General features: G+C 43.2%; 1 pseudogene; it reads left to right on the top strand.

Annotated features, from left to right (window-relative positions):
* The first annotated feature begins 49,317 nt into the window (after nucleotides 1-49,317).
* Nucleotides 49,318-115,052, top strand: LOC101596580 (annotated as a pseudogene).
* The last annotated feature ends 29,127 nt before the right edge of the window (nucleotides 115,053-144,179 follow it).

A 144,179-nucleotide genomic window follows, 5' to 3' on the forward strand; every position in this document is an offset into this window, starting at 1 on the left:
GCCTGTGAAGGCTAAGGATCCAGGTTCGATTCTCCACATCCCACATAAGCCAGATGCACATGATGGTGCATGCATCTGCAGGACGTTTGCAGTGCCCAGAGGCCCTGGCATGCCCATTCTTTCTCTCTCTCTTCTAATAAGTAAATAAAAATAAATTTAAGAAAAAAGTAAGGGAGAAGGGAAGGGAAAGAAGCTAGACAAGATGTGGTTCAGTGGGTATCTACCTATCCTCAGCCTGATCTCATGGGGACCTGTGGAGCAAGAGTGGTACAATGGAATTGATACATATGGAGTAGCTTTTTGTATCCCCGTATTAGTGAACAGGTTGATGGGAGAAGTGTGACATCCCAGCCACTGGGAGGAGGAGCTACTACCGCAACTCCCGCAAGAAGGAGGCACCATCCGGGCGATCCGTGCACGTGACCCAGCCCCGAGACAAAAATCAGCCAAAAGAAACAAACAAACAAAATTCTTTCCTTTAAGTTTCTGTGGACTTAGCTGGATTGTTTGGGCTCAGAGCGTTCACACTTCCCCACACTTTCTTTGATGACTTTTATTCAGGCGGCAGGGGCTGTAATCATCAGAAATGTCAATTAGCACTGGAGCATTATTTCAAAAGTGGCTTCGTCTCATGGCTGGCAAGTTGGTGCCGGCTACTGGTGTGAGGCCTTTATTCCTTCCTTGTGGTCCTGTTCACAGCGCTGCTTGCGTGCCCGCTCTGCACGGAGGGCACCGTGCAAACGGAGAGTGAGGAAGGAGAACCATGGAAAGGCCGCAGTGACTTGAAGGCCTGCTCAGCATGAAACATTGTCCTGTGACCAGTCACTTTCCAGACCCGCTTTGATAAAGAGGACATGGAGGTGAGGGCTACTGTCGACTATGCAGGAGGCTGGCTACCGCAGGGCAGTACAGAACGGGTAATTTATATCTCCACCACACGAAGCAATGCTTTGCACTCTACTATGTTTCCCTCATTCTTTTTTTTTTTTTAATATTTTTTTTTGGTCATTTATTTATTTATTTATTTAAGAGCAACAGACACAGGGAGAAAGACAGATAGAGGGAGAGAGAGAGAATGGGCGCGCCAGGGCTTCCAGCCTCTGCAAACGAACTCCAGACGCGTGCGCCCCCTTGTGCATCTGGCTAACGTGGGACCTGGGGAAGCGAGCCTCGAACCGGGGTCCTTAGGCTTCACAGGCAAGCGCTTAACCGCTGAGCCATCTCTCCAGCCCTCCCTCATTCTTTTACTGCCTTCTTACACTGCCTGTTTGGCAAGACTACAGGGGAGCCTTACCTTCATGCCCGTAATTTTTCCTTTTTGTTTGTTTTGAGCTGAAGCTATCCTTGAACTCCATAGTGTCCTCACTTTGTCTCCTAAATTCTGTGATTACAGGTATGTGTCACTAAGGCTTCTCATGATTTCTACGTTGTATATTCTTGGTGTTTCTCAAGATACTTCTTCTTCTTCTTCTTTTTTTCTCCTTTCTGATATAGAGTCTCGCTTTAGCCCAGGCTGACCTGGAATTCACGATGCATTCTCAGGGTGGCCCCGAACTCATAGTGATCCCCCCTACCTCTCCCTCCTGAGTGCTGGGATTAAAGGTGTGCACCACCATGCCCAGCTTAAATTTTGATTAACCCTCCTACCGACCCCTCATCTTTTCCGTCCCCTCTCCTTACCCCATCCCTCCTCAGTGCTCAGCCCCTCCACTAACATACCTATTATACACCCCCCAAACCCTCCTCTCTCTCCCTCCCTTATTGCCCCTTCGTGGCATTCTGGTCTCTACTACTGTCTTTTATTCCAACTTACACACCAATTTAAACATTTGAATTTAGGATCAAGATCCTTTTTTTAAAACATATTTATTTGTCCTCCCTTCATGTGAGTGTGCATGTGCCAGGGTCTCCAGCCACTACAACCGGAATGCCAGACTCTTGCACCCCATTTTGCATCAATCAGTCTTTGCATGTGCAGCTAGGGAATCAAACCCAGTCCAGCAGGCTTTGCAAGCAAGCTGCTTTAGCCACTAAGTCATCTCCCCTAGCCCTAAAGATTCTTAACTTGAATTGAACCATATAGGCTATAAATCTTTTCGTTTTCTGAGGTAGGGTTTCACTCTGGTCCAGGCTGATCTGGAATTCACTATGCAGTCTTAGGGTGGCCTAGGACTCACGGTGATCCTCCTACCTCTGCTTCCTGAGTGCTGGGATTTATTTATTTATTTTTTTATTAAAGGTTTTATTATGTAGCTCAAGCTGGCCTTGAATTTGGGGTTATCCTGCCTCAGTTCCCCAATGCTGGGATTACAAGCATGTATCTCCATAGTTGGCTCCATGTTAGCATTTTCTAAGCTTTTTTGGAGCCTGAGCTTCATTCTAACATTTCAGGAGCTCGAGATCAAGCCCGTACTCTCCTCATTGCTGACTTCTACGTTTCTCTGGTGTTTTGTCTTGCTCCCTTCTAGCCTTCATCTTTCCCTGCAGAGTCTCTAGGAGCAAGGCATACTGACATTCTTGCAGCTCCCTTTCCTTCTCTCTGAATTGTCTTAGTCCCATTCTAATAGTTTATCTACTCCATTAAACATATTGCTAAATTAAATTTCATTCCTCCAAGATAGCACCCTCAAGGCATCGGTGTATCTGAGCCTTAATTGGAATTGTAAAGTCTGGCAAGTTTGGCCAGGAGAAACTAAAACCAGGCACCAGAGGGGCCCAACCTTTGAAGAAACAAAGGCTTTTGACCTGAAGTTACCTTACGCAACATCATGGGAGACTGACTTTTGTTTTCACAGGGTTTAGGCTTATTCCACAGTTTTCCCATTTTGACCGTGAAAGACAGATTGCCACACAGAGGTTAAACAAAACTCTCCTTGGAGGTTTGAGACACTAATGAGAAGTTGGCTAGGCCTAATCACTTGGGCATTTGTGGGTCTCATTCTTTCCCTATTTCTGTGGTGCGTTTCATCTGCTCTGCGGCAAAGAAAAGCTCTAATGATCCAGCAGGACTTACAACTCTGCTAGATGCATTTCTTATACGTATCATTGGTCACTGGAGGGAAGAGAGGAAAGAGCATATGGGTTTTCCTTGATCTGTATGGGATATCCCATTGGTTTTGGGATCCCCCGTGGACACTAAAATCTTTGGATGCTCAAGCCCCCTATCTGAAATGATATTGTCTATACATAAAGACTGCCCATTTCTGCCCAAATATAATCCCTAAATTACTTAAAATTCCTAAAAGCAATAAATATGTGTATGTGGTTGTCATACTATCCTATTGAGGGAATAAAGACAAAAAGCTTATATGAGGCTGGAGAGATGACTTAGTGGCTGAGGCACTTGGCTGCAAAGCCAAAGGACCCAGGTTTGATTCCCAAGGACCCACAGAAACCAGATATGCGAGCTGGTGCACGTGTCTGGAGTCCGTTTGTAGTAGCTGGATGCTTTGGTGTGCCCATTCTCTCTCTTTCTCCATTTCTCTGCCTCTCTTTCTCTCTGTCAAATAAATAAATAAAAATAAAAAAGCAAAAAAGCTTATATGCAATCAATACAGATATATCTTTTCCTAAAATATTTTTGATCCATAGCTAGGATGTGGAACCCATAGATACATACAGGGCCAACTGTAGAAGATTCAAAACAAATCCTGCTAGAAGCGTTTCATCTTCCTTCTTAGAGTTAACTTACAAGGAACATGCTAAGGGATGGTTTTATGATACTCATCTCTCATACTTTAAGGAGCTTTTACCATCTGACTGCTCTGAAGCCTCTGTGGTGTTCCCTACCTAATCAAATAAAATGCAAAGGTCTTGTCCTGGCATTTTAGACTTTCAGCTGTCATTAGGTTTCAAATCACCTTATTAAAATAGTATGCCTTCCCTTTCCCCTCTAAATGTCACCTTACTTCATCTAAATTGCATCACCCCTATTGTGTTCATCTACTCCATAACCTCTTACCTCCAACATGCTTGGAAGTTGTCTCCATTTAGATGTTCCCCTCTTTATCTGTGACCAGAGATACGCTCCTCTCATCTGAGCTCTGTCATTAAGCGCTCCTTCATTCACGACACCCTCTGACTCGCTTTCCCAGAGGCACCTGCATTCTTCCATGGGCTCAGCGCACTTCAGGGCTTCCTTATTTGTGGGCACCAGAGCTGCCTACGTAGCAAAGTCATCCAGGGTATGAACCCATGCTTTCTAAAACACTAATGGCTGAGAGTGGGGACAAGCTACAATTTTAATTGTGCCAGTGGTTATTATATTTATCTTTGAAGGAGGTCAGCTTTTGGTTTTATCCTGTCAATGGCTATTAACTTTACCTTTGAAGGAGGGTAGCCTTTGTTTTTTTGTGAAATTGTGGAGTGTGAAAATGAAAGATAAAATATTTTGACATAGAGAGACCCTGATGTCAAGTTTCTCAGCTTGGGTGCCATAGGACCCAATGGTTCAAAATGACATCACTAGGCATTCTGTAGGAGTTCATCAAACTACAAATAAATACCTAGTTATGAACTTTGTACACTATAATAATGGACACTGACTGAGAAGACTAGCAACTTTATTAGGAGTGGTTTGGCCACTAAATGACAGGGCATGGTAGGATTAAATTCATTTTGCTGAATCCAACCCTATTTTTTAAAAATATTTCATTTATTTTTTTATTTATTAGAGAGAGAGAGAGAGAGAATGAGAATGAGCATGCCAGGGCCTCTAGCTACTGTCGACAAATTCCAGACTCATGCACTACCTTGTGCATCTGGCTTTATGTGGGCACTGAGAAATCAAACCTGTGTCCTTTGGCTTTGCAGGCAAACACCTTAACTGCTAAGCCATCTCTCCAGCTCGAGCCCTGGTTTTCATTCAAGACAGGGAGGGACGGGGTCACTGGTACCTGATGAGTACTAGATTAATGCTAGGCTGTCACTTGGATGTTCCCTTCTGTAATTATTCCCGAATTCCCTTTATGCACTGTAGGCCAGCTCGTAGGACCACACAGGCTCTACCAGCACTAAGATAACAACTTGAAAAGACATTTAATTTTCATTGAGGAGACTGGGCTTCTCTCTGCCCTCTCCTCCCTGCTTTACTGTTGTTATGGATGTTGTAAAATGTAGGTTAAAAAGCCTGAATGAGGGCTGGAGAGACGGCTTAGCTGTTAAGGCACATGCCTGCAAAGCCTAAGGATCCAGATTCCATTCCCCAGGTCCCACAGAAGTCAGATGCACATGGTAGCACATACATCTGGAGTTTGTCTGCAGTGGCTGGAGGCCCTGGTGTGCCCATTCTCTCTCTCTCTCTCTCTCTCTCACACACACACACACACACTCTGTCTCTAATGAATAAATAAAAATAATTCTCTTTTTTAAAAAATATTTTATTTATTTATTTGAGAGCGGCAGAGACAGAGAGAAAGAGAGATAGAGGGAGAGAGAGAGAGGATGGGCGCGCCAGGGCTTCTAGCCTCTGCAAACGAACTCCAGACATGTGCACCCCCTTGTGCATCTGGCTAACGTGGGACCTGGGGAACCGAGCCTCGAACCGGGGTCCTTAGGCTTCACAGGCGAGCGCTTAACCGCTAAGCCATCTCTCCAGCCCAGTAAAAATAATTCTTAAAAAAATATTTTAAAAAAGGGTGAATGAAAACTATGTAGTGAATAGTGAGAGTTTTTGCTGATTATCTCACTTTATTATTCCCTTTTCTTTTATGCTTAATTAGTGATTTGTCAGCTGATTGAAAACATACAAACAGACCTCTGATGGGTTTTAGCTCATGGGCTATTGTTAACCAACTCTGCTGTGTCAAACCAGTTCCTAATGCAGCAAAGGTTCTAAAAAAATTGAAAGAAAAATCACAAAGCATCATGGCATACTTAAGTATGACACACAACATTTGAAAAGGTGATGATTACTTTAGTAAACTATTGGAGTCTCAAAATAGTGAAAGTTTTTTCTTTAAAAAAAAAAAACAGGCAACTTGCACAGTCAATGAAAAGGACCAGTGAACAAGTTACTTATTTGTAGATCATATTGCTTCAAATGGGGAAAATTTCTGGTTGATAAGACTCTTAACAATGTGATCGTGGAAAATTATTCCAAGTAAAATGCTGGGTAAAGATACAGTATAGAAAATCAATGCCCCAACAGAGTGATAAGTTGAAATATCAATGACATATCATAAAGTTTTGAAAAAGTTTGGTGAAATAAACCCCTAAACCCCACTGCTTCACCATCTAGACTGATAAAATTCCATGTGGCATGTGTAAGATTTGCATGTAATTGAGAATGTTAGAGGAACAAAGAATTGCCCTTAAAAAGGAAAGTCCAAGTTATAATTACACTTGGCCATCATATCTATACAAAAGACCTGTTGTGAGAATTGTGTTGAATTCCATTCTGAGAATGAATGCCTTGTCAATGGCTAGTTCTGTGAGAGCATTTGCAGTTTGTGAACAACAACAACAAAATGTTCACACTGTCAAAAATTCTTGGAGATGAAATGAAAGTTTTGGATGAGGCTACAAGATAACTATAATATGCAAAGATAAACTCAAGAAAATTTTGTTATCTGTGGGAAAATGTGGTCGAAGCCCATGCAAATATCCTGCTGTCCACAGAAGTTTTATTTTCTCTCTGAGAAAGGTCTTTCAGTAGAATGAGCTGAACAGTGAAACCCAGGAGTCCTCCGTGGAGGTCTGGGACGACAGCGCACGTGGTGAAGTGCTGGTCTCAAGCGCAAAGACCTGGGGCTGATTCTCAGTACTCATGTCAAATGCCAAGTAGGCCAGTGTGGAGGTGGAGACAGGCAGATCCCCGAAGCCCTGTGATGAGCTAATCTGGCCTAATTGATGAGCTCCTGGTCAGTGAGAGACTGTGTCAGAGACAGGTGGATAAGGTACCTGACGAATACCATCCAGGGTTGTCCTCTGGCCTCCACAGCATGTATGCACACATATACTCACAAATGTGTACACACATACACACACACACACACACACACAGACACACATCACACCATACACACAAGAGGAAGATGGTGAAGTACTTTCTTTTTTTTTTTAAAGAGATCATTTTTAAACAATTTTTATTTTATTTTATTTATTTATTTGAGAGCAACAGACACAGAGAGAAAGACAGATAGAGGGAGAGAGAGAGAATGGGCGTGCCAGGGCTTCCAGCCTCTGCAAACGAACTCCAGACGCGTGCGCCCCCTTGTGCATCTGGCTAACGTGGGACCTGGGGAACCGAGCCTCGAACCGGGGTCCGTAGGCTTCACAGGCGAGCGCTTAACCGCTAAGCCATCTCTCCAGCCCGGTGAAGTACTTTCAAGGTACAACTGTCCACACTGCATTAAGTGCTTCGAGGATGAACAGTAGTGACATAAACCACCTCTCTCTGAAGACGTTTTTCCACCATGGAGACTAGGTGAGCAAGTCTGAGCAAGGCCCCAGTGAAAAGTGTTGATTAAGATTATGACATTCCTTTTTGCTTTTTGGTTTTTCAAGGTAGGATTTCACTCTATGTCAGGCTTACCTGGAATTCAATATGTAGTCTCAGGGAGGCCTCGAACTCTTGACTATCCTCCTATCTGTGCCTCCCAAGTGCTGGGATTAAAGATGTGCACCACCATGCCTGGCCAGATCATGACATTCTTTTTTTTTTTTAATCAACTGTGCTTTTTTTTTGGTTAAATTTTTTTTTTAACAACTTCCATGATTGTAAACAATATCTCATGGTAATGCCCTCCCTTCCCCCACTTTCCCCTTTAAAATTCTATTCTCCATCATATCCCCTCCCCCTCTCAATCAGTCTCTCTTTTTATTTTGATGTCATGATCTTTTCCTCCTATTATGATGGTCTTGTGTAGGTAGTGTCAGGCACTGTGAGGTCATGGATATCCAGGCTATTTTGTGTCTGGAGGAGCACGTTGTAAGGAGTCCTACCCTTCTTTTGGCTCTTACATTCTTTCTGCCACCTCTTCCTCATTGGACCCTGAGCCTTGGAAGGTATGATAGAGATAATTGCAGTGCTGAGCACTCCTCTGCTGGGAAGTAGATACAGAGGAGAGAGAGAGAGAGAGAGAGAGAGAGAGAGAGAGAGAGAGAGAGAGAGAGAGAAGAGATGTGTTCATTAGCTATCTCCAGATGTTTCTAAATGATCCCTGGACCACATGAGCATGAACTAGTGTGGTGGTTTGATTCAGGTGTCCCCCATAAACTTAGGTGTTCTGAATGCTAGGTTTCCAGCTGATGGAGATTTGGGAATTAACACCTACAGGAGGCACTGTTATTGTTGAGGGTGGGCTTATGGATGTTATAGCCAGTGTCCCCTTTTGCCAGTGTTTGGCACACTCTTCTATTGCTGTTGTCCACCTGATGTTGGCGAGGGGGTGATATCCACCCTTTGCTCATGTTGTCATTTTCTCCTGCTATCATGGAGCTTCCCCCTCTAGCCTGTAAGCCAAAATAAACCCTTTTCCCACAATCTGCTCTTGGTTGGGTGATTTCTATCATCAATGTGAAACTGACTGCAACAGTAAAGTGGTACCGAGGAGTGGGATTGCTGCTAGACACCTGTCTGTGTGGCTTTGGCCTCTTGGAGCTGATTTTCAAGAGGAATGTGGAAGGATTTGAAACCTTGGCCTAAGAGATGCCTTGCAGTGTTGTAAGGACAGCTTGATGGACTGTTCTGGTCAGAGCTGCACGACCTGAATGCAGTAAGAACTATGGACTGTGAGGTTTGGCTTATGAGGGTGAGAAAGCTTTGCTTGGACTGGGCTAGCAGTTTGTGTGAGAAGCTTGCTCTTATGCCCATGTCCTGAGAAGCTGTGCAGGGTTGCTTTGTATAGAAATGAACTGGTGTGAGCAGAAGGATATGGTACAGAAAGAAAAATCTGTGGGTGAACTGTTGCCTGTTCAGCTGCAATTGGGAGATTATGACCTTTGAGACTGGGCCATCTGACCTGTGCTGGGGCAACAGGAAGAATGTAGACTCTTTCAAAGGGGACTAAGTGTTCAAGGAGTGTCCTGTTCTTCAAAGTCTGTTTTATTGCCCCCCGGATTAACAAATTGGCACCCTACCTGGTATTGTGGAGTTTAAGAAATGCAGGAAAGAGAAGGTCATTGAGTCTGCAACACGGTCTTGTGTTTTGGAAACGGCCATGGGCAGTGTGAAGCAGGTTTGCTGGGTGCCTGCATGGAGACCCTATGGAGCCATGAGGATGAACGGTGGGTTATAGTGGAGACCCAGTGGAGATGCCAGGACCACGAGATTGCTGCTAAGGATTGCTGCCCGCCCCAGATGAAGTTTACCAGGACTGTGAGTGGCCTAGCTGGAGGGGTGGAATTGGAACATCAGAGACTTGTTGTTGGTTAGAATTATTGAACTTGGAGACTTGTCACTGACTAGAGTTGTTGGACTTGGAGTTAAGAGTTTGGTATTTGCCCTGTATAAATCATGTATTGCTTGAGTATTTCTTTGCTATGCCCAATGCCATCTTTTGCAGTGTGAATGTTTATTCTGTGCCATTATGGGTTTTGGGGGGATTTTTTGGTATTATTATTAGTTAAAAGACCTTGGACTATGGGGATGTAGGAACATCATTGGAATTGATAAAAACTATGGGGACTTTTAGAGAGGGACTGAATACATTGTGTTTTATATCATGTATGGTTATCAGTTTATGGGGACCAACGGTGGAATGTGGTGGTTTGATTCAGTTATCTCCCATAAACTTAGGTGTTCTGAATGTTAGGTTCCCAGCTGACGGAGATTTGGGAATTAACACCCTCAGGAGGCAGTGTATTGTTGGGGGCGGGCTTATGGATATTATAGCCAGTGTTCCCTTGCTGTGTTTGGCACACTCTCCTATTGCTGTTGTCCATCTGCTGTTGGCAAGGGGGTGATATTCTGCCTCTGCTCATGTCGTCATTTTCCCTGCCATCATGCAGCTTCCCCTTAAGCCTGTAAGCCAAAATAAACCTCTTTTCCCACAAGCTGCTCTTGATTGGCTGATTTCTACCAGTAATGTGAACCCGACTGCAACAACTAGACTCAGGGAACCTTAGCTAAAGACAAATGATTTGAACTGAGGTTGAAGTGGCTGAGCTGGAAATATAGTCATATAAGCAAAGGAAAACCACTTGTTAGAGAAAAAGAACAAGAATTACCAAGCTTAACATTCATAAATTCCAAGGTAAATCCAAAAGTTTCCAACAAGAAAGAACTGAAACCTTGGCCTACATTCTAAAGAGATCAATGAATGAGAGTTAAAAAAAAAATTTTAGTTATTTTTACTTTTATTTATTTATGAGAGAGGGAGAGAGAGAGAATGGACACGCCAGGGCCTCTAGCCACTGCAAACAAACTCCAGATGCATTTGCCCCTTGTGCATCTGGCTAACGTGGGTCCTGGGGAAATGAACCGGGGTCCTTTGGCTTTGCAGGCAAATGCCTCAACTGCTAAGCCATCTCTCCAGCCCATGAATGAGACTTTAAATGTTAGATGTTCCAGGTAAGGAATTTAATATAGCATATAAAATAAGAGCTCAATGAATAAAAATGTAGGAAATTTAACACAGAAATAAAAACAAAACCAGAATTATAGGCATAATGACTGAAATAAAAAAAAATTACTGAGTAGACTCAGCAGCTAAAAAGAAATGCAAGAAGAAGAAGAAGAAAATTGTAAGTAGAACCAGAGATAATGCAATAGGAATTATCCAGGCTGAAGACCACAGAAAAACACTGGAAAAGTAGACAGAATTTCAGGGACCCTGTTACATAAATATTAAGTACTCTGGAAAAATGTGTACATGGAATTCTAGAATAAGAGCAAAGAAAAGAGCAACAGAAGAATAGTTTGATAAAAATGGCAAATACTCTCACAAAGATGGTGAAAGACAGGTGACATGCTCAACGGCCATCAGATAAAGCCAGTACGAATAAATCCACATCCAGGCACATCACAGTGCAACTGTGCAAAACCAAAGGTAGACACGTCTCCAAGGCACAAAGAAAATGAATCATATTGTATAAAATAATAATTACTTGGATTAATGGCTGAATTTCATTCAGAAACTATGGAAGATTGATGAAGAAAATGAAAAAAAAATCTTCAAAGAGATGAAAGATATACCCAGATCTTATAATTTATTTGTTTGAGAGAGAGAGAGAGAGAGAGAGAGAGAGAGAGAGAGAGAGACAGACAGACAGACAGACAGGGAGAGAGAGAAGGGTCATACCAGAGCCTCTGGCCTGCAAATGAATTCTAAACACATGCACCACCTTGTGCATCAGGCTTATGTGGGTCCTGAGGAATTGAACCTGGGTCCTTTGGCTTTGCAGACAAGCACCTTAACTGCTAAGCCATCTCTCCAGCCTTACCCAGGTTTTATAAACAGAGAAAACACCCTTCAAGAATGAAGATGAATGATGCCTAAAAGTATTCCTCATGGCATGCCAGTACTCTAAGAAAGGACATTCCTTGGGCTATAGGCAAGTGTTACCAGATAACCATAGTAAGCTCCATAAGAGAATGAATAGCATTTTAAAAGTCATTGTAGCTGGGTGTGGTGGCGCATGCCTTTAATCCCAGAACTTGAGAGACAGAGGGGGGAGGATCACTATGAGTTCGAGGCCACCCTGAGACTACATAGTGAATTCCAGGTCAGCCTGAGCTAGAGTAAAACCCTACCTTGAAAAAAAAATAAAAGTCATTGCAAAGAATAACTTCTATTTGATGTTTGCTCTTAATTTCTTTGTATGAATCATAACTCAGAAAATTATAGCAGTACCTTCTGTGCCATAACAAATGTTGATGAAATACACACAGTAATTATAACATGAATCACAGAATAGCATATAATACACCAATATTTTAAGATTTCTAGATTATCCTTGGATAGAACAGTAATAAATGTAAGAGAACTATGAAATCAACTTGTGTTTTTACAAGTTACACAGTCTTTTCCATTTTGTTATAGCAGCTCAAATTGTATAAAGTGGTATTTGAAGATGACACATATTTACCAACTTATAGCTCTGTTGGTCAGAAATCCAAACAAGGTTCAATGATCTTCTCTGCCAACTAAGGATCTCACAAGGTTGAAATGAAGGTGTTAGTTTGGGCTGTGGTCTCATCTGAGTTTTAGGATCCTTTAGAAGGCTTTGAGATTGTTGGCAGGACTTATTTCATTATATCTGTCGAACATGTAGAGGTATCTTTTTGTAACATGAATAAACACATTTCTCTGACTTCTTTTGGCATTCACTAGCCTTCAAAGTAAGAAATCACGTTGCTCACTATTAACTCAACTATGGCAATTTCCTCTCTTAAGCAATTAATTGATAAGGGCTTTAATTTCATTTTCCCTTTAGATATATAATAAAACTGTGAAAATAACAGCCTCTCATCAAGGCTAGGGAATTGTAAAAGAGTATCAGACACTAGAACCATCTTGGAAATTTTACCATCAATAATAGATGTATAAAAAAGCACAGAAGATGGGAGAGATGGCTTAGTGGTTAAGGCACTTGCCTGAGAAGCCTAAGGACACATGTTTGAGTCTCCAGGTCCCATGTAAGCCAGACATAAAAAGTGATGCAAGTGTGCAAGATTGCACATGCACACAAGGGGGTACACACATCTGGAGTTTGATTGAAGTGGCTGGAGGCCCTGGCATGCCTATTCCCTCTCTCTCTCTCTCTCTCTCTCTCTTCCTCTTGCTGTCTAGCATAAATAAATAAATAAATAAATAAGTAAATAAATAAATAAATAAATAGTCAGTCTGTTGGGGTTGGCTCAAAAAAAAAAAAGCAGAGAAAAAAGTCGAGGACATAGTTCAGTGTGAGAGCATTTGTGTATCATCTGAAAGTTCCTGGGTTCAATCCCCAGTGTTGCAAAAAATAAAAATATTTTTAAAAAGCCAATCAGGAATTTGAGTCATGTTTTGAAGGGCTTGATGAAAAATGAGTAAAAAAAATCTGGATTGAAATCAACCTAGGAAAAATGACATAGATGATAGAATCATTAAGCAGGGACATTAAAACCATCATTTTCTCTGTAATGCTCTGAGTTAAAGAAACTAGAGGAAGGAGTAATACTAAGTAGGGATTAGGAAGACATAAAAAATAAAAAGACCCAACTGTGCCTTTAGGGGATCAAAATGCCAACGTGTGACATTAAAGCTGTACTGGGTGGCATTAACAATGGGTTAGATACTACAGAAAAAACAAGTAGCATGGTTGAAGACAGACCACTGTAAATTATTCAGTTAAAACAAAGAGAAATGAAATAATTAACAGTGACAGAATATGCTATAGTAGGATTCAAATCAAATTTGCAGTCACAAATTAGCTGATTATCCAGAATAAAAAACATCTTTAAGGAAAAAGGCTTTTCCTGTTTAATTTGTGTGTGTGTGTGTATGTGTGCATGTAGGTTGCGAGTGTGGACACACACATGCCCGAGTGTGCATGCGAAGTTCAGCGGGTGACGGTGAGTGCCATTTCTCACCTCCCACCTTATTTTGAGGTAGGGGCTCATTATTTGCTACTGAGAGTCCCAAGGTGGCCTGCCTCCCAGCTTCCCCGGGTTCTCCTGTCTCTGCCTTCCATCTTGCCACAGGAGCACTGGGATTACACACACAAACACATACACTTTCTCTGGCTTTACATGTGTTCTGGTGATAAAAACTCAGGTCCTCAAAATTCTGTAGAAAGCAATTTATCCATTGAGCTATCATCCCAGCCCAGGCTATACAGTTTTAAAAGTTAATAAAAATGGTTTTAACTTATGGGTTCAAGATGTTTTATGACCCTCAGGCATAAGAAATGTAAGGAACATTGCACCAAGGAACCTCAAAATCAATCTGTTAAATCTAGAGATAAATAGCAACATTTATTTATTTATTATTTATTTGAGAAAGATAGAGAGAGAATGGGCATGCCAGGGCCTTCAGCGGCTGTACACGAATTCCAGATGCATGTGCCATCTTGTGCCTCTGGCTTATGTGGGTCCTGGGGAACTGAACCTGGGTCTTTTGGTTTCACAGGCAAATGCCTTACCCACTAAGCCATAAGAGAAACATATAAAAGATCCAGATGAAAAGACTGACCTAAATCTCCTACATCTTCCCTCCCTCCCTCTCCCCCTCTCCCCTCTATCTCTCTTCTCTCTAACTCTTGTATATTAGTTATCTTTTTCCTCAATTTCTTAGTGCACACTGACCTGTAACCCCCACTTCCAGCTTGGGCCTACAATCCACAATGAGCTTTTGATCAAAGAAACCTACAAGGTTTCCCAAAACAATGACAGACTTCTGTCAGAGTAATTGATGACCCACCAAAGGCCAGTGGTAAGACCCTATTGCTGAAGACTCCATACGCAGCTGACACGTAAAATGGAATGACATGGCTGGAAGCCAGGAGAGAGTCAGTCCCCAGACAGTCAGCATGTTTAGTGCCAGAAGGTGCTACATAGGCGACTGGGGGAAGTGACCAAGATCTGTCCAAGCAATACATTGTTTAACCTAAGTAGCAACAATTAACCGGATGTGATACCCATACAAGTGCAATAGTGGTACACAGCCATGGTGAGGAATCAATTGCTCTTGATTTGGCTAACTGATCCACTCAGTGGTACTAGACCCTTAGCTGGAGCTGGGAAACAAGTCAGAACCATACCCAAACACAAGCCCACTCTACAATATCAAGCTACCATTAATCATGGGGTATAAGAGGGCCTACACCTATCAAACTGTCTATCAAAAAAGTAAGTGTTATCTCAATTTTCTGGGTGCTAACTCACTCTCCGTTGGAGAATCTGCTTCTCTTTTCCAGATAGATGCAGATCCTAAGAAGAGAGCTGCCCCAACATACCTCAGAAGGGGCCCAACTGAAACTAAGGACAACTGGCGAAATAAGCAAGGGTGATGTTTTCCTGTGAACTGGATACCAGCACAAAGGGGAAGGAGATCAATTCAGAGAAAAATCAACTCCTACCAAATCAGAGAGCCAGAGCCTCAGAGGCCCCCAACACCTCAGCACTGAAGCAGACCAAAAATGAACCCAACATGGCTCAGGGAAATCTTGCGGAAGAGGGGGCGGAAAGAATGTCAGAGTTACATGTTGGGTCATGATTTTCAGAGACATTTATCATACTAATAACTGGGGGCTAACTCCACAATGCACGACCCATTTTCAATAATAAGGAGGGTCTAATGGGAGGGGGTAGATCACAGATGAGCCTAAATAATGGTACCAAACTGCCTGTATTTACTGAAAAGAAAACTAATAAATTAAATTTAAAAAAAAAAAAAAAAAAAAAAAAAAAAAAAAAAAAAAAAGATCCAGATGAAAAAGTTTCACAGAACAGGTCAAGAATGACATTAGACTTCTTATTGGAGCAATGCAAAGAAGGAAAGAGTGGGAAAATATTTTTTAAAGACTGAAAGATGAGCTATACTAAAATAACTTTAGAATATAGTTAAAATAAAGACTTATCATATATCATATCTTATTAAGCATATCATAGCTGAAAAACACACACTTCTATGCTACACATTTCAGTAGAAGATAGTTTAAAGGAAATTCCTCAGCAAAATAATAATAACAACAACAATAATAAATACCAGTGTAAAACTGGGTTTACAAAAAGGAATTGTAAATCTCAGAAAATGATTACAATACTATTATAAACCCTTAGGCAGCAATAATAAACATTAAAATGACAAATAATTACGGTCAGTCATCAGAGACAAGTAGTCTCACAAAATTCTGTAAAAACAAATAACAAGCTGGGCATGGTAGTGTAGACCTTTAATCCCAGCACCTGGGAGACAGAGGTAGGAGGATCACCATGAGTTTGAGGCCAGCCTGAGACTGCATAGTGAATTCCAGGTCAGCCTGGACTAGAGACCCTATCTTTTTTATTTTTTTTTTGTTTATTTATTTGAGAGTGACTGAGACAGAAAGAAGGAGAGAGAGAGAGAGAGAGAGAGAGAGAGAGAGAGAGAGAGAAAGAGGGAGAGAGGGAGAGAGAGAGGGAGAGAGAGGGAAAGAGAGAGAGCATGACAGGGCTTCCAGCCACTGCAAACGAACTCCAGTCGCGTGCGCCCCTTGTGCATCTGACTAACTTGGGTCCTGGAGAATCGAGCCTTGAACCAGGGTCCTTAGGCTTCACAGGCAAGCACTTAACCGCTAAGCCATCTCTCCAGCCCTAGAGACTATATCTTGAAAAAGCAACCAACCAAGCAAAGAGTCCCCAGACCCCACAATAATGCCAGATGTCACAGTGCAAGCCTCAGTAAGCCCAGCACACCTAAAATGAGGACTAAGGTGGAGGAGGAGAATCTCCCGCAGGTTCCCAGGCTGGCTTGGTAAACGCCCTGGTAAATGAAAGACTCCCATGTCAAACAAGGTGGAAGGCAAGGACTGACACCGGAAGTTGCCCTGTTACGTACGTGTGTGCTGTGGCATGTGCACACCTGCACTCGCACACGTGAACACGCACACACACTTGCACACACATAGCAACCATGGAGAACAACTGGAAAAGATGTCAAAGGTTGTGTTTACTTCTGTGGAAGTGGAACTGCTGTTTCAATTAGAAAGAAAGTACTACGAAGATAGACTGGAAATCAACCACATCAAGTCATATGAAATCCAAATGGCTTAAACAGTCTAATTACAAGGATGAGATAATTAGATTGAATTAAATGAAAAAAACCATGGTCCACTTATGTTACCCAGAGGAAACCTTCTTTAAGTATGTGATAAAAACAGTTATAGAGATAAGAGTGGGAATAGATGTGTCATTAGTTAATAGTGAAGCAGAGCTGGAGAAATGGCTCAGTGGGTAAAGCGCCTGCCATGAGAGCATGAGGACCTGAGTTTGAATCCCCAGCACCCATGTTCAAAACTGGGTGTGGAAGGGCATGCCTGCAATCTCAGTGTTCTGCCCGGTTCTCGGCATCCCCAGTGACCACCAGGGAGAACCAAACACGTATGCAAGGACAAGGAGCATTTTTTTAATATTCGGGCTTAAGCTCGGTGTCGCGAGCACTCTCAAAGATGATTGGTTGAGAGGATTCCGCCCACGAAGGTCAATGATACGGAGACACTGGTGTACTCGCAAAGGAGTTTACTGAGATGAAAGTCACACACAAGCAAGTCCAAACTATCACAACTAATATTATAGCTAATATAATATATAACCAAATCATATTCATCACTACTAACACAAGAATATTTCTAACGAGTCTAACATGTATACGACCTGATAACGCGAGACTTGGGTTGCGACGTCTCTGACGCTTTACGACCTGGCAACGTGGGGTCCGTGCTGCGACTTTTTTTCTCGGTTCGCGGTGTTTTCTTGGTTCGCGGTGTTTCAAGCCGAGTCTTGATCGTTCGGACAGCGTGTCGGGCAGATGAATTCAGATCGGTGATGCGTCTCGTGGAGGTCTTGGTCTGGACTGCTGAGTAACCTTTCAGTCAGTCATAGTGTCGGGAAGACTGAGCCAACGGTTACTGAGCAGCTGGGGTTTTTATATTTTCCACTACTTATCTAGAGTTCCACACACACACCTGCTAATCTCTACTATGTCACCGCACACAGCATAGTCTTAGTTTTGCTTACAAGGTTTGACTTTGCATTTTTACTCTCACAACAAACTTGTTTATCCTAAACTGGCCCTGGACCATATGCTGGTCCTTACATGCTCATAACAGCTCGGTCCCTTGACTTCACCAAGGCAGTGGTTCCATACAGGGGCCCTGAGTAGGGGGAGGGGAGGCTTTTTATTGGGATTTGAACATAGAAGAAGGGGATGGGTACATGATTGGTTGATTTAAACAGTATTTTTCTGATTGGCTTGGGATTTGCGGGCAAGGTTGGGGGCAGGGTGGAGGTGGGAGCTAGGGGAACCCCAGCCAGATGAATTAGTCTTCATTGTGATGGGCTGGGGCAGCAAGAGCAGAATGAACAGGCCTCAGGCATGTCCTGGGCATGTCTAAGCTAGGGGTGACTCCGGCCTTTGGGTGGGCACCTTCCCTAACCATGTCAGGGCGGTTGCCTTCTGCCTAAATGGAAAACCTGGAAGTTAGGCCCAGCCAGGGCAGCACCTTACTGAATCCCTTTATGGCGTTAATTTAGTTTCTGAGTCTTTCACTCAGCACTGGGGAAGCAGAGACAAGAAGATCCCTGGGGTTCACGGCCAGCAGAATCAGTGGACTTGGGGATCAATGTGTCGATGTAAAAGACACAGCTCTTATCTCAAAGGGGACGAGAGGTTGTTTTTTTCTGGAGCCAAATGTGAGTGACCATGCCCAGGAACACAGATTTAGGTTACCCCAATTCCATGTTCCGATGTGTTAACAATTTCATGAAGGTTTTATAGTGACAGAACAAAAGAGAGTCATAAATCAAGGTGCTTTTCAAATACAGTGACTGGTCAGCTAGGTGTTTTACAGCACAGGTATGTATGTGTGTGGGTGGCTGGGGGGATCTCCACCATAGGCTTCAGATGTTATCTGATGACATTCTTAGCCCTTGGGTTGGTGGAAGCTGGGGTCTGTTCTTACATTCCAAAAAGGACCACACCTGATCAACTGATAGTCACCAGGATGTTAGGTCAGACACAAAGGTGAGTAATAAATGGCTATTGAAGGGCTAAAGGTAGCCCAAGGTAATTTGGCTCTGATGCTACAACATTCCATCTTATACGTGATCAGTCAGTCCATTCAGCCTTATCTGAGGTACATGCAGCATTTTCAGTTCACAAATGACACTCTGTCTCAAAGAAAAATGGTGAAGAGTGATAGAGAAAGATACTCGACATTGACCTTTGGTCTCCACATGTGTGTGCACACACATGTACTGAAACCCTCACATATATGTGCTCACACGCATACAAACATGTGTACCTGCATACACACCACACACACATACACAAGTAAAGAAAAAATGCTAACATTAATTACATTTAAGCTGGAGTGGATTTGTTAGTATCAGGTAAAGTAGATTTCTAATGAGAAGCATAGTACTAAGGACAAAGAGGGTCACTTCATAGCAAAAATGGTGTCGATTTATGGGGAAAACACAGCAATTATAAATAATTATATCAAATGTTGAACTACAAAATACATGGAGCAAAACCTACTAGATCTACAAGTTCCACAAATCAACCTACGAACATAGCAAGAGTTTTCAATGTTCCCCTCAAAAATGCTTGAAAGAACATTAACACCCGTGACTTCATGGACCCTTACACATGTAACCCAACAACACACTGCACGTTATTTCTAAGTGCACACAGAACATTTATCAAACCAGAGCATATTCTAAACCATGAAAAAAAATCCTCATAAGTTTCAAATATTAAAATCCTACTGAATATATGTTTTGACTCTACTGGAAATAAGTTAGAAAATAACTGACTTCTCTGAAAAATTCCCAAACATTTGAAAATGAAATAACCGATGCCTGAAAGACTCATGAGTCAAGAAGGGAATCAAAAAGGGAAATTGCCAGGCATTCTGAGTTGAACAAAACTGAAAGTATAACATAGGTAAATTTGTAGGCGGTAACTAAAGCCAGACATATAATGAGAGTTATGGGACTAAGCACATGCTCTAAAAGAGGAAGGACTAAGTCAATAACTAAGTCACATTTTACTTGAAGAAATTAGAAAGAGAAAAATTAAATCTAAAGCAAGCGAGAGAAATGAAATAAGAATCATCACAGTGTAAATGATTTACTAACAAAGTAGTAAATCAATGGGGTTCACAAAATCAAAGGGTTCCTGGCAGTCCTAACCACAGTTGAAGCTGGTGTGCGATTGAGTCCTCCTGTGTGGCAGGCCAGCACTGGAGAAGACATCCATTTAGTCAATCCTCATGTGTCAAGAGTGTTCAAGCCAGCCACCATCTTGAGGAGACTGAACAACTCCGGTGGCTTCAAAGCAGAACAGAAATTATGCCTCAGGGAGCCTGAGGTTGTCTTATGAAACGGTCTACCTGGGAGACAGCAGGATTAGGAAGGTGTTGAAAGGAAGAGAGTTTTATATGAACTCACCGAGAAGTTTAAGCAGCGAGAAGTCTGAGCCCTGGAAGGCAGAGAGTTCTAAGGCCCTACTCTCTGCGGTATGGAGTCAGTTCCATCACCTGAGGATCACAGAGGACATGGACAGCTCAAAAGCCCGTGGCCATTGGTTTCTCAGCCTCCAGAATTGCTACTCCCTGCTGTGAATTGTTTACTGCTGGTAAGGAACGATCATTCTGAGCCAGAGTCGGTTGGGTCACTTGATGTCTACACTCTCCTCCCTCTAACAGGGTGGTTTACTGGTGGACGTGATCCGAAAGCACTGAGACCAGCAAGCAGAGTGCTGGGTTTCCTTAGTTACTTCCACTCAGTGCAGCACTCTGCTTCCCCCACTTTTTGATACACTTGGAGGGCTACCATCCCCATGGTCAGAAAGTGGCTGTGGGCCGGGGGGGGGGGGGGGACGACGGGACGGGACGGGACGGGACGGACTCTGGAGCAAGTTGAAAATTACCTGGCTCACAGGCCACAGATCTCAGTGTAGACATCAGTGGCTCCTTTTATGGAAAGAGAGAATGCAGACCTGAAGACAATTGATCCTTGATTGGTCTGGCTTTCAGCCTACATAGAGCACCATCCTGAATAACCAGTTTTTAAAAAATTAAAAAAAAATTTTCAAGGTAGGGTCTCATTCTAGCCCAGGCTGACCTGGAATTCACTCTGTATTCTCAGGGTAGCCTTGAACTCTGCAGATCCTCCTACCTCTACTTCCCGAGAGTGCTGGGATTAAAGGGGTATGCCACCATACCTGGCTCTGAATAACCAGTTTTGGTGGTGGTGTTGTTAATGTGGTTTGTTTTTTCTTCTCTGAGTGGTATGGGGACTGAGACATCAAGAGAAAGCTGCTCAGTAAGACTCCCTAGTAAAACCAGAAGAAATAGACATTCCAAATGATGCACAAATTGTAACTTGAAAGCATAAAAAGCAAGGCAACTTGAGAAAAAAAAAACATATGTTGGAGAAAAGGCAGCATCTACAAATGGAGCTGAAAACAAAACAAAACAAAACGAAACAATTGGAGATCCACAAGTAGAAGGCTGAAATTAGATCCTTACCTCTCATCCTGTATAAAAATTAATTCCAAACAGATAAAAGACCTTGATTTAAGATCTAAAACTTTGAAACCACTTGAGAAAAATGTACGGAACCCACTGTCAGTACAGAAATAGGCAAGGACTTTCTGAGAAAGACTCAAATAGGCCAGAAAATGATAGCAAGAATTATCAAGTGAGATTACATAAATTTAAAAAGCTTTCTCATAACAAAGGACAGAGTCAGTAGAGTGAAGATGAGAGCCAACAGAATAAGGGAAAAATCCTTTCCACCTCTGCAGCTAATAGGAGGTTAATATTTAGAATGTATAAAGAACTCAAAAAATTTAATCAAGTCAAACCAAGACAATTCTAAGTCTCTCATCATCTAAACCATAAATGGGCAAATGAATTGAACAGACAATTCTCAAAATAAGAAGTATAAATGTGAGGATGTGGGGAAAAGGAGTCTACGGTAGTTTGATTCAGGTGTCCCCCATAAACTTTGGTGTTCCGAATGCTAGGTTCCCAGCTGATGGAGATTTGGGAATTAATGCCTTCTGAAGGCAGTGTAGTGTTGGGGGCAGGGTTATGGGTATTTTAGCCAGTTTCCTCATGCCAGTGCTTGGCACACTCTCCTGCTCCTGTTGTTCATCTTATGTGGGCCAGAGGGTGATGTCCGCCCTCTGCTCATGCCATCATTTCCCCCTGCCATTTTGGAGCTTCCCCCTGAGCCTATAAGCCAAAATAAATGCTGAGTATAAGTATGAATGATCCTCATAAAACTAGAATAAAATAAAACTGCCATATGATATAGCTATATCACTCCAGGGAGTATAGCTACCCAAAGGAATCTAAGTCAATAGATTACAGAGGCACCTTCTCATTCATGTTTGCTGTCACACTGCTCATTATAGCCAGGTCATGGAGTCAGCCTTGGTGTTAATCAGTAGATGAGTGAATAAAGAAAATGTGGTACACATACACAATGAAGTTTAATTCAGCCTCAATGAAGAATTTGCAGAAAATGAATGAAACTGGAGATCATCAATGTAAGCAAAATGATCCAGACTCAGAGAAATAGTGCATGATTCTCTCATATATGGAATATACATTACAACAAAACATGACGTGAACATAGAACAAGGACTTTTAGAACAGAAAATTGAACAGTGGGGAGAGATGAGAGAGGGGGAGGAAGTGAATATGATCAAAGCACATGATACACTTACTTGAAAATGCAATAGAACTCACTTCTTACAATGAAAATATGTTAATAAAAGGTGTTCTAGTGGCTGATGGTAGCAATACCATCCATACCAGCCCTGAATAACAGGAGCCAGAAATGATGATAATAAAATAGAAGAGAGGCTAGTTGGAAAGAAGAAGGAATTCAGGAGGAGGAAAAGGGAGGAGATATTATGATATATTGTCTTATTGTGTCTATACGTTTGGAGGTTGTCAATAAAAAGTTAAAAATTAAAAAAATCACGTGTTCTTCAAGAATAACAGAGACATTGGTAAATCACTAGCTACTAGTAAAATCAGAAATATAAAAGGAGATACAAATTACCAACACTAGGAATAAAAATTGTGACATAATCAAAGATCCTAGAATTATTAAACAGACAATAAGGAAATAGGCACTATGGCAATGAATTTAACAACTTAGAATAGAGAAGGTCTTTGATAGATATAAACACCAAAGTTTACTGAGAAGGAATAAATAACTTGAATGTCCCTATAAATATTAAAGAGTTAGAATTTATACTTAGAATATATCAACAAAAAAATTGCAGAGCCACATCGCATTGTTCATGGAGTCTATCAAACATTTAGGGGGAAATAAATCCATTGTATAAAAACTCCAAAAAAGGAAGGGGAGGAAATAATTTCTAAATCATGCTACAAGACCAACATTAAGATGTCAGATCTGATACCAAATAAAGGAATCACAAGGAAAGAAGTCAATAAATATTTAATGATAGTAAATGTAAAACAACTAAATAATGTAAATGAAATAACCTATTAAAATGATAATATGCCATGAGCAATAGAGTTTAACTTTAAAAAATCATACTGGGGGCTGGAGAGATGGCTCAGCGGTTAAGCGCTTGCCTGTGAAGCCTAAGGACCCCGGTTCGAGGCTCGGTTCCCCAGGTCCCACGTTAGCCAGATGCACAAGGGGGCGCACGCGTCTGGAGTTCGTTTGCAGAGGCTGGAAGCCCTGGCGCGCCCATTCTCTCTCTCTCTCCCTCTAACTGTCTTTCTCTCTGTGTCTGTCGCTCTCAAATACATAAATAAAATTAAAAAAAAAATCATACTAGGGCTGCAGAGATGGCTTAGTGGTTAAGGCGCTTGCCTGAAAAGCCTAAGGACCAATGCTTGACTTGCCAGATGCGCAAAGGTGAGGCAAGTGCAAGGTCACACATGCCCATTAGGTGGCGCAAGCATCTGCAGTTCGATTGCAGGGGCTGAAGCCCTGCTGTGTCAATTCTCTCTCTCTTTGTCTCTCAAAAATACAAATAAATAAAATCATACTATAAAGCTGAGGATATAGTTCAACAGGCAGTTTGCTTACCTAGCATGCATAAGGTTCAATTGTCAGCACTGTATAAGCCAGGCATAGTGGTTCATGTCTGTAATCAGAACCACTTGGGAGGCAGAGGCAGAAAGAACAGAAGTTCAAGATCACACTCAATTCCATAGTGAGTTCCAGGCTAGTCTGGGCTACATGGGACTCTCTTTTAAAAATACCACCATCATCCTATAATTCATTGTGTTGACAGACCAAAGAGGGAAATCATGGTCATTAGAATAACTAGAGATTAGGGACTTTCAGGTAAGATGGTAGCATAGGAGTCACGCCAAACCAGCCGATGGAGGGATTTAAGCAAAACCACGGCCAAAATACACTCTCTTCTTCTGAAAATTGAAGGTGTATAGGTTATTATTGGTCACAGTGAAGAAGCAGGAGGGACCAAGATCTACCAGAAAGGAGGAAACCGGCCAGAATCCTGCTTAGGCCCTTGGGACCCTGATCTGTGCACCCACTTGGCCTGGTGCTGAAGTGCAGGAACACAGACCACACTAGGGGATTTTCCAACCTCACCAGCCTCCATGAAAAGGCAAGAAACCTGAAAGGGAGAAAGGAGAGACCAGCTGAAGGGGATACAGGTAGGACCAGCTGAGCATCTCCAGAACAGCTCCAGGTTTCCTGCACTCTCCCACCCCCCAATTGTCAGAGCCATGAAATTCCAGAGAACTCATTCGGTCCCTGGCAACAGGGTATCCAGTGCAGCTGATCAGAACTTCATATCCAAAGCACAACACAGAGGATCGAGGTGGACACCCAGCATTAGTGAGGTTGGAAGGCACCCCAAAAGGTAATGAGGCTGACTGACAAAAAATAGCAGGTGCATAGGCCTGCACTGGAAGTGCTAATCTCTTTTTCCATGTCAGGGCAGGTAATGGGTTACATATTCTTGGTTGGCTTTACCATTCTCAATTAAGTTGTATTTGAGTTTTGACTATTGTTGCCTTTGATGCTTTCATATTCATAGGGCCTTTGTCTTTTTCTTCGCTCATTATTGGGGGCAGGGTCTGATTCAGACCCAAGCTGACCTGGAACCCATTTCAGAACAGAAATATAAACCTCTCAGCTGATGGGATTAAGTGTGTAAAGCAACACACACTCTTAGGGATTTTGGCTTTATAAGGTTATCTATTTGTTCTAATCCCCACACTTGCATACTCTGCTGGTTTTTATGGAAAGTGTATCTTGCTCAGTTGAATTTTAGAATTTGTCAATAAATTGCTACACCCAGCCCACTAGAATACTTGAATAGCAACAAACTCAACACCTAAGAGTACTTCTGCGGATTGGAGTACAAGAGTTACACTTGGCACCTTAAACTCTGACTCTGAAGGCATATAAAGTTGGATTTCCAAGTCTAAGAGCACTGCAGATAAATAGAAAACCTAAGTATCAAATCAAATCAGGATGCAAAAATTGCTACAATTATAATACAAGAAACACAAAGAACCAAGACAATACAATCTTGCCCAAAGTTATAAATCCACCAGAAATGACCCCTAATAAGACTGTTTTAGATGAAATGCCTAACAAAGATTACAAAAAAATTATTTTATCTATACTCAAAGAAATCAAAGAAGAAAACACAAGAATTAAAGAAGAAAACAAATCCCTGAAGGAATCCTGAGAGAACACAGGAAACCACCTTAATGAAATCAGGAGGTCATTACAAGACTTGAATAAGAAAATAGAAATTCTGAAGAAAAACCAGACAGAAATACTAGCACTGAAATACCTAGTAACTCAAATAAAAAACTCTGTGGAAAGTAGTAGAATGGATGAAGGAGAGAACAGACTATCTAAACTAGAAGACCAGGTGGTGGACCTAACACAGTTCAACAAAGAGAAAGACAAGCTACTAAGAAGGTATGAATGGGAATTTCATGATATTTGGGACACTATGAAAAGATCAAACATAAGAACTCAGAGTATAGTAGAAAGAGAAGAATTTCACTCCAAAGGCACTGTAGGCATTTTCAACAAAATCATAGAAGAAAAATTTTCCCAAATTGGGAAAGAAATTTCAGTGCTGATACAGGAAGCTTTTAGAACACTAAACAGACAAAACCTGGAAAGAACCTCTCTTTGCCATGTTATAATTAAACTACTAAAGATGCAAACCAAAGAAAATATATTGAAAGCAGTTACAGAGAAACAAAAGCAAGTCACCTATAAAGTCAAGCCCATCAGGATAATAGCATATTACTCAACACAAACTTTAAAAGCCAAAAGGGCTTAAAATATGTATTCCAAGTTCCAAAAGATAAGAACTGTCAACCAAGATTACTTTACCCTGCAAAGCTATCCAAATTGATGGAAAAATAAGGACATTCCACAACACAAACAGGGTAAAAAAATTTATTACAACTAAGCCAGCTCTACAGAAAATACTTGAAGGAATTCTTCACCCTGAAAAGAAAGCAAAGCACACACAGGAGGAAATAGGAAAAAAAAATATACTCAAATAACAGTTAAAACAAGAGAGTAAAGGAAAACAGGAAGCACTACAAAACAAGGAGAATGGAGAGAATAAACACTACCTTTCAATAATAACTCTTAATATCAATTGTCTCAATGCCCCAAACAACAGACACAGGCTTGTGGTCTGGATTAAAAGGCAAGATTCTGCTGTCTGTTGCCTCCAGGAAACTTATCTCTCAATAAAAAATAGACACTGTCTTAGGGTAAAAGGATGGAAAACTGTATTTCAAGCAAATGGGCCTAGGAAACAGGTAGGTATTGCTATCTTAATATCTGACAGCATAGACTTCAAACCAACATTAGTGAGGAAGGATAAAGAAGGTCATTTTATGCTGATTAAAAGAACACTCCAACAGGAGGACATTACAATCCTAAACACATATGCACCTAACATGGGGGCTCCCAATTTCATCAAACAAACACTATTAGACTTAGAGTCACAGATAACACCAAACATAATTTGTAGTGGGTGTCTTCAATACCCCACTCTCATCAATTGACAGGTCATCCCAGCAAAAAGTAAACAGAGAAACATCTGATGTCATGGAACAAATGGACCTAACAGATATCTACAGAACATTCCATCCAAATGCTGCAGAATATACATTTTTTCTCAGCAGCATATGGAATAAAACAGAGAAATTGCAGAAGACACTAGAAAATGGAAAGACATCCCATGTTCATGGATTGGAAGAACCAATATTGTGAAAATGTCACTCTTACCAAAAGCAATCTACACATTTAGTGCAATCCCCATTAAAATTCTAATGGCATTCTCCATGTAAATAGATAAAACAATTCTAAAATTCATTTGGAAGCACAGAAAAACTCCAAATAGTCAAAACAATTTTGAGCAACAAAAATAAGGGTGGCAGTATAACCATACCCAATTTTAAGCTATCAGCATGGTACTGACACAAAACAGACATATAGATCAATGGAACGGTATAGAGGACCCAGATGTTAATCCAGGCAGCTACAGCCATCTGATTTTTGACAAAATCGCCAAAAAAATTCATTGGAGAAAAGACAACCTCTTCAACAAGTGGTGCTGGGAAAACTAGATATCTATATGTAGATAGATGAAAATATATGGTTGACTTTCTCCATGTGCAAGAATCAAGTCAAAATGGTTCGGGGACCTTGATATCAGATCTGAAACTGCTAGAGAAAAAAGTGGGCAAAACCCATAGACAATGACTTCTAAATGTAACTCCAGTTGCTCAGGAAATAAAACTACTACTCAACCACTGGGATCTCATGAAATTACAAAGATTTTGTACAGCAAAGGACTGTGAATAAAGCCAAGAGAACCTACCGAATGGGAGAAAATGCTTGTCAGCTATACATCTGACAGAGGATTAATATCCAGACTATACAAAGAACTAAAAAAAACTAAGCAATAAGAAATTAAACAACCCAATTAAAAATGGGCTATGGAACTAAATAGAGAATTCTAAAAAGAATAAATACAGACGGCATATAAACATCTAAAAAAGTATTCTACATCTTTACACATCAGGGCAATGCCAATTAAAACTATTTTGAGATTCTATCTTCCTCCTGTCAGAATGGCTATCACCAAGAAAACAAATGGCAGTAAATGTTGGTGAGGACTTGGGAAAAAGGGGAACCCTTCTATACTACTGGTGGGAATGTAGTCTGGCGGAGCCATTGTGGAAATCAGCGTGGGGGTTTCTGAGACAGCTAAAAATGGATTTCCTGTATGACCCAGCTATAATACTCCTAGGCATATAATCTAAGACTCTTCTCACTACCTTAGAGATACTTGCACAACCATGTTTATTGCTGCTGTATTCATAATAGCTAGGAAATGGAACCAGCCTAGATGTCCCTCCACAGATGAATGGATAATAAAGATGTTTCCATTCACAGGCGGAGTCAGCTTGCTCGGTAACACTGGCCCAAATACAAACCCGTCACTGCTGCTGGCAGCTACCATGGCTACTCAGCGCTTGTGTAGGGGGTAGTGTGTGCAGCGTGGATATGCTGAGAAGGGTTCATGCGCCTACTTAAGCCGGGCCCGAACAGGATGGCGTGAAATTTCATCATGCTGCTCAGAAAGTGTGAAATTGACAAACTGTCAATTGTTAGTTTCTGGCGTTTTTACATTTAATGTTTTCGGAAGCATTTCACTACGTATAATTGAAATCACGGAAAGAAAAACCAGGAACGAGGGAGGGTAGAGCGGCTGCCTTCTCATTGCTGGACAAACACCCGACAAAAGGAGCTTGTGGCAGGAATGGGTTTATTTCAGGCTTGCAGTTTTGAGGGGCATGTGTGTGGTGAGGGGGAGGGGATAATCATCGTGGACAAAGCATGGCAGGAGCGGGCATTGACCCGTGGTCATAATCATGGCAGGGAGCTAGCCAGCACTGATGAAGGGAGCTGGTCTGTTAATCTCAAAGCCTGCCCCCAGTGGCATACCGCCTCCACGCACCGCGCCCACCAGCGGGGGATGAAGTATGAGGCTTAAAACACAGACACACGAGGCTAGATGAAACACTCTATATTCCAACTACCACCGAGTGAGTGGGAGAAGAACGTATTCCCAGTTAAAAAGTACAGCGCTAGCTGGGCGTGGCGGCGCACGCCTTTAATCCCAGCACTCAGGAGGCAGAGGTAGGAGGATCACCATGAGTTCAAGGCCACCCTGAGACTCCATAGTGAATTCCAGGTCATCCTGAGCCAGAGTGAGACCCTACCTTTGAAAAACCAAAAACAGAAAAAGAAAAAAAAAAAAAGTACAGCACTTAGAGTAAGAGAACAATAAATTTTTAAAAAAATATTTTTTGTTCATTTTTTATTTATTTATTTGAGAGCGACAGACACAGAGAGAAAGACAGATAGAGGGAGAGAGAGAGAATGGGCGCGCCAGGGCTTCCAGCCTCTGCAAACGAACTCCAGATGCGTGCGCCCCCTTGTGCATCTGGCTAACGTGGGACCTGGGGAACCGAGCCTCGAACCGGGGTCCTTAGGCTTCACAGGCAAGCGCTTAACCGCTAAGCCATCTCTCCAGCCCAATTTTTTTTTTTAAATGGATGAATGAACTCTATTCTGTAAATTAAGAGGATGAGGATTGGCTGACCTTCAGCTCTTTAGGTAACATTTGTCTTCCAGTTGCCGCATGCGTCTCACCAGAGAGATCCTCCTGTGACAAGGACTGTCCAGATGGACCTCTGAACCATCCGGGGGGAATGGGAACAGGAAAGTTTGTTGGAAAAACAAACCCTGAAAGATCCTAAGGGAATTCTTAAAAATTATTCCAATAATACACATTTATTGTAAAAGTTCACATGTGATGAAACTAGATGGTGTAAGAGGTGGAAGGTTGTGGTGTCTTAAGGTTGCCTTTTGAAAGGATTGTGAAAGTAATAGCACTTGCAAGAATTTAGATGCCATAGAATTATATTAATAGGTGAAAGGCTCCTTCCTCCCCTTTTATGTCTGAAAAATTGCTGTCACTGGCTTGGAATTTAGTACAGCCTTCCCATGGTGGCAAGTGTACAGTGAATGCAGTGTCTTACAAGCTGGATACTAACCTATTATAGAAATAGCCCATAATTTATTTAAGCTATCCCTATTGGTAGGCAATTGTATGACTTTTTTTCTCTTATTAGGTATGTTCCAATACATTTTCCTACATATATATCTTTATAGTTGTGTGTTTTTCTTTTCTTTTCTTTCTTTTTTTCTTTTCTGAGGTAGGGTCTCACTCTAGCCCAGGCTGGCCTAAAATTCACTATGCTGTCTCAGGGTGGCCTCGAACTCACAGTGATCCTCCTACCTCTGCCTCTTAGAACATGAAATGTTGGTTTATTTAGAAATAAGAAAAGGATGAACTCTTCAAGAAAAATAATGCAGATAGCCTCCCATGTCTGGCCATTTTTTCTGGAACATTTCCCTGTTCTTTGTTGTGGTGACAGCGAGGAAAGAACTGGAACTGTTCGCATGTCACTGGGTCTTGAAGGGGAGGTCTTTGGGCATAATAATGAGCACCAAGGACAAGCAGGGCTCAGCCAGTTCAGGTGGGAATTTATCTGTCACAGTAGACCTGGCTGCTTTCTCATCTCTCTGAAATATCAGTTTCATTTTTCTGGAAAGGGCCTGGGCCGAAGGCTGAAGGGTGGGGAATTTCTGACATCTACCAGTGTGATATCATATGTTGCTGACTGACTCAGTGGGCTTTCTCACACACATGGTCATTCTATGAAGTAACATAAGTAAGAGAAGACGGAAGCTTGTCAGATCACTGAGTCATTCGGCCAACATGTCAAAAAATAATAGAGAAGTCTGACCATGGCCAGGTACTGTGCTATATACTTTTTGGAGATGATAACATTTCAGCAGGAAGTACTGCCATGCTCATTTAACAGATGAGGAAACAGAGGTATAGACAAGTAAGTTCCACAGGGCCACACAGCTAGGAAATGGAGAATCTTGCACTCAGATCCAGATTGGGTACATGGAAGGCATCTGATCGTTCTGAATGAGACACGGAGACTTTCAGTTTGGGAGATGAGACTAGACCAGTGAGTTCCGACACTGTGAGGGGCTTGAGGTAAACTCCAGCAATCTCCTAAGAATGGGAGGTCGGACATTCTTTCTCAGCATCCACAAAGAATAGGTGTCCTGAGTTTACCTGCCCAGAGTATTAACGTCTGAAAAGGTGTCACACAGAGTCTACACTATTGGTGAGGAGCCAGGGAGTAATGGAGAGAATGGTGTGATTTTTTTTCTCATCAATAATAAAGGGTTTTCCCTTCAGCTGATTTTATTTTATTTTTCTGTGTTACTCATGAAGAACAAGAATGATATACCCTCTGGAGGGTATATGGCCAGACCAGCACTCTCTCTGGGGATTACTGGGCAATTCCTCTACATGTAGCCACAAGATGACCCATGGCCGGCCCTCTTGTGCGTTTCTAGCCCTCATTGTTAAAACTTTAAAAGCCATGCCTATGATACCTCATTCTTAGATATTTTACTAAATGCTTACAATTCCCAAAGAGGGGAAGAATTCCTAAAGAGGTAGTCACAGCAAAGTGAATCTCTGCTTTTCGAGTGCAGTAAAATGCATATCTCCTAAATCCTTTCTGTCTTGGAGGTGCCTGCGACATTTAGCACTGGAAGTGTTGCTAAGTTTTAATTCCACTGATGACAAAAATACACAGGGCGTGAGCATAGCAGGCGTGCATAATTGCTGCTTTGCTAATGTTTAGAAGAATGCTGACATAAGCCCTTTTAATTTATATAATTTATTCGTTCATTACACAGGGATTTATTGGGTGAGAGCCAGGCTCTTTGCTAAGTGTTACAGGTACCGAAATAAGATCTACTGCCTTGGATTTTACACACACACGCCCACCGCTCTAACCCCACCACACACACCGACACACACAAAATCGAGGCTGTGCATTCAGCTGCAAGATAACATGGCCATCTACGGTCTCAAGTTATGCTTTTATTATTCAGGTCCCTGTGCACTAAAGTTGAAGAAAGTTTCTTTTCTTTTTTTTTTTTTTTGCACAGTCGTAGAAAGCTCCTTGTTTTAGTCCAAGTTGTGAAGCCAGAGTTTAATCACTTAAGATTGTCATTCTCCTTCACGAAAAAGAGGGTGTGAGGGGAGGGAGAAAGAAAGAGGAAGAAAAGGAAGAATGGGAACAGGGGAGAGAGGAAGAAGGGCAAAAGAGAGGGGAAAGAAGGAGAGAGCAAGAGAGGGAAGAAAAGAGAGATAGAAGGGGCTGGAGAGATGGCTTAGTGGTTAAGGACCCAGATTTGATTCTCTAGTACCTATATAAGCCAGAGGCAAAAAGTGGCACATGTGCCTGGAATTCATTTGCAGTGGTTGAAGGCCCTGGTGTGCCCATTCTATCTCCCTCTTTCTCTCTCTCTCTCAATAAATAAATAAATAAATAAAGTATAAAAAAGAAGAGAGAAAGAGAGAGAGAGAGAGAGAGAGAGAGAGCGAGCGAGAGCTGGCTTTCAATCTACCAATCTAGGTCAGCTCTTTTTTTTTTTTTTTTGAAATTTATATGTTTTGTCAATAAAATACATGCACTCTATTTATTATGTTATTAATACTTTTAGCATTTGACGGGATTTCTCATTATTAGATAGATAGGTTTAAAACAAAACAATATAAATATAAACATCACTATCATCCTTAAAATAGTGATGGTTAGTTAAGTGACTGTATGTTCCAGCTTACCTAGAACAGTTCCAGTTTATACATGTCATCCTGGTGTGATTACACACTGAGCCCCCATTCAGACTTAAAGTCATCTGACTTTAGAATAAATTATGAGGTCATTGTCAGGATCACTCTGGTGATTAGTTTGAAATCAGTAAAAAAATATACTATGTCATAATTTAGTCCTTGAATCATACCATTTTTGGTTAATTTTTATGTTATTTTACATTACTAGGGAGGTGAAAAGATTGCCATGGCAATAGTCAATAGCACCCCCATGTAAAAGCTACTGAGTATCTGGGAATGCCTTCAATCCATGGAGTTCGGTTATCCTCAGGGTTCTTGTAGGGTGATGCAATGACTGGCCTTGCTGTTAATTCTCATAAAAATACCTTGCAGTGGGCAAACAACTCCATGTCTCTATTTACCTGTCCTCTAGCCCATGGAAGAAGGCTGGACCCTAGGATTTCCAGCTCCAGAACAGGCAGTGTAGAAGAGACTATGTCTGGTATAGCCTGAGCGAATAGTGGAGTTATTGGAGTTGATTTTGAACATGAGACCTAACGTCATGTCTCGGTTTTCCTGTCTGTAAGCTGAAGGGAGTAATACCCGTTTCAAAAAGGTCATTGAATGAATGTAAACACGTGAAGCATTTAGCATGTTGCCTGCCACTATTAAGTGCTTGCTAAGTGTTACTGTCACTAGCTATTATCACTCTCTATAGGTCAAAGAGTATGAAGTGATCTATAATCTCAAGTATGCCAGTCAAGTGTCCCTAATGGAGAAATATAAACCGGCCTGCATGCAGTTAATGTCACTCAGAACAGATGGGAGAGTGTGTGACCCTTGGGTGAAAACAATGTACATCGTAGGTACATTGGTCAGAATCAAGCAGTGATTTCTGTCGACCTGAATGAGACTCCATCTTCTGCATGTCCCAGTTCTGCTTTCAGAAAGTGCCAAATCACAAGTCACTTCTACCAGCGGAATGACACAGCATTATGAAACCTCTACTCTCACATGAGGGAGTCAAACAGGTTTCTTACGTAACAAGGACTTCGGCATTTCACCTGGGGTCTGGCTGCTTGCCAGCCCTCCACTCCCCAGCGAAAGGCACCAAGATTACTTGGGCAGTTGGATGTGCTCCAAGCTGAGGGCATGAGACAATGTGGAGGCCAATGCAGTGGGAGGTCAGCTCTACTGATTCAGAGACGCTGGAAGATGTGAGGTGGGATGTCAGCCAAAAGCAAATGCTTAGAGACCTCAGGTGTTTGCAGCTCCATCAGAGCACGCTTGGGGGGTGCCCTGAGTCCAGATCACTGGACCCAGTGGAACCTACAAAACCAGAGTGTTATCTTTGGTTCCATGTGGGGTCATAAAGAACTTTTCCTGGTGCTCAAAACTAAGAGAAGCAGTGTGTGACACTTTATAGTGAACAGTTTACACAATAGGGTGTGTCTAAATTTCCTAAAGGGAAGAACCAAGAGCCAAAAAAAGATGAAGGTGAGTTTTCCAGCTGGAGAAGCAGCCCTCTGTGACAGCGACGCAGAAACAAGCTGAGGAGTCACCAAACTTTTGGCACAAACATTCCATTCACTTTCTAAATGTGGCCCTGCTGGGACAATTCGAGGACACTTGTCATTCACAGGGCCTGGATGGGAATGTCTGAGGAGTTCTCTAGCATCTAGGATCTCTGCCTTTAAGCTCTCTTGCTTAGATGACCCTGGCTTTGAGTCTAAATGCTCTCACCTGCCAGCATGTGCCCTAATGTTCTGGGTGCTTGGATGTTATGGAAATTCATTATCAGGATAATGCTCCTTTTGCATTGAACGAGAGAGGCTGAATTTAAGAAAGAATAAAGGAGACAACTCCGTTTTTACCCAAGTTTGCATTTCAGTGGAAGGAGTCCTGTTGAACAGTAGATGTTGAGACTGGTGTTACGTATTCATGTCAGATACTGTTCTTGGCATCTTGAGCACGTCACCATGATTTCAGTAAGCATCCTTTGAGGCGGGCACTATTGCTTTATGACAGAGATGAGGAAATGAGGCTCCCGAGAGGTGGCTGTGCTTAGGAAGGAGGCACAAGGATGGGGGGAGCAGGCCTGCTCCCCTCCCCCTCCTTTCTCCTGGCAGTCCTGGCAGGCGGCGCTGCGGCCAGGTTCGCATTGCTGGCAGAAATCACCTGACCAAGAGCAGCTTGTAGGTAAAAGGGTTTATTTTGGCTTCCAGACTTGAGGGAAAGCTTCACAACGGCAGGGGAAAACGATGGCATGAGCAGAGGGTGGACATCACCTCCTGGCCAACATCAGGTGGACAACAGCAACATGAGAGTGTGCCAAACACTGGCAAGGGAACACTGGCCATAACACCCATAAGCCCACCCCCAACAATACACCGCCTCCAGGAGGTGTTAATCCCCAAATCTCTATCAACTGGGAACCTAGCATGCAGAACACCTAAGGTTATGGGGCACACCTCAATCAAACCACCACATTCTGCCCCTGGCCCCCATAAACTAATAAACATACATGGTATAAAATACAAAGCATTCATCCAGCTTTAAAAGTCCCCACTTTTTTTTTTAATCAATCCTAATTATGTTCAAACATCCTCATAGTCCAAGATCTTTTAACTGAGCCATAGTGTGTGTGTGTGTGTGTGTGTGTGTGTGTGTGTGTGTGTACTGGGCATAGCAAAAAAATATTCAACCAATACAAGATTTAAACAGGGAAGACATCAAATTCTGTAGCACCAAGTCTAGCAACTCTAGCCAGTGACAAGTCTCCACATCCGATAATTCTAACCAGCAACAAGTCTCTGGAGTTCCAATTCCGCCCTTCCAGCTAGGCTACTCAAAGTTCTCGAAAACTTTATCCAGGGCTGGCAGCTCTCCTTGGTAGCCATCTTGTGGACCTGGAATCTCCACTGGGTCTCCACTGCAGCCCACAGTTCATCCTCACTGCTCCATTGGGTCTCTATGCAGGCATGCAGCAAACCTGCTTCACACTGCCCATGGCCATTTTCAAAATACAAGACCAGGTTGCAAATTCGATGACCCTATCTTTCCTGCATTTCTTATACTCTGTAACATCAGGTGAGTGACAATTTATTAATCCGGGGGGAATGAAGCAGACTTTGAAGGATACTCCTTAAGGATTCAGGCCCCTTCAAAAGAGTCTACGTTTTTCCTTTTGCCCCAATATAGGTCGGCTAGCCCAATCTCAAAGGTTGTAATCTCTCATGTAATTGCAGCTGAATGAGCAGAAGTTTCAGCCCAAAGATTTTTTTTTCTGTGCCATATCTCTCTGCTCACACCAGTCCATTTCTACACAATGCAACCCTGCACAAATTCTCAGGACATGAGCATAACAGAAAGCCTCTCATACAAATTGCTTCTAGCCCAGTGCAGGCAAAGGTCTTTCTCACTTTCAACCCAGACCTCACAGTCCATAGTTCTTATTACATTTAGGTCTTTCAACTCTGACTGGAATAGTCCATCAAGCTGTACTTACAGCACTGAAAGTTGTTTCTTTGGCCAAGGTTTCAAATGCTTCCACATCCCTCTTGAAAATAAGTTCCAAAAGGCCAAAGCCACACAGTCAGGTGTCTAGCAGCAATCCCACTCTTGGTACCAACTTTACTGTTGAAGTCAGGTTTGCATTGCTGCCAGAAAATACCGGACCAAAAGCAGCCTATGGGGGAAAAATGGTTTATTTTGGCTTGCAAACTTGAGGGGAAGCTCCATGATGGCAGGGAAAAGGATGGCATGAGCAGAGGGTGGACATCACCCCCTGGCCAACATTAGATGGACCATAGCAACAGGAGAGTGTGCCAAACACTGGCAAGGGGAAACTGGCTTTAACACTCATAAGCCTGCCCCAAACAATACACTGCCTCCAGGAGGCATTAATTTCCAAATCCCCATCAGCTGGGAACCTAGCATTCAGAACACCTAAGTTTATGGGGGACACCTGAATCAAACCACCATAGGCTGTCTCTCCCTTAAGGAAGGAGATATACAGTAGAGTGAAGGTTTCTTCTGTGTGAGATCAGTTAGATCAGAAGTAGACATTCATTAGAAATTTCACTCAAGGGCCAGAGAGATGGCTTAGTGGTTAAGACCCTTGCCCTCTCTCTCTCATAAAAAAGTAAGAAAAGCCTGGTGTGGTGCCACACCTTTAATCCCAGCACTCAGGAGGCAGAGCAAGGAGGATCGCCATGAGTTTGAGGCCACGCTGAGACAACATAGTGAATTCCAGGTCAGCCTGGGCTAGAGTGAGACCCTACCTTGAAACCGCACCCCCCCCCAAAAAAAAAGAAAGAAGTAAGAAAAAAAGAAATTTCACTTAACATTTTGCCAAATGGCAAGTGATCTTGAGGTGAAATTGTACTTGCTTTCAAGGTCAAGGTCTCATGTTTTAAATTCTTCTCCATATTGCTTCATTGCAATCAATCCGAGCAGGTCAAGCATGACCTCCAGTGTGGCTTGCAAGCAGCCATAGGGAAACGCTGTTGAAAGCAGTCCCCGGGCCGCTCAGGCCTTGCCCCAAGGATCTGTGGGGAAACACACCACAGAGTATCTGCTTTCCTTCACTGCACTAAATAAAACAGTCTTGATCCTTCACACTTTGCACTTTGTGGCAAGAAGAGCCATCTCATCCACTAGCCAGTCCCCAGCCCCTTCCTACCCTAGACTAGGAAGAGGTGAACTCAGAGAAGGAAAATTCTAACTTATCTTTCCATCTCCCATGACCACTTGCCTGACTCCTGTTAGCAGCTGGGGCTCTATTGATCCAGATGCCCCAGGACAGAAAGGAGCAGGGCTGTCAAAGAATGCATACTTGGCTGTTCTCAAGAAACTGGCATTTTAGTGGGGTGGTATGAAACCATCAAAAAAAAAAAAAAAAAACCCAAACAAACAAAAAAATCGACCTCAACCCAGTTTGTGCTGGAATTTGAGGTCATAAGTCTTCATGTGAATGGGAAGGAACACAGGGCAATGGGGACCATTGGTGGACTGGAGTTCTCAGGATGCTGATAGTGTTGTTCTCTTCCTCCTGAACTTCTGAGTTGAAACCTTGCAACTTAGACATCTCTACCTGTTTCTGTCATATTTTTTTTCTGTCATTGTACTGGAGTCCCAGCGGTGAGGTGGCCAAGTACAGGGCATAGCGAGGTAATCCATGGTCCGATGAGTAAGTTGGCTTGTGTGCCAGGGCTGAGACTTTTGTGAGTCTTCTTGGCTTTCCTGCATTCGGTGCGGCAGGAAGGCTAGAATGGAATGGAGTTGGATTTCTCACCTCTGCTAGCTCATGTAGACTCTAGAGAACCCCAGGTGGCTAGGTTCTGGAAGACCACAGTTTTATAAAGAACAGGATGTTTTGCATATTTCAAATGGCCACCTTCCCTGTGAAGCATGAGGCTTTTGCTCCATCTTCACTGTGAGAATCTGATAGTGCTCTTAGAGACGCTGTTCACAAGAGTGGGGGGAAGCCCCCTAAGACTGGCTCCTGCTGGAGTTCTTGCCTCTCAAAGTTGTCCACATGCAGTATACAGTGATGCAGCCATTATACCCCGGCACCCATGCTGGTTGTCAGAGCTCTCTGTAAACTGGGATGCCTACATTTACCTGCCTCTAATATGGGAATTGGTGACTGTAATTCTCTGATGGATCTAAGGAGAGTTCTTGATTTGGGGCTTGTTTTGTTGTTGCTTCAGGTACCAGAATGGGCTGATTCCCAAGCTCCTTACACATAACATTCCCGATTTCCCACCTTGGGGGTCTTCAAAGCGTGGGTTCTGAGGATGTGAGTTGTGTTTCACAAAAGAAGAATCCCAGTTTGAAGTAGGTTTGAAAAATTCCAGGTTTCTTTATAGCAGATCATTTTAGTACCTCTATGATGCTGATGTCTATGATTGTACGCATGGCTACACATCGTATTATTGTCTCTGTAGACCTGACCACTTGAGGGAAGGGTCTTTCACCAAGCTTGCTTTGGAATCTGGGAAATGCTGCCTTATTGACTTTCTTATTACCCTTTTCTTGCTTGTGCATCCCCCATATCTGTGGCTCAGTTGACATTCTTGGTCACTCTTATGTTCATTTACTAAGTCTATGTTAGGTAAAGTGCAGTGTGATAGCCCTGGTGGGGAGACAAAAAGTGGGGTATGTTGCCTTATAGAGTTTTGAGTCTGATTTGGAAGGTAGGAAAGAGATGCACTGAAATAACTAATCCTAGACTTGAAGCAAGTTTTCTCCAGAATTTCTGCTATTTTCAGAAGAAAATTGAAATGAAATCTAGAGAGCCAAAAGTAAGGGCAAAAATCTTTTAAATGAAAGCTGTTTTCTTTCCATAGTTCACTGAAGGGCCAAGTTGGCATCAGGCACAAAAATGTCTTGTGGATCAGGTTTCTGGGCAGAATATCAGTCTACACAGAACTGCCCATAACCTGCCATCTTATTTGCTGATTGGTGCCCATTGCGACATCTCACCACTAGGCCCCTGAGGGCAGCATCCTCAGGGGAGACAGGGAGGAGCTGTGTGGATCTATTCCAAAGGCTTATTATTCTCGGCACTGGCTGTGGGGCTTTTCAGAGGAGTGGAAGACAAGCCAGTGGCACTATTCACCCACTGGCTTCTTGCCTCAGTTGGCCACAAGCTTTCCTGGATAAAGGAGTCTCCTCCTAGAGTCTGTGGCTAGCTTCTAGTTGTTGACAATATGAGTATTAAAAAAAAAAAAAAAGAGGCTGAACTGCTCTGCTTTAGGCACAAGCACCCAAAGGAACACAAATTTTCCATAAATCTCAGCATGTCTGTTTCTGTGAGAAGTGATGGCAAACTAAGCCAGCAGGTCCATGCAATGCTGAGGTGAAGCCCTTCTTACACGGGCTTTCAGACTATCTCTTTATGGCTTTTAACTGAACAGATGAGGCCCACTTACATTATGGAAGGTCATCTGCTTTACTTGAAGATTTAAACTTCAGTCTTACCCAAGAAATACTTCCACAGCAATACCCAGGCTCATGTTTAACTATCTGGGTACCAGAGCCTAGCCAAGCTGACGTACACGTTTATAGCATATCACTCACATACACTAGTCTCCCCTTATCCATGGAAGATATAGTTGCAGATCCTTCCAGTAGGTGCCTGAAATAATGGATAGCACACAACTCTACATATACTGTTTTTTTGTCCCCTATATGTACATAACTATGGCAACGTTTAAGTTGCAAGTCAGGCACCAATAAGGGAGTAATGCCAGAGCAAAACACTGAAATAGAGTCATTCTACACTATACTATGGGTGATGCAGATGCAGTATCTTTTTCCTTCCACTGCTTTTGGAGGGGGTAGCTTACACAGGGTGGGTATGTTGGAAAGCAATGCATCATATATAAGGCAGGATGGGGGGCAGAGCAATGTAAGATTATACTGTTCAGAACAGTATGCAACTTAAAACTTTTAGTTGTTTGTTTACACACTTGTCTATTCATATCTTTGGACAAAAGTCAGTCGTTAATAAGGTTGGGGGGAACCACTGTAAGGCAATCGAAAGTTTCTATTAGTGTACACATCTACTCAGTCTTGCTACCATGAATCCAAATATGAAAGTACATTTCCTTAAGCTTATTGTTTCCCTAAACTGGCAAAGCCTGATGCTGCAATGTCACCTGGGGCTGGCCTGCTGCTGTAGTAATCCGCTTCAGTCGCTGGGATGAACCTCCAAACCAGGCATGGTTTATGGGAGGAACGGCATGTATTTGAAGCTTACAGATCCAGGGGAAGTTTCAAAATGGCAGAAGAAGTTGGCCCCTCTTACAGGACCAAGCACACAGAGAGAAGCCATCACCAGCACACCAGCACAAGCAAGCACGCTTCAGGAGCTCCAGGCAAAAATCAGGCACTTCGCACATCTTTAAGGCTGGAATTCCAAATCCACCTCCACACCTTAGGGCCAGACCCTAGGATTCACCCACAGTGACACCTCCTCTTCCAGCCTTGTGGCTGCAGATCTAAATGTCGCACTTTAATAAAGTGCTGAATATACTGGGGGAGGGGCATCCGTTCAAGCTATCACACACAGGGTGGATATGTTGCAAAGTAATGACTCGTATACAAGGCAGGATGAGACAGAGCAGTGTGAGATTTCATTATGCTATTCAGAGTGGTATAAACACTTGTCTATTCATATCTTTGGGCGAAAGTTGATTAGGTATAAGGGGAGACCACTGTACAGTGACATTTCTACCATGAATCCAAATATGGAAGCACCTTTCCCTATACCTGTTTGTTTTTTTTTTTTTTTTTCCTACTAATGGAGAAGCCTGCTGCTCCAGAGTCACCTCAGATTGTCCTGTTGCTCATCTGGTCCAGGCACACTGGCTCTGCTCCTTCTAAATTGCCCAGGAGATCTCAGCTCAGGGCCTTTGCATTTGTTCTGTTTTCAACATGGTGGGCTCTTTCTCGGGTCTCTGCAATGATTGACTCCCTATCAGATCTGTATCCTATCACTCCTGCCTTCTCAGAGAGCCTCCCTTGCCACACCGTGGATCCTAACCTGGGCCCCTGCCCACCTTCCCAGCCTATCCCCACGCATCCCCCACTGGTGCAGAATCTCATTATGCAGTCTGCTCCTGTCCACTGCACGTATCATGATCTGAAGCCAGCTACATTGATCTCTACTCTCTGTTTGTCTTTCTCACACATAAGTAAGCATCATGTCTTCCCTACTCATCTTTGTCTTCTCAGTGCCCAGAATTGTGCTTAGCCTGGCTAAGGTCTCCATGGTCGGCAATGAGATGAATCTATGGTTATGCAGTGACATTTATCCATGATTTAGTTGTTGTTCACTGCATGAATGTCCCTTGACTTCACGGCATGCCCACTTCATGAATCTAGGAGGGAGAGATAAGTGGACAGTTATCTTCGCTGTCCTTGCTTCCTTTGCAGGGAGGTTTGGACATATGGCCCAGGTAGCCTGTATGTGTTTTTCCCCACCCTTCTGAAAATAGCATTAAGAAGCAGGCCTAAAAATTGGTCTGTGTGGTGGCACGTGCTACAGGCATTTTAAGGTCCAGGGTACCAATACCAATGTGGGCAGCAGGCCAGGGCATCTGGTGAACAGAGGCAGTGGTATGGACATCTTCCTGGATTGACACTGTGGTGTGATCTGAGCTCTGTTCTAGCTGTGTTAACCCCCCCCCCCCATGCTCTTGCCCTGCTGAACCCATCGCTCCACATTCTCTGACTCTGTGAGCTTCCAGATATGTTTCATTAAGTGCTGTCTGGGTAATTCAGTCACTGCAGCTATTGGAGCTGGAAGTTCTCTTGTCTGCTCCCTTCCTCCGACTTTCCGTCCCTCTGTCTTATCCCTCACTTTATCTCTTCTGGTCCTTGAAGTCATCTTCAAGTCTTCTTCATTAGATGGATTTATTTTCAAGATTTTTCTGTTGCTGGGTGTGGTGGTGCATGTCTTTAATCCCAGCACTTGGGAGGCAGAGGTCATGAGGATCACCGTGAGTTTGAGGCCACCCTGAGACTACATAGTGAATTCCAGGTCAACCTGGGCTAGAGAGAAACCCTACCTTGAAAAACCAAAACAACAACAACAGTAGAAACAAAACAAACAAAAACCCCATTCTATTGACAACCTCGATACAAATACAAATACAAATACACCCCCACCATCATTCCCTCCACCAGCCTCCTTTGTCCCCACTTCTCTACCTCTCCACAGAACCCCTTCTTCTTCCCAGCTCGTTCCTCCTCTGTTCTGATGTCATCATTTATTTATTTTTAAAAATATATTTTATTTATTTGAGAGAAAGGGGCAGAGAGGGAGAATGGGCATGCCAGGGCCTCCAGCCACTGCAAACGAACTCCAGACACATGTGCCCTCTAGAGCATCTGGCTTATGTGGGTCCTGGGGAATTGAACTGAGGTCCTTTGGATTTGCAGGCAAACGCCTTAACTGCTAAGCCATCTCTCCAGCCCCGTCATCATTTATTTTTGCCTTCATATTGTGAAAGTCTAATGTAGATAGTATTAGCTACTGTAAGATCACGAATACAGTGGCCACTTAATGTCTAGAAGACCAGCAGTCCAAAGCATTCCTCCTTTCCTCTGGCTTCTCCATTCTTTCCCCACCTCTTCCACAATGGTTCCTGAGCCTTGCCGGGTGATTTTTGCTAGAGTTTATGTTCATCAGTGGCTCCCATAGTTTGGGCAGTTGGCTAGTGTCTCAAATGAGGAAGGGCCTCTGCCATTTAGTTTTGCTTTCTCCTGCGAGTCGGGGTGGAAAGGAGTGAAGACCACTGTGTAGACCCAGAGTCGGCCACTGGACTTGCGTAGCTCATCGTTCAGTGTATTGATTGGGAGTTTCAGAGGATGAGTATCAGTGATAGCCTGCACTGTGTAGTAAGGATAGTTAGTCCTCTAGGAAATAATAGCAAGGAATAAAGAAGCTTGATGTGGACACACGCACGGATAGACACATGCTCATAAAAGGATTCGGCAGATTATACTTCCTAAGGTGGCCACAACAGTGTCTAAGATATGCTCTTCTGCAATGCTTCCTTGCCACACCCCACTAACACTTAGACTTTCCTTGCTTCCTTGAATGTAGGAAGCTCCTGTGGCTACATTCTTAATAGAACATAGTGTAACTGAGGCTATGCCAGCTTTGGGTATAGCCCTCCACTGGCCTGACAGCATCTGTTCCCCGTCTCTTGACAAACAGTCACCATATAGTGCATTGAACAGGCAGTGTGTGTTTGTGGTGAGAAGGTCAAGTGCCATGTCAAGAAGCCCTGGCAGATGAGGTACTTAGTAGCCCGTCAGTCCTAACGCTGAGTACTTTACAAAGAGAAGATATGTGCTCATCACACAACTGGCGAGGTCCGAGAACACGCAGCTAGGCTCTGCTTGGCTTTGATGAGGGTCTCGTGGCAGACAGCATCACAAGGAAAGGAGCGTGTGTGGAGGAGATCCCAGGATGAGACAGGAAGCCAGAGAGAGATTCAGAGGTCTTGCTTGCTCTTTTACAACGATTCACTCTCCTGTGAGCAGTTAAACTTCCACTGTATGAGCATCATTCTCTCTAGCTAGTCACTTGGTGCTAAGCCCCACCTCTTTTTTGTTTTTAATTTTTATTTATTTATTTATTTGAGAACGACAGACACAGAGAGAAAGACAGATAGAGGGAGAGAGAGAGAATGGGCGTGCCAGGGCTTCCAGCCTCTGCAAAGAACTCCAGACGCGTGCGCCCCCTTGTGCATCTGGCTAACGTGGGACCTGGGGAACCGAGCCTCGAACCGGGGTCCTTAGGCTTCACAGGCAAGCGCTTAACCGCTAAGCCATCTCTCCAGCCCAATTTTTTTTTTTAAATGGATGAATGAACTCTATTCTATAAATTAAGAGGATGAGGATTGGCTTCACAGGCAAGCGCTTAACCGCTAAGCCATCTCTCTAGCCCCCCACCTCTTTTTATAACTAAAAAAAAAAATACTATTGCTTTACGTGTGTGTGTGTGTGTGTGTGTGTGTGTGTGTGTGTGTGTGTGTGTGTGCAAGTATGCATACCAGGGGCTCTTGTTTCTGCAAGCAAATGCATGTCCAGCTTTATGTGAATGACTGGGGAAGTGAACCCAAAGCAACAGATTTCGTGAGCAAGCACCTTTAACTGCTGATCCGTGTTCCCAGCCGCTTTTATAAGTCTTCTATTGATAATTTTCATGCACGGACATGATGCGGTTTGATTATAATTCCGTCTCATTATCTTCTCTTGTCTCCCCTCACACTGTCTTTCGACTAGTCCCTTTCCTACCTTGATTTTTTTAAAATTTTCCCTCTCCTGCTCCATCTATGATGGAATGTTGATGAGACCAGTATTGTGTAGGTATTTTGCAGGTAATGACTGTTGCTGTGAGTTTGTGAATCAACGACCACTTCCTGCCTGGAAAGCAACGTTTCAGAGCACTTCCCGCCATCCTCTAGATCTTACATTCTCTCGGCTCCCTCTTCCTCAGTGTTCCCTGAGCGCTGGAGGGTGTGACGTGTTTTACTTAGTGCTGAGCACTCATCACTCGCTTCATCTTGGCACTTCGCCGAGTTTGGAGTCTCCCCAGTAGTCACTCTGGCCAGTGACGAGAGTGGCACTAAACTGTAGATGAACATAAATATTGGCAGGGCAATTTGATGAAAGCTCTACCTCTTATTAAAGTTTTCTGCCGACATCACCACACTGCAGATCAAGCTTCTCAGGAGCTTTAAATGGGCGCGGTGGGGGGAGTGTCACACCTTATCCAAATCACAGGTACTGTGTACAGAGGGAAACCATGGGCCAGGCTAGGTGAGCGAGGAAGCCGTATTGAAGATGCTGTTGGAGCTGCAGCTTTTCCAGACTGTGCTATGTGGTTTACAGATGAGGCGCCTATCCGAGTCCTTCCCAAATTCACGACTCACACAAACATGAGCCAAAGAAAATGGCTGTTTGTGCCTACCACATTTTGTCACGCAGCCTTAGACAGCTGGAAGACAAGGCAGAACTCATGTACACATGGGGTTTCTGAGCCCCCGGGTGCAGCTGTGCATGTTGCTTTCTGTAAGCACAGAGGGAGCCTTGGGTGCTGAGAATGTTAGAGGAGAGACTCCGGGCTCCCGAGTGAACTCTCTTCAAAACGTGCAAGGTGGAGAAGATGCTAGGAATTCCAGGGGAGGTCTGGTGTGGAGGGAAGGACTTCAGATCATTATCACAATAACCTCTGGCAGGCTGAGGGGCACATCTACTGCTCTCCAGCCCTCTGTCCCCCACGCCTAATGGAATTGAATCTCACAATCCACTGCCTGGGTGTGGGGAAAACCCCATTGTGCCTTCTTTTATCCTTCTCCAAAACTGTACTTACCCCAAGCTTGGGGAATCCAGATTGCAATCAAGCGTTGCTGATGAGAAGCCCTGGCATCAGGCTGCATTTATGGATCACAGGGAAAACACTGCAGCCTCGGATGCTAGACCCTTGAGGAAGCACACTTCAGACAAGCGGGAGTTGTTTATACCTTACTTAGGTTTCTGCCAGAAATGCATTCTATAGCTCATCTTTCAAAGCAAAGCTTGTGGCTTTATTTTGGCTTGTTTGTGGCCTCCTTTGAGTTGGCTATGGTAGTATGAACAAGTGTTTCTAAGTTATTCTGGAAGCAGAAGAAGCCATGAACATGCATGCTGGCACGGTTGGCCCTGAGTTTGAGATGCATGGGCATAGCAAGTTCTGTTGATTCCTAGAAGGTTCCTCTGTTAAAAGGTCACTGTATTTATTTAGTTATTTGTTTAGGAAAGAGGGATAGAGAGGGAGGGAGAGAGAGAGAAAGAGAGACACAGAATGTGGTCACCAGGGCCTCCAGTCACTGCAAATAAACTCCAGACTCATGCACCACCTTGTGCATCTGGCTTATGTGGGTACTGGGGAATCAAACCTGGGTCCTTTGGCTTTGCAGGCAAATGCCTTAACCACTAAGTCATCTCTCCAGCCCAAAGGTCACAATTTTTTACAAAAGTCTCTGGTGGAAATCTCCTTTTATGGAGTCAACACAGGTTATTCCCTAGCCTAAATAAAGTAAACCTTGATTAAGTCCGTGATCAACATTCCATCCTTTCTGCCTGTGTTTGATTCAAGAATGGTCATATTTTGCCCATGAGACAAGATGCAGAGTTAGCTCTGGGACTTTGGGGGAGGTTATCTTACTGTTTTACGTAGATGCATGAAGAAAATGTATTTTTCCATGTCTGTCTTCTGTTACTGTGTGAAGGGTGAAGGTGTGAGAACTTGGAGCACCCTCTTGGCCACCATCAGGACAGCCAGTTCTAGAGGAAAAGTCAATATATGAAGCAGAGTGGAGACAGAAAAAAATAAACATATATCTTTAATTGTGTTATTTAGTCATTGAACTAACCTACCTTGAAATGGTTCTTCCTCTGAACTTTATGAGAGAAAGAATACTTTTTTTTGTTGTTGTTTTTATGTTACTCTTAGCTGGGTTTTCTTCCATTGCAGCATCCCCACATAGTAATCGGGAAGAAGGAATTTCAGATGATTGTGTGTCCTGGGGGCAACAAGCCACCTTTGACACTGGAAGAGCATGGTCAGTGCATATTTTTGGATATGTATGGCCGCAGAAACACGTTCTGGGCTGCGGGTCACCTTTGAGATGGCCACACAGATTATAGTAGCAAGGGAAAGACCCCGGGGTCACTGGAACTCAAGCTAAGCGAGTCAAGAGCAAAACGTCACTGTTGTATATCATTTCTTCAAGGCTTCATTAGCTCATGGGGAAAAGGCAAAGCGTGTGAGAGATCTGTAACCCCAGACGGAAATGCCATAGCCTCTGTGCAGAAGATCCACGAGGGAGGGAGATTTGCCTCATTGGAGAAGTTAGTGGTGATGGCCCAACGTGATTATGTCTTTACTGTGGCTCATCTAGCAGAGTAAGGAAAATTCTGCAGAACAGCCTCGCATGATAGAGAGAGCTATCTGCTTCCAGCTGGATGCTCCACACACTTGTCACATGTCACGGGCCTCTTGGACAGGGACCAGCAACCCGGCTTGTATGGAAGCCACGCGCTGCCATCAGCTCCCTTGAAAATTCTCAGAGTGATTATAAAACCCTCTACACTAACAACTGATTGCATTTTAATTCCTTTGTCACCAGACAAATGTGTTGCCAAGTGTGCCCTGAACCGAATCCCAATTTACTTCTCGGAGTGAAAAACAACAACAAAAAACAACAATAACAAAAAAACCACATTTTAAATTCTGATAGATGATAGCAACTACTTAATAAACATTTAAAAAGTTAAAGTGGATGAATAACCCCTTTTCACAACACTTTGAGCATGGCACATGCCTCTGGGCATTGCTCCTAGAAAAGGCAGAGGGCAGCTGGCCTGGCACTCCCGTCGGGCTTTGGTGTCCTTCTGTTGGGTGTGAACAGTTTCATGTATCACCATCAAACAAGGACACTCCACGACAGATGGATTGGGAGAGAAGCGAGACGATTTCGTAACCACATCTGAACACAGATAACGTACGAGCATTGCCCAAGACACAGAATGCAAGCGCGCCTTCCCTGATGAGCGGAGTCGCGCCGCTCCGGCCACTTGCAGCTGCAGCCTTTCCCCAGCCTGCCCTCGCCCTAGATAAGAGCTGCCGAAATGATGTGGCTCAGAAGCTATCTCAACCGATATTGGAGCGAGAGATACTTACTTTCTCACAGTTCTGGAGGCCAGTGAAAGTGTCAGCAGAACTGGATCTAGATCTAGAGGCTCTGGGAGAGAATCGGCCCAAGACCTTTCCCCCAGGTTCTAATGGCTGCTGGCGGCCTTTGAGCATTCCTTGGCTGGCAGAGCAGCTCTCTTTGTAGGGTCTCACTCTAGCCCAGGCTGACCTGGAACTCACTACGTAGTCTCAGGGTGGCCTCGAACTCACGGAGATCTCCTACCTCTGCCCCCCACAGTGCTGGGATTAAAGGCATGTGCCACCACGCCTGGATTAGCACGCTGAGTTTTTTCTTTTTTTGCATCTATCTTCTTCACCTTTTCTTCTTTGTTTCTGTGTCTTCTCTTATGAGGCTACTTGCCGTGGCTTTAGGGTCCACCAGGCAAATCCAGGGTGAACACATCTAACAATCCCTCATTCACTTTCATTTACAGAGATACTTTTCTCCAAATAAGGTCACAGTCACAGATACTGGGGGTTAAGACTTGTGCAGACCATTTTGAGAGCCTCAGTTCGACTCAATAATTAATAATTAATCACAGAATTATCTCAGCTCCCTTATAGCATCAAATTCAGAGCAAAACTTTACGTCCCTAAACTCTCTTCAACATGCTGAACACAAACCCAAATCCTGTCTTTTCTAATACCAGACGTGGTCTGCCCTGGTGTGCCTTCTCCTGTGTACTGAGTAATGAATCCCGCACGCTCAACACTGGGATTTGTCTTCATGGTTTGGGGCTGGGGCATCAGTACTCTTTCACAGTGAACAGCTTTTTTAAAAAAAAAAAAATATTTATTTACTTATGTTACAGAGAGAGAGAGATTGAGATTGAGAATGGGCACTCCGGGGCCTTCTGACCCTACAGACAAACTCCAGACACATGCACTACTTTGTGTATCTGGCTTCACATGGGTACTGGGGAATTGGACCCCAGAGTCATTAGGCTTTGCAAATAACTGCCTTGAACTGCTCAGCCCTCTCCCCAGCCCACAATGTGCAGTTTTGAACATCCTAATGTATCAGGCACCATGCCAACGCTCATGTACAAGGAACCACTGAAGCTCTGTAGCAGTTTTCTCAGAAAATACAATTAACCTCTGTTTTACAGGTGAGAACAAATGAGGCTTGGAAATGTCGGGCACTTGTATTAGTCCAGGTTCTTCAGCAAAACAGAACCAACCTAGGTGTGTTTGGAGGGGAGGGAATTGATTTGATTGCCTAACATGAGGAATTGGGTCATGGGATTATAGAGTCTGGCAAAGCCCAAGAGATCTTTGGGGTGCTCTGGCATGCTGGAGAGCCAATGGCTGTTGTCTAGTTATAAGGGATTGGGAACCAGCAAACCAGTGGTGTAGTTTGAATAGGAAGGTTGGAAGATCGAGTCTCAGAGCTGATGCTTGTGTAAGACCAAAGGCCAGACAAAAGTCAACGTTCTGGCTTGAACACAGGCAAGCAGAAGGCACAAATTCTCCATTAACCAGCTTTCTTGTTATAGTCTAGTTCTAGTCTTTTCTAGTTCTAGTCCTTCAACTGACTGGATGCAGCCTATCCATTTGCTTTGATCATTTCACTAACTTAAATGTTTGCCTTATCCAAAAGTACTCTCACTCCAACCTAGAATAATGTGTGACCAAATATCTATCTGCAATGGAGTAGTGTGGACAGGCTGCACCCACGGTCCATGCGAGCAGAACATAAAGTCACCATAACTTGGCATTCCTCCGTGCCCCCATATCTCACAGCTGGTGATTATTGGGAGCACAATCCAAGCATTATGCCATCTGACTCATGCCCACACTCTCAAGTACCCTGTCACCTTGCTTCCTGACCAACAGCCCTTTATACAGGCAGACTTCATTCAGAGACAATCGACAATGGATTCAGTACTCATTTTCATTGATCACAGAGCAGAAGTTACAGATTACCTTTTTTTTTTTTTCCTGCTGCTTCATGTCTGGTTTCTTTACAATGGTGGAGATTGTAGAGAATTTGGGAACCAGGGATTATATCATATTTTGTAGTAAACTGACATAATTACTTCTTGTGGACCATACATTTGACATGCATTTATCCACTTAACCCTCAACAATATCATGAGTCAGTTGCCTCTATTCTCTCCATTATCCCCAGATGAGAGGCCTGAAACACAGACACTTATCAGCTCTTCACAAAGTGGAGTCAGAGTTAAAACCCAGGCAAACTGTCTTTGGAGCCTGTGTAGTTAATTGCTGTTTTTTTTTTTATGTAAGAGAGAGAGAGAGAGAGAGAGAGAGAGAGAGAGAGAATGAGAGAGAAAGAGCATGGGTATGCCAGGACTTCCATTCACTGCAATTGAACTCCAGACACATGAGCCCCCCTTGTGCATGTGTGTGATATTGCGTGCTTGTATCACTGTGTGTCTGGCTTACATGGGACCGAGAGAGTAAACCAGGAGTCCTTAAGATTCACAAGCAAGCACCTTAACCGGTAAACCATCTCTCCAGCCCAAATTGTTGTTGTTGTTGTTTTTGGTAAATATTTTATTTATTTATTTGCAAGCAGAAAGAGCTGAGAGAGAATGGGCATGCCAGGGCCTTGAGGCACTGTAAACAAACTCCAGATGCATGCGCCACTTTGTGCATCTGGCTTTACATGGGTACTGGGAAGTTGAACGGTGGTCATTAGACCTTAACAGCTGTGCCCTCTCTCTAGTACCAATTGCTCTGTTCTGAATGTCACCATGATGTATTTATTGTATCTTTTTTTTCCCAGCTGGCCTGCATTCTAGAACCCATTTTAGTGGGTGGTGCATATAGGCACCCTGGAACTCGACTGAAGTAATTATCAAGGATCAAAAAGTCCTTGGCGGCACTGCTGGAAGACTGTACTAGAATTTTCTGGCACAAGCTTTTACCATGAATTGGTTATTGTGGTGGTTTGATTCAGGTGACCCCCATAAACTTAGGTGTTCTGGATGCTAGGATCCCAGCTGATGGAGATTTGAGACTTAACACCTTGTGGAGGCAGTGTATTGTTGTGGGTGGCCTTATGGGTGTTATACCCAATATATCCTGTTCCTGTTGGCCACCATATGTTGGCCAGGGGGTGATGTCCACCCTCTGCTCATGCCATCGTTTTTCCTGCCATTGTGGAGCTTCCCCTCGAGCCCATAAGCCAAAATAAACCTCTTTTCCACACACACATGCACACACACACACACACACACACACACACAGAGTCCTTGGAGGCCAAATGGTTTATAGCTTGGCTGAGCCAGAGAAATGGTGGGACAGAGTCCCTTCAGCAGGCATCAGCTGGCTTGTGGTCTGATCTGCGTAGCTCCCTGGTCTTCCCCTGCCAAGGCTCCTATCTCCACTCTCCTCAGACAGAGGGCAAACTTCCCAAGAAATTGTATGCAGATTCTCAGGGGCCCTCCTTCTGCCATAGGCACTCAGATGTTCTTACTTGCCTGACTCCTGGTGTCAAGTCTTGGTTTAGAAAATGCACTGTCACCTAACTAAACCCTGGCTGGCAGCTGCTAACAGGAGACGCTGCCCTACCAGAACTGTACAAACAGGTTTTTTGCATCAGGGACATCGTCAGCCTTATCCTCAGGCTGGGCGCAGTGCCTTGGTGTGGGTCACCAGGTTGACACACCTAGTCCCCTCTGGGGAGGACGGCCCCTGCGCTAATGAGTACTCCAGAGATTCAGAGCAGAGGTCCTTACCCAATTCCCAGCGTTCTTCCTCCATCTTAGCTGAGCAAGCAGGCAATTCTGGAACATCCCTCAAGCAGGTTACTCCTTCCAGAAAGCTCCCTGGCTATAGTCAATGCAGATGTGCATGTGGTTTTTTTCAGCTTGGTGAGTTGCTTCATTGGGTGCTCCTAAAGTGTTGAGTGTCCTTTCAGAGTGCTGAGATATCCTCATCTTTGTCAAAACACCTGACTGAGCTAGACAGTTGTCAGCACGTAGCACAGGTCTTAGAATACAGGGATCATTTAGGAATTGCGTTTTGACTGACAAAACCTATAGGATTCCATATGTTTTTTTTTTTTTTTTTGTTTGTTTGTTTTTTGAGGCAAGCCCAACAGACTGGCTTTAGCCACTGCAATTGAGTGCCAGACATGTGTGCCCTCATTCACGTATGCATGACCTTGCGTGCTTGCATCACTGTGTGTCTGGCTTATGTGGGACCTGGAGAGTTGAACATGAGCCCTTAGACTTCTTAGGTAAGTGCCTTAACTGCTAAGCCATCAGGCCAACCCAGGATTTCATATCTTGATCACTTTGCTATGTGGGGAAAAAAGTCTGATAAGAACCCAGGAGGGGGCTGGAGAGATGGCTTAGCAGTTAAGCGCTTGCCTGTGAAGCCTAAGGACCCCGGCTCAAGGCTTGATTCCCCAGGACCCACGTTAGCCAGATGCACAAGGGGGTGCACGCATCTGGAGTTTGTTTGCAGTGGCTGGAGGCCCTGGCGCGCCTATTTTCTCTCTCTCTATCTGCCTCTTTCTCTCTCTCTCTCTGTAACTCTCAAATAAATAAAAAAAAAAATCCAGGAGGCTTGTTGGTTTGACTCAGCACCATGGTGATCCCACGAGGCAGCCTATATGGCACAGGTTTACTTCTGGCCCTGCCTCCATTTCTTTATCTGAAGGAATGGCGAGGTCAGGTCAGAGAAACTCTAAGGTTCCTTTGGCGGGAGGCGAGACGCTTTGCAGAGAGGAGATTATGGCAGATTAAAGAACCTAAAAGGAAGGACAGGAGCAGTCACACTAACTGCGTCTTACCTGCTCCACATAAGCAGCCACACGGACTGACCTAAAGAGAAATGGATCTGAGGGGATGACAGTTTTCTAAAGCCCCCAGGGAGGTGGGACTAAAATTGGGGCCCCCTTACCTTAAGCCACAGCACCTGTTTTTATACCAGGGCCCTGCTGCTACCAAAATGCCCACCGAGGGACTCCCTCCTTGAGCTCTCCAGGACTCCCCATTACTAATTTCTGTAATTCCACTGACAAAACATGAAGCAGACTGTCCACTCAACCATATGCTCAGGAAACAACCTCCCCACAGGGCCCCGGGAGAAAAGGAAAGATTTAAGTCTTTGATCTTGATTCCCGACAAAGGATTTGTCTTGGGAATCTTTGAAATCTTGGGAAATAAAAAAAATAAATAAATAAAAATAAAAGACCCACACTTTGAAAACTTTCCTTGTTTGATGTATTTATACACAACGGGACAACTATTGTCCTCTGGGGTAAATAATTCTTTGTTCTGGGAAGGTGCTACCATGGATATTTGGTTGTTAAAGGAACACCAATATTCCCAGAGGCATAAATTCGGACTCCACCTTTCCAAAGGACTCGGAAGTCGCGTACAGTCACAAAGCAGCTGGATGTGTTTCCCATAGGAAACGGTTTCATCTTTAAGAAAGCTTTTTGCGAAGTATGAGACTGTGGATGTTCTTGTGGGAGGGAAAGGAAGCTGGATGGTTTTAGGGCTGGAGAGGGGCCTTGGCCAACTGTCTAGACGGGAGCGGTAAGAGGAAACTGGGCAGCTCAAGACCCACAAATGCACTGGTTTGGAGCCTTCCTCTCTAACACTCTGGACTTACTGACACAGACTTTGGAATTGGGCTCATGTTTTGTTTAGTGTTTAGTTCATTAGACTAACGTCTGAATGGTGAAGACATTTGACTGTCAATCATATTGCAACACAAGAAACAGGGAGGACTTGAGGAATATTAAGACAGGACTTGAAGGCAAGGACTGTAGAGACAGAGAGAGAGAGAGAGAGAGAGAGAGAGAGAGAGAGAGAGAGAGAGGCAGATAGAGAGAATGGGTGTGTCAGGGCCTCTAGTCACGATAAACAAACTTCAGACACATGTGCCACCTTGTGTATCTGGCTTACATGGGTCCTGGGGAATCAAACCTAGGTCCTTAGGCTTTGCAGGCAAGTCCCTTAACTGCTGAGCCATCTCTCCAGCTCTGTGATAAGTATTGGAGGCCTCTCTCTTTTTCTCCCCTCCTATTCCTTCCTCCTTTCCCCATCTTTCCTCCATCCCACCGAGAAAGAAATACAGAGACTAGAACCTGTGAAGTGGGCTGCAGGTTTGGTTGCATGGTGCCCATTTATGGTTACACATGGAGACGTTTAATCTGTGAACTTCATGAGTCGTCATGTCTAGGATCTGAGATACACACACACACACACACTTATATATTTGAGAAAAAGAAGTGAGAGAGAGAGAGAATGGGCGCACCAGGGCCTCCAGCCACTGCAAACAAATTCCAGACGCATGTGCCCCCCACCCCCCTTTGTGTAACTGGCTTACGTGAGTCCTGGAGAATCAAACCAGGATCTTTTGACCTTGCAGGCAAATGACTTAACTGCTAAGCCATCTCTCTAGCCCTAGTATCTGAGTTTTAATTCCTGTCTTTCATTCCTAAATCTTTATTAAATTATTTTTTATCTATTTTGGAGACAGGGACTCACTGTAGCCCAGGATGACCCAGAACTCGCTGTGGAGCCCAGGCTGGTCCAAAGCTATTGGCAATCCTCCTATTTTAGCCTCCTGAGTGCTAAGACTATAGGCATGAGCCATCATGCCTGGATTTGATTAAATTCTTCTTGCTCGTGAAAGCTTAGACTTAGCTTTGTGGTCGGCATTGCAGGTCCTGTTGATCACATGCTAGTTTGTAGGACTGCTCCAGGAGGGGCTGAAAAGAACGTGGACAGGGTCTGGGTAGGAGCCGGAGATAGAAACAGGGTGAATGTTGGAGGCACAGGAGGGATTGCAGATGAATGAGGCAAGTGTCTTGAGAGATCCTCATTCCCAGCTATGCTAGAGAAGATGAGACCTTCAGAGAGCGAAGCTAGGACCTATTGCAATGCTAGTGGAGACACCAAGTCCTCAAACAAGTAGGTTGTGGTTAGTAAAAGTTCCCTTTGTGCAGAATCACAAAGAGCAAAGGCACCCTATCTTTGGTGGGAAAAGAGGATTCTAACTAAGAGCAGTCATAAGCCCCAAGAGGACAGAATGGAGCAGAAGTAACGAGTAACGAAGATATAGGGAGAGGAAATCAAAGATTATTTTCATTGCTATAAGCAGCAAAGCCACAAGAGAGAGAACACAGAGAGAAGCATCTGGTCTTCCCTTTTCCACAAATGGGATCTCCTCAAAGTGACTACCTTATTTGCTTACGATGTTTCTTGTGTCTCCCTCTGGAGTCCCTCCTCGCCATATCCGCCACTACCACACGGTTTGACTTTCCCCCTGCTTTGCTTCCTTGTGAGATCTTTCTGGGAACTTACTTTGAGAAACTCTGATCACAGCATCTGATAGTGAAATTTGGCAAGGGTTTCTATGGAGCCAGGTTCTCTGGTCTGGTTGGCCGAATCTGGATTTGATGTCTTGGGGAAAATAAGAAGCTCACAGAACTTCATGAGAGTGGCGTGCCTTCACAGGCAAAACGCTGGGGAGTGGTGACATCCTGGCTGTTGCATATTGGGATCAAAGACAGGTACTCCCACAGACCGCTTTCTTACTGCCCTGTCGGGAACAGGTGTTAGCCTGGCATAGCTGGGCGCTTAACATATGTGTGTTGAGTAAGTGAGCTCATGGTATCTACAAACAGTTCTGGGAATCATTTTCAAAACCTGTTGCCAAGCCGGGCATGGTGGTGCACGCCTTTAATCCCAGCACTCAGGAGGCCGAGGTAGGAGGATCGCCATGAGTTCGAGGCCACCCTGAGACTCCATAGTGAATTCCAGGTCAGCCTGGGCTAGAGTGAGACCCTACCTCGAAAAACAAAAAACAAAAAACAAACAAACAAAACAAAACAAAACAACAACAAAATAACCCCAAAAAACCTGTTGCCAGCTGAGCATGGTGGGGCACGCCTTTAATCCCAGCACTTGGGAGGCAGAGGTAGGAGGATAACTATGAGTTCAAGGCTACCCTGAGATTATTGAGTGAATTCCAGGTCAGCTTGGGCTACAAAGAGACCCTACCTCAACCCATCCCTCCCCCCCCTCAAAAAAAAACATATTGCCAAGTCAGCTTGCACACATAGAGTCCTATAATGCTTCTAGATGGGAGAGGCAGTTTGGGAAGCATCATTTAGATGCTGAAATATTGCAATTTTGAGATTATTTTGGAGGTTCCCAGAATCTTGTGGAATTTTAAAAATCAATAACAGGGCTGGAGAGATGGCTTAGTGGTTAAGCACTTGCCTGTGAAGCCTAAGGACCTTGGTTTGAGGCTTGATTCCCCAGGGCCAATGCAAGCCAGATGCACAAAGTAGTGCATGCATCTGGAGTTTGTTTGCACTGGCTGGAGGCCCTGGTATACACATTCTCTCTCCCTCGCTACCTCTTTCTCTGTCTGTCACTCACAAATAAATAAATAAAAATAAACAAAAATTTTTTAAAAATCAAGAACACCTTTTTGAAAAAACAGATGTATAATTATAATGGAATCATAAAATAATGTCTTCCTTGCTCCTAAACATCTCACTACCAACCTCAAAAGACGGTCTAAGAAAAGACCCAAAGCAGATGAAAATTATCCTGTGTTCTTATTCTTCTACATTCTTTCTTTTTCTACTCCCAAGCCAGTTTCTACCTCTCCAGCTTGTCTAGGATCCTCTGCTGATCATTTAACTTTCCTTTTTTTTTGAAAAAAGATGTTTTTGTGGGTGGGAGGGTGCTGGAGAGATGGCTTAGCAGTTAAGGTGCTCGCCTGCCAAGACTGAGGACCCATGTTTTACTCTCCAGGTCCCACATAAGCCAAACACACAAGGCGATGCAGGTGTACAAGGTTTTATAAGCACACAAGGTGGCACACGTGTCTGGAGATCGATTGCAATGGCTGGAATCGCTGGCATGCCAATTCTCTCTCTGTCATAAAAAAAAAATTTTTAAGAAAAGGCTTGTTGGCAAGTCTCTGGTCTTCTCATCCTGTTACCTCATGGCTGCTAACAGATTCCCGGTGTCTGACCGGATGCCCCTGCCCCTCTGCTCCTTGGGTGTCTTTTTTGGCTATATCTTACTATGGAATCCTGCAGGAAAAGGGGCCTGTGTGGGGAGAGAGCCAGACAGGATACGTTAACCTTTGCCTTACCTTTGGTATTCATCTAGTGTGTAATCAATCTTGATCCAGTTTATTATTATTATCATTACTATTATTATTATTTGAGAGAGAGAGAAGAGAGGCAGATGTATATGGAGAAAGAGAGAGAGAGAGAGAGAGAATGGGCACACCAGGGCCTCTAGCCACTGCAAACAAACTCCAGCTGCATGCACCACCTTATGCATCTGGCTTATGTGGATCCTGGAGAATCAAACCTGGGTTCTTTGGCTTTGCAGGCAAGTGCCTTAAACAGTAAGCCATCTCTCCAGGCCCAGTGTTTTGGCACTGCCAGGGTGACTCATCCTTGGATCTGGCTCTATGCCACCCATTCTATCTCCTGTGTGGGTGCCATGATCTCTAGCAACTCAGCACTCCACCTTGTCAACTAACCAACCCAGGTCCTTGGTAAATCCCGCAAGCCAATTCCAGTCAGGCTCCATGGAGAGACCCTCTTGAAGAAGCAGCCACTAGCCAAGTACCTGTGTCTGTTGCGAATTGGGGCTGGAGTGGCCCTGGTCATGTACAAGCCTGACAGTAGTTGGGACAGACGAACACAAAGTTGGCTTTGGAAAGCTACTTTTGCTCTTGTCTCTTACACTGGGTGGACTATGGAGTGGTTTAAATGTGTGGCCCCACAGACTCCGGCTTGGATCTTGAGTCTCCAGTGGGCAGAGCCTCACTGGGGAAGAGGTATGTCACTGAGGATCAGATGTTGGGATCCAGCCCTAAGGTGTGTTCTGGGCAGACCTTGAATCTAGCCCTCAGGTGTGCAGAGAGCAGTTCTGGAGCTTTGGATGTTCGTGGTGCTAGCTGTTGGTGGTGTTTCTCTGCTCAGACTCATGGAAGTGAGCCAGCTCCTTCCACCACCGATGGTGTCCCCCTGGAATTTGTAAGCCTGGAATAAACTCCTCTCCTCCTCTAAGCTGCTTTTTGGTCAGGCATTTGTCCCAGTAAGGAGAAGCTGACTGCAACAGACTGACAGGTGTCTTCCAAGACCACGTGTGAGCTCCTTACTAAACAGGCTCCAAGTATGTGATATTGAACATTGATCTTTGGTCCAAATCTCTGCTGGGAGCTGGGTTTCGATTCACTGGGGAGCTCTGCAATTTCTTGAGCTTTGCAGAAATGTACCTGGCCATTATCTATAGCACCCTGCATTTTGGTCTGACCAGTGCTCTGGGTCGGAGCCTTAGCTTCATGACAGTTGTTTATTTTGGTCCCCTGAGCTGTTTTGTCATCACTGAAATGTGGAAATCCATCACCATTTTGGCTTTTGTGATTATCTTCACCAACCCTATCAGCCCCGCGCAGTGGGTGGGCTCCGGCTAGTGTTCCTGGGTCTCAGTCTTGACACCAGCTTTGGGAAAGAAACACATAAGACATCCAACTCGGGAGGGGGAGACTTCCTCTATGCCAAGAACACTCGAGTCGCAATAAGGGGCTGGGTGGGCTGGAGAGATGGCTTAGCGGTTAAGCGCTTGCCTGTGAAGCCTAAGGACCCCGGTTCGAGGCTCGGTTCCCCAGGTCCCACGTTAGCCAGATGCACAAGTGGGCGCACGCGTCTGGAGTTCGTTTGCAGAGGCTGGAAGCCCTGGCTTGCCCATTCTCTCTCTCTCCCTCTATCTGTGTTTCTCTCTGTGTCTGTCGCTCTCAAATAAATAAATAATTAAAAAAAAATAAGGGGCTGGGTTACAATCTTTTCGGAAAAAAACAAACAGGAAAGAAGGTCACATATTCTTTTTTTTTTTTTTAAAAAAGATTTATTTTTACTTATTATTAGAGATGTGTGTGTGAGAGAGAGAGAGAGAGAGAGAGAGAGACGGGGGGGAGGGAGAGAGAGAGAGAGAATGGGTGCGCCGGGGCCTCTAGTCACTGCAAATGAGCTCCAGACGCATGAACCACCATGTGCATCTGGCTTACGTGGGACCTAGAAAATCGAACCGGGGTCCTTAGGCTTCGCAGGCATGTTCCTTAACCACCAAGCCATCTCTCCAGTCCTACATATTCTTTTAAAAAATATTATTTATTTATTTGAAAGGAGAGAGACAGAAGGAGAGAGGGGTCAGAGAATGGGTGTACCAGGGCCTCCAGTCACTGCAAATGAACTCCAGATGCATGTGTCACCGTGTTCATCTGGCTTAGGTGGGTACTGTGGGATTAACCCTGAGTCCTTTGGCTTTATTGGCAAGCATCTTAACCACTAAGCCATCTCTCCAGCCCCAAGATCACATATTCTCAACAAAGCACTTAGAACGTAACAGGACCAGCAAGTAATTTCTGTTATTGCACAATCTAACACAAATAAAGCGAAGAAAGATAAAGCTTGAAATTTTTTTGTTAATTAATTATGAGAGAGTGTGTGTGAATATGGGCATACCAGGGCTCCTCGCCAGTGGAGAAAAACTCCAGGTGCATACACACTTTTTGTATCTGGTTTTACATGGATAGTGGGGGAATTAAACCCTGACCAGGAGGCTCCGTAAGTACCTTTAACCGCTGAACCATCTTCCTAGCTCCACTCTACTTTCTTCATGGTAGCCAAGGTCCTGAACTTTTCTGGTACACCTTTTTGCCTTCACCCCTCAGTGGATCTGAAAGGAATCTATTGGCCTTGTTTTTCTTAACTTTTTAATTTTCTATTTATTTATTTGAGGGAGAGGGAGAGGGAGAGAGAGAGAGAGGGAGAGAGATATACGCCTCAGGGCCTCCAGGCACTGCAAATGAATTCCAGACACACCATCATGGGTACTGGGGAATTAAACTTGGTCCTTTGGCTTTGCAAGCAAGTGTCTTAACTGCTAAGCCATCTCTCCAGCCCTCACCCCATTTTTGATCTGCTTGTGCTTTAGTTCAAGTGTCTGTGGATTTTGATTGAATAAAGAGATGCCACCTTACTCCACCATGCCAGTTGGGGACCCTTTGAATTTCCTCTGTAGGCCTTGGAACCATTAAAAAAATATATATATATTTGTGGCTAGGAATCTAACAGTGTACTTTGACATAGCATTGAGCCCAGGCTTCCTTTGTCTTGCTATCTTTCTAATTTTATGTATGCACCTCTCTAGTGAAGCCTGGAGAACAAATACTATCCTATTGCATCTAACGGTAGGAGTGCAAAAAGAGATTCAGGGGCTGGAGAGATGGCTTAGCGGTTAAGCGCTTGCCTGTGAAGCCTAAGGACCCCGGTTCGAGGCTCAGTTCCCCAGGTCCCACGTTAGCCAGATGCACAAGGGGGCTCATGCGTCTGGAGTTCGTTTGCAGAGGCTGGAAGCCCTGGCGCGCCCATTCTCTCTCTCTCCCTCTATCTGTCCTTCTCTCTGTGTCTGTCACTCTCAAATAAATAAATAAAATAGTTTAAAAAAAAATTAAAAAAAAAAAGAGATTCAGAGGTTGTTGAGAGGGTGGAAAGCTGCCTTGGTACATGTCTGGGCTCTGGAGAACAGGGCCTGGAATATTTTTATACTGATAAAAAATACATATCTAGCCCTTCTATTCCATAGCTTGTACAAAAATAAGTTGGCATCCTGCAGGCATCGTAAGTAGACATGGCAGGGCAAGAGTTGGGAGGCAGAGGAAGTTGTCATTTAAGAGAGTGGAGATGGAAGTTGGTGATCTGGCTTCATATTTTGGCTCAGTCACACAACATCCACACATTCTTAGGCTTAAGGTGCTTAAACCTTGGCTTCTCTGTCCATAAAATATCCACCTCACAGAACTGTCTTGAGGTAAAACCCTGCAAGATAGAAGAGAAAATATTAAAAACTGTTCCTGGGAATCATGTATAAGTATCTCCTATTGTTGCCAGAAGTCCTTGGGTCTCTGCTTTTCTAGGATATTCCCAGGAAGGATATAAGATCTCTTCTAGTGGTTCCCAGTCAGTGCTCAGGTATGCACAGGGAAAAAGAAAATGGATGGTTGTTCCTTTTGTGGCCAAAAATGCACACGTAGTTCTTAAAATGACTTGTTTCTCCTCAAGAAGTTCAACCACAGAAATGCCTACTAGTACCCAAAGTGGCGCTGTTTGGGGCCAGGCAGGCAGGTATGGGCTCTAGAGGGGTCCCCAACCCTACATTCTCCATTCCTATTGAGAATCCTTTATTTGAGTGGCTACCATTGTGGCAAGAGTTGAGGACCTTTCTAGGTCCAAGGGCAATGTTTCCCCTTGCTGTAAGAAAGGAAAGAGCACCCAGACCTTCACCTTGTTGGGGCCTTGACCTTAAACAGGTAAGCGGATGTCTGCAGTCCGATGGGGACTTCTCTTAGTTTAGGACGGCTGTGTTGGGTGAAGTGACTAAGAATTCTCAATCACTTCAGCATCATGTGCCCTTCAGAAGCCCCTGAAACTCACAGAGATAAAAGAACCTTTATCTCCTACACTGGATATCAGATGAAGACAAGCTGTCACGAACCTGCGCTGAAATCCTCTCTAGTCTCACGTAGAGATTGAATCTCTAAGCAATTTTCTTCAAATGATGATTAGATCATCCACATAGCAGTTCTAACTTAGTATCTTGATTTGGTGGGCTTATACTATTATCTTGGCAAGGGGAAAAGAACATAGAAATTACTGACAGTAAAAGGCAAAATTTCATGTCAGGTTCATTCCTAATATAAAAGTCAGCCTGTTACCAAATGAATTGTCTAATAAAAGACATTAAGGATCCCTTTGGTTAAATAAACTGCTGTATAGCTATTTGATTTTATGAAGCCTCTGTTCTGGAGGGAGGAAGGGGACCAAGGAGAGGAAAGACTTGAAAAGCTCATGAAACTTAGTAGGCTCAGGAAGTTCCTCAGTTACAAGGTTTACAAAGCCCCTCTTCAAAGCCACAGGGGACTCTTCACTGGAGCTGCCTACAAGTTGGGCAAGAAGCTCCAGAAACACAGCATTTATGAGACAGCACCCATGCTGGGGTGAGCTTTTCAGTGATACAGCTGCTGTGGAGTGACCCACACTCCTGTAAGTAACGGCCCCGCCCCATGCTCTTGTAAGTAACACTGATAATTCATTGGCACACCAAGCTAGACTCTTCAGAGTTGTTTGTTTGGGCTCCATCGGTGCACTATTTGGCTGAGTAAACTATGTTCGTGTTTCTCTGGGGCGGAGGGGGGGGGGGTGCTATGCAATACAAAGCTGTGTATGCCAAAATGCATGAAATAAGGTTAAAAGGAGAAAGAGATGTGGCGAAGACAGGGAGCAGAGCTAGAGACCGTGAGTCGCCAAAGGAACAGACCAGGGCACATGTGTTCACCTCACATAGAGCCAACCCAGTGGGTCAGCAGAGGGGTCAGATAGGCAGTCCAGCTTGCCAGAGTCTGAGCCAAGGAGAAATAGTGGAAGTGACACTGATGTAGGAGTCTCTGTGTTCGCCTGGGACCGCAAAAGGCAAATCTCACACGCCTATTACATTCACTTTGCAACCACCACCAGTTTCCTTCCCTCAGGCTCAAGAGATGATGAATTACGACACACTAAAAACTACTGAGACGTCCACAAATGACCAGGATAGCCCTCAGCAGACCAGACCTATGTTGTCCTCCACCGTTTCATTCTCATGTTTACTGTATGGAGGGATCACAATTTAAAAGCACATTGAGAGGTTGCTGTGGTTTCAATGTCCTACCGTCTGCCTTCACGCAGGAAGAAAAGCACTCTGGGTTTCATTTTGCAATTTCATTGTCCATTGGTTATCTGTTAGGCACAGGGCAAGGCAGGAGCCCACGGCTGTTCAAAGTCAGGTCTGAACTGCACCTCACAGCATGGGGTGGTAGAGGATACACAGTGTGATGGGCCCCATGATGAAGGCAGCAAGAGTTCTTGCATGATGTATCAGAGAACATACATGTCAGGTGTGGGCACCAGGGCCACCTTAAAGAGCAGGTTGAGGAGGAGAAACCAGGCAAGAAGGGGGCAGGCAGAGAACTCCATGCAGAGTAAGTAGTCGATGATCAAGGGTTGGAAATGAGAGAAAATGGCCCCTTGGAGGACACATAGTTAGTGTCACATAGTTAGTTGGTGGAGAAGAGCAGAAGCGAGCCTTGTGAAAGAATGAGATTTTGATTATATTTGTATTTGAAACTTCTGAACAGCAATTTGATTTAGCACAAGCTGACTGTCAACAACTGTTGCGGGGAGTGCAATTAGGGAGAGCTATATTAAATTCTAGAAAATTCAGTAAGGGTTTATATTGCACACAACAGTGGAATGAACTCCTTGCGGGAAAGAGCTGCTCATTTCTTTCACGTCTGTGCCTTTATATACTATCTATATAATGTGTACCTATGCACATATATTTTAATAAAGATAAATGAATGCTTGTGATCTAAAATGAATAACAGGTGCAATTTATGAATTTTTAGTATGGGTGATGCTGAAGTGAGCACAGATGTAGGAATTTTTATTATTTCTATCAACTACACTTGTTCTTTCTAAAATGATCTCAAGTGGGTTTCTTTTTTCAAATGTTTACATTTCAGATAGAGTTGGGCTTTGCAAACAAAATTTTACCAGCAGTTTTACTCTTATATTGAATTTCAAGAAAAGTAAGTTTTCAACAAGCCCGGACTGAGACTGTGCTGAGCAGCTGCTGTATTCTAGACACTGGAGGCGCAGCAATGCCTAAAGACGCCAAGTGCCTGCTGCCCTGGAACACTCCACTATTTTTATTATTGTGCTAAGCTGATGTGTTTGCCCCATTTCTCCTCCTCCCTGCCCCCAATCCTCCCACCGAGGGTCCTCCTCGGTGGGGTGGTATTCATCATGAGGTTATGGGTGAGGAGTTATGAGGGCAGCAGTTAGTCACTGTCGGGGGTGGGGGACAATTTCTCTAGATATTTCTTCTCACCCTGTGGCTCTCACAACCTTTCCGCCCCCTCTTCTGCAATGGAAGACTTACTCTTTTATAATATATATATTATCGACAACTTCAATACTTACAGACAACAAGCCATGATATTTCCCTTCCCTTCCCCACTTTCCCCTTCATAACTGGGTTCTCCATCATATCCCCTCCCTCTCTATATTAGTCTCTCTTTTAATTTGATGTCATCATTTTTTTTTCTCCTATTATGAGGGTCTTTGTAGGCATTGCTAGGCACTGTGAGGTCTTGGATATTGATGCCAATTTCTGGCCGGGCAGTTTTATGCAAGGAGTGGGACCCTTCCTTTGCCTCTTCTGCAGTGGACCCTGAGCCTTGGAGGTTGTGAGATGTTTCAGTGCTGGACACTCCTGTGTCCCTTCTTCTCAGCACTATGTTGCCTTTTGGGTCATCCCAGTGGTCATTGCCATCTGAAAAGAGAAGCTTCTCTAACCAGAAGTAAGATTAGCATTAATATATGAATATTAACATTAAGTGTAGTGCTTTCTGGGCAATTTGGTGAGAGTAATATGTGCATTTATCCAGACAAGAGCAGGCTGTATTCCAATAAGGCTCATGACCACCCCTGCCATAGGCTTTTGATTAGGTTTTCAGTACCGGGCCTTCAGTCCACCTAGAGAGCAGTTGGTTTCCCCCAGAGCACACATGCCGCTATTGCACTTGTTCAGTCATTTGGCCTGTCTGGCCAAACTGGAGGCTTCCAGTGTTTTCACTGCTGATGACTTCTTTTTATTTATTTATTTGTGTGTTTTTTTTTTTTAGGTAGGGTCTTACAGTAAGATAACTGGAATTCACTATGTAATGTCAGGGGGCCTTGAACTTATGGTGATACTCCTAATTCTGCCCCCCACCCCATGCTGGGAATAAAGGCATGTGCCACCATGCCTGGCTTGGAACACTTAGTTTTGTGTGGAAGATTACATACCAAACAAGAAGCAAGAAGACAAGTACTATGTCAGGTGAGATTGGTGTCAGGAAATCAAATAAAACAAGGTAATGGGATAGGGATAAATAGGTGTGCTGTCTGTAGGAAGGTCAGGACACTCTGTGTGGAGGTGGCCTAGAGTAGAAGTAAGAAATGGGTCGATCCTTGATGTATTTTCAATGTAAGACTGATAGACTTATGAAGGATTGCAGGAAGGCAGGCACAGAGATGGCTTCTGGATCAGGGAAAGAAATTGAGAAGAATTTTCCCAATGATATAAATTGTGTTACTATGAAAAAAAAAATACAGGGGTCCCACACACCGGTGCTGTGGAATGGCCCAAGAGAAAAACGGCTGCAGAGCCCAGGGAAGGACCAAGCCCTATATACCTCTATGGGCAGAGTCTGAGTCTGAGGATCAGCCCTGGCTGGGGAGGCCCAGGATACAGTGTGACTCGGTGAGGCTGAGGCAATCTCCCCGCCAATGCTGACAGTGAGGAGGTCAGCAGGAACCCACAGCAAGGCTTCCTACCTTCCACTCCTCTACATAGTGTTGCCCCATCACAAAGACTATCAAGGAGGGCTGGAGGGATGGCTTAGTGGTTAAGACATTTGCCTGCAAAGTCAAAGGACCTAGGTTCTATTCCCCAGGTCCTATGTTAGCCAGATACACAAGGGGGCGCACGCATCTGGAGTTTATTCGCAGTGGCTGGAGGCCCTGTTGTGCCCACTCTCTCTCTCTCTCTCTCCCTCTTTCTCTGTCAGATAAATAAATAAATAAAATATTTAAAGAAATAAAAAGAAGAGTATCAAGGAAGGTGTGCAAAACTATACCTCTCAATTCAGCACATTGTGCTACAAACTCAATCCCGGAGGTAATTGGCCAAAATTCCACCAGGGGGACCTGGACAGATGGCTCAGTGGTTAAAGGTGCTTGCTTGTAAAATATGAAAGCAGTAATATTCTACCAGATCCTCTGGGATGTGATCAAGTTAGTCTTAATAACTAAAAGCCAATAGCCATAAATTCTCACATTAGAAATTCAGAGAGATCTCTAATGAATAATCTAATAATGCAATTCAAGGTGCTGAAAAAACAGGAGGAAGCCAATCACAAACCCAGTAGATGCCAAGAAATAATTAATATTGAGGCAGAAATTAATAAAATAGAGAGTGAAAAACAATACACAAAATCAATCAGAACTAGTTCTCTGAAAAATATAAACAAAATTGACAAACTTCTAACCAAACTAATCAGAAGTAAAAGAACCAAATAAATAAAATTACAGGTGACAAAGGAATTGTCACAACAGACTCCAGTGAAATCCAGAAGTCATTAGGGAATACTATGAAAACTTAAAATCCAAAGAGCTAGAAAACCTAGAGGAAAGAGATAAATTTCTAAGTACACAAGACCTGCCAAAATTAAAGCCAGAAAATATAATTTAAACAAACATATAATGAGTGATGAGATTGTAGCAGTAAGTGGGTATGATTATATTTCTGCTTTAACTTTTCTTTTAGTTATCACCATTATAACATGCTTTTTTTTCCAGTTCCAGAGAATATTTATTACAGAAATTAAAGTTTTGTTAAATTTTCAGGAATTAAGTAGTGAATTATTTTTGGCTTCTTTCTTCCCCTCCTTCCTTCCTTCTTTCCTTCCTTCCTTCTTTCCTTCCTCCCTTCCTCCTCTTTTTTTCTTCCTTCCTTCCTTCCTTCCTTCCTTCCTTCCTTCCTTCCTTCCTTTCTTTTTTCTTCTTTCTTTCTTTCTTTCTTTCTTTCTTTCTTTCTTTCTTTCTTTCTTTCTTTCTTTCTTTCTTTCTTTCTTTCTTATTAACAACATACTTTGTATGGACACATCATGTGTTAGAACCATCTTTTTCCTCCTTCCTGCTCCAGTTCTGCAGGGGTCTGTCCTCAGTGGGGTTACTGGTGTTCCCCATGGGATTGTGGGTTGTTCATTGTGGGAACAGTAGTCAGTAACTGGGGAAAGAGGCAATGCCTCTGGACATGATGTCCCAACCTATGACTCTTACAATCTTTCTGCTCCCTCTTCTGAAAAATTTCCTGAGCCTTGGTGGTGTGTTTTAAATCCACCTCTGTGAGGAGCTCTTAGGAGCTTCTGGATTTATGTATTGGTAGCGTCACCCTGGTGCTGATTATCAGTCTCACCATGGAAGCAGCACTCTTGCTTGTCTCTCCTCTTCGTTTGTGGTTTTGCCTGGGTCTTGACTGAGATGTGAGGGTGGTTTGTCTCATTGGGTCTCACTACCTTCTGTAAAACAGATTCTGCAATGGAGAATGAAGTCAGCATAGGTTAAATGGGATAAACCTTATTAGTTTAGGGAGAATTTGGTGGATGTAATTCCACTTTTAGCCAAAGACTAGTGGGAGCTTGTCATTGGAGAGCATAATCTTTGTCTCCACAGGATTCTGACCTGGTACCCAGTTCCAGATATGGGTTCTTTTTCACTGACTGGATCTCTTAACCAATCTGAAATCTATTGGTTACTCACCAAGGCTGTGTGCCATCATTGCACTGGTGTGGACTTCTTGTCAGGCTGGTTGCTTCTAAGTAGCTTAGACCCCTGCTTGCTCACACTGTTGTTGACCATATTTCCTCAGTAGCTTATGCACACTTTCCAGCACTAGTTAGGTTAGCTGTCTGGGAACTGAGATTGTTTAATTTCCTGGGCTCTCTTCTGGATCCCAGCCAGGTCTGTCCATGCTCTGCGCCAGCAGCATACGGTGTCTTCAGCAATTGGGTCTTACTTTTTACCTCCTGTGGGTAATCAAGTGCTCTGACCAAAGCCTGTCTTGTTTTGCAGACTGGTCTACAGATCAATGTGGATAGCACCTATTTCTGGTACTACAAGTTACAGGTTAGAACCAAAATTTTTTAAGTCTAGGCTTCATCACACCCTCTGGAGGGCTCTTTTTTTGAGTGCACCCCCTATACTCTTGTTGAGGGTTATGTCTTTTAGTTTATCTTCAAGGAGAAAAGTTTCTATGGTACAAATTCATTTTGGGGTTAGTTTTGTGTTTATTTCTCCCATTTTACCCTTACCCTCCCCCACAAATCCTTCCGTCTGGGTCTCAAGTTGCCTATCTGATATGTCAGAAAGTCAGGTTGATCCAGGTTAGGAACTGCAGATGAATGAGAACATGCGGTGTTTGTCTTTCTGTGAGTGTGTGTGTTTCCTGAGTAGGGTCTGTTCTAATGCTACTCATTTTCCTACAAATTTCATTGTATCATTTTCTTCTCACCGCTGAGTAGAATTCCATTGTGTATATGTACCACAACTTCATTGTCCATTCATCCAACGACGGGCACCTGGGTTGATTCCAGTTCTTAGCTATAATGAATTGAGCAGCTGTAAACATGGCTGAGCAAATCTCTTTACAGTGAAACATGGAGCTCTTAGGGTAAATGAACAGTAAGGGAATAACTGAGTCTATCGGTAGTTCTATAGTCATTTTTTTTTCCAGGAATCTCTGTGTTGATTTCTATAGTGGTTGTACAAGTTTGTATTTCCACCAACAGTGAAAGAGGGTTCCTCTTTCCCCACATCCTTGCCAGCCTATGCTGTTGTTTGATTTTTTAAGGATTTCCATCTTTATGGAGTAAGATGGAATTTCATAGTTGTTTTAATTTGCATTTCCTTGATGGTTAGGAATGTTGAACATTTTCTGAAGTGTGTGCTAGCCATTTATATTTCTTCCTGTGAGAACTCCCTATTCAATTCTCTACCCCATCTTTTCCCCCATGGGTTGTTTGATTTTTTTCTTGTTTATTTTTTTTTTTTTTTTTTTTTTTAGTTCTTTGTAGATTATAGATATTAGGCCTCTCTCAGTGGCATAGCTGGCAAAGTTTTTCTCCCATTCTGTAGGTAAACTATTGGTTCTGTATATGCTATGCTTGCCTGTACCAGTGTTTCTTAGTTTCATGAGATCCCACTGGTTGAGAGATTGTTTAATTTCCTGGGCTAGTGAGGTATTTTTCAGGAAGTCCTTCCCCACTCCTACATTGTGGAAAGTTCTTCCTATTATTTTCCTTTCGGTAGATGAAGAGTTTCAGGTCTTGCATTGAGGTCTTCAGTCCATGTGGAGTTGATTTTTGTGTATGGTAAGATAAGTGAGTCTAGTTTCATTTTTCTACATGTGGATGTGGCTGTCCAGTTGGTCCCATACGATTTGATGAAGATGTTGTCTTTTCCCCAGTCTATGTTTTTGGTAACTTTGTTAAAGATCAAGTATCTGTAGCTACTTGGCTTAAGGTCAGGGTCTTCAATTCTGTTCCATTGATCTGCATTTCTGTTTTTAATGCCAGTACCATGCTGTTTTTGTTACTATGACTTCAGGTCAAGTATGTTGATACCTCCAGAGTTGTTTCTTTTGCTGAGGATATGTTTTGATATCCAAGGCCCATGGCCATTCCATATGAATTGTGAGATTATTTTTCTATATCTGTGTATAATAATGCTGGAATTTTTATTGGTATCACATTAAATCTGTATATTGCTCTTGGTGGAAGTGCAACTTTTACAATATTAATTCTACCTATCCAGAAGCATGGGGGGGGGGTCTTTCTATCTGTTCAAAGTCTTCCTACATTTATTTCTTGAGTGTTTTTATCTTTTTACTATGTAGGTCTTTCACATCCTTGGTTAGTGTCATCCCAAAGCATTTAAATTTTTGTGGCTATTGAAAATGGGACAGTCTCACTGATTTCTTTCTCTGTATATTTGTATCTTGTATACAGAAAGGCTACTGATTTTTGTGTATTGACTTTGTATCCTGCCACTTTGATGAATGAATTAATCACCTTTAGAAGTTTTGAGATGGACAGTTTTGGGTCACTTATGTGGGTTTCTTGAAGACAGCAGATGGAAGTGTCCTTTTTTCTGATCTACCCTGTTAACTTATATCTTAATGGGTGAGTTAAGGCCATTGATATTTAAAGCTAGAACTGTGAGGTTTGAATTAATCCCTGCCTTGATGGTGTGCTTTATAGGGTTTGGTGCTATCTTCAGTTTTTTACTTTTTGAGCCTACTCTAGTTTTGGTTACTGTGATTGTCTTACAGGCTTTTGAGATTGGTAGTTTGGCTCTTCTGTGTGGATTATTCTCTGTAGGTTTGGCTTTGTGTACATACAATCACAGCATTGACTTTTTTTTTTTTTTTGAAAAGTTTTCCTTTCACCATCAATTATGAATGATGCTTTTCCTGGGTACAGTAGTTTGGGGCATAACATGTTCTTAAGTTAAACAGATCTTGATGTAAAATCTTAGTACTTAAATGTTTTTAATTGTCACAAAGTCCAAGCATTACATTTTTGTAAACAGTCCTGGTCAGGAACTCATATCGTGTTTGAATAAGAATTCTGTGACATAAACTGCAAAGTGGTTATGCATACAGAAAAAAAGGTCTTCCAACAATGAAAAGCCCAGGACCAGATGGATTTACTGCTGAAATTTATCCCAATTTTAACCACACCTTTCAAACTGTTCCACATGAAAGGAGGAGAGGAACAATACTAAAGTCATTCTATGATGTCAGTACTCCCCTAATACCAAGATCAGATAGACACAACAAATAAGAAAACTACAGACAAATTCTCCTGATGAACACAGATGTAAAAATTTTCAACAAAGCAACTGGAAACAAAATTCAAGAACACATGAAGGTTCTACATCGTGACCAAGTTGGTTTCATCCCAGGGATACAGGCTGGTACAGCATATGCAAATCAATAAACATAATTCACCATATAAGTAAACTTAAGGACTGAAATCATATGGTCATCTTGACACATGTGGAAAAAGAACTAGAAAAAGTTCAATATGCCTTCATGATGAAAGTTTTGGAGAAATTAAGAATAGATGGAACATACCTCAAAATAATAAAGGTTATATGACAAATGTATAGCCAACATTATTCTGAATGGGGAAAAACTGAAAACATTTCCTCTAAAATCTGGAACATGACAAAAATGCATACTGTCTCCACTCTTATTTGATGTAGTTCTGGAAGTCTTAAAGCAATCAAACAAGAAAGGGAAAAAGTAGAAAGGAAGAAATGAAACTAACCCTATTTGCAGAGTGCATGATTACATATTTAAGTGACCCTATAGACTCTACCAGAAAACTCTTAGATTCAATAAACACTTTCAACAAAGTTACGGGATTCATAATAAACACAAAAATATGAGTAGCTTTCATATATTTCAACAATGAACTTGTCGAGGCAAACAAATATACTTAGGAATAAGCCTTAATGAGGACGTGAGGGACCACTACAAAAGAAAACTCCAAGACACTAAGAAAATAACTTAAAAAAAAAGATAGCAGAAGTTATAGATAATGTTCTGGACTGACAGAATTAATATTGTGAAAATGGATATATTACCAGAAAAATAATCTACATATTCAGTGTGACTTCCATCAAAGTCTCAATGTTGTTCTTCTCAGCACTAGAAACAAACAAACAAACAAAAACAACCCGACAGTTCATATGGAAACATGGAAGACCACACGTGCTAAAGCAAACCTAGGCAGAGAGAGAACTACTGGAGGAATCACAATTCCTGACCTACAATTACACTACAGGCCAATAGTGACCAAGACAGCATGGTATTGTCACAAAACAGATGCACAGACAAACAGAATAGAAGAGTAGAATAAAACAGAATAGAAGAACCCAGAAATAAACCCACATAGCTATAATCACTTAATTTTCAACTAAGGCATCAACCACACACACTGAGAAAAAAGCCAGCCTATCCAATAAACAGTGCTGGCAAAACTGAATATCTACCTGTGGAAAAATGGAATCATTTCCACATCTCTTCTCCCTACACAAAGATCAATTCAAGCTGGATCCAAGACCTTAACCATTGAAAATAGTAGAGGCAAACATAGGCAATATCCTGGAGGATGTAGGTATAGGCAAGGACTTTCTGAAAATGGTTCTAATAGCTCAGGTTACAGTCTCAAGAATCAACAAATGGGACTACATGAAATGAAATTAAAATGATTTTTTTTTTTTTTTTTGCACACCACAAAGGAAACTATCAACAGCGTAAACAGAAAGCCTACAGCGTGGAAGAAAATCTTTGCCAGCTATTCTTCAGACAGGGGGGGCTGAAAGATGGTGGTGGGTGGGGGGCGTCTGAGTCTCTGGTCAGTGCTGGTCAGTGCTGGTGGGCACACAGACACTCCTGTTCCTCAGGCACTAAAGACTGGAAGCAGTGCGGTAGTTGGCACATAAATGGATCAGAGCTGACCCATGGAACCCTGTGGGCACTGCAGGCCCAGGGCTTCTGCACCCGATAGCTAGTAAGCTTGTGCTCTGCTCTTGTCTTTTAGCCAACATGAACGGAAAGTCCCTATTGCAGTTAGCTTTGCACTGCTGGCGGAAAACACCTGAGGAAGAAAGAGCAGCTTGTGGGAGGAAAGGGTTTATTTTGGCTTATAAACTCAAGGGGACGCTCCATGATGGCAGGGGAGAATGTGGTACCAGCAGAGGCTGGACATCACCTCCTGGCCAACATCAGGTAGACAACAGCAGCGGGAGAGTGTGCCCAGCACTGGCAAAGGGAAGCTGGCTGTAACACCCATAAGGCCACACCCACCAATACACTCCCTCTAGGAGGCTCCAGTTCCCAAATTGTCACCAGCTGGGGACTCAACATTCAGAACACAAAAGTTTAGGGGGGAACATCTGAATCAAGCCACCACAGCCTCAAATCAGGATACCAGCAGGAGTTTGGAGGACCAGTCTCAAAAGAAATACTGTTTTGCCAGGGGTGTGGTTGTCCCACTTGTTTGCTCTGATGGGATAGACCAGGAAACCCCAGGACCCTCACAACGTACAGTTTAAGGAGCAGGGGCTGGATTGAGTAGATCAGGGCAGGTGGTCAACCTCAAGCCAGTGAGCTTTTAGTTGGGGAGCAACTGAAGAGAAATATGAAAACTGTGACTCGGTTCCCAGTGGGAGCTTAGGAGCCTCACTGGAAGGCAGCTGCCAGGGAGCCACGTTCCAAAGGGTGTCCTTCCTTCCCTCCCCACTTTGTCCAGGTGGTACAGTCTGGCCCACAACTCAGAACCTAATAAAATTTTATTTTTACTTTGGACCTCTGCAGCCAAGTTTTTTTTTCTTTCACTCTAGCCCAGGCTGACCTGGAATTCACTGTGCACTCTCTGGGTGGCCTCAAACTCGCAGTGATCCCCCTACCTTTCTCCCCAGGGGTGCTGGGATTAAAGACATGTGCCACCACACCTGGCCATGCTGCCAACTTTTTAGTCAGTGCATCAAATCTTTGTTCAATTTCTGTGTTTTAAACGTTCTGCATCTCCATGTAGTATATGCTCATTAACCTGGATGAGTAAGTTGCACTAAAGAACCTCACGAAACAAAGTGCTTTTATTTATTTCTTTGGCTTTTCAAGATAGGGTCTCACTGGCCCAGGCTGACCTGGAATTCACTATGTAGTGTCAGAGTGGCCCTGAACTCATGGCGATTCTCCTACCCCTGCCTCCTGAGTGCTGGGATTAAAGGCGTGAGCCACCACGCCCAGCTAACAAAGTGCTTTTCAAATAAAAGAATTATATTCTTATTTTCCTTACAGAGCAGCCACTTTCCTTTTTAAAGGGCATGTACATATTTCTGAGGTCTTTTTCCTTTCCTATAGAAACATGCTATTCCCATTCTTTTCCACAGGTTGAAATGTGGGTTGACAGGAAGTGTTCAGCACCGAGGGAGACATCTCTGTCACGCCCAGGGATCATTGCAGAAGAGGTGACAGAAAGAATGTTAAGAGCCACAGGAAGGGGAGGGACGCTTACAATACTGTCTTCCAGATACAAAGTGGCCGTGGTGTTCATGACCCCACAGTGGGTGATGCTGCCTCCACAAGACCTGCATAATGGGGGAAACAATGACATCCAAATGGAAGAGAGACTAGTTGGAAAAAAGAAGGGATTCAGTGGAGGGGGGACTTGGAAGGGGGGTGGCGATTGAAGGGGATTATGATCAGGGTATATTGTCTGTGTTTATGGTAGTTGTCAATAAAAAAAGTTAAAAAATGATGGTCTACTACTGAGGTCACAGGTCAACTAGGACACACCGAACATGTTTCTCTGCTTAAAGGGGAGGACACAAGGAGGCAAGAGTGAACTCGAGGACTGCCCCCCTTGTTAAAGGGGAGGACACAAGGAGGCAAGAGTGAACTCGAGGACTGCCCCACTTGTTAAAGGGGAGGACACAAGGAGGCAAGAGTGAGCTCGAAGACTGCTCCACTTGTTAAAGGGGAGGACACAAGGGGGCAAGAGTGAGCTCGAAGACTGCCCCACTTGTTAAAGGGGAGGACACAAGGAGACAAGCGTGAACTCGAGGACTGCCCCACTTGTTAAAGGGGAGGACACAAGGAGGCAAGAGTGAGCTCGAAGACTGCCCCACTTGTTAAAGGGGAGGACACAAGGAGGCAAGAGTGAGCTCGAGGACTGCCCCACTTGTTAAAGGGGAGGACACAAGGAGGCAAGAGTGAACTCGAGGACTGCCCCACTTGTTAAAGGGGAGGACACAAGGAGGCAAGAGTGAGCTCGAGGACTGCCCCACTTGTTAAAGAGGAGGACACAAGGAGGCAAGAGTGAACTCGAGGACTGCCCCACTTGTTAAAGGGGAGGACACAAGGAGGCAAGAGTGAACTCGAGGACTGCTCCACTTGTTAAAGGGGAGGACACAAGGAGGCAAGAGTGAGCTCGAGGACTGCCCCACTTGTTAAAGGGGAGGACACAAGGAGGCAAGAGTGAGCTCGAAGACTGCCCCACTTGTTAAAGGGGAGGACACAAGGAGGCAAGAGTGAGCTCGAGGACTGCCCCACTTGTTAAAGGGGAGGACACAAGGAGGCAAGAGTGAGCTCGAGGACTGCCCCACTTGTTAAAGGGGAGGACACAAGGAGGCAAGAGTGAACTCGAGGACTGCCCCACTTGTTAAAGGGGAGGACACAAGGAGGCAAGAGTGAGCTCGAAGACTGCCCCACTTGTTAAAGGGGAGGACACAAGGAGGCAAGAGTGAGCTCGAGGACTGCCCCACTTGTTAAAGGGGAGGACACAAGGAGGCAAGAGTGAGCTCGAGGACTGCTCCACTTGTTAAAGGGGAGGACACAAGGAGGCAAGAGTGAACTCGAGGACTGCCCCACTTGTTAAAGGGGAGGACACAAGGAGGCAAGAGTGAACTCGAGGACTGCCCCACTTGTTAAAGGGGAGGACACAGGAGGCAAGAGTGAACTCGAGGACTGCTCCACTCGTTGGTTCTTTCTTACCACTCTTTCTGTTTGGGGAACAGCTCCACTGGGCGGATTGTCTGTACCTAGAAATTTTGGGTCTCCATCTCAGCCAGTCGACTGATAATGTCATTGTCTCCCATTTTCACCCCACTGCAATCATTCTTGCAATTGTTCCAAGTATATGCTTTTAGAGATTAAAAAAAAACATCTTGGCAAGTGCTGTGAAAAGTTAATTTACTTAAGCTTTGTGTCATGAGCGAGTACGACAATGCCTGTAATGTTTCATTGTTTGGCTTAATCTTGATTTCAGCCAGTGGTTGTTCCTCAAAGAGGTTCAGGTCGTCCTTGACTTTCACGTGGTCTCTGACTGCTCCACAGGGGTCTCCTGAGCTCTGCCGATGAACTTTATGGAGATTGCATCTACCGCCAAGATTTTTGTTTTAGTAGTCAACATGCATATGTTTTTTTTTTTTTTTCCCCAATTAACTGAATATCTAGTTGGGAATGGTGGCACACACCTTTAATCCCAGTACTTGGGAAGCAGAGGTAGGAGGATCACCGTGACCGCAAGGCTGGCCCAGAAGTACAGAATGAGTGCCAGGTCAGCCCGGGCTGGAGTGAGACCTGCAGCCAAGAAACAAAACCAAAATTGCATTATACATGTATGTAAATGACAAAATACATTATAGATGAGTATCTACAACATTTTATCCTACTTATCCCATAAAAATGTGTGCGGATGATGGCAAAATGAAAGTACCAAGTTCACTGATAAACTGGTCAGATTCACTGAAGACAGGTGATCTTTACCTTTGGTCAAATATTCTATGGACAGCAAGCTCTTTTTAAAAATATTTTATTTGTATTTATTTATTTGAGAGAGGGAGAGAGAGAGAGAGAGAGAGAGAGGGGGGGGGGGGGAGGGGAGAGAGAATGGCTGTGCCAGGGCTTCCAGCAACTGCAAATGAACTCCAGATGCACACGCCACCTTGTGCATCTGGCTTATGTGGGTACTGGGAAATTGAACGGAGGTCCTTTGGCTTTGCAGGCAAGCACCCCAACCGCTAAGCCATCTCTCCAGCCCCTGACAGCAAACTCTTGACTGTGAATTTAGTTGTAGAGGAAAAGACTCAACCAGAGACTCCAGGTGATGCTCTTAAATATCCATGGCCAAGTGTGTGGGTGGAGGAAATGCTGAAATTGAGCATAAGCAATGATCTGTATGCAGGGAGATGTGGATAGATTAGAAAGGCTCAGCTTCTCACAGAAACCTCTTGTGGTGGTTTGACTCAGCTTTCCCCCCATAAACTTAGGTGTTCTGAATGCTAGGTTCCCAGCTGATGGAGATTTGGGAATTAATGCCTCCTGGAGACAGTGTATTGGTGGGGGTGGGCTTATGGTTGTTATAGCCAGTTTCCCCATGCCAGTGTTTGCACACTCTCCTGTTGCTATTGTCCACCTTATTTGGCCAGAGGGTGATGTCCACCCTCTGCTCATGCCATCATTTTCCCCTGTTACCATGGAGCTTCCCCTTGAGACTATAAGCCAAAATAAACCCTTTCTCCCAAAAGCTGCTGTTGGGCAGGTGATTTCTGCCAGCAATGCAAACCTGGCTGCAACACTAATGTTGTTACCAAGGAGTGGTGTCATTTGCTGCTAGACATTCACTCTGTGGTTTTGGCCTTTTGGAACTAATTTTCAAGAGGAATGTGGAAGGACTTGAAACTTTGGCCTAAGAGTCACCTTGCAGTGCTGTAAGTAGAGCATGACAGACTATTCTGGTCAGATTTGAAAGCCCTGAATGCAGTAAGAAATATGGACTGTGAGGTTTGGCTTGAGAGCGAGAAAGACCTTTGCTTATATTGGGCAAGATGCAGTTTCTGTGAGAGGCTTGAGGTTATGTCTGTGTCCTGAGAATTTGTGCAGGGTTGCATTGTGTAGAAATGGACTGGCAAGAGCAGAGGGATATGGCACAGAAATGAAATCTTTGGGCTGAAACTTCTGCCCATTCAGCTGCAATTGTATGAGAGATTATAACCTTTGAGATTGGGCCAGCTGACCTGTATTTGGGCAACAGAGAGAATGTAGACTTTTTTTGAAGGGATCTGAATGCTCAAGGAATGTCCTGCTCTTCAAAGTCTGTTTTATCCCCTCCCGCCCCCGCCACACACACACCTGGTATTATAGAGTATAAGAAATTAAGGAAAGAAAAGGTCATTGAATTTGCAACATGGTCATGTGTTTGGAAATGGCCATGGGTAGTGTGGAGCAGGTTTTCTGGATGCCTGCATGGATGCTCAGTGGAGCTGTGAGGATGAACCATGGGTTGCAGTGGAGACCCAAAAGAGATGCCGGACCACGAGACATCTGCTGAGGACAGCTGCCGGCCCTGAATGAAATGTTCCAGGACTGTGGGTAGCCTATTTGGAGGAGTATAATTGGAACTTCAGAGACTTGTTGCTGACTAGAATTATTGGACTTGGAACTACAGAGTTTGATGTTTGCCCTGTTTAAATCTTGTATTGGTTGAATATTTCTTTGTGATGCCCAGTGCCATCTTTTGTAGTATGAGTGTTTATTCTGTGCCATTATGGGTTTTGGGGGGATTTTTTTTTGGCTTAGTTGAAAGACTCACACTCTTCTGTGGCCATTGTTGGCCAGGAGGTGATGTCCACCCTCTGCTCATGCCATCATTTCCCCCAGCCATCGTGGAGCTTCCACTTGAGTCTGTAAGCCAAAATAAATCCATTTTCCCCAAAAGCTGCTCTTGGTCAGGTGATTTTTGCTAGTAATGCAAACCTGGCTGCAATACCTCTCCTCCAGAGGATGGCTGGTACCTAACTTTCCTTGAGAATAATCTCAAGGAAACTTCTGTGACACCATCCCATAGGATGGCTGTAATCCAGTCCTTCTTTCACCTTCCTGCAAGTTTCTTCTCTGTGTTGGATAACTGGCATTCAAGGTAAAACATTATTTCAAAGACACCTATTTTATTAAATCTTTTATTAACTTTATTAACTTTTTTTTTTCTTTCGAGGTAGGGTTTCACTGAAGCTCAGGCTGACCTGGAATTCACAATGTAGTCTTAGGGTGGCCTCGAACTCATGGAGATCCTCCTACCTTTGCCACCTGAGTGCTGGGATTAAAGGCGAGCACCACCTTGCCTGGCTTTTTTTTTTTTCTTTCATTTTTTTTTTTTTTGTATTTAAAAAAGTTATCTATTTGTATGTGTGCCCACACAAGTGTTTTGTTGCTTCAAACAAATGCCTGTCCAGCATTATGTAGGTGACTGGGGGATTGAACCTGGGCCATCAGGCTTTGCCAAGCAAGCACTTTTGACCACTGAACATTCTACCCAGAATCAGTGCTAATTATTATCAATAAAATAAATAATCATGCACACCTTCTATGTTAAGGTAAAACAAATGTCTTCAGTCACTTGAATTTTGTGATATTTTGAGCTCTATGGAAGCATAACCCTCCAAGTGTACCTACTGTTTGACTTTCAGGCTCTTGTAAATACATTTTTAGAAACTCATTATACACAAATTCAAGGGAGTTTTATTATCTATGATTCATTGGGGGAAGATCTAGCTTACCTGTTAAAAATACCGTGGTGGTGTTCTTTTGAAAAGGGTATTCTCTTGTTATGCAAATGTTGAACCTAGTTTTTATATGTTTCTATAAATAAGTGAGGCCAAAATGCCCTTCAGGTTCAAGGTCACTGGCTTGCTTATGGACTTTCTGGTTGCTCACTGCTGCCTACAAAAACTGAAGTGACAAACACTGCCCCCCCCCGCCCCTCCCGCCCCCCCCTCCCGCTTCCCTCCCCCTCCCCCCACTGGTTGTCATGGGCCTGACTGTGTAATAGGAATATTGTCTTTATGATTTAGGCAAAACCATTTTATGTTAAAGAAAATAAGAATGAGAGGATGGTAGCTTAAAATTCACAGGAAAAATAGAGAGATACTCTACTCCCATCATAATGGCTTGGCTTTCTGAGGCCTCAAACTTGAAATAATAAGAACTTTGATTTTCTAAGTCTTCCTGCACCAGTTGCTTTGCCAACAGAGTTGCTTTTGCTTTTCTGAAATATTTTTCAGTGGAGGCTTTGAGATCAGTATGCTCAGAAATAGCCTGTAGTTTATAGTGACCTACTTTCAAACTGTTCTAAAAATATAGATTTCTATGTATATGCTTCCTTAAGTCATTTATATTTTGAAATAATAATCTCCAGTCTATGAGTAAATGTTTAAAGCTATCAAAATTAAACTCTGATGTAAAAGCCATTTCATATTTGATGATGCTTAAAGGATGCATTTTAAAATCTAAATATTTAATAATTGGCCATTTTGATTTTGCTGATTAGGTTATGTTTGGGCCAGATTCCCATCCAAAGCTTAGGGTATCCCAATTATAGACAACACAATTGAAATATTATTGAAGGTGACAGAGTGCAGATTTATGTAAAGGGTCAAATACTTTTTTTTGTTTGTTTGTTTGTTTTTTTGAATTTCGAGGTAGGGTCTCACTCTGGCTCAGGCTGACCTGGAATTCACTATGGAGTCTCGGCAATCCTCCTACCTCTGCCTCCCGAGTGCTGGGATTAAAGGCGTGCACCACCACGCCCAGCTAAATACTTTAGACATTCACAAAAGTGTGTAATGCATAGAACCAATTTGGAAAATATATAAACGCACAGGAAAGAACAGCCTAGGATATGTACCAAACTGTTAATTATATTCAGGTGATGAGATTGAGTTTTATTTCATTCCCTGTCTTTTTCTAAATTTCTACAATAAATTGCATTTATAAAAGAAAAGAAAACAAAACAAAACAACAGCACTGTAGCATGGAAAGGAAAATCCTTAGAGACCAGAAGGCCATGTTGCCAAGACCTCCTGCTCTTCTGGTTCCCAGACTTCCTCAATGCCAACAGGACTAGAGGGAGGATTAAGGAACAAAGGATTGGGCACATTGCCTTATGCCACCAACAATGGAATAAACCCATGTTGCATTTCATCCATGAAGATTGAATGCTTTCTTTACACCTGATATGAAGCCCAAGGCCCAGATCTTAAATAAGACCTCTCCAAGTTGTAAGCTTTAAAATTCATCTTAATCCACTCAAAGCCAAGAATAAAGTGGATACGCCTATATTCATATACAACCAGATGCCTACAGATACTTGCAGTAGGCGATGCAGACACGGAAGCCCAAGACTCAGTCAGAAAATATGAATACATGCATACACTGATTGATTGAGGAAGAGGTTTTGATAGCATTTTTTTCCCGAGACTTGACTGGTGAGTCATGAAGATATGAGCTGGTGATCTTAACTTGCTTTCCTCTGCCTGTGAACACAGGCAAGTCCTTTCTCAAACCTTGTTTCTTTCCGTTTGCTTTCCCAGTGAAAGACCATGGGGAGAGAGCTTATTGTTGCCAACAAACTCCACCTGTGATAGAAGCTTATAGGAGGCTGTTTATAAAAATTGTGGTGACGTGTCTATAAGGGACTGATTTCCGGCCAGGATTAAGTTATGCTACGTTACCTCAGGTTTTGTAAAGAAGGATTCTTTCTTGTATAAGGTCTGATGGTGATTGAGCCTCTTTGATTCTATGGTCACTCTGACCACTGAACGGTGCTTACCGGCTCATTCTCTCCGCACCACCAGTGTCTCATGAGGATCCAATGGAACCGGTATCAGAAGGCGCAAGGCCATGCACCCCTCTGGACCTATATGAATCACTTGCAGGCTGAAAAGCACTGACAAGTACAGGTGACAGCAGTGACACCCTGCTGTTCACAGCTGACAGCCATCCTGATTGGATGAGTCTTCATTCTGCAGGGCAGGAATTCAGGCCTAATGATACGACTAACCCTTCAAACTTATCGGATCATCACCAGCTCCTGCTGCTGTTTTCTGTGCGTGCATGTGTGTTTGTTTAAAAGAACCAGCAATCTGGGCTGGAGAGATGGCTTAGCGGTTAAGCGCTTGCCTATGAAGCCTAAGAACCCTGGTTCGAGGCTCGGTTCCTCAGGTCCCACGTTAGCCAGATGCACAAGGGGGCGCCTGCATCTGGAGTTCGTTTGCAGAGGCTGGAAGCCCTGGCGCGCCCATTCCCTCTCTCTCCCTCTATCTGCCTTTCTCTCTGTGTCTGTCACTCTCAAATAAATAAATTTTAAAAAATGAACAAAAAATATTTAAAAGAACCAGCAATCTGAGCAAAAATAAATAAACAAACCCTGAAAACCATGTCAATATTTATGCCATGGTTCCTTGATAAAGGCAGCTTGGCAGGCTCACTCAGCGAGCTACCAGAACCTTGTATCTTTTTAAAAAACATATTCTATTTATTTATTTATTTGAGAGAGAGGAAGAGGGAGAGAGAATGAGAGAGAGAGAAAGAGAGAGAGAAAGAGAGAGAATGGGCATGCCAGAGCCTCCAGCCACTGCAAATAAACTCCAAATGCATCTGGATTACATGGATCCTAGAGAGTCGAACTGGGATCCTTTGGCTTTGCAGGCAAATGCCTTAACCACTAAGCCATCTCTCCAGCCCTCATGTATCATCCTGAAGTGCTTTTTCTCATCTCATTTCCATGAGCATTTTGCCCTCATGGTAATTCCATCATTTCTTCTTCATTTCTTCCTGTCCCCCTCAGTCCTTTCTCTATGAAGTAGTATTTTAGCTCATATTCTTTCCTCATTCCTTTCTATACCTTTTATATATAAGGCTATCTTGGAAAAAGAAGCCTGGTCTCACTTGAACTATATGCACAGGACCTGTAATCTGGGAAATCTGCCCATTGTTGGCTATTTTATCTGAGGCCATGAAAACTCCTCCATCCATGCCACTCTGATGTTGTCACAAGGAGAATCAGACGCTGCTCTCAAGATACTTAAATTTTTGTTGCAAGTGGGAGCTCAGTAGTGGGCTCACCCCATTGCACCCAGTGGGCGAAAGCTAGGTATTTCCATCTCACTGCTCGTGATACCTTCTAAGGGAACCTGCCAAGTGCATCACAAATGTGTACGAACAGCAGATTTTTCCTGCCTCAGACGAACGTGAACTGCAGATGGTAAATGGTTCTTCCCTTTAAAAGTGGATTTATTTCTAAGGCTATTAAAATGCAAATGCTCAGAAATGAACACGGCTTCCTGTTAGTGCAATTTTTTTGCCAAAGCGTTTGTCCTCAATCCAAGTTTAAACATAGCTGCCCTTTGTGAAGTTATAGGTGCTCTTGGAAAAAGAAACATGGAATGCACAGAGAATCAAACTGATTTTGTCCATAATTTTGTAATTATAATTATAGTTTCTCAGAGTGAAACCACAACCCGATTGCCCTTCCCCAATAGGTGAGGTTATTTTGCTTTCTAAAGTTTAGAGTGCTGGATCATAGGTAGGTAGAGAAAGAATTATGTGGGTATAGAGAATAAACGGGACTGTAGCTCAGTGGTAGAACACTTGCATATCATGTGTGAGTCTCTGTGGGTCCAATTTCCAGCACAAAAAACAAAAAAAAAAAAAAGATAAATGCAAATATAATCGCAGTGGCTCAACAAATAAAACTAAAGAGAGCAATGATAGTTAAATTGTTTGGTGAAATGCTGGATGAAGCAATTTGGGAAAGACAGCTGCCTGCCAGTTCACAACTTCTTTACTCCTAAATTCTCCACTCCGAGGTCTGCAGTGAGCAAAGCTAGTTGGTCTGATCTTTGGGGGAGGAAGAAGAGTGTTCAGGAGTAAGCAGGGTGGTGATCCCTTAGAGCGCTTGAAGAACTTGATCGGTTTTCAGCACTGGGTCCCTGGGAGACCATGGCTGAGCCCTGGCAAAGGCACAAGGCAAGCTCCCCGCGTTTTGCATTGATATGGCAAGAGCCAAGCTGTGGGGTCTGAGCACCAAGCTGTGCTCTGAGTGTCTATGGAAAGGGGGCAGGATGGGGGGAGGGGGCCAGTTCTTACCAATGGAGAAGGTTTTTTGTTTTTCATCATGGAAAGGAGATATGGAGATTTCAAACAATTAAAAACAAGACATTCTTGGAGTGGGTGGGGGAAGGATGAGACTAAAGGAGGACTTTTGTACCCCATCTGTTGGAGGTAAGGTGGAACTAGATAAAAATTCCAATGCTCCAGGCCCTTCCTTCCTCTTTATATTTATTAATGTGTGTGTGTGTGTGTGTGTGTGTGTGTGGTGCATGCAGGTGTGTTCCTATGTGGGCTGATGCACATGTGTGTGTGGAGACCAGAAGTTAAAATTGAGTGTCATCCTCAACCATTCTCCCTTTTTTAAAATATTTTATTTTAAAAATATTTTATTTTTATTTATTTATTTGAGAGAGAAGAAGAGGGAAAGGGAGAGAAAGAGAGAGGGAGAGAATGAATGAGAAGGGTCACACCACAACTTCTAGCCACTGCTAACATCTCCAGACACATGCTCCACCGTGTGCATCTGGATTACATGTGTCCTGGGGAATCAAATCTGGGTCCTTTGGCTTTGCAGACAAGTTCCTTAACCACTAAGCAATTTCTCCAGCCCACCATATTATTTTTTTAAAAATATTTTATTTATTTATGACACAGACAGATTAGGAATGTGGGTGATCCAGAGCCTCCAACACTGCAAATGAACTCCAGACACATGTGCCACTTTGTGCATCTGGCTTTACACAGGTACTAGGGAACTGAACCCAGGTTGTTAGGCTTTCAAACAGGTACTCTGACCACAGGGAAATCTATCCATACCTTCACCTTATTGTTTTGAGACAGGATCTCTCACTGAACCCAGAGCTCACTGGTTTCACTGGAATAGCTAGCCAGGAAGCCCGGGATCCTCTGTCTCATCTTCCTCAGACATACAGGTATTAGCACATCCAGATTTTATGTGAGTGTTGGGGATCCAAATTCAGGTTTTCATGATTGTGCAGTAAGCACTTTACCAATAAAGTCATCTCCCCAGCTCCAGGTCCTCCCTTCTTGTTGTGGTTTGAATTGTGCTCCCATAAAAGATATGTCGATATCTTCATAGCTATGGATATGGCCTTATTTGGAAATAAAACATTTCAGATATAACGAAAAGTTAAAGTAAGACCATAGTGGACTTGTGTTAAAGCAAATCTAATGGATGACATCCTTAAGGCAGAGAGGAGTGTGGATACAGAAATGCTCAAGAGCACCATGGGATGACAGAGGCAGATACAGATAAGGGTCCAAGAAGGCCAAGGATAGATGGCACTGTCTAGAAGCAACACCACAACCTCTAGCCAAGATGGGAAACAATGTAAATGCCCACCAGTGGATGAGTGGATAAAGGAAATGGTGGCACATTCCTACAGTAGGAGATCATTCAGCAATGAGAAGGATGTGTGTGTATATATATATATATATATATATATATATATATATATATATATATATATATATATATATATATGTACATATATGACAATGAGCATGAACCTTGAGGCCATTATGCCAAGTGAAATACACCAGCCATAGTGGACAACCACTGCCTGATCCTGGTTCTATGAGGTGTATGAAATAGTCAAACAGGAAACCATGGATTGAGTGGTGGTTTCCAGGAGCTGACAGACAGAAGGGAAAGCAGTCAGTCACTCCACGGGGGTCAAGTGTCACTTATGCAACAGGAGTATGTTTTAGAGCTCTGCTGTACAACATTAGTTTTACTTAGCAGGACTGAATTGTATATGTAAATCTTTTATTTTGTTTTTGGTTTTTGTATTTCAGTGTAGTGTCTTGCTCTAGCCCAGGCAGACCTGGAATTCACTCTGTAGTCTTAGGGTGGCCTCGAACACATGGTGATCCTCCTGCCTCTGCCTCCTGAGTGCTGGGATTAAAGGGGTGCACCGCCACACCCCCATCTTCTTAAGCCTTTGTTAATAAGGTAGATATAGATTAGATAGATATAGACATAGATATAGATGTAAATATACAGAACTACTGTGATATGCCCAGGAAGCAGGAGGGAGGACATTTATTTCTTGCTATCTATTTTTTCATTTTTTGTTCATTTTTATTTATTTATTTGAGAGTGACAGAGAGAGAGAGAGAGAGGGAGAGAGAGAGACAGATAGAGAATGGGCGCACCAGGGTCTCCAGCCACTGCAAACGAACTCCAGATGCGGGCGCTCCCTTGTGCATCTGGCTAACGTGGGACCTGGGGAACCGAGCCTCGAACCGGGGTCCTTAGGCTTCACAGGCAAGCGCTTAACTGCTAAGCCATCTCTCCAGCCCTATTTTTTCATTTTTTGCTCATGTCAAAATAGTAAGCCGAAACAGCCCAGTCTCTGCAAGGGCATGCAGAGGAATGCAAGGTGGTGAGAAGTCAGTCCCCTGCTACCCCCACCCCCAGGCCCTCTCTTTTGCAAAAGATCTTCATAAGTACATCTTCTAAATGGTAACCAAGCACCAGGAGATGGAAACAGATATAAACCCAAGACCAAACTCCTAAATAGCTTTGAAGAAAAGACACACTAAATAGCCTCAGGGTCCCACCATGCTGCCCCTTGATGTTCCTAGGCTTTTACTTCAGAGAGAATGTGAACAAATATTTCCAAACTCCACTCCACGGAGCCCAAATCTGATGGGGTTGAAGTAATGAAAAGAGTGGTAGTCGGTAATGATGTTAAATGCGGGGGGCAGAAAGGGATAATCTGTAAAGGAGAGAGGGGAGGATGGGGTTAACTATAAGACACAAAAGATGGAAGGAAATATTTTGTGCCCAGCCCTTCCCTGAGAGCATTTTGACACCCCTGAAACCATCCTCAAGCTGGCAATGATCACGCCTCAACGTGGCCAGTCAGCTGAGCTATAGCCAAACAGGCTATCAGAACCGTGTGTAGCTACGAGAAAGGAAGAAGCAAAGCTGCTCAAAATGAGCTGATAATTCACACAATCAAGTGGAAATGACATGGGACCATAAACTTAAATCAGCTTTTTTTTAGCCCCCTAAAGTTAAGCAGATGACTTTCTTTTATAAAGCACCACTTTAATTCAAATTCTTAACTGAAGGTTTTGTCCCTTAAAGGGAAATATGCATTTCACCCAAAAGACAGAACCCAATATTTTGGCTCTCTTTGTAAAACATGCTCTTGGGTTTATATGCTGGATACAGATTGCTGCAAATCTGCTTTTGGCACGGCACACGAGCTCTCCCACGTCGGGCATAAGCGTGAGGCAGGCAACGTTTTCTGATGTATGGGTGGTTAGTCTATGGAAACAAAATGAACTCATATTTCCAAACCTCACATCGTCAGCCACAGATCTGACAAGGTTAGCATCATGGAAGTGAGGATAGTCAATGATACCTCTCAGAGCTGTTATGCAGAAATTGCTGCTGGGTCACTGGCCAGCATATAACCCAATGAGGATCCCAATCCTCATTTCAGTATAACAAAAGGAGATTTAATCTTAAAAGTGGCATCTCAGAGAACTTTATAATCAGCAGCAGCATTGCTTAGAAGTTTGCTAATAGTGAATAGAAAGCTGATACCTTTAACTTCTGAGGGACTCCCAGGATTTAGGTAAAACTACGGTACCTTGGGAAGTCTGGTCATGTTCTTCAGAGGTATAGGTGTTCTCAAATTGCTCAGATTTTTTTTTCCTTTTCCTTTTTTTTTGTGTGTATAGGAACAATGGTTTCTGATTACATGTTAAGGTGGATTAAATTTATTTAATGCCATTCTGGAGAGCAGGGTAGGATCAGATGTTTGAAGGAAAGTGACAAAGCTTTCTTTTTTCAGTTGTGTGGCGGTGTCATAGATGGCTTTGTAATGCAGGAAGCCCCTTGTTCCTCGACTCTTTAGATTTGCCCATACAAATCTCTGCCGAAGCTTTGAGTATTTCTCAGAAGCAGCAACGTCTCTCCTAAAGACTCATCATTAGTGGGAGACACACCGTCAGGGCGACATGGTGTTACTGTCCTGTAGCTGAATTTTCACAGAAGCTGGTCATTTAGATCTGCCAACTTTTTCCTTCATGTTTTAGACAATGTGTCAAGGGTTCTTCTAATGGTGGCAGATTGGCACCACAACCCTTTTTGTTCCTGGGAAAAGGCAGCCCCATGACACTTTTTCCTAGGTTTGAACTCTCCAGCTAATGACCAGGAGAAAGGGCAGTCATCTTAATGGAGTACATGTCACAGTTTTCAGCCTATTAAAAGAAAAAGAAAAAAAAAAAATCCCTGAACACAGATGCTTTCTTCCTCAGCTCAGCCCACAGGCTGAAAAGAACCAGAAACTTTGTGAGAGGGACACCATGAAGCAGGACCCTACGATCGGGAGGAAATGAGGGCAAGAGTGGGATTCAGAGTAACCAGATACAAGAGAAAAACAGGACTAATATCAGAACAAGCACTTTGAAAAGTGTGACCCAAGGAAAGCTGTAGACAGACTCTTGCAATATATGGTTTAACATAAAAAATAATGATACATGTTCTCCTACACTGTGTGTTGTGGGGAAGAAAGATGCAGTATAAAGAGTAAGTATAAAGAAATATTTTGGAAGGATTTGTTTTAGTTGATGTCTGACTGTTAACTAGTTACTCTTGGAAAGAGGCTGAGATTGGAAAGATGGTCAAAGGGGACATGAGCCTACCTTGTTTTGCTTTACTTGGCTGAAATTGGTTGAAGGAAATAATGCTCATGTATTGCTTTTATTAGAAAAATGCCAAAATAATGTACACACACACACACACACACACACACACACACACACAGAGGAATTTGTATAAAATGTCTCTGAAAGAATCAAAAGAGGATTTTTTTTCTTTCACTCTGGAAAATAGGATTGGAAGGAGACTTATTTTTGACTAAAGTCCTTTTGTGGGTAAATTTTGATACCATAGGCAATCATTATATAAAACAATTCAATATAATGCAAAAGAAATCATTAGTGTAAAAATTATTTTTAAATGGTGACAATAATGAAAGCTGAAGTGAGTTGACATTCTTTTACAAAGGTTGGTCCCATACCTTTTAGAGCAAGAGTTGAAGGACTGCACTTTGCAAAAGAGCATTTGGTCAAGGAAGGAGGTCTGCTTTCATTGGAGACAGGATGAATCAGGGTTAAATGGTACCTAAAAGTCCAGGCCCAGGGACAGACTCCTTGAAGCTGGTGCCCAAAAAATACATGGTATTAGGGACTGGAGAGAGGGCTCAGCAGCTAAAGGTGCTTGCTTGCAAAGCCTATGGGCCTGAGTTTGGTTCCTGAGTACTTATGTAAAGTCAGATGCACAAAGTGGCACATGCATCTGGAATTCACATGCAGTGGCAAGAGCCCCTGGCACACCCATTCTCTTTCTTTCTAATTTGCGATCTCTCTCCTTGCAAGTAAATAAATCTAAATATGCATATATGTATATATATATACATACATATGTATATATGCGTATATATATGTATATATATAATCTATACTAATTTCCAAGTGGTTAAGAATGGAATAATTTAGTTTAAGCTAAAAAACATATACAGTTGAGGAGAAAAAGCAAAATGTGAGAAAGAGGAAAGGAAGAAAAATGTACGTGGGAGATAATAGGGAATTTATGGGGAAGGGGGTGTACTCCAGTGGGTTGAGCATTGATTTAGCATGAAAGAGACCTTGTGTTTGATCCATAGTACTGAAGAAGGAAGGGAGAAAAAGAGAAAAAAAGAAAGAGGGAAGGAAGGCAAGGAGGGAAAAAAATTTTCATACATCATTTGTTTTTTTCTGTTTTTCATTTTAATTAAAAAATTACCTAGGCTGGAGAGATATCTTAGTGGTTAAGGCATTTGCCTGTGAAGCCTAAGGTCCCATGTTCAATTCTCCAGATCCCATGTTAGCCAGCTGCACAAAGGTGAGGCAAACACAAAGTCACACATGGCCACTAGGTGGCAAAAATGTCTGGAGTGAGATTGCAATGGCTGAGGCCCTGGTGCACCAGTTCTCTCTCTTTCTCTCTCTCTCTCACTTGCTCTCTCTAAAATAAAAATAAAAGAAATAGAGAGAGCATCAGATCTCCAGCAGCTGCAAATGAACTCCAGATGCATGCACTATTTTATGTATATGGCTTTACATGGGTACTGGGGAATTGAACCCAGGTTGTTAGGCTTTGCAGGCAAGTATCTTAACCATTGAACTATCTCTCCAGCCAACTCTACTTTTAAAAATTATTTTTATTATTTACTTATTTGACAGAAAGAAAGAGGGAAGGAGGGAGGGAGAATGGGCATGCCAGGGCCTCCAGCCACTGCAGACAACTCCAGATGCATGTACCACCTTGTGCATCTGGCTAACATAGGTTCTGGGGAATCAAACCTGGGTCCTTTGGCTCTATAGGCAAATGCCTTAACTGCTAAGCCATCCCTCCAGCCTCAGCTTTCTACTTTTTAAACTAACAAACACACACACTCACACATTCCATATTTCAATTCATAGTCACAGAACCTTAAATTACAGAGGATGTTTCAGCAGACTCTTTAAGTTCATGTTTTTATTTATGCTGTCCATCATGAATTGTTTAACCAGAATCATTAATTCTGAAACTTGTTCTGACTTCTCCTGTGTTTCATAGCCCGTGGGGAAAAACTGGATACATTCATTGAAAGAGCCCTTTGCTTAACACAGGAAAACTCTGAACTGGTCACAAATTCAAGGAGCAGAAAAAATAGGGAAACATGTACCATTGGGGACTTCCTTTTACCAGAGACATAGTAGTGGTCCTGGTGGATGCCTGAAACTTGGAAAAACACCCCCAAACCTATAGCCAGGTGGCATGCTTTCATCTACCCCAGAGACAGAGTAGGTTTGCCAACCTTCAGCCTGCAGAAATCAGGTGCATGGAAGTGTGGATTGGCTTGGAGCTCTTAGGATCTAAAGTTTTTTGTTCATTTATCATATCTGAATCTCTCTCTCTTTCTCTTACTTTCACTCAGTGTGTGTGTGTGTGTGTGTGTGTGTGTACTTGTGTTGCACACGTGTGCATATGAGTGTGCAGCCCAAGGTCAGTGTTAGGTGTCTTTTTCAATTTCACCCTGCCTTATGTCTTGAGACGATGTTTTTCACTAAGAATCTAGGTCACCGTTTAGGCTACACTAGTTAGCCAGCAAACCCCTGAGATTTTTCTTTTTTTTTAATATTATTTTGTTCATTTTTATTTATTTATTTGAGAGTAACAAAGAGAAAGAGGCAGAGAGAGAGAGAGAGAGACAGAGAGAGAGAGAGAATGGGCGCCCCAGGGCCTCCAGCCACTGCAAACGAACTCCAGGCGCGTGCGCCCCCTTGTGCATCTGGCTAACGTGGGACCTGGGGAACCGAGCCTCGAACCGGGGTCCTTAGGCTTCACAGGCAAGCGCTTAACCGCTACGCCATCTCTCCAGCATCCCCCCCTCCCCGAGATTTTTCTTTCTGTCTCTTGGACTTTAGGAATATGGCCATGTGCCACTCTGCTCATCTTTGACGGGGGGCTGGGTTTCTAAACTCAGGTCCTCACGCTTCTGGAGCAAGTCGTTATGATCTGAGCCATCCCTCTCGTCCCCAACTGTAAAGAAGCTTTTGAATAATTCAAAACTCATAAGGGAAAAGGCGGCATAGACTGAGGCTTAGGGAGACCTGCAGAAAGATCTGGAGCTATGAGAGACATTTAGAATGTAATGCAAAGCCAGGCGTGGTGGCGCACGCCTTTAATCCCAGCACTCGGGAGGCAGAGGTAGGAGGATCGCCATGAGTTCGAGGCCACCCTGAGAATACATAGTGAATTCCAGGTCAGCCTGAGCTAGAGCAAGACCCTACCTCGGAAAACCAAAAAGTAAAAATAAAAATAGAACGTAATGCAGCCCCCTAGAAGGATCAGATTGGCCTGAGGACAGTGGAGGTTTTAATTTGTCTAGCATTTTATAAGAACATAATGCATCTTTTGTTTTCTTTGCAAGAAAGGAAAATAGATGCAGCCCAATCTGTAAGTAGGCTGCCTGAAAGAACAGGATTTTCTTTAGGTGGAGGCCAGGTCCACAGGGCCTTTACCTAACTCCCTGCATTTAATCCTTACGTACAATTTGGCCAAGTGGTATGACGTTTCTCACAGCTACTAATCAACAAGGCTACCTTCTGTAGTAAGCAACCCCCAAACCATAGACTATAACACTGGTTTGTTTCATGCACAGGCAAAAATCCAGTGCAGATGTTTTGGGCTGTATGGTTATCCTGTCACCATCTATGGTTTAGAGACTGTGAGGAGAGAGGAGAGTGAGTGAAGAAATTCATGTGGCGTGTTTATGGCAAGGTCTGAAATTGGCATGAATATATATATGAATCCGTACTTAACTGGGTGGAACTCGGTACCCATCCAGATTCAAGAATGGGTTGTAAATTCATATTAACTATGTGCCCAGAGGGAGAGGAAAGTTGGGTTCTGGCAGGTGTCCCTGCCACAGAAACAGACAAACAAGAGGTTAAATATTTGTTTTGTTTTTTTGGTTTTCTGTTTCCTTTTAAAAAGATCCAAGGCAGAGCATGTAAGGTACCTGGCCAAAGTCACACATCTGGGTAAGGGGTGCAACAAGGAATGGAAGTCATGTTTACCTGGCCTCAAAGCCTTAGGTCGGCACGGTACCCATGGCTTCTCAAACTGGGCAGTGTGCCCTTGCAGAGACTTTACAGCCTAAAGCCCATTTGCAATCTGGAACAGGGCATATTCTCTTCAAAAGCCTATTAGAGAAGACAAAGGCAAATGCAGTTGAACCCTAAACGCTGTGTCTGTTTTTGTAGGGGGCTAGGTTCAAAGAACAGAGCCACAGTCAGCTTTGTTTCCTTCATGTTTAGTTTTTCGGTTTTGTTTTGTTTTCTCTGAAGCTAATCTCCTCTTGTTTATCCCCAGCCACTTAGACTTCTGGGGCTGCTACCTGTTTGTTTTTCATCTGGGCAGAAAACCGTGTATCCGGAAGGAGTGCTTGGCCCCTTGAAGTTTTATTCTTAATAATTAAAGGCTTAATCCCAGCCCCAGGTCGGCAGGACACACATGCACCTGGGAGGGAAAACTTGCCATCAAAGAGGAGCTTCCCTCTTATCTGGGGTCCAAAGGGTCCCTCAGAGACTGGCCATCCTGAGGCCAGAAAAGAATGCTCTTTCTTTCAGCTACCCTGGCGTGGGAGGGGTGCTGATCCGTAATCCAAGGTCAGCCTGGAGACTTTGGAGTTAAATAGGAACCTTGGCTATTTTTTTTTTATATCCTTTATTTACAAGAAGAAAATGAAGGAAAAGAACTATACATTTTCATATCACTACCAACCCTTTGGCAAAAGAAATTTGGTGAAATCACCTAGTTTTCCTACAAAGGGAAAGTAATAAAGACTAGATTTTTCTTTTCTTTTTCTTTTTTGCAGAAGAAAGTCAGCAGCTGAGAGTATTTCAAAGCTGATATTCATGAGAAATTATGGAAACCAACATAAAGGAACAACGCCATTGAAAATTGAAAGAAAACAGTGCACACGTGTGGCGCGCACACACACACACAGGCCTGCAAACCTAGGGTTCTACATCTGCTGCGGTAAGTATACTTGTATTCCATGAAATGCTAAAGGAAGCACTTCAGCCTGCAGGGTTAATGTCAGATCAAAACTCAGGTGCTAAGGAGGAAATGCAGAGCATCAGAAAAAGCAACCATCTGGGTAAACACACAAGGACTCTGTGGTCTTTACTTTCTTCCTCTTCATTTGTTTACTGTGCATATAATTATAAATATAAATATAAATTATAAATTATAAACAAATGTAGTCTTTAAGTATGCAGATACAATGCATATCATTACTAGGACCCAACAGATAAGGAGTGGGGAATATACCTATATGATTTCAAGGTTTATCTATGTATTCCATGAATGAAGTAGAACAATGTTTATATTGTAATAGAGATAGTAAAAACAATTAAATCATGAGTCTTAGTATAGCTTTAGCTACATAGTGAATTCAAGGCTAGACTATCACTAAAAAAAGAAGCAAAGAAAATAAAAAAAACCAAGGCTGTGGATATAGCACAGTGGAAGAGAGCTGTCTGTTATGCACAAGGTCCTGGGTTCAGTCCCTAGTACTGGAAATCACAAGTAATACAGAGAAGTGTGGCAAAAGACCAGTAGAAAAATTAAAAGGAGCTATTAAGCCATTCTGAAATACAGGCTGGAAAAGAATAGAAGAAGGACCAGGGGCAATGGGTAGGAAACAAATAGTAAAGTGGTAGACTCAAACTCAGCTATATTAGTAGTTGTGTCAGATGGTAATGCATTAAACAATGTAACCATAAGATGGAAATTATCAGAATGAGTTAAAATGCATGACCCAATTATATGCTGCTTATAAGAAGTGCATTACAGATTTCTTTCAGTGGGTTGAGGAGATGGCTCAGTGGTTAAAGGTACTGCTTGCAAAGCCTTCCATTCCCAGGTTCAATTCTCCAGCACCCATGTAAAGCCGTATGCAAAGCGGCAACACATGTGTGAACCCAATGTCCCTGTGACAATAAGAGGCAGAGCCAGGGACATCGTGATCTCAAAGCTCACGGGCCAGCTATCTGATGCTGGTTTGTAGTCTTGCAGTTGATTTACATCAGCAAGAACCCCCGTCTCAACGAAAGCAGACCATGGACAACTTGAAGTTGTCCTCCGACTTCCACACAAGCAAATCAATTTTTAAAAGGTTTTTAAAATGCATTTTAAATACAAAGACAGAGGCTGAGGATAAAGAACTGAAAAAAGATATTAGTTAAATTAATAGCTGACAAAATAAATTTCAATAGTATAACAATTCTCAGATATAAAGAAGGTAGTTAAGAATAATGAAAACATCCACTCCTTAGCTGTGAAAAAGAATTAAAAATGTATATGTAGCTACTGTAAGAGCTTAATAATATAAGCAACAAAAATTGACAGAATTAAGAGGAGAAATAGATATATCTCACAATTGTAGCTGGATTTTAGTACTCCTCTCTTAGCAAAGGTCTGAACAACACTATAAATTACTTTGACTTATTTTATTTATTTATTTGAGAGAAAGAGGGAGAGGGACAGAATTGGCATGCCAGGGCTTCAGCCAGTACAAATGAACACCAGATGCATGTGCCACCTTGTTTTTGTTTGTTTGTTTGTTTTTGTTTCTTGTTTTTTTGAGGTAAAGACTCACTCTAGTTCAGGCTGACCTGGAATTCACTATGTAGTCTCAGGGGGGCCTTGAACTTACGGCGATCCTCCTACCTCTGCCTCCTGAGTGCTGGGATTAAAGGCGTGCGCCACCACGCCTGGCTATGTGCCACCTTGTGCATCTGGTTTGACAGGGGTGCTGGGGAATTGAACCTCAGTCTGTTGGCTTTGCCAGCAAGCGCCTTAACTGATAAGCCATCTCTCTAGCCCTTGACTTAATTTGTTTTGAGAAGTACATACAACACTGGACGAATTCACATTTTTAAGTTTATTTGGTGTGGTGGTTTGATTCAGGTGTCCCCCATAAACTTAGGCATTCTGAATGCTAGGATCCCAGCTGATGGTGATTTGGGCATTAATTCCTCTGGGAAGCAGTGTATTGTTGGGGACAGGATTATGGGTACTATAGCCAGCTTCCCCTTGCCAGTGTTTGGCACACTCCCCTGTTGCTGTTGTCCATCTGATGTTGGCAAAAAGGTGATGTCCACCCTGTGTTCACGCCATCGTTTTCCTTTGCCATCATGGAGATTCTGTAAGCCAACGTAAAACCTTTTCCCACAAGCTGCTCTTGGTCGGGTGATTTCTACCAGCAATGCAAACCTGACTGCAACAGTAAAGTGGTACCGAGGAGTGGGATTGCTGCTACATATCTGACTGTGTGGCTTTGGCCTTTTGAAGCTGATTTTCAAGAGGACTGTGGAAGGATTTGAAAGCTTGGCCTAAGAGATGCCTTGCAGTGCTGTAAGTACAGCTTGATGGACCATTCTGGTCAGAGTTGAAAGACCTGAAGGCAATGAGCTATGGATTGTGAGGTTTGGCTTATGAGGGTGAGAAAGAGCTTTGCCTAGACTGGGACAGAAACAGTTTTGTGAGAGGCTTGCTGCGTTCCGCCTGACTGTGTCTTGAGAACTTGTTCAGGGTTGCATTGTGTAGAAATGGACTGGTGTGAGCAGAGGGATATGGCATAGGAAGAAAGCTGTGGGCCAAAACTGCTGCCTACTCAGCTGCAACTGTTTGAGAGATAACCACTGTGGTGGTTTGATTCAGGTGTTCCCCATAAACCTAGTTGTTCTGAATGCTAGGTTCCCAGCTGATGGATATTTGGGAAGTAATGCCTCCTGGAGGAAGTGTATTGTTGGGGGCGGGCTTATGGGCTTTATAGCCAGTTTCCCCATGCCAATGTTTGGCACATCCTTCAGTTGCTGTGGTCCATCTTATTTTGGCCAGGGGGTGATGTCCACCCTCTGCTCATGCCACCGTTTTCCCCTGCCATCGTGAAGCTTCCCCTCGAGCCTATAAGCCAAAATAAACCTCTTTTTCACAGAAGCTACTCTTGGTTGGGTGATTTCTACCAGCAATGTGAACCGGACTGCAACAACCACCATTGGGATTGGGCTTGCTGACCTGCACTGGGACAAAAGGAAGAATGCAGACTCTTTTGAAGGGGCCTGAATGCTGAAGAGTGTCCTGTTCTTCAAATTCTGCTTTATTCCCCCCTGCCTTAACAACTTGCCAGCCCACCTGGTAAGAAATGCAGGAAAGAGAGGGGTCATTGAGTTTGCAACATGGTTTTGTATTTTGGAAATGGCCATGGGCAGTGTGAAGCAGGCTTGTTGGATTGCCTGTGTGGAGACCCGATTGACCCATGAGGATGAATCGTGGGTTGCAGTGGAGACCCCACAGAGATGCCAGGACTATTGGATGGCTTCCAAGGAGAGCTGTTGGCACTAGATGAAGTTTTCCAGGACTGTGAGTAGCCTAGCTGGAGGGGCAAAATTTGAACTTCAGAGACTTCTTGCTGGTTAGAATTATCGGACTTGGAGACTTGACACTGGTTAGTTATTGGACTTGGATCTACAGAGTTTGATGTTTGCCCTGGTTGTTTCAAATCTTGTATTTGTTGAATATTTCTTTGCTATGCCCGGTACCATCTTTTGCAGTGGGAATGTTTATTCTGTGCTATTGTGGATATATGTGTATATATGTATGTATGTATTATGGCTCAGTTAAAAGAACTTGGACTATGGGAATGTTTGAATATCATAGGGATTGATTAAAATCTATGGGGACATTTAAAGTTGGATGAGTGCATTGCATTTTACATCATGTATGGTTATCATGTATGGGGGCCAGGGATGGAATGTGGTGGTTTGATTCAGGTGACCTCTAAAACTTATGTATTCTGAATGTTAGGTTCCCAGCTGATAGTGATTTGGGAATTAATGCCTCCTGGAGGCAGTGTATTGTTGGGGGTGGACTTATGGGTATTACAGCCAGCTTTCTCTTACCAGTGTTTGGCACACTCTCCTGTCACTGTTGTTCACCTGATGTTGGCCAGGGGGGTGATGTCCACCCTCTGCTCATGCCATCATTCTCCCCTATCGTCATGGAGCTTCCCCTCAAGTCTAGAAGCCAAAATAAACCTTCCCCCCACAAGCTGCTCTTTGTTGGGTGTTTTCTGCCAGCAATGCGAACCTGACTGTAGTACTTGGTAAACTTATTCCAATAGACTATGGTGGTCTGAATGTGGATTGCCCCCCATAGCTGCATGTGTTTGTTATTAAACCTCGTACTTACTCACCAAATGGTGAAGCCTTTGGGAGATGAAGTCTTACTGGAAGAGGTGTTGTCCAGATTCCGTGGCTGCTTGGAGCTTACTTTTCACCTTCCTCCCTGCCACTGTGGAGATGTGATGGCCAGCTGTTTGCTCCTGCCACGTTTTCTCCACCATGAAGAAACTTCCCCTTGGAGTTTCCAAAAATAAACCTTTTCCTTCCATAGCTGCTTTTGTTCAGGTGTTTGTCCCAGCAATGAGAAAGCCATGGCTACATAGACCATATGCTGGGTAATAAATGAAGTCACTATTTGCTTATCTCTTTAAAGCTCTTCTCTTCTATTGTGGAATAAGAAGAATTTTCCTCAGCCTGATTAGTGATAACTAAAAAGACTAAAAACAAAATAAAACACCAACAAAAATCTCCAGCTAACTTCATACTCAACATTGACTCTGTCATTGTTCTCTGCTTAAAGTTAGTAGGAATATGAGAAAGCTAGTCTTACCATTTCAATTCAGCATGATATTGGAGGTCCTAGTCAATGCAATAAAGCAAAGCAGAGCAATACAATATGTAACAAGAAAACGTCGTCTGTATTTATAGATGAGTTGATAATTTTTTTTTTTTTTTTTAGAATTCTAAGGAATTTCCCAACAAGGTCCAAGAACTAAGAAGTGAATTTAGTAAAATCATAAGCTATAAGGTAAATGTATAGGAACAAGTTGTATTTTTACATATAATCAATGAACAAATAGAAAATAAAATTTCAAAATTACATTTAGGATTGAGGGCAAGGCTCTGTTGTATAGCCTAGCATACATGAGGCCCCAGGTATAAGTCCTAGCACTGTAAAAACAAAACAAAACAACAAACATAAGCTCTTTGGGCTGGGAAGATGGTTTAGGGGTTAATTGCTCTTGTTTGCAAAGCCTGCTGGTCTGGGGTTCAATTCCCAAGCCATACACATAAGCTGGGTGTATGTGTTGGCTTTTGTTTACAACAGCCAGAGGTCTTGGTACATGTGTAGGCACACACAATGTACAAATAAATAAAACAAATATTTCAAAATTCCATATTTAAGATTATCCAACAGGGCTGGGGAGAATGACTCAGTGGTTAAAGATGCTTGCTTACAAAGCTTGACAGCCTGAGTTCAATTCCCCAACACCCATGTAAAGCCAGAGGCACAAAGTGGTGCTTCTGCCTGGAGTTCACATGCAGTTGCAGGAGGCCCTCACAAGTCCATGTGCTCTCTCTCTTTTCCTCTCTATCTCCTTGCAAATAAATAAAAATATTTCTTTTTAAAAAAGACTATCAAACGGGGCTGGAGAGATGGCTTAGCAATTTAGGCACTTGCCTGTGAAGCCGAAGGAGCCATGTTCTACTCTCCAGATCCCACATAAGCCAGACACACAAGGTGGCACCAGTGCATAGGATTGCACATGCATGCAAGATGATGCACGTGTCTGGAGTTCGATTGTGGTGGCTGGAGGTCCTGGCATGCCAATTCTCTTTCTTTCTCATTAAAAAAAAGAATATCAAACAAATATACATAAAAATAAACTTCCTAAAAACCCATGGCACACATTATGAACATTGCAAAGGGTGATCATGGAAGTTCTCAACCAATAGCTATATAATTAATGCTCATGGATTAGAAGATAATATTAAGGGCAAATGTGTGATGAATGGGAAGAAAGAAGACCTAGTGAAGGCTGAAGGAGTTGTCACACCAACAAGGCGGGAGGCAGTCAGGCATCAATGCCCGGGGTCTGATGTATGCTGTACGGCTGAGCTATAGCTCCAGTCCTCCAATAAATATTTATAGATTACAGTAGGAGTTTTATTTTTTCCACTAAAAACTTAGAAGTCAGCAATCAAAACAACATTCCCTTACCTTCTTGTAAATAATGGCATTAAAGAATTTCAGAGCACAGAAAATATCTCTTATAGCAACTAACCCTAGATCAGAACTGACAAGGACGTAACCTTTCACGGGCTCTGTCCTGCTAACAGCGGCCGAGTGGAGCAGGAAGCTAGCTGACCCGCGTATTCAAGTGCAAAGGGGCTGCGTCCCAGGGGTCGTGGAGGAGAAAAGTGAGGTCAGCTCAGGCCTCTGTGCATGAAGTCTGAGACTTGATAGAGGAGATGAGGCAAGCCACAAGGAGTCAGCAGCTCAGAACACTGGGAGAAGCACTGCTCAAGAGACTGAAAGAAAGAAATCCGCCCTGTGCTCAGGTGGTGGGTAAAGCAAGCGTTTTAAGTGCCGCCCTTTTAAAAAGATAATTGAGTATTATAAAAGAAGGCCGGTTTTACTAATGAATTCTAGAAAGAAACAGGATTGCTTAATCCCACACAAACAGACACCCTTTGGATAGCTGGTGTGATCAGCAGTACACACAATGACAGTTTTATTAAAGATCGACCAGTGGGAACTATAATCAATCCTATAAAATGTGTTTAGAATAACATCTGTGCTGCGTGCCGTAGACTTTAAGGACTTTCGAGAGCTGATCTGAGGAAAGCATTTCAACATGAGCAAAAAGATTAAGATGAAAGAAGAGAAAGCAGTAACTTTTAAGAGCTGGCATAAAACACGAAGAGATTAAAAGTCAAGGCTGCAACCATTCTTGTAATATTGATTTAGTGTGCTGGTTAGCAGAACATTAATTGTAACTCAATGCAAGGGAATAGGAAAAATGGTGCATCCACCAATAAGAATTTAAGCAAACTTTGGCAAGGTTTCCTCATAATTTTGAGTCTTTTTTGGAAAATAAAATATACTTTGTACCACTGTATTCGTTGCTCTCACTTTAGACAAATAAAGATGCCTTTAGATAGAATGAAGAGAAGAGAAAAGAGGAGGAGAAAGCTGGCGTTGAAGAGAAATCAAATGGGATGTTGGTGCTTAGATTTCTAGAAGAGATCATGGTGGTCGTGAAAAGCAACATGGCGCACACCTTCAATTCCAGCACTGGGGAGGCAGAGGTAGGGGGATTCATGTGAGTCTGAGGTTATCCTGAGACTACATAGTGAATTCCAGATCAGCCTGGGCTGGAGTGAGACCCTACCTGGAAAAACAAAACAACAAAGCAAAGAGGTGACATTAACAGAGTATTATAGACTGGTTGTAATGGCTCATGAATGTAATGCCAGCACACAGAAGGCTGAGGCAGGAGGATTTCCATGAGTTTCAGAGCACCTGAGTTACAGTATAGGACCCTGTCTTAAAAATCAAAACAGGAGTCTGGCATGGAGGTGCATGCTTTCAATCCCAGCACTCAGGAGGCAGAGGTAGGAGGATCATCTTGAGTTGGAGGCTACCCTGAGACGATGTAGTGAATTCCAGTTCAGCCTGGACTAGAGCGAGACCCAACCTCGAAAAAGAAGAGGGCTGGAGAGATGGCTCAGTGATCAAAGGTGCTTTCTTGGAAAGCCTGACGGCTCAGGTTTGATTTCCTCAGTACCCATGTAAAGTCAGATGCACAAAATGTGGCATGCGTGTGGAGTTTAGGTTTGCTGTGGCAGGATGCCCTGGTGTACCCAATTCTGTACCCCCTCTCTCCCAAATAAAGAAAAGTTTTAAAAAGACAAAACCAGACAAAAAAAAGTATTAGGGGAAACTGAGTTTGGTGGTTCATAACTTGCCATCCCAGCACTTGGGTGGATGAGGCAGGAGGATTGCTATAAGTTCAAGACCAGCCTGAACTAAATAGAGCCAGGCCAACCTGAGCTACAAAGTGAAAAATAGTGTGGTGGAGGGAAAGGAAAAGGCAGCATGAAGATATGCTAGTTGGAAGAAACATGATTGGGCTGCTTGGGAGGAAGCACAGGAAAAGGAATCAAAGGCTGCGCAGGCATCCATGTGGGTGGGAAATGCAAACATATCCCTGTGGGTCGGAACCTTCCTCATCTGCATGGAGATCCTAGTTAGCAGCTGACTACAAGGGTCCAGATCACTTGCCTTACTATGGAAATTTGTACGTTTTTTTTTGTCAAATTTTTATTAACAACTTCCATGCTCATAAAAAATATCCCATGGTAATACCCTCCCTCCCTCCACTTTCCCCATTGAAACTTCATTCTCCATCTATCCCCTCCCTATCTCAATCAGTCTCTCTTTTATTTTGATGTCATGATCATTTCCTCCTATTATGATGGGCTTGTGTAGGTAGTGTCGGGCACTGTGAGGTCATGGATATCCAGGCCATTTTATGTCTAGGGGGATCACGTTGTAAGAAGTCCTACCCTTCCTTTGGCTCTTACGTTCTTTCTGCCACCTCTTCTGGTTTTATTTCTTCTTCCTGATCCCTTTCTGAAGTTGAAATCATGGAGCCCCAAGTGATCTGACACGCTCTTCTCTTCTACTTATGTCCACTTCAAGTTGTGTTTCCAACTTTTTCAGTGTTAATCAAGTATCAGGTTCATGTTCACCTCCAAAGTCCTCACAACCGTTTCTACTTTCTCTTGACCACATATTCTTGGCCAACTAAAATGAGCCACCAGGAAACATCACCTTATCTGGGAGCATGACATAAAAGTCTTGGCCCTACCTCCATTCATTTCTGGAAGCCCTTGTCTACTCTTTCTTTTCCAACCCTATTATCGACTGAAACCACACTGTAGCAAACCCAACGCAAAAGCAAAAGTCTGAAGACTTTTTTTTTTTTTTTTTGAGACAGAGTTTCATGTATACCAAGCTAGGCTCCAACTTAGTAAGTAGCTGTGGATAACCTTGAACTCCTGACCATCTACCTTCACTTCCTGAGTTGTGGGATTACAGTTATGTATAACCACGTGTAGTCTATGCAGTACAGGGGATCAAACTCAGGGCTTCGTGCTAGGCAAGCACTGTGCCAACTGATCTACATCCCCAGTCTCAAATTTCATTCTTATTTATTTATTTATTTGGGAGAAAGATAAAAAGTGGCAGATGAAAGAGAGAGGGAGAGAGAGAGAGTGAACAGGTGCACCAGGGCCTCCAGCCACTGCAAACAAACTCCAGATGCATGTGCCACCCTGTGCATCTGGCTTACGTGGGTCCTAGGAAATCAGCCTGGGTCATTAGGTTTTGCAGGCAAGTGTCCTAACTGCTAAGCCATCTCTTCAACCCTCAAATTTCAACCCTAAACTAAAAATGTTACAGGTTCTACAAACAAAGATATGAATGGATCATTATTTTTACATTTAAGCCTTTCTGGGTATTTTTTTTTTTTTTTGTAAAACTAAACAGTGTAAGTCTTAGAAGAAAATAATCTGTGACCTTCAGAAGTTAGTCTTATATTAACCTGTAGGTAACAGGCATTCACACAAAAAAATGGGTTTGATGTGAAAGGAGCTTAATTTTATTTTGCTTGGAAGTTTATTAAACTTGTTGAATGTTTGGAATCAAATTTTTATGAAATTTCCCTACCATCCTTTTATTGCTTATGGAAAGTACAAAAATGTTCCCTTGTATTTCTATTAATTTATATCTTCTCATTTTTCTCTTGATAAACTCTAGGAGACTTAAAAATTTTATTGATTTTTTTACAAAGCAAGCTTTTAGTTTAATTTTCCCCTGATTGACTATTTTATGTTCTGTTCATATTTTTTAATTCTATTTTTATTTATTTATTTACTTTTTCTCAACTTTTATTAACATTTTCCATGATAATAAAAAGTATCCCATGGTAATACACTCCGTCCGTCCCCCCCCCCCCACTTGCTCCTTTGAAATTCCATTCTCCATCATATTGCCTCCCCATCTCAATCAGTCTCTCTTTCATGTTGATGTCATGGTCTTAGCCTCCTCTTATGATGGTCTTGTGTAAGTAATGTCAGGCACCATGAGGTCATGGATATCCAGGCCGTTTTATGTCTGGAGGGGGCACGTTGTACGGAGTCCTACCCTTCCTTTGGCTCTTACATTCTTTTTTTTTTTTTTTTTTTTTTTTTTTTTTAGTTTTTTTCAAGGTAGGGTTTCACTCTGGTCCAGGGTGACCACATTAGACCCTGAGTCTTGGAAGGTGTGATTGAGATATTATTCAGTACTACAGCCACTTCTTTCCAGCACTATGATACTTTCTCAGTCATCCCAAAGTCACTGCCATCTGAGAAGAGAATATTCTCTACTCAAAGTGAGAGTAGCATTAATATAAGGGTATAGATATTAAGAGAAGTGCTTACTGGGCAGTTTGATAAGCATAGTATATACATGTTTCCAGATATCAGCAGATGTTACACCCCTAGGGCTCATGAATACCCTTGTTTTAAGTTTTTGGTATCAGGGATGTATTCCCTCCCATGGAGCAGGCCTCCAGTCCAATTGGAGGGCAGTTGGTTTCCACCATGACAGATGTGCCACTATTGCACCCATTGGCTCATTTGGCCTGGCTGGCCAATTATAAGGCTTGAAGTGTCCACTGTTGAGTATCTTCACTGGTGGTATCTCTTTCTCCCATTGAACTACATGTAGGATGGCTTCTTCCAGCTTTCTGTCAGCTGGCTACATGGAGGAGGTTATCAGCTCAGTTCCAGCAGGATTTCTCAGTGGCCTTGCAGCCCAAGTATGTGAAGTCTTCAGCAATTGGGTCTCACCATCTATTCCTGGTGGGAAAGCAAGGGCCTTGGCAATGGCCTATGATGTTTTGGGGGCATCAGGGACCTCCTTGGCCAACAACTCACTGGAGGCATCCCATCCCTGGCACTGAGAATTTTCTAACAATGATCTATGGCTCCTGAGTATTCCATTGTCCGAAACTGGAGGATTCCATATGATTTATTTGCATCCTCTTAGATTTTGATTAGCCCTCCTTCCACCTTTCCTTGACTCAATCTCTTCCCCTGACATCACTTGGGGCCTTTTCACCCCCGTTAATTTATTCTTCTACTTGCATATATACAATACCAACCTATTAAGTACCCTCCTCCCTTCCTTTCTCTTCCCTTTATATCTCCTTTTTAACTTACTGGCCTCTTCTACTGAATTTTTTCCTTCTCACACAGAAGCCCAGTTATCTGTAGCTAGGATCCGTATATGAGGGAGAACATGTGGTGCTTGGCTTTCTGGGCCTGGGTTACCTCACTTAGTATAATCCTTTCCAGATTGTTTTTTTTATTTTTTTTCTGTTTGTTTGTTTCTATTTCATTAATTTTTGCCCTAATCTTTATTATTTCTTCCCGCCTACTGATTTTTGGTTTGCCTTGTTCTTCTTTTTCCAAGGCTTTAAGGTTAAGCATTACCTTGTTTACTTGCGACCTTTCTAATTTCTTAATATAGGCATTTAAAGTTACAAATTTACCTCTTAGGACTGCCTTCATTGTGTCCTGGAGATTTTGGTATGTTGTGCTCTCATTATCATTTGACTCTATAATTTTTTTGATTTCTTCTTTGATTTCTTCATTGACCCATTCATCATTTAGTAGTGTGTTGTTTAATTTCCATGATTTTGTGTATGCTCTATAGCCTTTCTTGCTATTGATTTGTAGTTTGATTCCATTGTGGTCATATAGAATGCAGGGAATTATTTCAATTTTCCTGTACTTGTTAAGATTTGCTTTGTGTCCTAAAATATGGTCTATTTTAGAAAATGTTCCATGTGCTGCTGAAAAGAATGTATATTCTGCAGCATTTGCATGAAGTGTCCTCTATATATCTGTTAGGTCCATTTCTTCTATGACCTCATTTAATCCAGATGCCTCTCTTGTTTATTTTTTCCTGGGATGACCTGTCAATTGATGAGAGTGGGGTGTTGAAGTCACCCACTACCACTGTGTTTGGTGTTATCTGTGACCTTAGTTCTAGTAGCATTTGTTTGATGAATTTGGGAGCCCCATGTTAGGTGCATATATGTTTAGGATTGTAATGTCCTCCTGTTGGAGGGTGCCTTTAATCAATATATAGTGACCTTCCTTATGTTTCTTAACTAATGTTGGACTGAAGTCTTCCTTGTCAGATATTAGGATAGCAACCCCTGCTTGTTTTCTAGTCCCATTTGCTTGAAACACCGTTTTCCAACCTTTCACCCTAAGGTAGTGTCCATGCTTTGTAGAAAGGTGGGTTTCTTGGAGACAACAAATTGAAGGATCCTGCTTTTTAACCCAGTCTGCGAACCTATGCCTTTTGGTTGGGGCATTGAGGCCATTGATATTAAGAGATAATATTGAAAAGTTTGCATTCATTTTTGTCATTTTTTTGTAGTTCTTCCGGTTTTACCTTTGCTCTCTTGTGTTAACTAGTATTTGAGTATTGTTTGTTTTTTCTGGTTCCTTATATGTGTGCTTTTCTTTTTCTTCAGCATGGAGGATTCTTTCAAGTATTTTCTGTAGAGCTGGTTTTGTCTTCAAATACTCCTTTAGCTTGCTTTTGTTGTGGAATGTCCTTTTTTCTCCATCTATTTGAATGGATAGTTTTGTAGGATAAAGTAACCTTGGTTGACAGTTACTATCTTTCAGGACTTGGATACATCACTCTATGCCCTTCTGGCTTTTAAAGTTTGTGTTGAGTAATCTGCTGTAATAGGCTTGCCTTTGTAGGTAACTTGATTTTTCTCTCTGACTGCTTTTAATATTTTTTCTTTGGTTTGTGTGTTTGGTAGTTTGATTATAATATGGCAAAGAGAGGTTCTTTCACATTTTGTCTGGCTGATGTTCTAAAGGATTCCTGTATCTGCATTGGCACCTCTTTCCCAATTTGAGGGACGTTTTCTTCTATGATTTTGTTGAAGTCACCTACTGTATTAGATCTGCCACCTGGTATTCTAGCTTAGATATTCTGTCCTCTCCTTCATCCATTCTACTGGTGAGATTTTCTACAGAGTTTTTTATTTCATTAATTGTGTTCTTCATTGCTAGTAATTCTGACTGATTTTTCTTTATTATTTCTATTTCCTTTTTTATGTCTAGTATCAACCTCTTCATTTCATTAACGGGTGTTCTATGTTGTCTTTGATTCCTTTGATTTCCTCTTTGACTTCTTTGAACATATATACAATCATTCTTTTGAAATCTTTCTCAGGCATTTCCTTTAACTCGTCCTCACTGGAGGTCATTTCTGCTGTATTAATACTTTTTGGTGGATTTATATTGTCTTTATTTTTGGCGTTTCTTGTGTTATAATGTATATATTTTTGCATCCTGGATTATTTAAGGATTGGGTTTTCTAGTTAGCTGGGTATTATTAGATTTATCAGATAATCTGATGTTATATAACTTCAGCATAGGATCCTAAGGCGTTAGGTGTGGTTCTCAACACTCTCAGAGTATTTATCCATAAGTAGGAATTATGACAACCCAATCCTCTAACTGTACCTTAGGGTGTGTGGTACCCCACCCACACCCTTAATCCTGACAACAAGGAGGTTAAGATTTCTGATCTATTGAGGGTTCCAAGGCAGCTTGTGACCAGGTGAGACCCTTCGCTGGTGTAATCCCAGTTACCTCTGCTCCTGCTTGGGTCCTGCTGTTGGTTCAAGTTGGCGTGGCCGGGTCCCGGGACCGCTGCTCTGTTTGCTGGAGCTGGGCGCTGGCACTGGGGGAGGGGAGGCTGCCGATGCTGCTCTAGTTCTCTCGCTGTTCTCCATGTTCTTCTACCCTGTGATCTGCTCCTCCGTTGATTGTTCAGTGACACTCTCCCTTCACATTTCTTGAGTTTTCGGAGAGCTCCGGTGTGGGTGGAAACTCCCCTCGCCTGGCTTTTCCTGAGGCTCAAGCCGAGCCTGGTGGCTTTCTGGTGTGCCACGGCCGCCACTGCCACAATTAGTTGACCTGTTGGAACTGCTTCTGCTGGCCAGTGCGTGTTCTGGGTGCTCTGGATCTCTCCTACTTCTCTGCTGCCATTTCAATTTCCTATACACCTCACTTTTTAGTAAAAGTGTGTATTTTGCTGAGGTTTTTTGGGGGGCTTTTTCCTCCTTAGGCTGCTTTGGTGTGGGACCTATGCCACCATCTTAACCGGAAGTCCTTGTTCATATCTTTATTACTGTTTTATTTTGAGCTTAGTTTGCTCTCCTTTTTAGCTTCTTAAGGTTCAAGCTTAGGTTATTCCTGTTGAGACTATTATCTTTTTCTAACAGAAATAGAACAATGCATTTTCCTCAAACCATTAATTGAGTTGTAAACTATAGGTTTTGGTATGCTATGTTACTATTATCAGTTAAAAGATTTTTCTAATCCTTAAAAGTTTTTTGCTTGTTTGTTCTATGGTCTTCTTGTATCTGGATGAGCCTCTCTTTTGAGAGACTGGGAAATTTTTCTTCAATAATTTTTTTGAATATGTTCCTTATGCCTCTGGCCTCAATTTCCTCTCCTTCTGGTATACCCATGATCCAGATGTTTGGTCATTTTAGGGTATGCCACACTTACATCATATTCTGTTCACTTGATTTTTTGAACCTAGCAAAATTTTTTGTCTTCCAATCAATTTCTTCTGTCTTGTCTTCCAGGCCAGAGGTTCTTTCTTCCACATGAGTGACTCTGTTAGAGAGGGGTTCTAGAGAGGTTTTTATAAGCTCTATTTGATTTTTGCTTTCTATTGTGTTATTTTGCATTGTGGCCATCTCTTCTTTGAGGAACGATTTCAGTTCGAGCTCTTATTTTCTTGATGTTTCCTGGAATTCATTCTTGGATTTGATCAAGTCCTCATTAAGTTTAATCAGTTGGTTATTGAGCTCTTCCATTTGTTAACTCACCTTCAATTCATTTATATCTCTTTTGAGGTGTCTCAGGTTTTCTTCAATTAAGTTAAGTCTCCTTGAGTACCACTTACTTTCGGTTGCTTTCAAACAGTTTTTTTTTTTTTTTGAAAATAATTTGTTTAGCTTTCATATTTATTATCTTCAAGAAAGTTTGTCTAACAAATTTAACTCAACATTACCAGATGCCAGACTCCTATGAACTTTACTTTCAAGGATCCTCTAGGATCCTTGTGGTCCTAGATTCAAGTATTAATACTTACTAATCAATAATCTTTGATTCTAGTATCAGTGCCAAAGTCGTCAGTCATGATAGGAAGAGTGTTATGAGCTGATATCCACCCACACTTGTCTAATTCTATCTATCCATGACAGTTGGTAACCTCTCTACGTTGAAAGCTATTTTTGTTTGGCAAGATTACAGAACAGAAAAATAGCTGTGTTGGTGTATATGTTTGTGTGCATGAAGAAAATCAGTTCATTCTAATTAATTCCCACATGAGTAGAAGCAGCTTTATCAAAGTAAGATTGTGAAGTTCTGAACTTGAGAATAACTTAAGATTAAAGTACTTTACAAAACACTGTCATGAATAGTATGTCAGACTCATCCGCCAAGGGGTGTCCCATGGGTAGATCATAAAGTCAAGACTGGTTGAGGTTTGGACAATGCTGGTTACTTCTGCTCCACTTTGGAGCCACATGCCATGGAGTCGGTGAGCATCGGCACTCAGGGGTGGCTTATCTCACTAGATGGCATCCACTTCAACAAGGCATGAAGACCAAGCAGGTTATTCCCTCATCCAAAGACCCTCATATTTTCCAGATCTTTGGCCATTTGCAAGAAACTTCTTTGCTTGCCCAGCATGGGCAGGAGATGAACTTCCCTGTCTTTCTGCCCACTTCCACTTCCAGCAAGAGAAAAGAGAAGCCATGTCAAACTGAGGTAGCCACATGCCCCTGTCCTTTGCACACTTGATCTTAGCCAACAGGCTGAGAAGTGATTCTCTGCCCTTTTTGACTTTCAATTTTACCCTGATCTGCCTCGAGATAAGAGAAGAATTGTGAATGAGAAATTTAGGAAATACAGGGTAATTAGCGCATTGAAACGCAGATGCAGGTGAGCAGGTCTGCTCCCTGCAAAACACTTCAGAGAGCAGTTACAGAGGCTGAGGGCTGGAGGTTGCTGAGCAGTCAGTTTGCCAAGCTCCTCCTGAGGATGTTCTTGACAGAATTACAGGCTGACCAATACAGAGAGCACCAGCAGGTTCCCCCCAAGCCCGTCAGCATTTCCATCAAGCACTATTTAATGGGCAACGCGGGCACCTAGTCTCTGCTGGGAACCATTTAGACCAGTTCAAACTCACACTGGCCCTGCTCATCCGGCACTGTGAGTCCCTAGGACCTCCATCTGCGGGGCTGTGTCTGCACATCCAGAGGCCATGAGCAAGATGGAGAAGGCCCTGAGACAGCCTGGGGCCTCATTTCTTTCCCATGACCTGACTTACTGTGGTTATCCAGTTGATTCTCTGGGTGCCACTGGAATGTTCCTCTTGCTGTGGTTTCCTTTGGATCTGAATCGCAGCTGTAACTGATACCTTACACGAGCGCTTGAATACACTGTGCAACTTAAATCTTCCAGGTTGCTGCGGATCGCAAATAGTTGTTTGGCAAATTAGCAAAGCCAGAAGGAAGCAGCAATTTTTATATCTAAAATTGAGACAACAAATGATTAGTTGCTTTATTTCATACTTCTGGTTGAATGTCTCTATTAGGGATAGTATTTGCCCTATCACTGAGAATGTGTTGTGAGTGATGTTATGTGCATACGTTTCTTCATGGACACTAACATATTATTTCTTGTATTTGTTTTATAAATGTACATATGATTCAGTATGAGAAACTCCCAGGTAATTAGGGGACAGCAACAACAAATTGGTCTAACTCGTCAGTTCACACAGTAAACATTGAATGAATTATTTGTCTGATTTTCTCATATTCCAGCTGGTGGCTTTTGTACCATAGTTACAATGCTGCAGTACCCTGGTTTATCGACTTGTGGCATTCATTCACTGAAGCTGGGTGCTTGGCAGGTCAACACGATGATACACTCTGGGACATTGCTTTCCACAAATGGAAAAGTCAGCTCTCACGACATGAGACCAAAGTAAGCTAGAAAGAAAAGCAATGTGCCACATGGTGATTCATTCTTCAGGAACGATAATGTCAGGTGAAACAGAAAAGTTCCTGGTACACACTAATTCAGGAGCCTGGCCATGAGAAAACCTGTGAAAGAATTCCTGGTGAGGGAACAGAAAATAGTGTTCCTGACACAGGAATGCATTTGGCTCAGATGAGCCTTCAGCTGAGTGTTAATGGACTCTTCATTCATTCATTCACCCCTTCATTTGTTCATTCATTTGAGCATCAGGAGCTACATAGAGGCACCTACCTTTGTCTTGGGGCCTGATTCATCTCAGGAATAATTGTCTTCTAACTCCCCAGCTCTCTATTAGAATAAATGCTCATGGTCATTCCTACATCTCCATCTGGGTTCTTCCAGCTCTTCACAGAGACGTCTCTACACAGTTAAAGCTGCTTGGCTCAGTTGCTACATATTTCTTCTCTTGTTTTCCAAGAAGGGCTGTATTCACACACCTCAACAGCTGACACTGGTCGATTGGACCCTCAGCCAAACTCTCCATTTAACTTTCCCACTCTCTCCTCATAAATCTATGATCATATTGCCAGTTCAATGTATTTTGACATAGATTATTAAATGTTGGGATCAAATGCACAGAACTTCCAACTTGTGGGAAAGATTGGCACTGTCTTTCATGAGATTTATGCTTCCTGTGGTCAAGGTCCCTGAGGCTCTACTATAAGAATCCTGGGGCTGGGGGTAGTACTCAAGGCTCTTGCTGGTAAAGCGAAAGGACCCAGGTTCGACTTCCCAGTAAAATCCAATGCACAAGGTGGCACATGCATCTGGGTTTCATTTGCAGTGGTTAGAGGTCTTGGCATGCTCATATTCTCTCTCTCTCAATCTCTCTCCTGTGTCTGTCTACCTCTTTCTCTCTCATTCTCAAATAGATAAATAAATAAAATATTTAAAATAAAAACAAGAATCCTGAACCGAGGAAGGATATGGTACTGTTGAGGGTCTCAGAGCTTCCAGCCTACTTCTTTCACAAAGGGGTCAAGTTGCTCAGTAATCTTATATGTTCACTGTCCTCACGATGTTTCTGAAAAGTTCAGATCAAGCACCAGTCCTTGTGTGATCATTCCTAGGGGGCTTCACGTTTTGCCCTTTGTCATTTCAAGACTTGGGCTTTCTTCTTGTGTCTGTACTGTGTGGTTTTGGGATATTTTTTTCCTCTGGAAAGCTTAATGAAAAGAAGATTTACTTTTTTGCAGATGCTTCTTCCAAATATTTCTGTAACCTACTCCTGTCAGTCCATCACCTCCTTCTCCTCTCATCTGGGCCATTTCATCAGACTCAACACTTCCTTTATCAAATCCATCCTCCACTCAGCAGCTGCGCTGTCTTCCTCATTCTACTGGGGTCACTATCATAACCCTATAAGCATGCCAGGGCCTCTTGTCACTGCAGGTGAACTCCCAATACATGTACCACTTCATTCATCTGGCTTTACATGGGTCCTGGGGCATTGGGCCTTAGCCATCAGACTTTTCAAGCAAGCGCCTTTAACTACTGAGCAATCTCCCCAGCCGGGTTATGTATCATTTTTTAAAAAATATTTTATTTTTATTTATTTATTTGACAGAGAGAAAGAAGGAGAAAGAGAGAGAGAATGGATGCACCAGGGCTCCAGCCACTGCAAACAAACTCCATATGTGTGCACCCCTTGTGCATCTGGCTTATGTGGGTCCTAGGGAATTGAACCTGCATTCTTTGGCTTTGCAGACAAACACCTTAACTGCTAAGCCATCCCTTCAGCCCATGGATCATTTTTTTTTGTTGTTGTTGTTTTCGAGGTAGGGTCTCACTGTAGCCCAGGCTGACCTGGAATTCACTATGTAGTCTCAGGGTGGCCTTGAACTCACAGAGTACCTCCTACCTCTGCTTCCTGAGTACTGGGATTAAAGGTGTGTGCTACCACTCCCGGCTTCATGGATCATTTTTAACAAATGAGAAAAGAGCCACTAAGAGGCTGCATGACTAACTCATGGCCATTCAAGTAAGAAACAGGCTTGACTCCAGAACCCACACTTGGACTTCAATCACCATATCACATGACCTACAGAGCCCTTCCATACCTAGACACACCCCACTCACAGCTATGTTCTCCAAATGAGGTAGTCAATCCAATGCACTTCAAAAAACAACAACAACAACAACAACAAAAAAAACAACCAAACCTCACCAGCAGGTCTATGGAAGGATGAGGGCGAGAAAGACTGAAGACTGTGTTACCAGATATGTGATCTTGTCTGGCCACGTTCCTCATCTGCCAACTGGGAGGGATAGTGCTTGTTTCCAAGGGTTGATTCAGTACTAAATGAGTCAACATCTGCAAAGCACTCAGAACAGAACCCAGAATGTTCTAGATGCTGCCTTTGTTAAAATACCTACAGGGGTGTGTGTGTGTGTGTGTGTGTGTGTGTGTGTGTGTGTGCGTGTGTGTGTATATGCAACATAACGGCCCTGGGCTTTGATGCCTTCCAAGATCTGCTGTTCAAGTCCTGGTTCTTTTTACTGTCTGGATCCACCAGGGATAAGTTTCCTGCACTGTCTGAACTTTGGGTCTGTTCCTGTAGAACAGAACTGAAGTAAAGTACCTATCTAGAGAGCTAGTAGAGAATGAAATAAGGTTCTCACTTGGTCTGCAAACCTGCTGCTTCTGCATCCATGGATCTGTCCAACAATGGTTAGTATGGGGGCTGGAGAGATGTCATAGTTGGTACAATGCTTGCCACATAAGCATGAGGATCTGTACACACACACACACACACACACACACACACACCTCATACATATAACACACATGAAGACTGGAACATGCACTAATCAAGAACAGGTTTTGTCCCCCTTCCATATTTCCTAATGATAGCAGTATAACAACTATTGATAGAACATGTCCATTGCATCATGACGATTGGCAGTCTGAGCTGACTTAAAGTTCGTGGGAGGCTGTGTGCAGGTTGTATGCAAATGCTACCTCATTTCATGAACAGAGTGTGAGCATCTGAGGGCTTTGTTGTCTGTAGGGTGTCCTAGAACTAACGCCCCAGATACTGAAGGAGCACTCACTGTACACAAGAGCACAGATTTGGTTACACAGGAGCTACTTAACAAATGGAATGTCTTCTATTTCTCTTTGTAGTCTCTGTAGAACTCAGCATATGCTGATCAGCATATGACCTCCAACCCTAGTTACTACTATCTTATAAATGTCCTATTAAGTCCTGTTGACCTCATTGTTCTTTGTTCTGTTTGCAAAAATTGTAGCTCTCTCTGGAACCTTCTAGGGGATCCTGGAACTTCTTAAGAGATATTTGATGACAGCAGCTTCGCATTTCTATAGGGCTCAAGAGGACCACAGGTCAGTTAGCATTTCCTTGGAACTTTTAGAAGAAGAGGTTAGGGCTTTGTAGCGGGGTGGCAGTTTGACTATATGGCCCCATAGACTCAGGCTTGAATTTGGAATCTCCGGTGGATGGAGCCCTCCTGGGGAAGAGGTTATCATTGGGGGTGGACCGTGGAGAGCAGTCCTAAAGTGTGTGGAGATGGAGACTGAATTCCAGCCAAAAGGTGTGCAGAACAGTCTGCGCTCTGGCCGCTCATGCTAGCTGGTAATGGTGTTTGTTTGCTGCCATGGTTTATCTCTGCTGGGATCTATGAACGGGAACCTGTTTCTTTTGCTGTTCATGGTGCTCCCTTAGGCTCTGTAAGTCAGAAATAAACCTCTTTCCTCCCATAAGCTGTGTCTGGTTGCATGTTTGCCCCAGCAATGGGGAGCTGACTGCAGCTATGTGGGCATGAGGGTGTTGGAGGACCCAACTGTCTCAAAGCGGCCTTGACCCACTCTGATTTTGGTCAACTCTAGATATTCTTATTCCAGATGCCAGCGACACCTATCTGGTGCCTGTCCTTCTTTTGGTACTGTTGGATGGAATGATTTTAATTTGGCTTATAAAAAATAAGAAGGGATTAAACAAAACAAATAAGAACGTGTTTTTGGTGGTCTCACTTCAATATCATGCTCAGTGCTCCTTGTTAGGGACCACGTCTTATTATTATTTTTCATTCGTATTTAGTTGCCAGATGCTCAACATTCGCTGACTTTGTGTAACGGAGACGGTCAACCCATTTAACCTTCACACTGAGACAGATGGTATGGGAGGTGAGGCTTTGAAACCTGGACGAGCTCCAGATCTTCTCATGCCTATAAAAGGAGTCAGGTGAGTTATTATTCCAGACCTGTGTGTGTGGGGGGGGGCTGTTCAGTGAGGATTTACATCTGTTCTCTGCATCTAAGTTTGACCTTGGGTAGGTCACAGTCATTTTCTCACTCAAGGTTTCCTCGCCATAGCACCTGTTCTCTTTGTGTCTGGTCAGGGTGGAGGGCAGGGCAGGCACAAGCGCAGGCCATGAACGAAGGTCGTTTCCTTCTTTCTCATCGGCCTTCTTACCCCTGTTTGGCATCTAGCCTGCTGCCTTTAAGGGTTATTTGTGCCATGGGAGACTGAGACCTAACAATTGACGTTTTCAAACAAAACCTTTAAATAGAGGCTGGTGACTCCGGTAGCTTTCTAACCACCGAGTAGTATAAGATCCTCCTGCTTGGGCACAAGAATACAGTGGAGGGATGGCTTAGCAGTTAAGGCACTTGCCTGCAAAGACAAAGGGCCCAGGTTTGATTCCCCAGGACCCACATTAGCCAGATGCACCAAGGGGCGCACGCATCTGGAGTTCATTTGCAGTAGCTGGAGGCCCTGGCGTGCCCATTCTCTCTCTCTCTCTCTCTCTCTCCCTCTTTCTCTGTCAAATAAATAAATAAAAATAAATTTAAAAAAATACATTGGAAAACAAAATTCTATTGCCATCGGAACAACTGGATTTTGTTCAGGTCTTGACTGGGAGTTTGACATAAGCTCTGAAAGGATAGGGTTTCTGGCCAAGCAAAGACCTTTGGTGAACTAGGTTTCCCCGTGCGCACCTTCACCGTGCTCTTGCTTCCCGTCTTTGTTCCCTGATGTGGCTCGTTTGCTGACATCTGGTCTTGTTTTAAATTGGCTGTTGCCGAGGCTTCCATGTAAAGCTTCTGTAAATTGTTTTTGTAACTCAGTCAGCTCTGAGGCCCACGTCTCCCGAATGCAGCTGCCTGCAGCGAGAGGGAATCTTCGCAAGACACACAAACGGAGGTTTCTTTGGATTTACCTAAAGTCCTTCTGGCAGCTCCAATCATGCAGATCCACGCATCGGCTTTATTCCCGCATCCTGGCTTTGCCCAACAATCACCCCACTGCCAGCCAGCAGCAGCCACAGAGCACCGACCCGGCACGTGGTGCCAGCCTGGCCCCCTCCCCTGCTGCGGCTCACCGGGCCGGGTCTCTGGTTGCTGCGGACGTCAAAGGTGACCCTGTGAAGGTACGGTATTCCTGCTCCGGCCACAGCTGCCCGTGCCCAGCGCCAACGGGGCCGCTGCTGGTGTGGCTCCGGGGGTTGCTCTCAGTTAGTGTCACGCTGCTGTACTTGATGGGCGCTTGCTTGTTCTAAGCCCCTTCACCGCGGGGCTCAAGCGCATTTCCTAGTGGCTGAGCTGAAGACATCGCAGTGACAGGCACGATGCCACTCCTCTGCTTCCTTCCATCAGGGCTTCCCCTCTTTACCCCGATCCGGGCCACTGCCATGGAACCCAATACCACCCTTCCTTTTCCTAGGCAGCTCCATATGGACCCACGGAAGGTCCGTCCCACGGACAAACCAGCATGGCCAAGCTTTCATCTCTATGCTCACGGTTTTGGAAGGAGGCACAGAGAGCTTCAGCTCGGGTCCCAGGTCCAAAGCAGTGGGTGGATAGCCTCATGAAACCCTGAATAAAGGGGTAGGAAGGAATAAAAAGCAAACACTAAAGGAAGGGAGGTAGGTGAGTAAAAAGAAGAGAAGACAGGGAAAGCGGATCTCTACCCAAGCTGCTTTCTGCTGGCCTCATTAAAACCATTTAATCATAGTGGGGTGGGGAGGGCAGAGGAAAAATGTCGGGGGACCCCACCATTTTGGTACAAATAGCAAAAGCTTGGTACAGAAAAAAAAACCAGCAAATTATAGGAATAAAATTTTATTCCAGGCACCTGGGCAATTAGAGACCCCACGGGACAGGTAGGCAAACCAAGGACCCGGACAGCCCTGCCTCTGTCAGTTTGTCGTCTCAGCACAAGAGTTGATACTTTTAATATGTCCATGGGAGGAGTGGGAGAGATGGCTTAGCAGTTAAGGCGCTTGCCTGAGAAGCCTAAGAACCCAGGTTCGATTCTCCAGGTCCCACATAAGCCAGATGCACATGGTGGCACAAGTGTCTGGAGTTCATTTGTAGGAGCTAGAGGCCCTGGCATATCCATTCTCTCTCTTCTCTCTCTTTCTAATTAATAAATAAAAAATAAATCAGAAAAAATATATAAAAAAAAACGATTTCTATGGGTAACGGGGACCTGTGATGATCTTAACTTAATTCCATATATGCTGCTCAGAAACTTCAGCTTTCTGTCATAAAGATGTTAAGAGCCAGGCATGGTGGTGCACGCCTTTAATCCCAGCACTTGGGAGGCAGAGGTAGGTGCATTGCCATGACTTCAAGGCTACTCTGAGACTACATAGGGAGTTCCAGGTCAGCCTGGACTAGAGTGAGACCCTACCTTGAAAAACCAAAAAAAAAAAAGTTAAGATATTGAAGCAATAAATTTGAGCCACCAGAGCCTCCCTTAACAGTGACTTGGGGCTGGAGAGATGGCTTAGCGGTTGAGCCAACTCCAACAAAGCCCAGCCACACATTCTAACTAACAATCTCCTCGGTCCTGAGTGTGGGAAGGACTGGGGAGCAAGCTCACAGACTCCTCACCCTCTCTTATCTTTTCTTCACAGTTGCCCAAGATCTGAGGCCTTCAAACTTGAGCTGGGTTAAACATTTGGAAGCATGGTCCTCTCTATACTTATGGCCTCAGCATGCAAAGTGCTCCCGGATATGAGTCGAGAGCAGGAGCTGCTCAGGTAAGGAGACATGTTAGGGGACAGCCAGGTCCCACCTTTCCTGTTCCACCTGTGCTTTCCCTTTTCCGGCTTCAAGTCGGCTTATGCACCCCATTCCTTGCATACCCCATATCTCTTCCTTTATCTATGGGCAGGACTAGCATTTTTTTTAAATTTTTTTAAAATTTATTTATTTGAGAGCGACAGACACAGAGAGAAAGACAGATAGAGGGAGAGAGAGAGAATGGGCGTGCCAGGGCTTCCAGCCACTGCAAACGAACTCCAGACGCGTGTGCCCCCTTGTGCATCTGGCTAACATGGGACCTGGGGAACCGAGCCTCGAACCCGGGGTCCTTAGGCTTCACAGGCAAGCGCTTAACCACTAAGCCATCTCTCCAGCCCAGGACTAGCATTTAATAGCTGTTGGGTGAACACATGAACAAAATAAAAACAATTATTTCTCTATTTCTATAACATAGGGGAGCAGAGCTCAATGGCTTTTACAATGTCTTATAACTTGAGACTTTAAATAACATATTCTGTTGTATTCCTTTGGAGCATAAAATAAAATTAAGTTTTATGCGATTTAAAGAGTGTTTGGGGGGGAGTATGGGTTCTTAGATAGGAAAAGGAGAGGCTTAAGGAAGAGAAGTCCATCCTGGTGGAGTTACCTGTCATCTGTCATTCTACCTGAACCCAGACATTCCCAAGGGTCAATTCCTAATCCCCAAGGCATCTTCCTTGGATGGATGGTAATACTGATGATCCACAGGGTTTCTCCACAGTGTCTGCTAACTCTGACCTTGTCCTCTCCACCACTCTTTTCTCCCTCTTCCTGTTTACGCCAGCCTCTGAGTCAGACTGAATAGCCAAGCAGGCTGGACTTTGGGGCTGGATCACGAGTGCCCGAGGTCTAGGGCACCCCTTGCTACAAAGCACCGTCACAGGAACCAGAATGAGTCCCCGCGGCAGCAGGAGCACCACAGGCCTATGTTAAGTGAATGGAGTTGTGACTTTATGCTAATTAGGAAAAACATTCTACACTAGTTCTGGTCCTGGGAGGAAACAGAGCACATGCTGGGAAACCGGGAACAGGATAAGGGAAAGCGCCATTTGCAAAGGTATGGGTGACATACCTTTAGAGGAACTCACCAGAAACACTATAGGACCCTTGAGTGAAAACAGTGGCTGGAGCATTACTACCCACGTCTGAGGGACAGAAAGAGTCAACCTGGTTCTCTGAACATTTACAGGAGCAATAGCTCTGAGCACCGTGCCCTTCAGTAAAAGCAGTCGCTCAATTGTCACACAAGAGAAATAAGCAAACTTCCATTTGATTCCTTGCCAAGGACTCCCATTGGTGGATCCCAGCCAGGACCTGATTATTGAGGGACATAGTTCGGGTTAGCTGTCTGGGCTTTAGAGAAGGATGGAAGGTAGGGCATGGGTCCGAAGAAGCTATTGGGAAAATCTGGCACATTGAGCCCAGAGCCAGGCACTCCCAGGAGTGGAGCCTAGGCTGTATGATAACCTCATTCACCTTCGTGGGGCAGGAATATTTGTGCAGGGCAAGGCTTACAGATTCATAGGTGACAGCCTGGACTGGGATATTCCTTTTCATGCATGGGAATATTCTAAGAGGATCTCACATCCCAAAAGTAAATAGGAAAATATGTCATTACAAGCAGATGTTGCTACCAAGTATGTCTTTATTTTTCCAATTTGACTTTATTTTCTTTACATTTTTTTTTCTCTCTTCAGCAAATGTCACAACCATGCACCTGGTTACTTGTAGCAGAAGTTGGGAAGTGTGTGTGTGTGTGTGTGTGTGCATGTTCATATGTGCATGGGTGGACATGTATATGTAGGTAAATGTGCATGGTTGAACACATGCAGGTGGAGGCCAGAATTCAACCTGGGTGTCGTCCTCCAGCACCTTCCATCCTTTTTTGAGACAGAGTCTGTCATTGGCCTAGAACTTGCTAAGCAGACTAGATTGGCTGGCCATCAAGCCTCAGGGATCTGTCTCTGTTACCCCAGCAAATGGTACTATAAACCTGTGCTACAGGACCCAACTTTTGATATTCCTTTTGACGACCTCTCCTCTCCTTCCACATTCAGACAAATAATATGGACAAGGTTGGCTGTCCTCTGGAAATCCATCACTTCCTCTCCTTTACTGAGTCACTGCCAAACTCATTAGCATCTCTCCCTGGACTGACCATCACGTTCTCTCACAAACCTTGCCCTCTGTGCCCGTACTTGTCCACCCCCACTTGGTCTGCCACTTTTTCATGTGATGGTCAGAGTTTTCCTTCTTAGCAGTCCCCTGTGGCTCAAACACGTTTATTCATCTGGCCCAAGGCATTATGATCCTGCCTCACTGGACCTGCCCTGTTCTGGGTGTTCTCTGATACCGACCTCCTGTAGCTGCTCCCAATCCTGTGGTCCATCCACCTCCAGATCTGTATCCAGACTGATCTCTGCCCAAGGTATGGTCTTTTCCACTCCACCCAACTGTTCAGCCAGCAGGCCTTTGGGGAAGCATCTCTCTGCAGCTGGACCCTTCTCTTCCTGTGCAGGCTTCATTTGCACTCATTTTCAACACTCTTATGAGCCCTTTTTTGTAGCTCCCTCGATAACATTTACAACTCAGTTTTCTCATGGTTAGTTTCCTCGCCCCTCAAACCCCTCTGCCCAGCGCATGCCTGGCTCTGCCTGTCACCAGATCTGTAAGTGCTTGTTGAAATGAAACAAGCCACAATGCAATGAAACCTTCCTGGGTTGGTGCCGCCTGACTTCGATCCAGTTAATCTGTGATCGCAGGTGACTGTTGACTGTGTTGACACACTATGACTACTTAAAAAAAATATATATGTGTGTGTGTGTGTGTGTGTGTGTGTGTGTGTATTACAGAATGTAATTTGTCTTGCTGTGCTTTCCACAGACTTTACACATTTTAAGATGAAGTGAACCCTATTTTTCTTGTTTCAAATGGTTTCTCGCTCAACTTCTGTTTGAGCATTCTGCCAGACACCGGAAAAGGCCAGAGGAAATGAAGCTCACTAAGGCAGTCACATCTCATCAGCAAATAAACCTTCTCCTAGTTTGTGGCCTCACTGAATTCTTTGAGTAGGTTACTTTTACTGTTGTGGGGCACGGGCTGGGGAGATGGCTCAGTAGTTGAAGGTGTCTCCTTGCAACACCTGCTGGCCAGGGTCCAATTCCCCAGCCACGCATGTAAAGCCAGGTGCAAAAAGTGGCACAAGCAGCTGTTGTTGCAGTGGCTCGAGACGCTGGTGTGCTTCCCCCTAACATGTATAAACAAACAAATCAACCCAACTTTTAACATGTTAATTTTTCTTTCTTTAAAATTTATTTTTATTGATTTATTTGAGGGAGAGGGAAAGAAAAAGAGAGAGAGGGAGAGGAGGTTCCCTTACCCAGTGGAAGATGGGTCAGCAGACAGATGTGTCCCTCCTCTCTCTTTGGCAGGCTCAGCCCCTAAGATCCAGTGGTTCATTAACTTGTGCTTCTTCCCATTGCCTCTCATTCCTTCCCTACCCGCTTCTCTCCCCTCCCTTCTCCCAGGGAGTGTCTACATATACTCCCTACACTCAAGCCTTCATTCCTCAGGCTCTACTTTCGGGGAATCCAGACCAAACACATGAGATGAGATGATTCAGCAAACATGCCAAGTCTTACACTGGGATTTCTAGCCAGGTCTTGTAACCCCAGCTCTATTTCATTCCCTTACTTTCACTGCACTGAGAACACTCACAAACCCTATGCATAGAGTATGGGATATAGAAATAGTTAACCACAAAGGAAAGGCGTCAAGTCAAATCTGGAAGCTGTGATTTTGAAGCACACATGGAGGTACATGACTGATTGGCAGGCCAAGCATATGGGCCAGTAAGGACTCACTCTGCAGAGCAGGTACCAGAGAGGCCTCCCCATCATAAGGCCCATCTGTTATATTTTTTTCATGCTATCATCATTTGCTTCTTAGCATTTGCTACAATGTAAAAGAAAATATGCACTTATAATTACTTTTTGTCTTTCTATTATGAGGCAGGGACCATATCAATTTAGTTCCCAGACTTTTGAATAGAGTGCTGGCACCTGACACAGTGCCTACGACATAAACAACAATCTGTGATTTGGCAAATCATAAAACTCAACCATAAGTTTTAACCAAGTCAAAAAACTTTTTGTTCTTAGAGGAATGAATTAATGACATTCTTAAAGGTAAAGTGAGAGCTGAAGAAATGGCTGAGCACTTAAGGTGCTTGTCTGCAAAGCCAAAGGACCCAAGTTCAATTCCCCAGGACCCATGTAAGCCAAATGCACAAAGTGACGCGTGCATCTAGAGTTCATGTGCAGTGGCTGAAGGCCCTGGCATGCTCATTTTCTCTCTCTCTGCCTCTTTTTCTGTCTCATTCTTTAATAAGTAAAATAAAAAAATATTAAAACTAAAAAAAGGTAAAGTGAACATTGTAAACAGAAAATAGAGGAAAATATGACTTGCACTTGAAGAAGCTTGTACTTGGGTATGTAGGATGTATTTGTTGGGCAGGGTGGAGAGGCAGAGAGTGGCTGGAAAATTATATAATACAAAGGCCAGTTAGGTATTACAGCTCCATTCTTTTCACTGGAGGATAACATGGCCTCGGCTGTGTTGTATAGCTTGGATTCTCAAGCGTCTGCTATTCTCTGCATTAAGTATGCCTGTGTCCTTCTCCATTGGTGACTATGATGGTCTGAATTGTAAAATGTTACTCATAGCCTCATGTGCTTGAATACCTGAATACAATTTCAGCACTGTTTGGGAAGGTTGTGGCACCTTTAAGAGGTGGAGCCTTGCTGGAGGAAGTGGAGGTGCTGGAGTCCAGCCCACAGGGTTTTCTGGTGCTCTCTTCTTCCTCTCTAGTTCTGTGAAGATGTGACACCAGCTGTCTGCTGTTGCCATGCTTTCCCCGCCAAGATCGACCTCCCTTCAGAACTGTAAACTGAAGAAGCCCTTTCCGCCCATTAGCTGCTCCTGTTCATGTATCTTTTCCCAGCACTGAGGAAGTAACAGACACAGCGGTTGACATGGGTATAGGTGAGGTCTCACCTTGCTTACAGGTATGAGTCTTTTAATTCCAGGTTGGCTGGTATGTGATCTAAGCATGAGGACCTGCTGTCATTGTCACCTGATGCATTTTATGAAGTTAGATGTTGACCCATATTGTCCTAAGCCACTAACTCACCCATTGGCTCTACTGCTTCTGCCTACCTCCGAGAACTTGTTTAGGAGCTTTGCTGTTCTTTTTCTTTCTTTTTCATCTGAATTCCTTCGTCAACACCAGCTTTCATACCCTTTCTAACAATACAACACAGTATGACATTTTGTTCATTTGTCCAAAAATGTATAATGGTCCTGTGGATTGGGAAACACCTCTCTCCTGATTGACCTGTGATTCTGTGAACTGTAAGTTGTTCAAATGCTGTGTGTGTGTGTGTGTGTGTGTGTGTGTGTGTGTGTGTGTGTGTTTGTGTTGAAACAGGGTCTTTCTATGTAGCCCAGGCTGACCATGAACTCCTGATATTCTTGCCTTAGTCTCCCAGGGGCTGAGATTGTAAGCAAATACCACTATACCAGCTTCCTCATCTCTGTCTTCTATCATTCCTAGTTTGCTGAGGTGGGCTCACCAAGACTAATTCCATCTTTAAGTGACATGTGTTTAAGTGCCTTGATGGGCATATGTTAGACAATGGCAGAACAATTTCCATATTGTTTCTCCCTTAGCTCAATAAAAAAAAAAAAAAAAAATCAACATATTACAGCCATTCAGCAAACTCCCAGACAGTGTCTCTTTTCATTTACAAAAACCAAGTTAGAGGCAGAGAACCACCTGTTCCTTCTTGGCTCCTTGGGAGAGACATTTATGCTCTTGGTGTGCTGGCATTTTAGGAACCAGTGATGGTCAGCTTTAACACTGTTTATTTTTAGTGTCTCCGAATTTATATTTAGAAGGGAAGACTGGCCGTGCCCCGGGGAGCATCATTCCTGCAATTTTTGCTGGATCACGGGGAGGCCACGAGGAAAGAAAATTAATAGTGCATGTAACCCTCCATTTACTTTCCGGACCTGGTGACCCTGGAAAGGCACGTGTACCAAACACAAGGGGAACGCAGGCAGCGTTGACCTTCAGTTGCTAGACCTGGCCACTCACCAAGGCCTCTGAAAGGGCACAGACCTGCTTCCGCTCTTGCAGAAGTCTTAATAATAATAATAATGGGCTGGAGAGATGGCTTAGCTGCTAAGCGCTTGCCTGTGAAGCCTAAGGACCCCGGTTCGAGGCTCGGTTCCCCAGGTCCCACGTTAGCCAGATGCACAAGATGGCGCACGCATCTGAAGTTCATTTGCAGTGGCTGGAGGCCCTGGTGCACCCATTCTCTCTCTCTCTCTCTCTCTCTTTCTGCCTCTTTCTCTCTCTGTCTGTCACTCTCAAATAAATAAAAATTAAAAAAAAAATTAAAAATAATAATAAAAGACTAGGTAAGAAATTATGGAAAGCCAAGAGACTTCCAGCCTGCAGTCTGCCACATATTTTCTCTTTCCTTCTACCTCCTATAGGACATGTTATTGTGCATTTAATTTTTTTAAAATAAGTGACATACACATTTGGATTAAATTCAAAATGAATAATTTGTTTTGAAAATACCATAGTAGGACTGGAGAGATGGCTTAGTGGTTGAGCGCTTGCCTGTAAAGCCTAAGGACCCCGGTTCGAAGCTCGGTTCCCCAGGTCCCACGTTAGCCAGATGCACAAGGGGGCGCACGCGTCTGGAGTTTGTTTGCAGAGGCTGGAAGCCCTGGCGCGCCCATTCTCTCTCTCTCCCTCTATCTATCTTTCTCTCTGTGTCTGTCGCTCTCAAATAAATAAATAAAATATATTTAAAAAAATACCATAGTAAAAATAATTATATTCTACTATTTAAATATCTCTATTAGCGATTTTAAAAAATGGCTGGGCATGGTGGCACATGCCTTTAATCCTAGCATTCGGGAGGCAGAGGTAGGAGGATTGCGTGAGTTCAAGGCCACCCTGGGACTACATAGTGAATTCCAGGTCAGTCTGGGCTAGAGCAAGACCCTACCTTGAAAAACCACAAAAAAAAGAAGAAAAAAATTTAAAAATGCATTTTCATGTTTGTGGAGCAGAGGTGCACCAGGAATCATGATAACAAAAGCTTTTGGTAAGACTATGAAGAAATATGTGTTTTCATAGCCATGGCAAAATCAAAAAAAAAAAAAAAAAAGAAAAGAAAAACTATTGATGTACTCATTTCTGATCCAGGAATCCCACTTCTAGGAATATATCTTGAAGCTATATTCCCAAGGACAGAAAAATACATTTGTACAAGTTCATTTATTTCACTATTATTTTAAAATACTAATATTGAAAACAATACAAATGCTCACACATGAGAGATTAGCAGAATGCATTAAAAGAGTCATGTGATGGACTATGTATCCAGGCTGTGTATGTGAAGGGCGTCCCAATGGTTTGATTTGGAGATTGTTCAGGAATGTGTGTGTGTGTGTGTGTGTGTGTGTGTGTGTGTGCGCGCGCGCACGCGTGCGCACGTGAAAAAGAAAATGCAAAAAAACTCCCAGTGTACTACATTTGACATTTGTGATATTTCTAATATTTTGGTGTTGTAAGTGATACTGCAGCAAATGCAGAGTGGTAATTGTAGTATAAACTTACAGAATTTGAATATCTGGTTCAAAATGCTATAAAGATTTAAAATTTAAAAGCATTCACTTACTTATTCTCTGTGTGTGTTTGTGTGGCTATGGTACTCATGTGGACATGCGAGATGTTTGGATCGGTCCTCGCCATTTCTGAACTTCTGGGAAATTCTCTCTGCACTCCCCCTTTCACTGTAGGGGTACTGTTTCCTGCTTTTACGTGGGGTCTGGGTTACTCAGAGAAACTCAGAGTTGTGAGATAAGTGCTGTATCCACTGAGCCATTTACCCAACCCTAAAATTTAAATTTGTACTGGTATGGCTAAATTTTTACTGGTATGGCTAATTTTCATGGGTGAGGTCAAATCATATATCTACTGCAGGAGAGTGCCTATTTTTCTCTCTCATCAATAGTCTATACATTTATGACTTATTTTTATTTTTTTGAGGCAGGTTCAATGGACTTCCTTTTTTATGCAAGAGTGAGAGTGAGAATGACGAAAAAGAAAGGGAGAGAGGGAGAGGGAGAGAGAGAATTGGCATTCCAGGACCTCCAGCCACTGCAATCAAACTCCAGAACCCCTTGTGTGCATGTGCCACGCTGTGGGCTTGTGTCACTGTGCATCTGGCTTATGTAGGACCTGGAGAGTCAAACATGAGTCCTTAGGCTTTGCAGGCAAGTGCCTTAACCACTAACCCATCTCTCCAGCCCTATAAACTTATTTTAATTAATGTATTAGGTATAGAAAAAAACCTCACTGTAGTTTTAATATACATTTCTCTTACTGTGAATAAAGTTAAGGTTTATTTCATATTTGTAAACTCCATTCATGTTTTCCCCAAATAAACTATGTCTACTTACATTTTTAAAAAAATTTTTGTTTTGTTTATTTGTTTGAGAGTGACAGACAGAAAGAAAAAGAGGCAGAGAGAGAGAGAGAGAGAGAGGGAGAGAGAATGGGCATACCAGGGCCTCTAGCCATTGCAAACGAATTCCAGATGCATGTGGCACCTTGTGCATCTGGCTTATGAGGGTCCTGGGGAATTGAGCCTTGAACCGGGGTCCTTAGGTTTCACAAGTAAGTGCTTCACCGCTAAGCCATCTCTCCAGCCCCTCCACTTACATTTTGCTTATTGAAGGGGGTTGTTTTTTGCTTTTCCTCTGAAGTAATTTCAAACTTAACAACAAACTTGCAAAATCGCTGTGATTAGTACCATTTGTCAGAAAAAGAAGTAGAACTCTGTGGGGACCAGTAATTTCCACAAAGCTAGAATGTTATTTGTAGGCAGCTAAGATATGGTTTGACTGATTTCTGCTGAGGCTTTTCCTACAGCCTGTTTCCAAGCTTTTAATAAAAAGAGGAGGAAGGAGCCCTTTTCAAACATGACCCAAAGAATAGCAATTTCATTACAGTTACAGATGGACCTTGTCCCCAGATGTTAAATTGTCTCACTTCTCTCCTGGTAAAATGGCTTCTACACTTTCACCTACTGTCTGGTTCCAACTTCACTATTTTCTTTTTCCTGTAAAAATGTTATGGTTTCATGTTCTGGGACTCCAGATATAAAAGGATACTTGGAAGTTTTCCAGTGGTATCTGGAAGCTTGATACAAATCATTGTAGACGCTAGAATATAGCTATTGGCAGGACTTTGAACAATGCTTTCTAAGATAGCAGCTAATTTGAGACTCTGTGAGATCTTGCGACAAGACCATTCCTGGGTTCTGCCACATTGCTTATATTCTCGTCATCCCCAAGTACAAAGTATCAGTAATTTTCAAAACCTCACAGATAATTCTGATATATACTAAGGTTTATGAACACCTGCCACCCAAAACACAACCTATAGACCCACAGCAGAGGTAACACGCAGAGTTTGCTTGAAACATAGACTTTCAGTTCAAGCCTACATACAGTGGAGTAGAATCTGCATTCAAAGATGATTCTCAGGAGATGTGTGCACATCAAAGTTTGGGAAGCACTGCTCGAGGGCTGGAGAGGTGGCTTTGCAGTTAAGGTGCTTGCCTGTGAAACCTAAGGACCCAAGTTCAATTCCCTAGATCCCACATAAAACAATAGGGAAATGACAGGGGCATACAAGAGGAACACAGTGGCCAACTCAAAAAAGGTCCCAGTAGTCATACCTAGAACAATATAGGCCATATATATATATATATATATATATATATATATATATATATATAAAATGTATATATATTATATATATACATATTATATATATATTATGTATGTATGTATTTATATATATATTTTATGTATATATATAATATGTATGTATTTAAAAGTAATATTGGATTATAATAAGAACCTAATAAAGCTCGAAATTATTAAATAACTAAATAAACAGGGGAGAGAGAAATCCGTGCAAAGATACTAGTCCACGTGACCGTTCTGAGTCATTACCTTCTTAAATTGGGGGTTAGCCTGTAGGTATGAGCCATGCATAGTGACTTTCTTCACTGTGGGGAAAGGTGAAAAGCTATGTCCAGTAGAGAAAGGTGACAAGATCTGTCTCGTTCACATGAACAAGGCCAGCGTTGGCCATTAGTTGGCAATATGTACTCGACATGACATGATAGACACACTTTCTCTCTGTAGTGCTCCTCCCCCAGATCACACTGCTTGTGTGATCGTGAAAAGAGTTCCATGAATCACAATTTACAGGCGGCCTACAAAATATCTGACCTGTATGCCTCAAAATTGTGAATGAAGTTCATTAAAACTAAAGTGTAAGAAACTGTCACAGCTAAGAGGAGCCCGAGAGGCCATGACAACTCAATGTAACGTGCTATCTCAGAAGAAGAGATCCTGGAGCAGAAAAAGGTCATTAGGTAAAAAGTAAGGTAGAGACTTGTAGCTAATATGTATGCATATTGGCATTCATTATGATAAATATGCCATTAGCACCACACACATTAACAGTAGACGAACTAGGTATGCGGTATATGAGCCATCTCTGGGCTACCTTAACTCCTCTGTAACTCCAAAACAATTTTTTGTTTATTTTTATTTATTTTGAAAGTGACAGACAGAGAGAGAAAGAGGCAGAGAGAGAGAGAGAGAGAATGGGCGTGCTAGGGCCTCCAGCCACTGCAAACGAACTCCAGACGCATGTGCCTCTTGTACATCTGGCTAATGTGGGTCCTGGGGAATCAAGCCTTGAACCGGGGGAGATGGCTCAGTGGATCAAATACGAGAACAGAGTTCAGAGCCTCAGCACTCACGTACATGCTGGGTGGGCAAGAAACCTGCTTAGTGTTTGGGAGGCAGAGACAGGGTATCCCTGGTACAAGCTGGCTATGGAAAGTAGCTAAGTCAGTGGGCTCTGGGTTCCAATGAGAGACCTGTTCTCAGTGAATAAGGTGCAGAGTGACCTAGGAAGACACCTGCTACCTTCCTCTGGCTTATGCCTATACAGACATACTGGTATGTGTGGCTGCACATACACATACATGATCATTCACATATGAATGTGCATGCACACAGCATGCACACACACACACACACACACACACAAATATGGCTGATTGAAAAGAAAGACAAAATGTAAACTAGAGAGGAAGCTTGAGGTCAAAAAGGCAAAATAGAACTGAACCAGAACATGTGGACTTTCTTTTGGATCCTAATTCAAGGAAGCTGAGAAAATAGTTCTGCAAACAAAGCCTAACAATATAAGATGGTTTATTACATTCATGACACTGGAAATTTGGATACTAGTGTTTAATTGTTCCAAAGAATTTATCACATTTGGGGATATTATGGAATTATAATAATTATATTATGTGTATGTAAGGTGTGTATTTGTAGCATGTGTGTGTGTGCAGGGGTGCAGGTGTGCGTACATGTGTGTCTATTGTTTGGAGCCCAGAGGACAACCTTGGATGTTGTCCTGAATAACATTACCCACCTCCTTTGAGACAGGATCTCTCATTGAATTGAAGCTTACCAATTAGACAAGACTGACTGGCCAATGGGCCCCAGGGATCCTCCAGTCTCTGCCTCCCCAGGGCTGGGATTACAGATATTGTATACCATCACATCCAGCATTACACGGTTTCTGCAGATAGAACTCAGGTTACCAGGTTTTCATGGAAAGAACTTTATTAACAGAACTATTTTGCCAGCCACTACAGTTTTTTGTTATAAGAGAATATTTGAGATCCATACTGAAATGATGTAACAGAAAAAATAATGAGATGCCTGGAATTAGCTTCAAGGTAAAGGCAAGAGGTTTGCTGGGCAGAAGTACTGTCAAAACAAAGTGAATGCTGGTTTTTGATAATTCATGAATTTACAGTTGTTGAAGTTAAGTGATGCTTACATGGATGTTAATCCAAAAATTCTGTCCATTTTTGTAAACGTTGATTGCTGTTCTTGGAGGATATCAAATTCCTAACTCTTTCAAACCTAATCTAATGTAAGATTTTTTTTTTTTACTTTAAACTCAACTCCCCAAGATCAAACAGCTATAACCTTGATGTTCTGGGATCCCTTTCACTGCCAAGCTTGATATCAGAGCGACTATGGATGCTCAGAGACAGGTTTGCCAGAAAAAACAAGGCAGCCTTTCTCAGCATTTGAGGAGAGAGTTAGAAGCTGCCATATGATTCACGAAGCTTCCAGAAACAGATACTTCAGGCTTACCCTGTAGTTTCCAATGTAGATATGGCCTACACCGCCATAGAATCAAGTTCACACAAGGTAACCTTTGTCAATGGTGACACAAATCCATGTCCAGACCCAACTACGTATTACATACAAAAGTATACTTTTACTGATTAAAATGAGAAGAGTGAAAATGAGAGAAGAGGCAAAGAGACAGAAAGAATACACTTTGTTGTATTTTCTTCTTGTAAACAGGAGTCAAATGATATTAACAAAACAATAGTATATGGGCACCACCAAGTTCAAAGGGACTTGGTTTAAGTGCACTGTTCATGCAGTCTTTGGGATTGTGAAAGAGCCTTTTCTTAAACTGTTTAAAGGTTATTGAGACATAATTTACATATAGTTCAGTTCAGCCTTTTGTGCACAGTTCTGAATTCTGACAAGTGTATTCAGTCATGTTCTGTCACCACAATCAAGATGTGGAACAGTTTCCTTCCCTCCAAGGTCGCCTTTTACCTCTTTGTAGTTAACCTCTTCCCAAACCATCATTCCTTGATGATCATCGATTTCTATTTTGAATAACTGGTGTATTTTTTTTTTTCAACCAGAATGTCAAAAGGTAAATAACCGCCGGGTGTGGTGGTGCATGTCTTTAATCCCAGCATTCGGGAGGCAGAGGAAGGAGGATCCCTGTGAGTTTGAGGCTCCCCCCACTCCCAGACTACGTAGTGAATTCCAGGTCATCCTGAGCTAGAGTGAAACCCTACCTCAAAACAAAACAAAACAAACAAACAAACAAAAGAAAGTAAATAACCATTTGAAATTGGCTTGGTCACTTAAGCATAATGAATTTGAGATTTAATCAGGTTGCTACATGTGTTAGTAGTTTGTTTCTTTTTATCAGAGTAGTATTTTATAGTTTGTTTATCCATTCACTGGCTGAGGTTCATTTATTTCAGATTTTGATGGTTGTGAATAAAATAATTATAATGGACATTTAATTGGACATATGGATGCCAATTGTATCAGCATTATTTGTTGAAATTATTCTTTATTTTTATTTTTTGAGGTAGGGTCTTGTCAGGCCGGCCTGGAATTCATCCCAGGTTAACCTTGAACTCACAGTGATCCTTCTACCTCAGCTTCCCCAGTGCTGGGATTAAAGGCATATACCACCATGCCTGGCCCATTATTTATCCTTTATTGGACTTCTTTACCAATATTTTTCAAAAATCAGCTGACTATATATGTGAAGACCTGTTCTGCTCCATTGAAGTATTGGTTTATTCTTCTGTAAAACAATGCTTCACTATCTTCACTGTTGGAACTTCACAGCTCGGTCATCTCTCCAGCCCCTCCTAGCAAGTCTTAAAATACGAGAGTATGAACCTACCAACTGCGTGGTTCCTGTTAAAAACTGCTGGGCTATTCTAGAACTACTGAAGTTCTGTGCAAATTATTATTATTATTTTTCGAGGTAGGGTCTCACTCTAGTCCAGGCTGACCTGGAATTTACTATGTAGTCTCAGGGCCTTGAACTCATGGTGATCCTCCTACCTCTGCCTCCCAAGTAGTGGGATTAAAGGTGTACGCCACCACACCTGGCTGCAAATTCTCTTTTTAAAAACAGTTTTTGAAAAATATTTATTTTAGGTTTAGAAGTTTTATTTCTTTACTTATTTGAGAGAGACAGAGGGAGGAAAAGAGAAGGAAAGAGAGAAAGAGAGATACAGATGGAGAATGTAGCACAACAGGGCCTCTTGCCTCTATAAATGAACTCCAGATGCATGCACTACTGTGTGTGTCTAGCTTTATGTGAGGACTGGGAAATCAAACCTCGGCCAGCAGACTTTGCAAGCAAGTGTTTTTAAACATCTGCCCCAAATAAGATACTTTAAATATATGTGATGCACTGTGTATTAATTATACCTCAATAAAGCTATTAAAAAGAACAACAAAAATGTCCTCAAAATAATCTCAAATCATGAAACTTTCCATTAAAAGTACCATTTCCATCCATCTTTCAACAACTTTTTAGCGCTTGACTTATGCCCGGTATATTTTATAAGTCCATTCAGAGAGCAGCTAGTTATTTTACTACCTATGTCACGGTCAGGTTCGCATTGCTGGTAGAAATCACCCAACCAAGAGCAGCTTGTGGGAAAAGGAGTTCATTTTGGCTTACAGGCTCAAGGGGAAGCTCTATCATGGCAGGGGGAAATGATGGCATGAGCAGAGGGTGGACATCACCTCCTGGACAACATCAGATGGACAATAGGAACAGGAGAGTATGCCAAACACTGGCAAGGGGAAACTGGCTATAATACACATAAGTCTGCTCCCAATCATACACTGCCTCCAGGATGTGTTAATTTCCAATTGCTATCAGCTGAGGAGATTAGCATTCAGAATACCTAAGTTTACGGGGGACACCTGCATCATACCACCACATTCCATCCCTGGCCCCCATAAACTGATAACCATACATGATTTAAAATGCAATGCATTCATCCGACTTTAAAAAGTCCCCATAGTTTTTTTTTTTTAATCGATCCCAATGATGTTCAAATATTCCCATAGTCCAAGGTCTTTTAACTGAGCCATAATACCAAAATATCCCCCCAAACTCATAATGGCATAGAATAAACATTCACACTGCAAAAGATGGCGCTGAGCATGGCCAAGCAATATTCAACCAATACAAGATTTAAAACAGTTGGGACAAACAACAAACTCTGTAGCTCCAAGTCTAACAACCCTAGCCAGTGACAAATCTCTAAGTCCAATAGTTCCAACCAGAAACAAGTCTCTGGAGCTCCAATCCCGCCCATCCAGCTAGGCTACTCACAGGCCTGGAAAACTTCATCCAGGGCTGGCAGCTCTCCTTAGCAGCCATCTCATGGTCCCGGAATCTCTGCTGGGTCTCCACTGCAACCCACAACCCATAATCCATCCTCACGGCTCCATCCAGTCTTCATGCAGGACTCCAGCAAACCTGCTTCACGCTGCCTATGGTTGTTTCCAAAACACAAGACCATGTTGAAAATTCAATGACTCTCTCTTTCCTGTATTTCTTATACTCCATAATACCAGGTGGGGTGCCAATTTGTTAATCTGGGGGCAGGGGATAAAGCAGACTTTGAAGAACAGGACACTCCTTGAGCATTCGGGACCCTTCAAAAGAGTCTACATTCTTCCTGTTGTCCCAATGCAGGTCATCTGGCTGAATCTCAAAGGTTGTAGTCTCTCATATAATTGCAGCTGCACGGGCAGAAGTTTCAGCCCAAAGATTTCATTTCTGTGCCATAACCCTCTGCAGATGCCAGTCCATTTCTACACAATGACACCCTGCACAAATTCTCAGGACACAAGAATAACAGAAACCCTCTCACAAAAACTGCTAGCCCAGTGCAGGCAAAACTCTCACCCTCACAAGCCAAACCTCAAAGTCCATAGTTCTTTCTGCATTCACGTCTTTCAACTCTGACCAGAATAGTCCATCAAGCTGTACTTACAGCACTGCAAGGCATTTCTTAGGCCAAGCTTTCAACTCCTTCCACATCCCTCTTAAAAGTCAACTCCAAAAGGTCAAAGCTACACAGTCAGGTATTTAGCAGCAATGCCACTCTTGGTACCAACTATACCATTGTAGTCAGGCTCACATTGCTGGTAGAAATCACCCAACCAAGAGCAGCTTCTGGGAAAAAGAGGTTCAATTTGGCTTATAGGCTCGAGGTTAAGCTCGAAAATGATGGCATGAGCAGAGGGTGGACATCACCCCCTGGCCTACATAAAATGGACAATAGCAACAGGAGAATGTACCAAACACTGGAAAGGGGACATGGGCTATCATACCCATAAGGCCACCCCCAACAATACACTCACTGCCTCTAGGAGGTGTTAACTCCTAAATCTCCATCAGGTGGGAACATAGCATTCAGAACACCTAAATTTATGGGGGACACCTGAATCAAACCACCAAAACCTAATCATCTGTTTTTATTTTCTCTCATGGCTGCCAGGGCTGCTCTAGTTTTAATGACTGGAACAGTGAAGGAGAGTTCAATGGGGGAATAGTTAGAAGGTATTTGCAGGACAAGGCTGCAAGGTAAAGAAAAATAACAGCCTCCATCTGACACACAACCTTTGAAATCCAGACTGTGAAGTCCTTTGGTTGTCTGAGCATTAAATGATTGCCTACTATGAACGCAGCCCATGAACTGTGTCCTCAGAATGCCAGATGAGAAGACATGTTTCTATCCTTACTATTATACTCTCAAAGACTACAGGCAGATAGGCAAGGAATCTATGTCATTATCACATAGTTCTACGATAAAAATCACCAAAAGACCCTCATGGGGCAGTTGGAGAGGCTTCTAGAGGGAACAATGCCAGGTTTGAGTCTTACAGGCTAAGTAGGGAATAATAACATAAGATGGTGGGTTTGTCTTAAAAGAGAGAAATCTGACCCAAAGTTACTGAGGTATAAGTGAGATGGAATGGTAAGTATCATAACCTTAAACACTCCATCCTGATGCAAATGTCACTAGTAAGGCCAGATGTAATAGGGGATGTCAGTAGCAAGGTAGGTCTCAAGGCTACAGAAAATCCTGGGAGTAAACTACGGAGACGGGTGGGGGAGGGGCAGTCTGGAGCTAAGCCATGTTAAAGAGCAAAGCGGTTTTGTCTTTACATTTCATGAAGAGTGGGTAAGCTATGAAATGATTCTAGACCCTCAAATTCTGTGTCAAAATATGTTTTGAATAGAACACACTAAAGATTATGGAGAGAATGGCTTTGCCTGGGAAGAAGGACAATGAGAAAATACGAGCAGAACAGAGATTGGCTATAGAGTTGTTAAAATAATTCAGGTCCGGTGATAAGACGGGAAGTCAGGAAGTCAGACTTGGAAAGCTAGAGGTAGATTCCTGATACCTGTGAGGTTGTTGGGCTGCTTTTCATGTCTCTGAACTTGGATGACTGTCTCCTCATTGCTCAAGAGAGTCTCATCCACACATGTGCAATAGCGTTCAATGTTCTTGGATTCACTCAGTTCATCAAAATTAGGTAACACTGCCTAAAATTTACTTTTAGATATTCCAGCATAGGCACTGTGCAACTTATACTTAGGAAATTGGTTATCATTCAGAATTCATTAATTCAAATAATTCATTAGAATTATTTGAAGAAACTTAACCAGAAATAAACACTATAAGGGAGTTAGCATCTGAGATTAATTTAAGCAGAGGCAACTAATTTATTTATTTATGAGAGTGGGGGAGATAGAAAGAATGGGCATACCAGGACCTCCAGGTGCTACAAACGAACTCCAGACATAGGCACCATCTTACATGCATCCTGGGGAATTGAACCTGGGTCCTTCGACTTTGCATGCCAGCACCTTAATGGCTAAGCCAACCCTCCAGCCCTAGAGTCAACTCTTCCTAGGTGGTGGTTACCTGATCACATCTCATGTGAACCTGCACTGGAGGACGAGGGTTGAGTATGCATGGATAAATGGAATTAGAAATACAATAGGCTTTCTGTAACCATGGGTTCTAGATCATGAACTCAACTAGCCAAAAGAAGATTGGAACTATTGAGGGGGAAACTGCATGCGAATGTGTCTTTTCCTTGTTACTATTCCTTAAGCATTTCAGTATGAAGTATGATGAGCATTTACATAGTGTCCACATTGAACTAGATATCATAGGTAATTCACAGATGATCAAAAGCATAGGGGGGCTATGTATAGGTTGTGTTCAAATAATATACCACTATTGTTGTTGTTGTTGTTTGAGGTAGGGTCTTTCTCTAGCCCAGGCTGACCTGGCTTTACTATGTAGTCTGAGGGTGGTCTTGAACTCATGGCATTCCTCCTACCTCTACTCCCAAGTGCTGAGATTAAAGGTGTGCACCACCAATACTGGCTATACACTATTTTTTAAATTTTTATTTGTAGAGAGAGAAAGAGATCCAGAGGGAGAGAAGAGAGAATTGGTGCGCCAGGGCCTCAACCACTGCAATTGAACTCCAGACACTTGCACCACCTAGTGGGCATATGAGACTTCGTACTTGCCTCACCTTTGTACAGCTGGCTAACATGGGATCTGGAGAGTAGAACATGAGTCCTTAGGGTTTGCAGACAAGCACCTTAACCACTAAGCTCTCTCTCCAGCCCTATACACCATTTTATATCAGGGTCTTGAGCATCTGTGGATTTTGGTGTCCAAGGGGTTACTGGACTTAATCCCCATAGATACAGAGGGGAAAATTAGGAAGTTTCATTGGCGATGGTTTTTAAATATTTTTTAAACTTTCATTTTATTTATTATTTGAGAAAGAGAAAGTGACAGACAGTCAGAAAGAAATAGAGAATGGGTGTGCCGTTCTCTCTGGCTCTAGGCATATAGGCCAGCCTGTACATCTGGCTTCTGTGGGTACTGGGGAATCAAACCTCGGTCCTTAGGCTTCATAAGCAAGTGCCTTAACCACTAAGCCACCGCTCCAGCCCGTGTTGAAATGTTTGTGTAAACCTCTTGTGTACAAAGCTAGAGAGTTGGAAGCGAGCTTGCCAGGACAGGTGTGAGTCTGGTTGTCCCTCCCACTCACACAGGTGTGTCTGTGAGGCCCAACTCCCCCTGCTTCCAGTGTAGCCCAGCTATGGGTCAAGACTGAGGAAGAAGGGTTCCAGGTCTGTCACCCCTTACTTCTACTCATTAAGTGTCTATGATCCATGCCCAGTGGCCTTCTATTAGTCAGCAATGTTTCACTTCTCAGAATCTTCCTGATTCCTAATACGGTCTCCACCAAATCCTGCTCTCATGGCTGGGCCCCCTGGCCAGTCTTCCCTGAACAGAGCTTTGTGGCCCATCAGTCTTCAGGCAATCCATCTCTACCTCACGCCATCTCAGAACCCTCCATGAGCATTCCTCATTGTCTCTGGTACCAGTTTAACCTCTTCCATTCTCAATGACTTCTTATGAGTAAACCCGATGTCCCTAAGTAGATGACACCCTCCGCTGTCAGAATCCCTCTGAGACCTTCTTTCATTCCCTAAGCAAACACTTACTGGGCTGGCAGTACACTTACTATGAGAATACAGCATACTGACACATGAGGCTGACAGAGTTCCAACCCTAAGCGAATGTTCAGTTGAGTTTGGGACAACAAACAAGAAAATGGCAATTCCAATAGCTCTGTAAATGCCTATACATTTGCACGGCTTGGATAAAACACCTGACCCAAAGCAGCTGATGGGAGGAAGGGGTTTTATTGGCTTACAGTCTCAAGGAGGGGGGGCTGTTTCAGCCTGGCAGCATGAGCCCATGGGAGACATCTGATTCAAACCACAGGAGTCCATTCATCCATCAGTTCCTTTGCTTATTCTACAAATGTATGTTACATTTCTACTGTTACCCACAGAGAAATATGCCGTGTTCACGATATACTAATTTCCTCACTGAGCAAAGCCCAGGAAAGGCACAGTACAAGACAGGAGAGCTCAAGCTGGATTGAGTGTAGAATATATAGACGAAGAGGCCGTGGGAAGCACAGAAGTCAGGCTGTAAGTGGGTGTCCCCCAGTTAGCCGATTCTGCACAAGGCTTACATATATCCCCAATGCAGGGTTTTCTCCTTCTCCTCCTCCTCCTTCTCCCTCTCCCCTCCTCCTCTTCCTCCTTCTCCTCGCTCTCCCTCCCCTCTCCTCCTCTTGGTCCTCATTCTCCTCTTCCTCCTCATTCTCCTCCTCCTTCTTCTTTTTCTTTTTCTTTTTTCCAGTTCTAGGAATCAAACCAAGGCTTCATGTCATACTTAATCACTGGACTACACTCCACCCCCAATTGAGGTTTTTTTTTTTTTTTTTTAAAGAAAATGAAAATCAAGACACAAACTCCGCAGCGTCAGCGCATCTCACGTGCTGCGCACCCAGGGGGCGCTCCTCCAGCAGGCCTCCTCCGGAATATCCACTTCAGAGGGGAGAGCAGAAATCCCCGGGGAACCAGCTGCCCCAGGAAAGTGAAAGGGCCACATTTTCCTTTGAATAGTTAGGCATGATTTTTGTTCTAGAGCCTGCTAAAAAGCTCAAAACTCCATCCATCCATCATCTATCTATCTATCTATCTATCTATCTATCTATCTATCTATCTATCTATCTATCTATCTGGGAGTCTTCTCTCTCACTGAGTCAAGATGAATCAGCACAAATCTGCCAAAGGCTGAGGTGAAGGGGACTACCCCAACTTCTGTGTCAGGCTGGGGTGTGGCAGACTGAACAGTCTCAAGGTCTTGGGCCTAATAACTGCCTTCTGGTGAGATGGAGCCAATGCAAAGGTTCAGAGGCAAGGGGATATGATCCCAGACCGCCTGTAGCTCCGATCTCAAGGTTTGTTTTGTAAAAATGAAGGGGGAAAAAAAAACCTAGGGAGGTGGAGAATTCACATTGAGATCACCAGTCTGGTAATAGGTTAAAAGTTTGCTAATGTTTGATTTTTAATGTTTTATTCCATTTAAATTGAGAGACGGGGGCTGGAGTGATGGCTTAGTGGTTAAGGCACTTGCCTAGGAAGTCTAAGGACTCAGGTTCAATTCCTTAGTATCCACGTAATCCAGATGCACAAGGTGGTACATGCATCTGGAGTTCATTTGCAGTGGCTAGAGGTTCTGGAGTGCCCATTCTCTCCCTCTATCTGTCTTTCTCTCACTTTCTCTCTCAAATAAATAAAAAATATTTTTTAAAAGTTGTGAGATGAGCATGGACTACACTATAATGCCACTGACAATAACAGATAAAGGAAGTAGAAGAGGAACCCAGGAGGGGATTATTTGAGTTCATAGTCTCATTCAGCATAATTTTCCAAGTTTTGTCCACAGACATTCTAAAATATTCTAGCGACAATAGTGATAGCTGTTTCCCCCCAAGTAAGACAGTCCCATCTAATTCAAATGCAAGATACAGGAGTACATTTGTTGCATTTTGGAAGGGCAGAAGCAAGGAGCAGGCAGAAAGAGAAGGGGTTAGGAAATATGGGCAGGGGAGTCAATGTTTTGAAAGAGAATGGGCCTCATATCTTTGCTGAAAAAGTGAAAGGTTCTGGGTCACCAGGACTCACTGAGCGCAGACTTCCCTCTGGGCCTGAAGCCATTCTGTTCCTCCAGCCTGAGCCCCAGGTCTCCTGTGGAGGTAGAGATCAATATCAGCTGGGGCTTTCTCTACTTACCACCCGTTCCCATCTACTCCTTGGAGCCTTCTGTGTGCCTGGCCTGGGTACCAAGCGAGCCACTGGATCTTCTCCCTTTGATGCTTTCTGGGCGTTTACTTGGGACATAACATCTGACTCGTCACTCATCCTACTTTTTGAATATTTATTAAAAATATCATATTTAATGGGAAAGACAGATGTGTCAAAATCTCTTATTTGACTATAGAAGGGCTGAGTTCAATGGAAGGAGGCTTAGTGTGGAGCATAAAGGCCTGCCAGGCATGGGGCCTTCCATCAGAGGATGCCAGCAAGGTGTTTACCAAATGCAGATGGGGAATTACAGTCCAGATAGAAGAAATGACATAACTTGAGATTTGAAAAGAAAGAAAGAAAGGAAGGCATGTTTGACAAAAAATAAAATGTCTGCATTGTGACCTAGGTTGAAAAAGTCCCTGGGTGCACTTTCTTAAGAGTTTACAACTTGCAACTGAGCCCATAGCTCATGAGGAGGGCTTTTAAGTAGAAACATGACACTTTCAGTTATGATATCTAAGAAGGCGATGCTGGTGGCAAGTTGAGAAGGGGCAAGGTTGGGCATCGTAGTTCTTGCGGAACAGTTGGAGTAGTTTGTGAAATTGCAAAAGACATCAGTCCCAGTCAAGGTGGACCATGACTCAACAGTGACAAGTACATATGGTCACTAAAAAGGAGGACGCCAATAATAAATCACTAAGTTGATTAACAGAGCTCTGTAGAAAGGTAAGGATTTCCTGGGTGCTGGGAATTGGATCTGGTGCTTACATGGGAGGGGAGATTCAAGCGAAAATGGAAGATCACTAGGAAGTCAGCAGAGAGCCCCCCCCCCCCCCCCCCCCCGACTCCTTCAGAGGAATAATGGAATGTTTGTATAATGAGCTGGGTATTTTAGTAAATGCAATCCTTGAGCAGGACCACACAAGTGTCGTGGAGGCAGGTGGGGAAGGAACTTTATTCATGTCAGCTGAAGAAAATTCTCTATTGAATTGCACTAGCTTTGTTTTGTTTTGTTTTGTTTTTCTCCTGCAATTAATCTGCCACCTCGTGGCCTAAGGAGAAATTTCAATTTTTATGGATTACAGAGGGAGGGCTGAAGAAATCAATTCCTTAGGCCGAGGCAGACATCAACGCAGCGCTGACTGTCAGGAAGAGCCCATCAGCACAGGACCGCCTCCTCGACTTCGCAGTGGCCCTTATCTGCTGCTTGCTGGAATGGTGTTGGTGACAAGAACTCACAAAGCAGTGAGGAAGCACTGAGTCACAGTACCCTGTACACTTCTATGCTCTGGATGGATAAAACAAAAGTCTGAGAGTTGTCTTTGCATTGTAGTGGGAAGATTAACTGCCCTAAAAGCTATATAGCCCCCAAGGATTAATTTCAACTTCCAAAAGATTGTGTAAATTCAGAAGGCAAATTTGCCAACATAGATAAGACCTGAATACTGAATAAATGATAAATTATCATTTTATTTTTTTAAGATTTATTTTCATTTATTTATTAGAAACAGAGAGAGAGAGAGAGAGAGAGAATGGGCATACCACAGCCTCTAGCCACTGCAAACGAACTCCAGATGCATGCACCACCATGTGCATCTGGCCTATGTGGGACCTGGAGAATTGAACCTCAGTCCTTAGGCTTCACCAGCAAGCTGCTTTGGTGGTGGATGGGCCATCTTTGAATCCCATCACTTCTTAGAGTTTCAACAAAGCCAGTGAGCACCACACCCATCCAGAAATCCATCCCACTGGTTAGGAGCACAAGGGGGCAAAGATGGAACCCAGGCCAACACAGACCTTGTCTTTAGTCCAACCCGTTCTCCACCTGCAACACGCTCCCTAAGGAATGACATCCATCAATTCCTGGTTCCACTCTCCTAGTCTCGAATTCAGAGTATAAAGTTAGTAACATGGATACGGTCAACGTTACCTCTTGCCTTTTGCGCGCGTGTGTGTGTGTGTGTGTGTGTGTGTGTGTGTGTGTGTGTGTGTATGAAGCAGTGATGCCCCAAGCACATCAGAAGCACCAGTAGGAACTCCAAAATAACACTTAAACCGCTTAACTTGCCAATGCAAACACAGCTCTCACTTCAAAGGGAATAAGATAGTTTATTCTGGTGCCAAATTTGAGTGACCGTGGCCCAGGCGTACAGATTCAGGTTACCTCAAATTCTATGTTGCAACGTAGTAACAATTTCATCAGCAGCAGGTTACAGAACTCAAGAAGGTCATACACCAAGGCACGCTTCAAGTACACGGACGGGGGCATCAGCAGAGTTACGGGAAAGTGGGGAATTGCTGCTACGGGCTGCAGATGTTATTGGATGGCGCTCTTAGCCTTCAGGTTAGTGGGAGCTGGTGGTGTATTCATTAGTGCATTCCAGAAAGGTTTCACGTGATCACAAGATAGTCATAAGGATGTTCAGACAAAAAGGTGGACACTAAATGGCCATTATGGGGGCTAAAAGTAGGCCAAGACAATTTAGATGGGACCTGCCACATTCCAGTCTCCCCACACTGAAACTCTAATCATTTGCACAGTCCTTCGGGATGTTTAAGTAGACACAACTTTTCTTCTCCCCCCAGAAACGTCAGCTCTCAAACTCCTAGGAATTTTCTCAAGTTTCCACTTCTGTATCTTTACTCTAGTTGAATTATATAAATACCATTAATTCTTATAAAAACTTTCCAGCCAATCTTGTTTTCTAAGTCTAAACATCTTTTTTGCTTTGCTTGTGTGTATGTGGAATATGTGTGTGTGTGTGTGTGTGTGTGTGTGTGTGTGTGTGTGTGTATTGTGGTTTGATTCAGGTGTCCCCCATAAAGTTAGGTGTTCTGGATGTTAGGTTCCCCAGCTGATGACAATTGGAAATTAAAGCCTCCTGGAGGCGGTGTATTGTTGGGGGTGGGCTTATGGGTGTTATAACCAGTTTCTCTTGCCAGTGTTTGGTACACTCTCCTGTTCCTATGGTCCACCTTATGTGGGCCAAGGGGTGATGTCCACCCTCTGCTCATGTCATCATTTTCCCCTGCCATCGTGGAACTTGCCCTCGAGTTTGTAAGCCAACATAAACCTCTTTTTTTCTCACAAGCTGCTCTTGGTTGGGTGATTTCTACCAGCAACGAGAACCTGACTGCAACAACATACGTGTGTCTATGTGTATACATGTTGGTATACACGGACATGTATGCTCATGCATTGGAGGCCAGAGGTTGACATCAGAACAGGGTCTTCCTCAGTTTCTCTTTTTCCTTTTTTTGAGACAAGCAAGATCTCTTGTTAAACTTGGAGCCCACTGATGAGGCTAGGCAATCGAAGCCAGCAAATCCGGTGACTCCCCTGTCTCTGCCTCCCCAGAGCTAGGATTACTGGCTAATGCTACCACAGTCAGCATGTTACAGAGGTGCTGAGGAACCAAACTCAGGTCCTTGTGCTTGCACAGAAAGCACTTCACCCACTGAGCCATCTTCTCAACATCATTTTATTCTTAAATAGATTTGATATAGTACATGTCTCAATGGCTCCTTAACACATGGAATCAGTGCAGTGTTTTGTTTTTTTTTTTTTTGGTTTTTCGAGGTAGTGTCTCACTCTGGTCCAGGCTGACCTGGAATTAACTCTGTCATCTCAGGGTGGCCTTGAACTCATGGCAATCCTCCTACCTCTGCCTCCCAAGTGCTGGGATTAAAGGTGTGCACCACCATGCCCGGCTCTCAGTGTAGTGTTTTTGAAACAGTGCACATTTATTTATTTATTTTACTGGTTTGGAATACTGGATCCCTCCTCAATCCAATATATTTATGTTATTAATTATTATTATTATCATCTCCTTTTGAAATGTGTCTCAGAATGTGAGAGCTCCGTGTTTGATGGTGGTGATGTCTGGAACCGATCCTCTGAGGATACCAATGGATAACTGTATCCTGCAAATGATATGGAAACAAAAGCGATTATATTTGGGCCCTCCCAGAGAGAGAAGCTAGGGCATCCACATTGCTTCTGAGCCAACCACAGGAGACTGTAGCAAGTATCTTCTTGTTGCTGAGACAAAACACCTGATCGGAAGCAGCTGGTGGATGGAAAGGGTTTTGTCCACCTTACAGTTTTAAGGGGAAATTTCCTCATGGTGGGCACAGCAGTGTTTGAGCAGACAGCTGGGTGTCACACCTTGTCACATTGGTGGGGAGGGAGGAGCAAGAGTGAGCCCTGGAATACCCAGTGGGGCTGGACTGACTCAGCTCAAGGTGCTCCCCCAGGGACACACCTTCTCCAGCAAGGCTCCATCTCCCAGCCGGGGGCCAGGCATCAGGCTTAATCACAAACACATCAGGCTATGGTGGACATTTGACACTCCTGGGAGCCAGGTAGGTAGCTGGGTAAGCAGAAGTGAAAGAATTCGGAGAGTGCAAAACCAGGAGGGAGAGAGCTCAGGGTTAAACAGTGAAGCTTGAAAAGGACACCAGGTAAGCACAGCACCCTATCACTTGTCTTAGAGCCAATAATGTCCCGGCCAGGTCGGAGCTTTCAGGAGAGTGGGCTGCTGAGAGAGGAATCTCTTACCTTTGCTCTCAGCCATGTGGCCTGAAGTAGAAACCCAGAGCAGAACAGTGTTTCTCCACTTCGGTTACTTGTGATAATTACCTAACACCCAGGCCCTTCGTCCCACTCTGGGACTGGGAATAGGACTCAGATATCATAATTAAAAGTATTCTTCAGTTAGACTCACTGTTTCTTAGTTGAAGCTCACTAGTGTGGAGAACACACTTAAGAGTTATCTACCCCTGGGCCTGTGGAGGTTACGTAGCCTTATGTGGTGAGATGAGATCTTTCTACTGTGAGTAGTAGAAATTTTTCTCAACTCTGAGGCCTGTGGCTCCTTTCACAACCATAGAGTCGTTTTCGTATATAAACATACAGAGTAGTGGTCCATCTCAGACTCAAGAAGGGTTCTCTCCAGAGCCCCCGTGTCTTTATATTCCCTTATTATTTCACTACACACCTCAGGCCTCCTCAAATTCATCAGTGTTCCCTCGGTTTAGTAAATGACAGTGGTGGGGTGCTAAAAAGATACAGAACTCTAGGGGATCTCTTTTGAATCCCTGCTGGAGGTTAAAAGGCAAGTGAAAGGCCACTTGTACGTCGAACATGTAGCCAAATTGGGGTAGAAATAATGATTTTTTTTGGAGCATAGCAACACAGTTAGGAAATGAATAGAAACAATGCAGGTAGGAAATTACTAATCATTTTTTTGAGGCTCTATATAGTAACCTCGACTTTCAAGCTTTGTATCTTAGCATGAAGATCCATTGGTGGTTATTCAATCGGATGGTGGAAATAAAATGAAAGTTGACATTTAGAAGTATTGGTCTGGCCTGGAAGGAGAAGCTGGAGGATGGGTCAGATGGCATGACTGCAGCGGTCCAAGGATGAAAAGATAAGGACAGGGACCAGAGGGCAGGGGACAGGGAATGGAGCCAATACTGAGCATCAGCAAATAAAGACACGTCACTGCTGACTCTGAAGCCTCACTGGTTAGCAGGAGGTTGGCGCTAGATCATACGCACGACAGAAGGATCCCCCCAAGTAGGTGTATTTTGCCAACAGTTGAAAATATGGGACCAGCTTTCATGTGGGGTTGGAAGTAAGGCTGTTCTTGTTATATTGCAAAGGGACAATAAGAGCATTGAATTTAACCTAACCTTCCCAGAGCTGCACACACTGAAAGTAATTTTTCAGCTTCGGGTGTTTTCTCTTTGTGTTCATGAGCCTGGGTGAAATGTCAACCTTCTGTTCTTTCCCTGTGTTTCTGCTTGCTCAGGGAACATTTGGCGCCTGCAGAACCTAGAACATTTGCAAGAGCTGGAAAAGGTTCACAACTTAGATTTCAAATGGGGACAAATGGCCACTCAGTGAGGAGAGGGAGCGAGCTACCGCCGAATCCTGGGCCTCCCCAGTCGCCTTTTCTGTCCTTGGTCCCAGCTTGGAAGGTTGCCTGGGGTTGGGAGGGGGTTCCAAACAGCTGTGTTCATTTTTACTTAAGTCCGTTCA

Source organism: Jaculus jaculus, chromosome 16, assembly GCF_020740685.1.
Source record: "Jaculus jaculus isolate mJacJac1 chromosome 16, mJacJac1.mat.Y.cur, whole genome shotgun sequence".
Classification (NCBI taxonomy): domain Eukaryota; kingdom Metazoa; phylum Chordata; class Mammalia; order Rodentia; family Dipodidae; genus Jaculus; species Jaculus jaculus.